The sequence below is a fragment of the Chiloscyllium plagiosum genome, unplaced genomic scaffold, assembly GCF_037043375.1.
Source record: "Chiloscyllium plagiosum isolate Xiang-an unplaced genomic scaffold, Cpla_swu_hap1 HiC_scaffold_29, whole genome shotgun sequence".
Classification (NCBI taxonomy): domain Eukaryota; kingdom Metazoa; phylum Chordata; class Chondrichthyes; order Orectolobiformes; family Hemiscylliidae; genus Chiloscyllium; species Chiloscyllium plagiosum.
Genome location: NW_028270167.1, coordinates 5,695,905 through 5,808,065, shown reverse-complemented (window position 1 = coordinate 5,808,065; position 112,161 = coordinate 5,695,905). Strand labels below are relative to the sequence as shown.

At 41.2% G+C, this 112,161-nt stretch overlaps 3 protein-coding genes and 1 long non-coding RNA gene across 8 annotated transcripts; 2 read left to right on the top strand and 2 right to left on the bottom strand.

The window, feature by feature from the left end:
• Nucleotides 1–6,330: 6,330 nt before the first annotated feature.
• Nucleotides 6,331–49,215, bottom strand: LOC122540581 (coatomer subunit delta). 2 transcript variants are annotated; one of them, XM_087976323.1, is made up of 11 exons: nucleotides 49,062–49,215; nucleotides 29,334–29,597; nucleotides 24,955–25,134; nucleotides 22,887–23,092; nucleotides 21,395–21,442; nucleotides 20,822–20,980; nucleotides 13,483–13,648; nucleotides 11,609–11,756; nucleotides 10,894–11,002; nucleotides 8,693–8,897; nucleotides 6,331–7,012 (listed from the first exon to the last, which is right to left on the bottom strand). In XM_087976323.1, the coding sequence occupies exons 1-11, from the start codon at nucleotides 49,062–49,064 to the stop codon at nucleotides 6,923–6,925; spliced, it is 1,578 nt and encodes a 525-aa protein (XP_087832449.1). In that variant the 5' UTR covers nucleotides 49,065–49,215; the 3' UTR covers nucleotides 6,331–6,922. The 2 variants fall into 2 exon arrangements, with proteins under 2 accessions (XP_087832449.1, XP_043532395.2); XM_043676460.2 differs by lacking the exon at nucleotides 21,395–21,442.
• LOC122540583 (uncharacterized) lies at nucleotides 37,700–43,871 on the top strand. Its single transcript, XR_006309357.2, has 3 exons — nucleotides 37,700–37,845; nucleotides 40,780–40,931; nucleotides 43,505–43,871. It is a non-coding gene; the product is annotated as an uncharacterized LOC122540583 (long non-coding RNA).
• An 11,024-nt stretch (nucleotides 49,216–60,239) lies between the features above and the next one.
• sdhdb (succinate dehydrogenase complex, subunit D, integral membrane protein b) lies at nucleotides 60,240–88,695 on the top strand. Of its 3 annotated transcripts, none has more exons than XM_087976321.1 (5): nucleotides 60,255–60,321; nucleotides 64,192–64,315; nucleotides 67,868–67,978; nucleotides 78,374–78,518; nucleotides 84,744–88,695. In XM_087976321.1, exons 2-5 carry the CDS (start codon nucleotides 64,225–64,227, stop codon nucleotides 84,907–84,909), a joined length of 513 nt encoding a protein of 170 aa, XP_087832447.1. In that variant the 5' UTR covers nucleotides 60,255–60,321; nucleotides 64,192–64,224; the 3' UTR covers nucleotides 84,910–88,695. The 3 variants fall into 3 exon arrangements, with proteins under 3 accessions (XP_043532339.2, XP_087832447.1, XP_087832448.1); XM_087976322.1 differs by having other exon boundaries at nucleotides 60,258–60,321; nucleotides 64,192–64,328; XM_043676404.2 differs by lacking the exon at nucleotides 64,192–64,315 and having other exon boundaries at nucleotides 60,240–60,321.
• Nucleotides 88,696–90,235: 1,540 nt separating this feature from the next.
• On the bottom strand, nucleotides 90,236–111,464 carry LOC122540580 (interleukin-18-like). 2 transcript variants are annotated; one of them, XM_043676458.2, is made up of 7 exons: nucleotides 111,404–111,464; nucleotides 107,839–107,917; nucleotides 98,273–98,284; nucleotides 96,200–96,343; nucleotides 94,792–94,818; nucleotides 93,131–93,276; nucleotides 90,236–92,397 (listed from the first exon to the last, which is right to left on the bottom strand). In XM_043676458.2, the coding sequence occupies exons 1-7, from the start codon at nucleotides 111,452–111,454 to the stop codon at nucleotides 92,176–92,178; spliced, it is 681 nt and encodes a 226-aa protein (XP_043532393.1). In that variant the 5' UTR covers nucleotides 111,455–111,464; the 3' UTR covers nucleotides 90,236–92,175. The 2 variants fall into 2 exon arrangements, with proteins under 2 accessions (XP_043532393.1, XP_043532394.1); XM_043676459.2 differs by lacking the exon at nucleotides 94,792–94,818.
• Nucleotides 111,465–112,161: the final 697 nt, after the last annotated feature.

Here is a 112,161-nt window from a genome sequence, read left to right as displayed (position 1 = left end):
GTGGATAGCATTGGAGATTGTGTGGGCAGCACAATGGCTAAGCAGTACTGCTTCACAGCACCAGGGTCCTAGGTTCAATTCCACCCTCAGGTGACTGTCTGTGTGGAGTTTGCACATTCTCCCTATATCTCTGTGGGTTTCCTCCCACAATCCAAAGATGTGCAGGGCCAGTGAATTGGGTATTCTAAATTGTCCCATAGTACCAGAAACATAAACCCAATGTTCTGTTTCCACACTGAAGGACACATGAGAATGTTTGGTTTATTTTCTGTTTCTGAAATGCTGCTACATTGAAGTATTTAATAAAATAATTTAACTATGAAAGCCAATTAATTCTTCTTTTGTTTGTATTTTAACTGCGTAAGTAATGTACCTGTGGAGCTAATTGATGAAGTGTTAACAGCGTGTTTACATGTAGAACAATATGTGGTTCAGGGACACTAGATGTTGGAGTTCAGCTCAGATGATTCAGGTTTCAGTTCAGAAGAACAGTTTCACCTGAGCAGAAGAGTAACCTGTTAATTGTGTTGAAATGTCCAAACCAAGTTTAGTTCATAGAAACGTGAAAGATTGTGGGACTTCAGAAGTCTCCTAGCTGTCAGCATTGAAAGGAATCCAGGCCCTCAGGAATGAAATCTCTCGGCCATTAAAACTGGGAAGAGTCAGTTATGTAAGGAATTACATGTTAAGATAGGAATAATTGTTCCATAAGACATAGCAGCAGAAATTAGGCCATCCAGTTCATTGAATGGAAGAGCAGACTCTATCATGGCTGATAAATTTCTCAACCCCATTCTCCCACTTTCTCTTGATACGCAAGAACTTGTCTATCTCAGTGTTAAATATACTCAATGACCTGCCCTCCACAGCCTTCTGTATCAGTCAATTCCACAGATTCCCCACTCTCTGGCTCAAGAAGCTTTTTAAATCTCCATTCTAAAAATTTTAAAATTCTAGGGGTTGGAAAAGCAATGCATGATCCCTTTAAAAGATTTTGTTTTCTCAGTTCTTAGAAGTTTAAATGGATGTCTGTGAAAAGCAGCTTGTAGGTTTGCAGGTAACACAGAGAGCATCTGAAATTGAAACATTCGCGTTGAAAGGCCAGCAGACCAAGCAATACACCAGGCTTTTGAATTTAGCCAACTAATTTGAACCAGTCCCTTAGATACCAAAAACCAATCATGTTTAAATCTGATTGTTTTAACAACCAAGGACCAATCGGATTGTAAAATTGGTATATCATCAAGGGTATAAAAGGGGCAACTAGAAAAATCAGCAGAGCTTACTGCCATGCACTAAAGAGAAAAGCTGAGAAAGCACCATCTATTTACAAAAGTACTAATGGCAGAGAAGTTCCTTTTACTGAAGAGATGACAGAGGAACAGGTATTCCTAACAGAAGGACTGGATGGAGAAGGCAGAGAGAATTCTGGAAGACATAACCTAGTTGTAATTTGAGAGGCTAAATTCTATTTTTTTTAATATATTAAGTGGGATTTGTATTTATTGGAACAGCATACCATTAGATCTTGCATTTGGGGATAGTAGTTAGAAAGGATTGATTTTATTGGTTAATTGTTAGTTAATTTGTTCACAGTTAGAGTTTAAAATCAACAAATAGTTATTTAAGTGTCAGGAATTTATTTTATTTAACCACTAGAAGTTGCTGAAAAACAGGTTATCCCACTTTTCACACTCCTTTTAACAGATTATAAAGTCAGGTGCTCCTATATGGGTGTTTCGGTTTCAGTTCTCAGAGCAGGGTCAACCTTCGCTTTACAACAGATTGGAGGCTCGGGTCTGGGATTTGGACAGATTTAAACAGACATGGGAATAGTGTCCTAGATCTTTAAATAAAACTTAAGTGAGAAGTGGAAAATCTGTTTAATTTTGGTTGCTTGTTTTTGGTTCAGATCAAAAAAGTGGAGAAATGGCTCTGAACATCGCTAAAGTGATTTTGGGGGTTGAAGATGCTTCCCAAATTTGTCAAGAAAGTTTAGAAACACAGAAAAAGGTGACACTTTTAGAATTAACAAACAGACTAAAATTGGGTTTAAGTAGGGATAATAAGAAAGCTGAGGTTGAAATGGAGTTAACCAAGCATTTAGGCATATCAGAAATAATCAAGTGCACTGGAGTTAGAATAAATTCAATTGCAAATGAGACAATTGGAATTAGAAGATAGAATGGGAAAGAACTGAAAACAGTTTGAATTACAGTTAAAAGCAGAGGAAAAAGAAAAAGGAAAGAAGGTTTGAATTGGAAAAGATTAATTTGGAACTTGAAGCAAAAAATCTTAAATGACAGAAGTAAAAATACAAAATATAAATGATGAGCAAACTCATCATAGGCAAAGACCTGGCAGGGATGTATACAAACATTACCGAAATTCGATGAAAAAGATGTAGAAGCTTTTTTCATTTCCTTTGAGAAATTGGCTAACCAGATGAACTGGCCAGAGACTGTGTGGATAATGTTAATTCAAACCAAGGTGGTAGGCAGGTAATAAAGTATTTGCAGCACTGTCAGGTGATGTCAGGAGAATAACAAGTAGTAAAAAAGGCAATTTTGGGTACCTAAGAGTTGGTATGAGAAGCACAGACAACAGTTCAGAAATGTAAGAAAGGAACCTGGTCAGAATTTGAAAGAATTAAACAAAGCAACTTCAATATAAGGCTGAAAGTATTAAAGATAGAGAAGACATATGAGGCTCTTAGAGATATTATTTTGCTGGGAGGAGTTTAAAAACTCACTTCCAGAAGTGATAAGAACTCATAGAGGAACAAAGTTCAAGCAGTGAGGAAAGCTGCTAAGGTGGTGGATGAATATGTATTAGTGCATAAATCGAAAGTTAGCTTCCATCAGCAACTCCGTTCCATGAGAGATAGAAATGGAGAAAGACGGAGATCCTCCAATGAAAACCAAAAATAGATCACACTGGGAACAGTTTACCATGTGAAAAAAGAAACCCAAGAGGGTGGTAAAGAAGTGAAAGACCTCAAGTGTTTTTACTGCTGTAAGGTGGGACGCACAAAGTCACAGTGCTGGTGGTTTAAGAAAGGCACTAGGAAAAAGGATGTGGTAAAAGAGACTAAACCAGTGGGATTAGTTAAAGCATTGAAGGAAATCCCCAGTGAGGTCAAGGAACTGCAGGAGAGTGCACAGCCTAGTCACAGGCTGGATAGTAAAGATCTTTTCAAAGACTTCACCTATGAGAGTAAGATTTACTCAGGTAGAAGAAGGGGAGTAGGTAAAGAAGTTAAAATATTGAGAGATGCAGGAGCTAGTCTGTTTCTAACAGTAAGAGATGAAAATATTTGCACTCCTTCTGAATTATTGCCTGAGAGAGTGGTAATCTGTGGAATTAATGCAGAGAGGAGTAGTGCTCCCCTGTGTAAGATAAGGCTAGAAAGTCCAATCAAGACTGGGGAAGTGATAGTAAGAGTGAGAGTGATGAAAAACTGGCCATTCCAGGAATACAGTTTACTCTTGGAAATGATATAGCAGAATCACAGGTGGAAGTGATGCCCATTATAGTGGAAAAACCAAAAGAAAACCAGGGAACTGAAGAGTTAAAAGAAAAATGCCCTGGAATTTTTCCAGACTGTGCAGTGACAAGATCCCATCACCATAAGTTAAAACAAAAAAGAAAGATGAAGGAGTTATGCTCCAGTTAGCTGATACTGTTTGATGAAATGGTAAAGGAAAAACCTAAGCAGGTAAAGGATTAAGCAGAGGTGCTGAGTTGTGAAAGATTAATGGAGTTACAACAAAAAGATGAGACGATAAAGTATTTGTATCATAAAGCCTACTCAGAAAAGGAATCAAAGTGTATTTCAGAATGCTATTACCTTAAGGATAAAATGCAAAGACAGAAATGGAGACCTTGGCGGGTTAGTGCAGTTCATCAGATTGTGTCATCGGTAGAATAGACAGGAAGTATTGCAGGTAGCACATGAATTACCTGCAGATGATCATCTAGGAGTAAGGAAGACACAGTCTAAGATACAAAAGCATTTTTATTGGCCGAGATTACATAAAGATGTAGTTGACAGGTAACAGTCATATGTGCAGATGGTAGGAAAGCCACAAGCAGTGATATAATCAGCGCCTTTGATGCCAATTCCCACATTGAACAATCTTTCATACGGGTTATAATTAATTGTGTAGGTCCCCTCCCTAAAACCAAAAGTGAGAACAGTATTTATTAGCCAGAACTGATGTGTCTACCAGGTTTCTGGAAGCAATGTAATTACAGAATGCGAAGGCAAAAAAAGTTATGGAAGAGTTGCTTGCCCATTGTGGACTACCTGGCAAGATTCAGTCAGACCAAGGGTCCAATCTTACTGCCAAATTATGTAAGGTGGTTATGGACAGTTTAGACATCAAACACTATGTACCATGCTGAATCCCAGGGATTCTTGCAAACATGGCATCAGACCCTAAAGACCATGTTGAGGACTTATTGCCAAGATTACCCAAATGATTGGGATAAAGGTATCCCATTTATATTATGTGCTATTAGGAGATGCCCCACCATCTGAATGGATATTTGGACACAAAGTAATAGTGCCTTTAAAATTAAGGAAAAGTTGGTAAGTCAGAAATCGGCGATCTCACAATTAAATTATACATGAGGCGAGAGAAAGATTAAACAGAGTAGGTGAATTAGCTAGACAACATTTGAAAATGGCACAGCACCTAATGAAGCAAGCAGTAGATAAGAAATCTAAAATTCATACGTTTTCCCGAAGGGATAAGGTATTGGTACTGTTACCAGTGGTAGGAGATCCCTTCAAAGCAATGTCCCTATCAAATTGAGAAGTCAGCTGAATTAACTGATAAAGATGCCAGATAGAATTTTAAAAATCATCAGCTTTGTCATGTGAACATGCTGAAACAGTATTGACAGGGAAAATGGAAAGAGAAAAACAGGAATTAGTTACTGCCAGTCTGAGGAATCAAATCCAGAACATTTGGATTTTGATGTGCCTCAGAATAAGTTGACTAATGAGAAAGTCCTCCAGGAATGCATCAAAGTAGTGAGCTCTCTGTCCTAGGAACAGAGAACTGAATTGAAAGATTTGTTAAAGTGCCATGGAGGACCTATATAGAAATAGTATGGGGAGGACTAATATCATAGTACAAGGTTGACGTAGGGAATGCTGCTCCAATAAAACAACCCTTCCACAGGCTTAAATTGTCTCAAAGCTGCGCAGATTCAGAAGGACATGATGCTCCAAGACAACATCACAGAGACAAGTCAAAGTGAGTGGAGTTCACTGATCGTATTGGTTCCCAAGCCTGGTGGCACTCAATGATTCTGCGTAGATTATTGGAAGGTCAATGCTGTGACAAAATCTGACTCTCTCACAATTCTGTTTCATAGTTTAGTTAAAATTTGTTCATTGTCAGATAAATAAATAATTACTTGTTGATTTTCAAGTCCATGTTAGGGATTTATTTTATTTATCCACTAGAAGCTTCTGAAAAGCAGATTACACCACTTTTCATACTCCTTTTAATGACAGATTATAAGGAGAGGTGCTCCTATTTGGGTGTTCTGGTTTTAGTTCTCAGAATGGGGTCAATCTCCGCTTTATAAGAGAATGAATAAAGAAATCTATAGTTCAGTCACTATCTAGTAGAACAAACTACTGTGCAAAAGAAAACAAAACTTATAAATATCAGTCAAGTAGCAACTGTTGGGTGTGTTCAGTCTTCAGGACTTTTAACTACTTTTGATTCTGATATCACAACTTGCCCAAAGGAATCTTGGATTCACAAAGTATTTTAATGCATTGTTCTTCCCAATAGCTTGTTGTTACAGTTTTGACAGACTCAAGGCAGCTTGCAGAACTATCAAAAGTTTAGCAAATCAAGAAACAGTACTGATTAACCTATGACACACTGAAGCTGTAGAGGTACTTCATAATTTAAGCTACAACTGTAACAGTCTTCTCCACATCTGGGAAGAAATCAGACAAGCCTGACTATTCTGAGGGGAAACCCAAATGCAGAAAGTGGGAAATTAGCAGTATATTTTTGGAATGATGCATGAAATCCCCCGGTATAAAATGCTGAATGCAGACATGAAAGAAGTGACACAACAGCTCATTTTACCATTTTTCTGCTCCAATTGTGACTTAGATTTTCAACAAACCCATCAGCACGCTCCCAATATCCATTACTGCCCCTATCTCACTGAAGCACTCGACTGCTGTGGTTGACATACTGCCCTGCAGCTTTTGCCTAAAAGGCAACATCATTCCACAGGTGGCATTGAGACCATCTCTACAACAATCCTTTACAGAGAGAAAGCAATGCCGTATTTTTAGTTTCATAATATACTTTTAATCATTTTTAAAGCTTACAATTTTTTGTTAAATCTTTTTACACTGGAATGTTGTCATATTCCCTCTTGTACACTTTACAGGGTTACAAAATTTCTGCTGTGATCATCTTTCATCCAAATCAAAAAAAAGGAAAAAGAAAAAAAGTCACTTTACGTTGGTAACTAACTCAACAGAAGGGCTAAAACAATAATTACAGCCAAGGAGGCAATATGATAGGGAATAACAGGTGCTGTAGCTGAAATACATGACACTGTAGGTGCTACCAAACGTCATCCCCTCCCACCCACCCATCCATCCATCCATCCCCCCCTTTCAAAACAAAGACAAGTGTTTACTTGTTGGTTAATTAAAATATTAATATCAAACTCCTTTTTCAGATGAGAATAGTCGCCAGGTTTGAATAACAGATAATAAACCACATTGTTGTCAAGGCGCTCTGAACCTTTTTTCACATACACAAATACTGTGCAATTTTATTTTTGAAGTTTAGGTCTTCAAACTGGTGTGCAGTTCAGCAACATCTGATCTTGTGATTTCTGGATATCTGTTGTGCATTGATTTTTCTTTTTACAATATTTCATATTTGTCAACCAGTAACATGGTTTCCAAGGAGAACCTCACAGGGCTGCTGCTGTCGACATGACTGATTCCAGTCACCTAGGTACAAAGGAGACAAAATAAACATTTTTATTTCTCCTTAACTTTTGCGCAGAAAAGCAAAGGACAGCCTTGTGGTACTAGCTACCCACTAGTTACTTGACCTTTCAGGGTGGCTCTTGGTGTATGAACCCTAGCAGAGAAGAGGGTCATAGCTGATTCTGAACCCAATTACAAGTGTGGGAAGTAAGACTACTGGATAGTGACTTCAAATGGGAATATTAAATGACTGCAATCCTTCCAACTGTATTCTTTTTAGGGAATTTCATGCAATTTACATCTTTGGAGCTCCAGCATCACACAGTACTATCCTTACCCATTGCCAGCTATAGAATCATAGCCATACAGAACAGGAACAAACTCTTCAGTCCAACCAATCCATGCAGAACATAATCCCAAACTAAAACTAGTGCATGGAGTAGTACAGAGCAATAAACTTACAAGTAGTCCTCCAACAAGGGAACCCATTCCCTTTCCAAAACTGCAACATAATGTAAATTACAATCTTAAGTCTTAGAGCGGCATTTAAACCAACAGCTCACTCAAAAACATGAATGCTCCAGTGAGTCACTCTCCCACTTGACTAACCCAAGAATGCCTCAGAAGCAAGATACTCACCCTTACCCAATGAATGCTAGCAGCAGCGGGATCAGTTGAAGCTCCAATTTGACCAGAGCTGCCAGTAGGTTAGTCAGAATGCAACTTACATCATCCCCTGCACTGACTTTGAAAATCAGGGCACTTTGCATAAGCTTGTTACTTTAAATATTTGGTTTGGTTTTAATTTTAACGTTAGAAAGTCATAAATTAATTAATGCATTCATTTTAATGCTTTCAAATACTATGTTGACTACAAAAATGAACCTGATGAAAAAGTTTGCATGTTGGAGTTTGGGGTGGCTGCTTCAGATTTACCACAAACTTTTGACAAAGATCAACAACTTCTCACTAACCATAAGGCATCAGTCAGTCACAAGTCAAATAACTAACATTCCTTTGGAATAAATTCAATGCATTTAAAATCCTGGAATGCAATATCAACTTTATAAACCACTTATCACACAGTAAAGCACCTAAAGGCACTTTATTAAGAGTCAAACAGAATTTGACACTGAACTGCAAAGACATTCAAACAAATTACTTAAGGCTTACCCGAAAGTTTGTTTGTAAAAAGAGGGTTGTAAAGGAGGCAAAAGAAGAACAGAAGCAGAAAGGTTTAGGGAAGGAATTCCAGAGCTTGGCAGCGTTGGCAGCTGAAATTACAGCTGCCAACGTAGCAGCAATGACAGATCTGGAGGAGCGCAGGTTTCATGAGAGTTGTTAAAAACCGAGTGTTAGCAGACTGGAAGCAAATGGTAGTCAGCACATGTGTGGGATGACCGGTGAACGGGTCTTGGCATGAGTGAGGAGATGGGTAGAACGGTTTTGCATCATCTCAAGTTCATGAATGGTGGAAGAGGCCTACCAGGAGTTTGTTAAAATGGTCAAAGCTAGAGTCAATAATGCCACAACCAACAGGTTCTGCAGACAGGCTGAAGGAGGAGATAGTTGAGGAATGTTACAGGAGAAGAAACAGGCTCTCTTAGTAATGTTGCAATGGATGCTTAGAAGTTCTTTTGGAGTCATAATACAACAAATTAAATACACTTGAAGAAATGTTTTATTGATGGGAGTTTGTACCTGTATATTGCAGTAGTTCCTTTTGGACACAAAGGATACATTGACTGGGAAGAAATCACTGGGCTGCCCAGCTATACTGAACTCCAAGCTGCCAGTCTTATTTTTGGCATCAATGACAGGTAGGCACCACTCCAGAATATTTTTCCTGCTATCATGGCGATACTCGCCATCAAGTTCACCAATTAATGGGGCGCCAACACCAGACCTAGGTACAACAGAAGAGGACTGTCAGTACAGAAGAATTGGCAAACACTCATTCAATGTTACTGTTGCTTGAAGTGAGTCTCGACTTCCTGCCTGTAAGCTTTTTATCATCAAAATTCAGGTTGACAGCTCACACGTATCACTGAAATTCCATTCCATGTATGTGATCAACAGGACGCACATGCAGACACATGAAATAGGTCCTCAAGTCTGCTCAGCCATTCAATAGGATAGTGACTGATTTGCGTCCTCTGATTCCCACCTATCCAAATAACTTTAGGTACTTGTCTGGCAAGGGAATCAATTTACCTCCATCCCCCACACCAATCTCACTCCACCTTTGGAGGCAGAGCTATAAAGTAGCATAACTCTGAGGGGGAGAAAAACAATGACTTTGTTCTAAAGGGGCAAACTCTAATTTTAAACTTTTAGCTATAGAAAGGAACATCTTTTCACATCTATCTTGTCAAGACTATTCACGATCGTATACATTTCAATCAAGTAACTCGAGCCGGAATGAGCCCATTCTGTCCAACCTATTCTCATAGCAACCTGCACATTCCATGCATCAATCTCGTAAACCTCCTGTGAACAGCTTTCCTTTAAAAAAATTCAGAACTGCGATCAGTATTCAAGATATGGTCTCACCAACATCCTGTACAACTGACACATAACATCCTTACTTTTATCTTCATTTCCTCAGTTAGTAAGGGATAGTATCCCATTAGCCACTTTGATTACATGCTATACCTGCAAACTAACGTTGCAATTCATGCACGAGGACACCCGAAACCTTGTCCACCTTAGAACTCTGCTGTTTTTCTCTGTTCAAGTTTTTTGTTCTGCTTTTTTGTTTCTGTAAAAATTAACTTTGCGTTTTCCACTATTATAGTCATCGGTTAGAGTTCTGAACATTCATTCAACCGGTCTACATCCATCATCACACTTCTTATAGATGTCATACTGAGTTTCGAGAATGATTGCCAGACTACTCTTGGCATCATGGTAGCCCACAAACCCACCAACACACAAACAGCAGCTAATGAAGACAACAAGCAAAACTAATGTGATTTACAAATTACCGTGCAAGAACCTTGTAACAAACACTACATTGGACAAACAGGCAGAAAACTAGCCGCATGAATACATGAACATCAACTAGCTACAAAATGACATGACCCTCTCTCACTTGTATCTTTACCTACAGAAGGAGGATACCACTTCGACTGGGACGACACACCCATTAGGGGATAAGCCAAACAATGACACGCAGAAAATTCCTAGAAGCATGGCATTCCAACCGGAACTCTATCAACAAACACATCGACTTGGACCCCATTTACCACCTCCCAAGAAAAAGAACAGGAAATGAAATCACCATAGGAAATGATGTCACCACCCCAAGGAAACTTAAACACAAATAGAAAGTGGGTCACTAACACCAGTGCTTCAGCAGAGGCTCACTGATGTTAACTAATATGGTGACAAAATGTCTGAAAACAAACCTTCCAGCTCAGCGAGCAAACTTACATCTATGTCTTCTCCATAATACACTATTCTATCTGCTTGGTGTCAAAGTATGGCAGATATCAGAAATAAAAAGCCAAAATGCTGGAAATCAAGTATGCACAAGTCATTCACTTAAATTAGTTTCACCCCCCCCCCCCCCCCCCTCAAAACACCACACTCAGGTGTTGCCAGATTTGCTGAGTATCTCTACCATCTTGTTTCTCAATAGGGTGCCTTAATTGTTGGAAGACCAGAATTAAGATGATTGTAGTCCACCAGACTGGTTCAAATTTTAAAAGGACAATGCTGTAGTTTATCACATTAATTAGCTGCCACAGTTCCTGTAGTCAGGTAGTGAAGGTCATTGCCTGGGTTGAAAGTGGGAAGGTGCGCTCCTTCTTGTGGCATCAGTCTTAACAGCAGCAAGGTGGAATAAACCAGGGGGAATCTGAGATCAAGAAACATGCTTCAAGCCCACAAAAACTTACGGAACAGGAATGGAGATGATCACGTCGTTTAGTTCCAGAGTGCTCTCTTGTAGCTCATACTCAATATTTACATCACAACCAGTGGCACTCTCTGAAGGCCAGCAGTTAACTAAATCAGGAAGAGAAAAGACTGAAAGCACTTTGAAGGCAACAGGTTTAATCTTAACTTTGAATCGTGATTTGCCTAACAGACAAACAAGCAGTAGGCCATTCAGCCTTTCAGAAGATAGAACAGAAGGGGGACATACTTGGTCTATCTGGGTTCATGCCAGCTCCCAAAAGGGGAATGAAAAAAAGCTTTTTTCTCTTAAGTTATTCCTGAGTGGGCTACTGGAAATAATTCACATGTTGACAGTCAAAATAAACTTCAATATTTACCACTTCCTATTGCATTTATCACTGTGGTTAACTTTGAATAGTTTTGAGTAATAAGCGTGACTGAATTTTTACCAAGGTTTAAAAGGTCAAGGGTGAATGTCTCTAATTTTAGTTCTCAGAATGGCATTGTTGACCAAGTTCACTTATGGTACAACAGGTTTAATACAGCAAAACACCCCATGTGCTCAATGAGAGCAACAGAAAAAAAAAATTCACATTTAGACACACTTGCCACAGCCATTTAAGTCATAACTTCTGGAACAACTTTGTACAATTACGCTTGCAACGATGTAAGATACCCAAATTGCTCATTGCCTGCACAAGTTGAAGAACTTACTGGCAAGGGGAATAAAGGCGTCGTCGTTAGTTTGCAACCTCCACTTCAGGACTCCAACATCATTATTCAGTGGAAAGGATTTCTCTGGGTTCTTTAGGCCAATCAAAGATTCTGTCGTGAAAAGTTTCTTATCCACATTTGGGTGAGTCTGGAGACAAAGACAGAACAAACTAGGGTTTAGTCTGGAACTAGGTCACCTTCATTTCCGACTCAGAAGTTATGCAGCTCGAACTTTACCCACTGCAAATTTTTAAAAGCAGGAATAAAGTACATACGAAGACGACAGGAAGGACAGCTCATAGCTATGGTAACAGTAATCATGGTACCAGACTAGTAATCCAGGCTCAGACCAGTAATACAGAAACAAGAATTCAAATCCCACTGTAAAGATGTGAAAATTAATTTCAATTAACTAAATAAATGTAGAATAAAGCAAACAGCAATGGTAACCACGAAACCACTGGCTTGCCATTAAAAAACAACTAATGGTTCACCAATATTCTTTAGGAATGCTGTCTGCTGATCTAATCCGTGTGACTCCAGACCCACAATTTGGTCAACTCTTAATTAGTCTTTGAAATAGCACAGCGAGCCATCTCAGTTGGCTCAAGGGCAATTAGGGAAAGAAACTACTTTGGTCTGCAACTCTCACCTCCCATAAATTTAAAACAAAACTACTCAAAACTATGGAGAGTGATGTTAATTCAAGTAGACCAAAAAATTATTGGAACTAATCACTGCACTAAGCTGACTGATCCTATGTGCTGACATTTCAGAATAAAATGCACCTTTGGTTGATCATAATTTAAGATTGAGTAAAGTATCTCTGTTTATTTGCTACAATATCTTTTGTCGGCATGCATCTGTGTGTTAAATAAGTCTTCAGTATCCTACACTACTTGGCAAACTATTGCAGCGGTACACTATCCTCTAAAATATGCCATATCAATACTAACCACACTCATCACAAGCACATAATTTGCTAGAGTCAAGATTTGTGTTTAGCTTCTCTATCCCTATAAATTCCTCACATAGCTCCATACAGTTCCCTTCCTTATTTAAAGCAGAAACTGCACAGGAGGGAGTTGACCCTAAAGTATTAACCCTAAAGTAATCATAATCTTGGAAATATAAATACAAGTGGGATTTGAATAGCCGCTCAACTGCAGATGACTTTTAATTACTTTTTAAAACTTCAAAAACACAAACAGACAAAGTCAAAAATCACAACACCAGGTTATAGTCCAACAGGTTTAATTGGAAGCACACTAGCTTTCGGAGCGCCGCTCCTTTATCAGGTGGTTGAAGGATTAGCGCTCCGAAAGCTAGTGTGCTTCCAATTAAACCTGTTGGACTATAACTTGGTGTTGTGTGATTTTTAACTTTGTACACCCCAGTCCAACACCGGCATCTCTAAACCATGACAAACAAACAAAACAGACATGCATTACTGTTAAGTTAACATGAAATGTCAGAGGGTCTTACCTCATGACTCAACATGGTAATACAACCACACAAAATGGGGCACTCCAGAACAGGAACAAAATGAGTGGTCAAAACATACTGAATGGGACAGCCCCAGCATTCAGAATTAATCTTCAACAGTCAATGAGAGATCTCGGTTGCGAGCTGACTAGTCTGATAGAGAAAAACAGTGCTTTCTTAAAAGAAAACACAACCCTAACCAGTAAAAGTAACTTAAAAGCAAAATACTGTAGATGCTAGAAAGCTGACAAAGATCACAACCAAGGTTGGAAAATTTCACATTAGGCAGTATCTATAGAGAGAAACAGGGTTAATGTTTCAGGTCCATGACATCTCATCAAAACTGATTTAAACAAGGCTCATCCACATAAACATGGTGTTATATTTACCTGTAGCTGAACTCCTTTTTTGTCATCATTCTCTATTTGAAGGCGAATTCTTCCTTGTTTTTCATCGCTAACCCGGAGCATGATCATGCCATGTACCTCCATATTTTGCAAGCCGCCATCCCGACCACATGTCAGTGATATCTTCTCTTCAATTTTCAGGTGTACACTGTCAAAGTTACAAGAAAAGCATTCACATTATGACAGTAGGAATTTAGCTCATTACTTTAGAATCATAAGTAGCACTGACGCAGAGAACTAGACCATAACAAATAGGAGCAAGAGTAGGCCATTTGGATCATAAAGGCTGCTCTGCTATTCAACAACATCATGACTGATTGAATTAACACCACCTTCCTGACTTTTTCCTAGAAGCCTGGATTCCTTTACTGATTACGACGAGCCTGTAAAGGATTCCATAGATTCACCAATCTCAAACAAAAATTTCTCATCTCTACATTAAATGGGGTAACTCATTACTCAAATTATGCTCCCTGATTCTAGACTCTCTGACAAGGGTAAACAAGCCTTTCAGCAGCGATCTTTCAAGTTCCTATATCTTAGATGTTTCAGTAGGTTGTCTCCCATTCTTCTAAATTGAAATGAGCACCAACTCAAGTTTCCTTATAAGGAAATCCTTCCATATCCAGGATCAACCTAGCAAACCTTCTTTGTAATGTCTCCAACATCAGAATACCTTTCCTTACAAACAGAAACTAAAACAATTATTCTAACAGCAGACTAACTGGTTCCTTGTCCAGTTTTAGCAAGACTTCTCTATTTATATACTCCATTCACTTTGAATTAAAAGGCTAACATTCGATTTGTTTACATTATTAATTGAAATTGTACTTTGGCTTTTCGTATTTTATGTATAAAGACTCCCAAAGCCCTCTGTCCTGCAGCTTTTTTCATTATATTCAGTTCCTCTCTTCTTTTTGAAAAATCTCACATTTTCCTGCATTATATTCCATAGGCCAAGCGTTTGCCTACTCACTTATTCTGTCTATATCCCTCTGCAGACTATGTCAACCTCACCAACTGCCTTGCCTATTTTCATCACCCACAAACTTGGGAATATTACATTTACTTCCCTTATCCAAGTCATTATTATATATTGTAAATAACTGCAAGCCCAGGATTGATCCCTGTGGAACTCCACTGGCTACAGAACTTGCTCTGATAATGTCCATCACATCCTAAAATTCTTCAAAATCCATTCGTTACTTCTGAAATAACAAACTCATTTGAACACAGCAAGATTTCAGGGAGGAAATTAGTTGAATGACTAACATTTTTTTACAGATTCTGGTTAATAGGGCATCACGAATATTCTGATCATCTTTAAGCAACGCAATGGAAACTTTTACGTCTACTTGAGATGGCAGATTTTAATGTGTCACAACTGCGACCAGGAAAATTGCACTGAGAGTCAAGCCCCACCTTTTCCCACATATTAAGAGATCCTTTGCCTTACAATCCAATTCTGGGTTGAATTTTATTTGCCATCTTTCTGCCAAGCTGATAGACCATATTTTCCAGCTGTCTACAGTTATTGTCCCTGTCATCAACCACTCAGACTAACCATGAAGTTGTTGAATTGTAGTAAAAGAAAACCGGCTTTACAAATTATGCTTTGATGTGCTGTCCTTACCCATGCTGGCCTCTATGCAACCCGAAACTGCCCTCTGATATAACCTTACAAGTTAGAGGTTGACAAAGAAAACTCATCTTTGCAAATAAACTGGCCTTGGGCAGTAATTGCTATGTGCCCAATGATGCTCATATGCAGACAACAATAAAAGAATCCAGTACCTTTGAGATTATGCTTTCTCTTATGGAAGGATCTGGAACTGGTCACTGTTTAAAACTCAGGAGTTGCCAGTTTAAATAAAGATGAGACGATTCTTATCTTACAAGAGTTGAGTATCTTTGGAACTCTTGCTGAAAAGATGGTGAAAGTAGAATCCTTGAATATTTTTAAGGCAGAGGTGGACAGATCCTCTACATACAAGGGAGTGGAAGGTTACTTGCAGTAGACAGAAATGCAGATCTAAATAACAATCAGATCAAATCACAATAGTATGGAATAGCACAGTGGGCTCAAGGAGCAGAATGACCTACTCCTGGCTCCAAAATCCTGCCGATGTATGTGTAAACATAGTGTAAAATTTACTTCGTAAGTTGCAGAAGTTATGGGCTGACAAGTACTTGACAAAACCTCACCCGAGAGCCTTAAAAAAGTGAGATAGTAGACACGTAGATTTTAGCACTTCAAAATGCAAATGATTAGGGGAAATCCCATTGAATTGGAAGACAGCAATTATAATTTCTTTGTTCAAAAAGGGAAGAAAACAACAAGCCAGTTAGCTTAACATCCATCATAGCAATGTGCATTGTTTGCAAAATGTACCGCAGAAATCCTCCCATACTACTCAGAAACCTCCAAACCAAGAGCTGCTACCATCCAGAAGTACAAGGACAGCAGACACATGGGAACACCATCACCTGCAAGTTTCCTTCAAGACACTCGCTGTCCTGATTTGGAAATATATTGCCATTCCTTCCGTGTCACTTCCTCCCCAGTAGCATTGAGGGTGTTCCTACACCAAATGGACTGTGATGGTTCAAGGAAGAAGGACAACAAAGATGGAGCAATAAATGCTGGCCCAGCCTGTGACACCCACAAATGAATTAAAAAGCAGAAATAGTCATGACCGACTTTAGCTGATTTATGGTTTCAGTTAGACAACAGTCCATTCTATGATTACAAGAGTAAAATCCAGTGTATCTAATTCCAAACTTGAAACAGCACTTCCTACCTAAATTTACCAGTTTCCACATCAGCCAACCTGCAATCTTTCTAAAGGAAACTGCTAACTTGCAGTAGATTTTTGTTGGAGATCTACACCACCAGATGGAAGATTAACATGTCCTAAAATAATTTCATGTGAAATATGCTCAATCAGCAGGCATTACATTCTAGATGGAGTGTGAATCATCCCATGTGTCCTTTAAAGTAGTAAAAGATCCCAAGTAGTACTTTAGGAAAGTAATCCTTGACAGTGAACCACACAAGGAAAAAATAGATCAGGTGACAATATGAGAATTCAAAACAATTAGTGCACCTTAAAAAGGAAAAAAAAAAAAGAGGTAAAGAAGCAGAGACATTGATGGAGAGATTTCCCAAGCTTGGAATCCCAGTCAGGTGAACACATGGCTTTCTCAGGGTAGAGTGAAGAAACCAGAATTGAAGGGGCTGAGAGATCCAGGTTTGTAAGACTGGAGGAGATTATAATAGGGAAGGGCAAGGCCAAGGAGAAATTTAAAAACATGGAAGAGACAGGAGCCAAAACAGATCAATAAGCACAGGGTGATGCATGAACAGGATCTGTAGCTACTGAAGGTACAGACACTGAAGCTTTGGATTAGTTCAAGTCCCTTAAGATGCAAGGTAGGAGATTATCTGAAAACACAGTAATCTTATCAGATCGAGTGCATTAGTTGGAGAGACAGATAGAAGCGATGAGGAATTTGCAACAGCAACAGTATGTGATGGATGGCACTTATAGGAAAGGGGGAAAATCTCAGATAGTCACATAGATGGGTTAACTCCAGGAAGGGTAAGAGAGGTAGGCAGCTAGTGCAGGAGTCTTTTGTGGATATACCCATTTCAAGCAGGTATGCTGTTTTGGAAAACGTAGGGAGTGATGGATTCTCAGGGGAACGTAGCATGAACAGCCAAGTTTCTGGTATTGAGACTGGCTCTAATGCAACGAGGAGTACGTTGGCTTCCAAGAGATCAACTGTGTTAGGGGATTCTGTAGTCCGAGGTACAGACAGACGTTTCTGTGGCCAGCAGTGAAAAAGCAGAATGATGTGCTGTTTCCCTGGTGCCAGGATCAAGGATGTCTCAGAGAGGGTGCAGAATGTTCTCACGGGGGAGAGGGGCCAGCAGGAGGTCATTGTCCACATTGGAACCAACAACTTTGGAAGGGAAAAGGTTAAGATTCTGAAGGGAGATTACAGTGAGTTAGGCAGAAATTTAAAAAGGAGGTCCTCAAGGGTAGTATTATCTGGATTACTCCCAGTGCTACGAGCTAGTGAGGGCATGAATAGGAGGATAGAGCAGATGAATACATGGCTGAGGAGTGGGTTTATGGGAGAAGGATTCACATTTTTGGATCATTGGAATCTCTTTTGGGGTAGAAGTGACCTGTACAAGGAGGATGGATTGCACCTAAATTGGAAGGGGACTAATATACTGGCAGGGAGATTTGCTAGAACTGCTTGGGAGGATTTAAACTGTTGAGGTGGGGGTGGGTGGGACCCAGGGAGATAGTGATGAAAGAGATTGCTCTGAGACAGGTACAGCTGAGAACAGAAGTGAGTCAAACAGTCAGGGCAGACAGGGACAAGGTAGAACTAATAAATTAAACTGCATTTATTTCAATGCAAGGGGCCTAACAGGGAAGGCAGATGAACTCAGGTCATGGTTAGGAACATGGGACTGGGATATCATAGCAATTACGGAAACATGGCTCAGGGATGGGCAGGACTGGCAGCTTAATGTTCCAGGATACAAATGCTACAGGAAGGATAGAAAGGGAGGCAAGAGAGGAGGAGGAGTGGCATTTTTGATAAGGAATAGTAGTACAGTTGAGCTGAGGGAGGATATTCCCAGAAATACATCGAGGGAAGTTATTTGGGTGGAGCCGAGAAATAAGAAAGGCTTGATCACCTTATTGGGATTGTATTATAGATCCCCCCCCCCCCCCCCCCCCAATAGTCAGAAGGAAGTTGAGAAACATATTTGTAGGAAATCTCAGCTATATATAAGAATAAGAGGGTAGTTATGGTAGGGAATTTTAACTTTCCAAACATCAACTGGGACTGCCATAGTGTTAAGGTTCAGATGGAGAGGAATTTCTTAAGTGTGTACAAGACAATTTTCTGATTCAGTATGTGGATGTATCTAATAGAGCAGGTGCAAAACTTGACCTACTCTTGGGAAATAAGGCAGGGCTGAGGTGACTGAGGTGTCAGTGGGGGAGCACTTTGGGGCCAGCGACCATAATTCTACTTGTTTTAATATAGTGATGGAAAAGGATAGACCAGATCTAAAAGGTGAAGCTCTAAATTGGAGAAAGGCCAATTTTGACGGTATTAGGCAAGAACTTTCGAAAGCTGATTAGAGGCAGATGTTCGCAGGTAAAGGGACGGCTGGAAAATGGGAAGCCTTCAGAAATGAGATAACAAGAATCCAGAGAAAGTATACTCCTGTCAGTGTGAAAGGGAAGGCTGGTAGGTGTAGGGAATGCTGAATGACTAAAGAAATTGAGGGTTTGATTAAGAAAAAGAAGGAAGCATATGTCAGATAGAGACAGGATAGATCGAGTGAATCCTTAGAAGATTATAAAGGAAGTAGGAGTATACTTAAGAGGGAAATCAGGAGGGCAAAACGGAGACATGAGATGGCTTTGGCAAATAGAATTAAGGTGAATCCAAAGGGTTTTTACAAATATATTAAGGACAAAAGGGTAACTAGGGACAGAATACGGCCCTTCAAAGATCAGTAAGACAGCTTTTGTGAGGAGCCACAGAAAATGTGGGAGATACTAAATGAATATTTTGCATCAGTATTTAGAAATAGATGGTGACATCTTGCAAAATGTCCAGATTACAGAGGAGGAAGTGCTGAATGTCTTGAAACGGTTAAAGGTGGATAAATCCCCAGGACCTGATCAGGTGTACCCAAGAATCTGAGGGAAGTTAGAGAAGTGATTGCTGGGCCTCTTGCTGAGATACTTGTATCATCGATAGTCACAGGTGTGGTGCCGGAAAACTGGTGGTTGGCAAACGTGGTGCCACTGTTTAAGGGCGGTAAAGACAAGCCAGGGAACAACAGACCGATGAGCCTGAGCTCAGTGGTGGGCAAGTTGTTGGAGGGAATCCTGAGGGACAGGATGTACATGTATTTGGAAAAGCAAGGACTGATTAGGGATAGTCAACATGGCTTTGTGCGTGGGAAATCATGTCTCACAAACTTGATTGAGTTTTTTGAAGTAACAAAGAAGATTGATGAGGGCAGAGCAGTAGATGTGATCTATATGGACTTCAGTAAGGCGTTCAACAAGGTTCCCCATGGGAGACTGATTAGCAAGGTTAGATCTCATGGAATACAGGGAGAACTAGCCATTTGGATACAGAACTGGCTCAAAGGTAGAAGACAGAGGGTGGTGGTGGAGCGTTGTTTTTCAGACTGGAGGCCTGTGACCAGTGGAGTGCCACAAGGATCGGTGCTGGGTCCTCTACTTTTTGTCATTCACAGAAATGATTTGGTTGCAAGCATAAGAGGTACAGTTAGTAAGTTTGCAGATGACACCAAAATTGGAGGTGTCGTGGGCAGCGAAGAGGGTTACCTCAGATTACAACAGGATCTGGACCAGATGGGCCAACGGGCTGAGAAGTGGCCGATGGAGTTTAATTCAGATAAATGCAACGTGCTGCATTTTGGGAAAGCAAATCTTAGCAGGACTTATACACTTAATGGTAAGGTCTTCGGGAGTGTTGCTGAACAAAGAGACCTTGGAGTGCAGGTTCATAGCTCCTTGAAAGTGGAGTCGCAGGTAGATAGGATAATGAAAAAGGAGTTTCGTATACTTTCCTTTATTGGACAGAGTATTGAGTACAGGAGTTGGGAGGTCATATTGCGGTTGTACAGGACATTGGTTAGGCCACTGTTGGAATATTGCGTGCAATTCTGGTCTCCTTCCTATCGGAAGAATGTTGTGAAACTTGAAAGGGTTCAGAAACAATTTACAAAGATGTTGCCAGGATTGGAGGATTTGAGCTATCAGGAGAGGTTGAACAGGCTGGGGCTGTTTTCCCTGGAGCGACAAAGGCTAAAAGGTGACCTTATAGAGGTTTACAAAATTATGAGGGGCATGGATAGGATAAATAGACAAAGTCTTTTCCCTGGGGTAGGGAAGTCCAGAACTAGCGGGCATAGGTTTAGGGTGAGGGGGAAAAATATGAGAGACACCCAAGGGGCAACCTTTTCACACAGAGGGTGGTGCACGTATGGAATGAGCTGCCAGAGGATGTGGAGGAGGCTGGTACAATTGCAACATTTAAGAGGCATTTGGATGGGTATATGAATAGGAAGGGTTTGGAGGGATGTGGGTCGGGTGCTGGCAGGTGGGACTAGATTGGGTTGGGATATCTGGTCGGCATGGACAGGTTGGACCGAAGGGTCTGGTTCCATGCTGTACATCTCTATAACACTATGACTCTATGACTACTATTATTCTTATAATATTAGAACAAGGTTTTCACTTACCTTTCTATATTAACAGGTGGTGACAGCACTTTAGCTGCTTCTGGTGTACGTTTTGTTGAGGAACTAATCTGTTCTCCTTCCAACTTCAGCTTGTCTACGAAATTATCCACGTCCTTTCCCTTTGCCCCAAGTTTTAAGGCCTTGCTTGGACCAGAAGGTCTGAAGGAGCAAAGAGAGAAGCCTACACTTTAAATATCGAGAGATAACCAAGCTTAAAGAAATAATTAATTAACCAGGTACTCACAAAACATGCCAAAACGTTCACACTTGCCAATGTCAACGGACCAGTTCTTGCACATACAACAAAAGACATCAACTTTTAACATTCATGACAATGCAGTACTTCCCCAAAAACACTTGGTTCAGTACACCAACTATACATCTGCACCAACGAAAATCTATAAACATTTTGGTGTACTATGCAGACAGCAATACCACAATCAAGCCAGGATAAGCAGAAGCAGTCAGAATAATGGGTAAAAAAGGCCTTCAACTCAACAGGCTACCACGTACTGGGTGCTGCAGGAAGGGCCCCGCCCCATGCATTATTGAAGCAATTGAAGCAAACCATACCTGATTATATATAAACCAGCTTCACACGCAAGACCTGCTGCATCAGCCCTTAATCCACAAGAGAACACAATTAAGTGATAACGAGTTTAAAATGACACAGGTTTGGTCTATAACATATTACAGCTAACAATGCAGAAACTCAAACAGCCAAAGGAACTAACTGACTCTTCAATTCTTCATGCTATCCAGAAACAATAATCGAACAGAGACACTATGAACAGGCAAGGAACGCTAAAGGCAATAAACACCATTTTCTCCTTAATCAAGAAATTCCAGACATGTGCAATATCCAACCATTTTCAAAGGTATCTTTGCTCATGATTCTTTTTTTTTGTAATGAGCCAGTATGCCCATAGGTATAGATCAGAATTTTAAACCATACTAGTCTGTCCGAAACCCATACTGCCAATGGCCCAATTTTTAAAATATACAGCTTTTATGACACGAATACGTCAAGCAGAATTTTTACAGATGATACAATCCTTTAGAAAAAAAACGTTCTTAGTAAAGTTAGGCATCCTGAGTTTTAATAACTCTCTTCTGAAACCTTCAGTGTAAAAGAAGAGATCTTTGCCAAATTAGCTTCTGTACAACCCATTTTACATTGCAAACTTGCTGCATAGGAAGACTGAAAGCCAATAAAACAGCTGACATCAGTACTGCTGAATAACAGACTCCAAACCCGGAATTATCCTAACCAACGTAACAGTTCAAAACACAAAGAAAACAATTTCACTCAATACAAATTCTTTTAAATTGTCTGGAAAGCTAGAGGAAGAAGAAGGGAGAGCAGGTGACCTGTGCAAGTGACTGAAGAGGGATGAAGACAGATTTAATAATCCTCCATATTTGTTAGCACCATCATGACAAAACCAAAAGCTCAGTCACTGAGCATGTTCAAGAAACTATTATGATATTTAAGTACAATTGACATGAATGAGGGGAAAATGAAAGTAATGCGCAGCATAGTTTTGAAGTGTTGCAACACTGCCTGGAACCCCATGGACTGACTTGCAGAGGCCTGCTCCTTCCTATATGCTGCCTGTCAAAGTGAAGATTCACTGTGTCTATTTGACAAGTCATTCCATCAGCCCATATCAAAGTAGTTAAAATCCCATTCTTTCTTGATTGCTTGTTTCTGCTAGATGATTTAGAAGCCAAAGTTTGGATTCACCTAACCAATATGTTCCTATTCTTTACTCTCAAATCCTGGGTAGCTTGCTATTTTTTTCAACTTAATTTTTTAAAATGCAATTGGTAATCATTACTCCCTTGTCAATGGGAAAAAGAACTGCACTTCATAAATAAACCAAAACAGTATCGTGTGTGAAATGAACAGTCCTCAACCTGATGAAGTGCCCCAACAAATCAATTTTTTTTTTTAAGAATGCAAAGGTCAGTCACATCCATGCAACTTTCTATCTTACCATACAGTGAGCAGCTCAGAAGACAAATGGATGAAAACTCACGAATTCTAGAAATTTTAACTTACCTCATCACTGCTGGCGTCATCTTGGGCTTTTCTGGTTCAATGATGGCATCAGTTATCATGGATGCTGCTGAGCTACTAGAGATTCCTCCACTGCCAAACCCACCAAAGCCAGGAGCTTTCTTGCCTTGCCTTTCTGCATCTCTACGAGCTTGCTGCAATTCCTTAGCCTTCCGACGCATTTCTGCTTTTGCTTCACGTTCTTGTGTCTGAATGGGAACATTAAAATAATAATCATAGCTCAAAGGAAAAAGCTTTGTCACAAGTCTGCAACACTATAGGAACAGGTCATTAAAACAGCTTTCCATTTTCTCTAAGCTTTGTGGGCAGTGTGCAGTAAGTAAAGCATTTTTCAGTTTAGTCACCCAGTCCTAATCAAGAAATCCCCAGCTGAGGGATGGTATGGTAATATTGGACTTCCAAAGACATCAATTTCACCCCTAATTCCACAGTGCTGCGGATTCTCATATTAATCATGCTGTGTTTAACCAGCATTAACAACAAGGAACATGATATCCCAAGTATCTCAGATTCTTGGCTTGGGCAAATATCAGGTAGGAGAAAGTGAGGACTGCAGATGCTGGAGATCAGAGCTGAAAAATGTGTTGCTGGAAAAGCGCAGCAGGTCAGGCAGCATTAAAGGAACAGGAGAATCGACGTTTCGGGCATAAGCCCTTCTTCAGGAATGAAGAAGGTTCCTGAAGGGCTTATGCCCGAAACGTCGATTCTCCTGCTCCTTTGATGCTGCCTGACCTGCTGCGTTTTTCCAGCAACACACTTTTCAGTGTTGGGCAAATATCAACAAATCAAAGCACTGTAATTCTCTGCCCATGACCACCAACTCCAGACAACTCTCAGCATTAAAGGTGGCCCACCTGACATTGCACACACCCAGAAATCAAATAAATACCCATGAATAAATGAACTTAGACTGCCACAAACAACTTATCAGGTGGATTTCATGTGGGAAAAAATGAAAGATCTGTGGTTAACTATTAATAACTTCAGTGTATCTGGTTCTCCAAGATTCAAGATTATCCAGCGCAATAATACCTTCAAGATTCAATATCCATATTTGTATTTAAAAATCAAAAGTTTGTTTCATACAGTTTGAAACATTTGGCTGAGCTATGAAAATGTACTTTACAGTGAAAAATGACAATATTCATTATATTGGACCTTTTCACAAAACTTAGATACTCCGAAGTAATTCAATCCAACTTTATACTTTTACTGCAACGAATTGACAAGTTCCACCTTTTCCTGCACAGGACAAGGTTGGAGACATTATCTGGGGAAGTGGGGTTTAGGGTACACTCCTGTCAAGAACTCCATGGCAAGTGTGGGGGGAGAGAGGGAGGAGGGAGAGGGTGGGGGATTGTGCGAGAGAGACCGGGTCATCAGTCATTTGGAGATGATGCCTGGGCTCCCATCGATATCCAGGACTGTTCTCAGTAGCACCTCCGTAAGCGGGGTTCATTTTTAATTGTTGTAAACAATAGACACGAACAGTGTTGAAACACCTCTTTGATGTAATGCTTATATCGGGACCTTGAGATCATCTTTGGATAATCAAGGTTCCCCTGTATATGCTCAAAACTCTGGACTGGGAACTGTAACTCAGCACCAAAACACTAAGTAAATCATTACCAATTAAACTACTTCAGATATTGATCGAATTTTTCATGGCTTTTCCTTGTATTTTGTAGGAAAAGAGGCTATTTTCCTCTTGTTTTTTTAGACAAAAATTCTGTTGTGTTGAGAATATGGAATTCTCTAGCACAGGGTATAATTGGAGTAAAGGCAGCACTTATGCACTTAAGAAACTGGATAAATAACTGATGGAGGAAGGAATATACTGATTGGGTGAGATGAAGTATGGTGGAAGACAAGAGTACAGCATTAACAGAGATTAAGCCAGTAGGACCGAATCGCCTGTTCTATTCTGTATACAGTTTGGAAATATTACTACAAGAGCATTCCAGTTGGATACCATACACGTTTTTAGATGGCTGAGCCTCATGGTTTGACAGTATACTTCCACATTGTATTCACTTTTATCTCAAATTACCTCTCGAACAGCCCTGAAAACTTTCTCTTCATGGGAGTCCATTTCTGTGAAGGTTCGGATCTGAGCTAGGTTCACATTCTCACGGTATCCCAGAGCCACAATCTCATCAAAGGCAAAAATCAGATCAAAACAATGCTCTGATATCTCACTTTCTTCCAGGACTCTGCAATATTCTGGTATCTATGAAAAAACCAAAAGTAGTACTTAAAAAAAAAATTATATCTACAGAACAAAGGCATACAGAACAAAGGAAAAAAAATTACATTTTAACAGGTTCTTGCAACACAGACTGAAATTGGCAGTACGATATTGTGCGTATCACAGAGACATAGCTGCAAGGAGATCAAAGCTGGGAACAAAATACCCAAGGACACATGTCTATTTGAGAGGACAGGCAGATGAGCAGAGGAGCAAGGTTGCTTTGTTTGTAAGAAATTATGTTAAAATCAATAGCAAGATGGGAAATCAAGTCAGAAGGTGACGAATGTGTGTGGGTGGAGTTGAGGAACCGCAAAGGAGAGAAGACCCTAATGGGAGTTGTGTACAGGTCTCCGAGAAGTAATCAGGATGTGGAGAAGAAAATAAATCAGGAAATGGAAAAGGCACGCAAGAAAAGCACTTTTATAATAATCAAAGAGAACTAATATGCAGGTGGGCTCAGAAAAATCTAGTTGACAGTGGACCTCAAGAAAAGGAATTCATGAAATGCTTAGTTTTTTTTTAGATTACATTACATTACAGAGTGGAAACAGGCCCTTCGGCCCAATAAGTCCACACCGACCCGCCGAAGCGCAACCCACCCATACCCCTACATTTACCCCTTACCTAACACTACGGGCAATTTAACATGGCCAATTCACCTGACCTGCACATCTTTTGGATTGTGGGAGGAAACCTGAGCACCCGTAGGAAACCCACGCAGACACGGGGAGAACATGCAAACTCCACACAGTCAGTCGCTTGAGGCGGGAATTGAACCCGGGTCTCCGGCGCTGTGAGGCAGCAGTGCTAACCACTGTGCCACCGTGCCGCCCACTTACAGATTTCTTTTTGGAGCACCTTGTGGCAGAGCCCACGAGGGAACAGGCAATTCTGGATTTGATGGTGTGTAATCAGACAGACTGGATTATGGAACTGAAGGTGAAGAAACCAGGAGGGAGCAGTGACTATAACATGATAAAATTCACCCTGCAGTTTGAGGAGGAGAAGCTAGAATCAGATGCAACAGTGTGACAGTTGAGTAAAGGTAACTACAATGACATGAGGGAGAAGCTAGCCAGAGTTGATTGGAAGGGGAGCCTAACACAGACGACAGCAGAGCAGGAATCAGGGACCAGAGCTAAGTGTAGTGGCAATCACTAAAGAAGGTGCTGGGGAAGCTGAAAGGTCTGAAGGTGGATAAACACCCCAGATGGACTACACCCCAGAGTTTCTGAAAGAGATATCTGAGGTGATTATAAAGGCTTTGGTGGTAATTTTTCAGGATTTAATGGAGTTAGGGAGGATCCCAGAGGACCTATTTAAGGAGAGAAGGAGGCAAAAGACAGGAAACTGTAGGCCAGAAAGTCTGACCGAGGTTTAAATGACACAAAGATAGGTGGAGGGGCAGGTCGTATTGAGAAGGCAGGGAGGCTGTAGAAGTATTTGGATAGGCTAGAAGAATGGGCATAGAATAGACAAATGAAATAAATTGTGAGAAGTGTGAGGTTATGCACCTGGGTAGGGAAAAAAAAAGAGGCATGGACTATTTTCTAATTGGGGAAAGGCTTCAGAAATCTGAAGCACAAAAGTACTTGGGAGTTCTTTTCAGCACAACACTGCATCCCAAAATTCCTGTGCTGTACTGTTCTATATGCTCTTAAATCAGGATTCTCTTAAGGTGGACACATAGGTAGTTGGCAGTTAAGGAAGCAAATGCAAATGTTAGCATTCATTTTCACATGGGTAGAATACAACTACAGAGATGTATTGATGAGGCCGTATAAGGCTCTAGTCAGACAGCATTTAGGATGGGTGTCAATTTGCTCGCTGAGCTGGAAGGTTCATGTTTAGACATTTCGTCACCATACTAGGTAACATCTTCAGTCAGCCTCCAGATGGAGTACTGCCGGTGTTTCCTGCTTTCTATTTATATTTAAACCTTCAAGACCATCAATAATACCCTTATTGGCATAAAATTCATGAAAGAAGAGGAAACCAACAATAAACTGCCATTCCTAGATGTTGCAGTAGAGCGAACAGCCAATGGGGAACTTCAAACCAGCGTCTACAGGAAAACAACACATATGGACCAAATATTGAACTACAGAAGCAACCATTCCAACATCCACAAATGAAGCTGCATCAGAACCTTAGTTCAACAAGCCACCACATACTGCAGCACAGAGGAACTACGCAGAGCAGTATATTCAAAACGAATGGGTATCCAATGAACACAGTCCGCCGATTTCTCAGCAGCAAACCCAAACAAGGAGACAAAACTCGTCCAAAAGCCCTAGCCACTCTCCCCTACATCAAAGACATTTCTGAATAGACTACCAGACTACTTAGACCCCTTGGCATCCTGGTAGCCCACAAACCCAACACATTAAAACAGCAGCTAATGAACTTGAAAGACCCTACACAGAAAACAAACCAAACGAATGTCATTTACAAAATACTGTGCAAGAACTGTAATAAACACTATATTGGACAAACAGGCAGAAAACTAGCCACCAGGATATATGAACATCAACTAGCCACAAAACGATATGACCCTCTCTCACTAGTATCCTCACATATAGATAAGGAAGTAGACCACTTTGACTGGGACAACACAACCATCCTAGGTTCTTAGCCTGCTGGACAAACTTTCCCCATTCCTGAAGAAGGGCTTATGCCCGAAACGTCGATTCTCCTGTTCCCTGGATGCTGCCTGACCTGCTGCGCTTTTCCAGCAACACATTTCTAGCTCTGATCTCCAGCATCTGCAGACCTCACTTTCTCATCCTAGGACAAGCCAAACAGAGACATGCACGAGAATTCCTAAAGCATGGCATTCCAACCGGAATTCTATCAACACACAAAATTAACTTGGATTCCATTTACCACCCCGAGAGAAAGAACAGGAAATGGCAGCACATAGGAAATGATGTCACCACAGGAAATGACATCACCAACCCAAGGAAACTCAAACATATAAACAGAAATCAGGAAACACCAGCAGTGCTTCATCTGGAGGCTCACTGAAGATGTTACTTAGTATGGTGACAAAACATCTGAAAATGAACCATCCAGCTCAGCGAGTAAACCAGAACCTCAACCTGAGCTACAAATCTTCTCAAAACTTGCTAGCATTTAGAATAGTGAGCAATTTTGGGCCTTGTATCTAAGGACAGATGTGCTGGTCACAGAGGGGGTCTAAAGGAGATTTACAAGAACAGTATCAGGTATGAAGGACTTGTCATATTAGAAATGGGTGAAGACTTTGGATCTATACTCGATGAAGTTTAGAAGGATGAATGGCAGGATCTGATTGAAACTTCCAGAATATTGAGAGACCTGGATACAGTGGATGTGGAGATGATGTTTCCAATAGTAGGAGAGATTAGGATCTGGCACCATAGCCTTAGATGGGAGGTACGACCTTTTAGACTCAAAGTGAGGAGAAATCGCTTCGCAAGAGGGTGGTAAATCTGTGGAACGCGTTGTCACAGGGGGCTGTGGAAGCCAAGTCATTGAGGAAACCTTAGAAAGAACTAGATAGATTCTTGTTTGGTAAGGGGATCAAGGGTTATGGAGAGAAGGCAGTAGTTGAGAAATCTATTCGGCATGATGAAGTGACAGAGCAGACTTGCATGGCCCTTTGGCCTAATTCTGCTCCCACATCTTCTGCTCTTAACAGCCTTATTCACATATTTAAAAGAATGAATGAAGCCTGTAATTTATTAAATGTTATGGCACAAAATAGAAATCCAATAGTAACTAATACATGTCAGAACATTGATGGTTCAAGTTTGATGACATTTCTCCAACACCAACTTGCTCAGTATTTCACTCCGTGTGCCATTTTTCTGCTCCCCCACCAAAATAAAATAGAACTAAAACAATCTATTCAGACATAGATAAAAATGTTTTATTCCCCAATGCTTTCTCCAAACCTGCTGCAGATAAAGTGTGGCCCAATGAGTTACTACTTGGAATGGAAATCACATCCTATGAATGTCTTACGTCTATAGCATAATTAGCCTGACTTTGCAATGGTATTTAAAAAAACACATGAATGCTGATTTCTGGGTGATTTGAATTTCTTCATTTAATTGCACTAATTATCAATGGCATTCCTTGATCAGGTTATCTCAGCTTCAGTATTTTCAGCAGCTTGGCTCTATTGCTCTTACCACTCGAGAGAAGAGACGGAGTGTTTCCAGATCTTCCAAGATATTGCTATTTTTAGTTGTGATCAATACCATGTAGAGTTTCTCCAGTGGTTGGTACACATACCGCACACTCTCTGTCTCCACAAATGTGTGCTGCTTCCCAGTGTTCATTAGTTTAGGGAATGCTGCCAGTAAGCCTTCAATTCGGGTCCTTGTCATTTCCACAAACTGCCGTGAGATAATTGCCTTCCCAGCTTTGGTGCAAACAGCCGTAGCCAACAGCACCTGGAGTGGAGGGAGGGAGGAGAAAAAGCAGTTAACATGGTTGCAGTTAAATTCCAACCCTTGGATGAGGCAAATTCAGTTGTATCAGAAGTCTATTATAAATAATTTATCCATCTTAGCTATACACGTGCACCCAGGGAAAGGTGGATCACACAATGTAACTTGGTTAGCAAAAACAATTTTTAAAAAAAATCCTATGCTTTTGTCACTGGATGCAGTAAATACCTTCAAGTACAAAGGTTTTAATCAGGGCCAATGCTCAAAAGATATGGCAGCATTACACAATTATTACAAATTAGTCCACAAAGTCAGAAGTCACACAAAGTGAACTATGGACTGTGAAGCCATGATTCACAGTACGATTTCAATCATGTTCACAAAGCACATAAAAATATTTTTTTCTTTGACCTTGTTTCTACTTAAGTCAGATACTTCTACATCTGTAGTTTCTATCTAAAACAAGCTAATCCCCAGCTGTGAATCTATAACAATGGTCACTATCGCAGACAAGCCAGCTCCAGTCATCAATATCCACATATACACAAATGTCAAGAAGCAGTCAGTTCAAATATTAAAGGGCAAAGGGCTTTGCTGTGATAAAGAGTTATTGTTGCTTTGTGTAAACCTTTTCGAGCTGTTGCAAAGCGTATCATCAGTAAGCACAGTGTTGTAATATAAGATTACAGAAACTGCACCTATACAGCTTGGTTAAGTAGACTCAGCAGCTGCAACAGCACCCAATAAAAAAAATTTGACAAAGGGTCAATTAGACTCAAAATGTCAGCTCTTTTCTCTCCCTACAGATGCTCCCAGACCGCTGAGATTTTTCAGCATTTTCTCTTTTTGTAAAAAGAATCTGCTCCCTTGATGGTCGTGTAGGTAAGCAGAAAGGACCACATTCGTTACACAAAGAAACAGGTTTCTTTTTCAAATAAAAACATTTGCACCATTCAATTCAACTTGTAAACAAGGTGTTAAGTCAAACACACAGGTCCCATAGAATCATCGAATTTTACGTTACAGAAAGAGGCCCTACAACCCATTGTGTCTGTACCGGTTCTCAGAACAGCTACCCAGCTAGGGCTGGTGAATGGGGCCATCTCAGTAACCATCTAAATTCATCATTTTAAATATAAAGCCACTCTCTTTTCAGACCACCTATGGAATCTACCTGCATCACTTTATCAGGTGTTGCTTTCTAAATCCTAGCAAACCTTTCCAGGAAAATGATAAAACCAAGTTTCATTCAATTCTTGAACTCAAAATTGCAAAAAAAAAGCCCACAGAGATACTGACAAAATGTCCTGACAGAAATCATAATGGCTTTCTGTGGTGCAATATCTGAAAGAAGGTTGGTCAATTTGAATAGGATTGGAAATTCCACTTGACTGTTTCAACTGACACTGTATAAATCTCAACCACAAGGGGAGAAAAACCTATGATACCTTGAAAAGGTCATGATTTGAAGATGCCGGTGTTGGACCAGGGTGTACAAAGTTAAAAATCACAACACCAGTCCAGCAAGTTTAATTGGAAGCACACTAGCTTTCGGAGCGACGCTCCTTCATCAGGTGGTAGTGGAGGGCTCAATCCTAACACACAGAATTTATAGCAAAAATTTACAGTGTGATGTCACTGAAATAATACATTGAAAAATTGATTGTCTGATAAGCCTTTCATCTCTTAGAATACAGGGATAGTTTCACTTCTTTCATGTGTAAATCACAAAACCTTTTTTTTTAAAAAGTGTCATTCTTGGGTTAACTGTTAACAATGGTGATAGCTAGACAATATGTTGAAGGCATTGGCCCCCTGTGTTCTCTGTCTATGCCATGATGTTTAGATAGATTCTAATCTAAAAAGTGAGATAACGGAGTTCTACATGAATGCATGCAGTTTTTGAGCAAAATACAATGTAACCCTTCAAGTACAAATTGTACAGGGGATTTCCAGCTTCTGGCGCGACATTACGGTAAAACTGACCACAATTCGGTTATGTTTACTTTAGTGAAGGAAAGGGATAGGTACATACCGCAGGAGTTATTGCTGGGAGAAAGGCAATTATGATGCGATTAGGCAAGATTTAGGATGTACATGATGGGGAAGGAAACTGCAGGGGATGGGAATAATTGAAATGTGGAGCTTATTCAAGGAACAGCTGGTGCATGTCCTTAATAAGTATGTACCTTTCAGGCAGGGAGGAATTGGTTGGGCGAAGGAGTAGTGATTTACTAAAGAAGTTGAATCTCTTGTCAAGAGGAAGGTGGCGGCTTATGTTAGAATGAGACATGAAGACTCAGTTAGGGCACTTAAGAGTTACAAGTTAGCTAGGAAAGAACTAAAGAGAGCTAAGAGCCAGGAGAGGACATGAAGTCGTTGGCAGGTAGGATCAAGGAAAACCCTAAAGCTTTCTATTGGTAGATCAGAAGTAAAAGAATGACTAGAGGAATAGTAGGGCCAATCAAGGATAGTGGTGGGAAGTTGTGCATGGAGTCAGAGGAGACAGGGGAAGCGCTAAATGAATATTTTCATCAATGTTCACAATGGAAAAATACAATGTTGTCGATGAGAATACCGAGATACAGGCTTCTAAAAGTTGAAGTTCTAAATTGGAGGAAGACTAATTTTGATGGTACTCGGCAAGAACTTTCAAAATCTGATTTGGGCAGATGTTCGCAGGTAAAGGAACGGCTGGAAAATGGGAAGCCTTCAGAAATGAGGTAATGAGAGTCCAGAGACAGTATATTCCTGTTACGGTGAAAGGAAAGGCTGGTAGGTGTAGAGAATGCTGAATGACGAAAGAAATTGAGGGCTTGGTTAAGAAAAAGGAGGAAGCATATGTCAGGTATAGACAGGATAGATCGAATGAATCTTTGGAAGTGTATAAAGGCAGTAGGAGTATACTTATGAGGGAAATCAGGAGGGCAAAAAGGAAACATGAGATAGCTTTGGCAAATAGAGTTAAAGAGAATCCAAAGGGTTTTTACAAATACATTAAGGGAAACTAAGGAGAGAATAGGGCCCCTCAAAGATCAGCAAGGTGGCCTTTATATGGAGCCACAGGAGATAGGGGAAGATACTAAACGAGTATTTTGCATCAGCACTTTTACTGTGGAAAAGGACATGGAAGATATAGAATGTAGGAAAACAGATGGTGGCATCTTGAAAAATGTCCATGTTACAGAGGAGGAAGTGCTGGATGTCTTGAAACGCATAAAAGTGGATAAGTCCCCTTGACCTGATCAGGTGTACCCTAGAACTCAGTGGGAAGCTAGGGAAGTGATACTGGGTCTCTTGCTGAGATACGTTTGGATCATCGATAGTCATAGGTGAGGTACCGGAAGACTGGAGGTTGGCTAACATGGCACCATTGTTTAAGAAGGGTGGTATGGAAAAGCCAGGGAACTACAGACCAGTGAGCCTGACATCAGTGGTGGGCAAGTTGTTGGGAGGGAATCGCAAGGGACAGGAGGTACATGTTTCTGGAAAGGCAGGGACTGATTAGGGATAGTCAACACGGCTTTGTCCGTGAGGGCAGAGCAATGGACATGGTCTATATGGACTTCAGTAAGGTGTTCGACAAGGTTCCCTATGGGACACTGGTTAGCAAGGTTGGATTTCATGGAATACAGGGAGAACTAGCCATCTGGATACAGAACTGGCTCAAAGGTAGAAGACAGAGTGGTGGTGGAGGGCTGTTTTTCAGACTGGAGGCCTGTGACCAGTGGACTGCCACAAGGATCAGTGCTGGGTCCACTACTTTGTGTCATTTATATCAATGATTTGTATGCAAGCATAAGAGGTATAGTTAGTAAGTTTGCAGATGAGACCAAAATTGGAGGTGTAGTGGATAACGAAAAAGGTTATCTCAGATTACAATGGGATCTTCACCAGATGGGCCTATGGGCTGAGAAGTGGCAGATGGAGTTTAATTCAGATAAATGCAACGTGCTGCATTTTGGGAAAGCAAATCTTAGCAGGACTTATACACTTAATGGTAAGGTCCTAGGGAGTGTTACTGAACAAAGAGACCTTGGAGTGCAGGTTCATAGCCCCTTGAAAGTGGAGTCGCAGGTGGGTAGGATAGTGAAGGTGGTGTTTGGTAAGCTTTCCTTTATTGGTCAGAGTATTGAGTACAGGAGTTGGGAGGTCATGTTGCGGCTGTACAGGACATTGGTTAGACCACTGTTGGAATATTGTGTGCAATTCTGGTCTCCTTTCTATCGGAAAGATGTTGTGAAACTTGAAAAGGTTCAGAAAGGATTTACAAAGGTGTTGCCAGGATTGGAGGATTTGAGCTTTCAGGAGAGGCTGAACAGGCTGGGGCTGTTTTCCCTGGAGCGTTGGAGGATGAGGGGTGACCTTATAGAGGTTTATAAAATCATGAGGGGCATGGATAGGATAAAAAGACAAAGTCTTTTCCCTGGGGTGGGGGAGTCCAGAACTAGACGACATAGGTTTAGGGTGAGAGGGGAAAGATATGAGAGACCTAAAGGGCAACTTTTTCACACAGAGGGTGGTACATGTATGGAATGAGCTGCCAGAGGAAGTGGTAGAGGCTGGTACAATTGCAACATTTAACAGGCATTTGGATGGGTATATGAATAGGAAGCATTTGGAGGGATATGGGCCAGGTGCTGGCAGGTGGGACTAGATTGCGTTTGGACAGCTGGTCGGCATGGACAAGTTAGACCAAAGGGTCTGCTTCTGTGCTGTACATCTCTCTGAGTCTATGACTCTATACTAGACTAGACAGGATTAAGGTTCACAAGGAGGAGGTGTAAGCAATTCTGGAAAGTGTGAAAATAGATATGTCCCCTGGGCCGGATGGAACTTATCCTCTGATTCTCTGGGAAGCCAGGGAGGGGATGCAGAGCCTTTGGCTTCAATTTTTATGTGGTCATTGTCTACAGGAACAATGCCAGAAGACTAGAGGATAGCAAATGTTGTCCCCTTGTTCAAGGAGAGTAGAGACAACCCTGATAATTATAGATCAGTGATCCTTACTTCAGTTATGGGTAAAGTGTTGGAAAAGGTTATGAGAGATAGGATTTAAAGTCATCTCGAGAGGAATTGATTCATATGGGACAGTCAACACAGTTTTGTGAAGGGTAGGTCATGCCTCACAAACCTTGTTGAGTTCTTTAATATGGTGACCGAATAGGTAAATGAGGGTAAAGCGGTTGATGTGGTCGGTGGAATTGTGGATCGTGCTGAAGGATGTTGTCGGTTACAGAGAGCCATAGATAAGCTGCAGAACTGGGCTGAGAAGTGGCAAATGGAGTTTAATATGGAAAAGTGTGAGATGATTCGCTTTGGAAGGAGCAACAGGAATGCAGAGTACTAGGCTAATGGTAAGATTCTTGGTAGTGTAGATGAGCCGTGAGATCTGTGTCCATGTATATCGATCCCTGAAAGTTAAAACCCAGGTTGATAGGGTTGTCAAGGAGGCATACAGTGTGTTAGCTTTTATTGGTAGAGAGATTGACTTTTGGAGCCATGAGGTCATGCTGCAGCTGCAAGAAACTGTGGTGTGGCCGCACTTGTAGCATTGCGCACAGTTCTGGTCACCGCATTATAGGAAGGATGTGGAAGCTTTGGAAAGGGTTCAGAGGAGATTTACTAGGATGTTGCCTGGTATGGAGGGAAACTCTGAGAATGTGTATAGGGTATAAGCAGCAGGGAAAGAGTCAAGTTCTGAGTTTTGTGAAACAAGGGTCTCAGCTCAGCATGACTCAGATCAGATAAGAACTTGCAGTTATCAATAGGGTGCTGGAGGCAAGGGCAATGGGTTAACAAGGTGGAAAAACATTCATTATGTCAAGCCATTTAACAAGTTGAGGTAGTATTCAGTTTAGCAAGATGTAAAATATTCATTATGTGAGGCCAGTTATTCATTGTGTAACTGCAGATGGCTTAATGTTTGCTATTGATACTCGTTGATTGTAACGGTCACTCGATATGTATGTTGCCTTTTCTGGATGCACCTCCCTGTAAAATGACTATATAGTTCATTGAGAAACTGCTGTTCCAGAGAAGATGATGAACTTATGTCCCTGTGCACATGGGCGATCGTTCTCTCCCTCCAGGGCCCGGAATAAACATGAAGGTGGTGTTTCTGAACATTTTGCTTCAATGGAGGGGGGGAAACGGGATGAAAATATTGGCATAGTCAGCAGGACCCAAACGAATAGTTAAGATTGGACAGTGTCAGTGGCCGTCCAGAACATCAATGTCTCGAGATGGATGAGCCCACAAGTAAAGATTTTAAAGCTTGGTTCTTCTCTATATTCCTGTGTGCTGGATATGGTTCCCTTGTTCAATCACACTCTATTCTATGGATTCCTCAAATGATAATTAGTTCAGTTGAGAGAGACAGTTTCGCAAGCGCACTGGCAGGCAGAGGCGGCTTGTGAATGATCAAAGTTCGAGTCCTCTGCGCAGTACTGGGCTTCAAATCGACTGGGTGGGTTGATTTGGGGTTCGAGCCCTATGTTTAAGTGGGGTTCGAGCCCCCATGAGGAACAAAGTGAGAATGGGGTTAAAGTCCCCTAGTGGCGAAACAGGAGGCTCTGACAGTCTTTGTTCTGGGGAAAGAAAGTGGCTTGGATTGCGGTGCCATGTGGTCCACTGTGAAGGCTCTCTCTTCTAATAAGTGTAACTTCAGTGAGAAAATGCAAGAAAAATCCCAGAAAATGCTGAAATTAAAGTTGTACTAATACTTGTGTTGAAAAAGAAAAGCTTCAATGTAGATTATGCCATGCTGAGTGTGTTTGATGTTTAAAAATTTTTGTTTGTTAGAACACTGATTGGGAAATTCCTTTTAAGTAACTGTTTTGCCTTGTTTGAATCAAGATCTCAATTCAGTGTGTTTTGTGGGCTATGTAATGGGGCAGATTTTGTTTTTACATTGAAATTGTACAACATTATTTCCTTTTTAAAATGATCAAATTTGTAACCTTAAAACAAATTGATTGAGTGCCTTGAGCCCCTGATGTGTCTGAAATTCTACAATGCCTGTTTTAAAAAAAAAGTTAGGTTAGTGGTCATGCTTTAGCCAGATGACAGTATTGTATTAAAATACCATTGCTGCTGTGTCTTTAATGCAGAGTATACACAAAGAAGAATACATTTTGTTTTGCTAAGATTTTCTAGAGAATAGAAGAACTTGAGGCTGTGCTGTTTAAATTCTATTATTGTTAAGACTTCATTGGCCCCCTTCATACTGCAAATTCAAAAGAATGTTGATATCTACCAAAGTTGCCACTGTAATTCCAACTGTTTTATTTGGGAAGTTTCATTTGGAGAATATATTTTAAAATATACAGCATTTGTTTCCCACGAATATTTGAGATTTAAGTCTGAACTGAAACTGCCTCTTCAATTGTTAAAGCACAGGAAACATTGTGTTGCTTTCTTGCAGCTCCAGACTTTTCCTGACAGCTTTCACATTAGCCAAGTATCAATTTGCTAAAGGAAAATATTTTTGAATAATCTGAATGAGGTACCAGAGAGTTTGATTTTAGGACCATCGATTATTGTTTATAATTAACTAAATTGCTTAGACAGTACAATGTAGAAGTTTATGGATTACATAAAACTTGATCATGTCATAAATAGTGAACTGAGTAGCAGACTTCAAGAATTCAAAGAATGTTGAAATAGGCAGACACAATTTAATGTAGTTAAATGTGAGACTGTCTTTATACTGATAACCCACCTTGGTAAGGATGGAATGGAGAGAGGAAATGCAAAGATACTTTCAGCAGCTAACGTAGTCTCTAGGGTTTCTCCATTCACAGGTAAAACACACCTTCAGACTACTGCCCACCCCTCCACAACCTGATCCAATGGATTCAATCAGCTTCTCAGTCATGACCATGAAAAGTGAAGAGGCTAACAACAGTGAAGAGGTGGTCAGTACGCTTTTTGTCAGTGGCCTTCCTACGGACATTGAAACACAAGGTAAAGCTCATGTGGTTTAATCATTTAAGGGATATGATGGTTCACTGATCAAGCTAACATCACAACAGCCAGTTGGCTTTGTTATATTTAACAGCGGAGCGGGAGCAGAAACAGCAAAGAATGCTGCATTCATCTAGCCTGCAGTTGCAGCTGCTGCTCTGCACACTTGTGAATAACTGCCCTTATCCAAGAACTTCTTCAAGGAGTGATGCATGGATAGATAGACTGAATTTTGTCTGAAGGAGATTTGGGAGAACGGGCTCGTTTCCACTTGACTTGGAAGGTATGGAGTGGTCAGTAAGAACTGTGGATTTAAGAACTTTACTGGTGAATTTTTTTCCCCACATGGGAGGATTTTTCAAACTCTAATTACTGTAATGGACTAGTAATTTTTGTTGTTATAATCATTGTATGCTGTGTGTCAATTATTTGCTTACATATTGGCTGTCAGAGTCCTATGAAAGCTAGTAGTGCCATCTTAGTGATTATCATGAAATGATAAAAGGAGAGAATAAGAATGTATATAGAGTATAAGCAGGCAGGGAAAGAGTCAAGTTCTGAGCTTTGTGAAACAAGGGGTTCAGCTTAGCATGACTCAGATCAGATAAGAACGTGCAGTTAATAATAGGGTGCTGGAGGCAAGGATAATAGGTTAACAAGGTGGAAAAGCATTCATTATGTCGAGCCATTTAACAAGATGAGGTAGCATACAGTTTGAGGGGTCAGTTTAATAAGGTGAAAAGTATTTATTATGTGAAGCCAGTTATTCATTGTGTAACAGCAGATGGCTTAATCTTTGCTATTGATACTCGTTGATTGTAACAGTCACCCAAGTTGCCTTATTTGAATGTTCTCCCTGTAAAATAACTATACAGTTCATTGAGAAACTGCTGTTCCAGAGAAGACCGGTGAATTTATGTTCCGATGCACATGACCAGTTGAGGAAGGCCAATTTCCTTCCCTGAAGGACATCAGTGATCCCAGATGACTTTTTTCCGACAAACATCAGTGGTTTCATGGCCGTCAATAGATTCTTAATTCCAGATTTTTAAAAATTAAATTCAAATTCCACCATCTGTCACAGTGGGATTTGAACCTGGGTCAAAAGAACATTAGCTGAGTTTCTGGATTAGTCTGGTGATATTAAGATAAAGCCATTGCCTCGTCTACATTTTCTACTACAAATGAGGGGAATTAGAAGAGTTGCTTCCACACGGAGGCAAATCTATCCAGACAACCTTGGACACCTTTACTCAAGGCCTCAAGACACATCTTTCCCAATTGATTTGGATGAGGAAGAAATGAAGAGCAGACAAAAACACCACATAGTAAGCCCATTATGGTCTTTAATAGGATGTTCCTAGAACATAAAAGCACCAACTTCATAACCAGCAATAACATTAGGTGCTGTAGACAGAATAACCCCTTTGGATTTGCTCTAACATAAAAAGGAAATTGCGAAGTGTTTTATCTCAGTACAGAGTTTTAGAAGAGACAAGCTGAATGTCAAAACAAGCAGGGTTCTGTATTTAAAACTATAATAATTGTGACTGAATTCATAATTACAATAACATTCTTCAAAAGGAACAGATGTTGCAAAATAATCTTATGGTGAGGAACAGCAATGCACAATGTGAGCTCTCAACATCTTACCTAGTTAGTAACCTTATTGATATTCTGTTTGAACTTCAGTCAAAGTTCAAAAATATGCATATATTTGGCTGAACTTTCCTAAAGATGAAAAACGTCAAATAGCAAAGAACAAATTGTTTCTACCATACTGGCAATTTTCCCAAATTTGATTTCAGACAATAACAGAAGTAGGATCCAGAAGTGTTTTGATTTAAAGCAAGAAGGGCATGCTCACATGAGTAGCGTGAAATTTCTGCTTTAGTTCTTGGTCAATCACAGAACATTTGCCAAGTAATTTAGAGCACTTAATACTGTTGTCATCAAAATCACTTGAAATTGTGATTTTAAATGCCAAAAATCAATTTTACAATGCTGCTCTAGAAATTAAGTCTTTACAATGAATAATGTAGTCTCTTGCATCACTGAGCAGGCACTGGCTCATATCCCACTTTTTTCCAGGAAGCACAGTAGACCAAAGTGCAGGAAGACACAGCTGATGTAAATTATCCATGATCCCATTGAATTAGATGCTGAAGGAAGGTCCAGTGCTTTTTCAAGAAATTTTATATAAATGTAGTAAACTGACATCTATTCTGCAATTTGAGATCCATTCTACAGCTGCTTAGAAACTGGCATCTGCAGTAACCTGGACATGATTTTGGCTAGTATTTGGGGCAAAGAGGAAGAAACAAGAGACCTCCAGCAAAACTCAGAGGCATGAGAATAGGACCACCAAATCAAAAAAGTCATTAACCTCATTACACTCTAGTAAACAGCCAAGCACTTCACTGTCAACTTAGATCAAATGACAAAGCAACATTAAGCACAAGTTTTCCCTCACTTTCCAATTATGCCCGTTTTGAGTCAGCAATTAGCAGATCTTGGTGGTCATCAGTCTTGCTTCTCAGTAGGAAAATCCTGTACAGTAAGCACCAAACCCACTACAATGACACTGGCCCTGGCTAACAGTGACTGGTTCACTATTTACTGTAATGACATTAGTACTGTAACATAGAGAACTTAAGATATATCAAAAAGTAAACAGTTACTTTCAAATCCTGGTGCCCTAGTAAGCACCCGGTCAAGCTACAACAAGGGAGAATACACGCATTAACTATTTTTAAACATAATTTTCCCCAACTTCCCTTGTTATTCTCAAACAGAAAATCAAATTCCATGCATGTCTAAATACAAATTAAAATCTGACAAAGCATACAATTGCATTCTCTAAAGGTTAAAAAGTTTTGAGATAATTTGATGCAAGTTCTGAGGTATTAAAGGAGATTCAACAGGATAAAGAGAAATACTATTACAGTGATTGGGGCAGGGGGGTGTATGACCGGAAACATAGCCTAAGACTTAGAGCATTTCAGTAGTAAAATATGAAGCGAGAATCCTTCTTCGCGCAAAAGGCTGGTGTAATTTGGAACACGCCTAAAGTAGCCAGTGCTAAAGGAATTGTTAACTTCAAACCAGAGGTTAACAGATTTTTAATAATTAAACGTATTAGTGGATATGGATCAAAGATTAATTGTACCAGTTCTGACAAGACCATCTGAAAAATCTTTCATTTTTCTCTCCACAGATGCAGCATGATCTGTGCGTTTTCAGCATATTTTTTATTTTACTTTGATTGTACCAGCAAGATTAAAGTCAGAAATTACACTCCAGAGAACTGATGTGTCAGCTGGGTTCGGAGACAGCACGTGTATTCGAGTTAGAAGGCTGTGGGTTCAAGTACGATTCCATTCCTGCAGTAAATAACAAGCGTCGTAATTGAACATTGAGCTATGAAAATTAGGGCGGGTAATTCAGTGGTTAGCACCGCTGCCTCACATTGCCAAGTACCCAGGTTTGATTCCAGCCTTGGGCGACTGTCTGTGTGGAGTTTTGCACATTCTCCCCCTTTCTGGGTTACCTCCCACAATCCAAAGATGCGCAGATTAGGTGAATTGGCAATGCTAAATTACCCATAGTGTTCAGGGACATGTAGGTTAGGTGCATTAGTAGGGGAATATGTTGAGCAATCAGGTTGGGGAATGGTTCTGGGTGGGTAACTCTTTGGAGGGTCCATGTGGACTTGCTGGGCCAAAAATGGCTTGTTTTCACACTGTAGGGATTCTATGAAAAACACTGAGTAATGTGTGGCATTCCCAGTGGTGTTCTCCGTAAGATAAAAGAAAGTCAAGGTTTGTTTACCTAATCATTTGGATGCAAGAAAGGTCATAAGACTATCGGACCATAAGACATAGAAGTTAAAATAAGCCTTTCAGCCCATAGAGTCTGTGCTACTCAAAAGAAGAAAGGTGTCGTCCTCAGACCCTGATTGATATTTATCCCACAATCAGCGTAACTAAAAAGAGAATTCATCAGTGGTTCTGTTTGCATACAAATGTTTTTTACATTTCCCTACAAGCTGCCAGTCCCAACTAACTTGTATCAATATTAATGTTCTTCAAAAATTACCACTCACCCTACTTCCCCTAAACCTATTAATGTCAACAGGAGTTCTTTCTCCTTCAAATGTTTGTCCAATTTTCCTTCAAATGCTTTTGCACTGTTCTTGCCAAAAAAAACTGACACTTCTACATTTTTCGCAATCTCAAGACACAAGAAACAGTTTATACAAATGAAGAATCTTTTGAAATGTGGCCTTTGTCTTAACAAAAGTGCAGGAAACAATTTTCACATAGCAAAAACTATAAACATCAGATTATTTTCAGTGATTTTAGCTGAGGGACGAACATAGGCAGTCCAAATTGCAAACTGGTTCCCATTCTTAAGTCAGTTTGCAAGTGGATTTGTACGCAAGTAGGAATATAACACAGGACATTATACAATTGCTGCTCTTAAGTATGAGGAAACGATCACATGTCAGATCTTTTAAACTAAAAAAATCTCTTGCATGGGATTTTATTCACTAATTTGGATCTTGGTAAATCAGGGACCCCTTGCGCAGTGGTCAATACAAGTAGGATAATTCCTCTACCTCTTCTTCAAAAATAGTGCAATGAGGACCTTTTACAGACACACAGAAGGCATAAGCTTTCAATTTAACATCTGATCCAAAAGATGTATTAAAATTAGGCTCCTCTTTGTAAAGCAGATGAAAGGAATTTGTTTTTTCTCAGAAAGGTGCATAACTTTGGAACACACTGCTTCTCAAGACAATGAAGACAGGGCCATTGAATATTTTTAAGTCAGTGGCAGACTTGATACCCTTGCTTAAAAGGAACCATGATTCGTGAGTATAGGTAGAATACAAATAGATCAGCCCTGATCTTTTGAAAGTTTGAATAGCTTACTTTTACTACCAATTCATACATTTCACTCAAATTTATGGATCACAGCCCTTTAAACTCTAACAGTGCTACCAACAAGCCACAGTTGACACCACATGATAGCAAGTTTCATATATTGACCATTCTGAGAGAAGATATCTTAAATTCTTTACTGGATTTATTAACAACTATTGTTTATTGTGACGCCTTACTTTCGATCCAAAACTGGAAATATCATCCATGTCAACAATGTTAAAACTTCTCAACCTTGAAGATTTCTAATATATCAGCACATGGTGTTTAGGTGGGAGATGGTGGTGTAGTGGTATTATCCCTGGACCAGTAATTTAGAATCACAGGTTAATGTGCTGGAGACATAGGTTCAAATCCCACGTGGCAGATGGTGAAATATAAAATCAACTTTAAAAACTGGATTAAAAAATTAGTCCAATGGCGACCATGTAACCATTGTCAATTATAAAAAACCCATCTGGTTCATTAATGTCCTTTAGAACAACAAATTTGCTGTCATTACCTAGTCTAACCTACATGTGACTCCAGACACACAGCAACATAGCTGACTCAAAATCATCCTCTGGGCAACGAAGACTAGTCGAGCTAGTGACTCCCACAGTTTGTCCTCAAAATGTTGAGGCTCTGGAGTATTTTTGCAGTTGCATTCATCCATCCAAATCAGTGAGGAATATTTTATTACATCCTGACTTCTGCTTGCAAACAGTGGATAACATTTGGGAGAAAGCAATCAAGTTAGTCACTACTTAATTCCCAGTCTCTAACCTGGTCATGCAGTCACAATATTTATATGGCACGTCAATTTCAATTTTTTTTTGTATTTGCTGAAGGCCCCCAGGGTTAGAATAGATTAGAATGCAATTGATTGTTAAGGGGTAATGATCAGATTTTCTTTTGTTTGAAACACTAACTACCTGGCAGTCACGTGGCATGAGCATTAGTTTCCCTGGGAACAAGGTGGGGACTCTAACAATCATCTTCCTTTGTGCTACGCAGGACTCCAACCAATGGAGAAGATCCCCCAAATCCCAGACTTCAGTTTGGCCTGGACTATTTGATACCACATTCGGTCAAGCGCTACTTGATGCCAATCTCACCTCACCTCTGAAGTCAAGTGAATCAAGACTGTAACAAAATCATGAACCAAGTCATCCTAGCAGAAACTAAATTCAGCAGGTTACTGCTAACTGTGCCATTCATAACAACTTGCATCATTTTGTTGATGATTAAGAATAAACTGATAAGCTAGTAATTGGCCAGATTGGATTTGTCCTACTTTTAATGGTCATATAATTTCTGGGCATTTTTCACACTGTTGGGGAAATGCCAATGTTCTGGAACAGCTTGCAAAGAGAGTGGCAAGTTCCAAAGCACTTCATCCATACTCTTTCCAGGGTACTATCAGTGCCCAAAGCCTTTTCTGAATCGAGTGGCTTCAGCCCTTTCTTCACATTATGTTGAATGAACTGGAATGGTTGAAGACTAGCACTTATGATGTTAGGGATTTCAGAAAGGGTTTGAGATGGAACATCAACCTGGGACTTCTTGCTGAAGGCATTTTGGCTATGAAGCTAAATGAGGACTTGAAAATACAACATACAGAGAAACTTCAATTAGATTATCCGAAGATCACAAGTCCTGATGCTTGGCTAAACTGTTACCTAGCATTCGATTATCCGAACAAAATACTCCCTGACTGTGTCGTTTGCATAATCGAGGTTCCTCTGTAAATACAGGATCTTTCTTTCCAATCAGCCAGGCCAGTTGGTCCATTTGTTGCAGTCCCACACAACTCACCAGGACAATTTGGTAACTTACTCCTATTTGCACCTTGTAAAAAAGCTTGCATATTTTTTCTCTTCTGAGTCTGCAATTTTTAAAGTGAATTTACAGTTTTCCCAATGGTAATATGTCAAAACTCAAACAGCCAAGATCATCTTGCATTCACTTATGCAAAAACATAAGTCAACCTTTGTATCTACATGAGACTCTCAATAACAAGTGGTTGAGATACTGAGTTAGACTTGTCAACACCACAGCAAGCCTCTTAACATTATACTTTAGCAGGCTTGTGAAACACTGTCAGGCTCTTATGCAGCCTACACCACCATCCTAAACACCACCTCCAAGCACTGTGGCAAGAATTCCAACTGGACCATATGACCCTTCAAAACCTGCCGCACCATTCAATCATGTCATGGCTGATCTCTGACCTTCACTTTCTCTCAGTGTCCACATATTCCGTGATTCCCTTAGGGCCTAAAAGTCCATTGAACTATATCTTGAACATTTTCATCTTTCTTCCATGGTGCCGACAGCCTTCACTACTTAGAACATGGAATAGTACAGTATAGGAACAGACCCTTTGGCCCATCACGACACTGTTTTAAATTAATCTGATCCATCAACAAATAGTTCATCTTCTCCCATTCCCTGTCTGTTTGGGTCTCTGTCTAAATGCCTTTTAAACATTGGTATCATATCTGCTCCTAACACCTCGCCTAGCAGGGTCTATCAAGTTACTTCGCAGCCTCCAACCCTCTCGTGAAAACAATCCAAGTTGATCCAACCTCTCCATATAGCTAACACACTCCAAATCAGACAACTCCTTCATAAATTAATATTTCCCACAATGACTTTTATAAATTCATGGGGCATAGGTTTGGCTGACCACCTAATTGCCCTTCAGATGGTAGTGCCTTCTTGAACTGCTGCAGTTCATGTGGTAAAGTGAACTTCAGGGAGACAGTTCCAGGACTTTGACCTATTAACAGTGACTGAATTGTAATCAATCATGGTTAGCCATGCAAACATGGTGTAGGTTTGCAAGGACCTGAAATCATATCCAAGTCCAACCATATCCAATTCTATGATTATTACACATTCACAGGCACTTTATGGTACAGGTCAATAAATATCTAACAGCAAGCACCACTGGCTTTTCAGTCCACGATTGTGAATTTGGCCAATTGTTGTTTTGCCCGAGGTAAGTTTAGTCAGTAGAAACCTGGAGTCAAACTGGAAACTCTATGGCTAATATCACAGCAAATCTGCTACACCCTGAACAACTCACCAGGGAGTCGACTTAAAGAAAAAGGATAACATTTGATAAAGAACACTACAGTTTTGAATTTCCATTTAACAGCAGTACATCACCAACATGCAGCTTTCTAAAACTCAACAAACAATCTGCATATCTTTGTAGCAGAAAAATGTGTTGCTGGAAAAGCGCAGCAGGTCAGGCAGCATCCAAGGAGCAGGAGAGTTGACATTTCAGACATAAGCCCTTCTTCAGGAATGAGGAGGGTGTGTCAAGCAGGCTAAGATAAAAGGTAGGGAGGAGGGACTTGCGGGAGGGGCGTTGGGAATGCATTAGGTGGAAGGAGGTTAAGGTGAGGGTGATAGGCCGGAAAGGGGCGTGGCCAGAGAGGTCGGGAAGAAGATTGCAGGTCAAGAAGGTGGTGCTGAGTCCGAGGGTTGGGACTGAGATAAGGTGGGGGGAGGGGAAATGAGGAAGCTGGAGAAATCTGCATTCATCCCTTGTGGTTGGAGGGTTCCTAGGCGGAAGATGAGGCGCTCTTCCTCAAGGCGTCGTGTTGCCATGGTCTGGCGATGGAGGAGGCCAAGGACCTGCATGTCCTTGGCAGAGTGTGAGGGGGAGTTAGAGTGTTCAGCCACGGGGCGGTTGGGTTGGTTGGTGCGGGTGTCCCAGAGGTGTTCTCTGAAACGTTCCGCAAGTGGGCGGCCCGTCTCTCCAATGTAGAGGAGGCCACATCGGGTGCAGCGGATGCAGTAAATGATGTGTGTGGAGGTACAGGTGAATTTGTGACGGATATGGAAGGATCCCTTGGGGCCTTGGAGGGAAGTAAGGGGGGAGGTGTGGACGCAAGTTTTGCATTTCTTGCGGTTGCAGGGGAAGGTGCCGGGAGTGGAGGTTGGATTGGTGGGGGGTGTGGACCTGACGAGGCAGTCGCGGAGGGAGTGGTCTTTCCGGAATGCTGATAGGGGAAGGGAGGGAAATATATCCCTGGTGGTGGGGTCTGTTTGGAGGTGGCGGAAATGACGAAGGAAGATACGATGTATCTGGAGGTTGGTGGGGTGGTAGGTGACGACCAGTGGGGTTCTGTCCTGGTGGCGATTGGAGGAGTGGGGTTCAAGGGCACAAGAGCAGGAAGTGGAGGAGATGCGGTAGAGAGCATCGTCAACCACGTCTGAGGGGAAATTGCGGTCTTTGAACGAGGAGGCCATCTGGGTTGTTCGGTATAGGAATTGGTCCTCCTGGGAGCAGATGCGGCGGTGGCGAAGGAATTGGGAATATGGGATGGCGTTTTTACAGGGGGCAGGGTGGGAGGAGGCGTAATCTAGGTAGCTGTGGGAGTCGGTCGGTTTATAGCAAACGTCCGTGTTGAGTCGGTCGCCCGAGATAGAAATGGAAAGGTCTAGGAAGGGGACGGAGGAGTCTGAGACAGTCCAGGTAAATTTGAGGTCGGGGTGGAAGGTGTTAGTAAAGTGGATGAACTGTTCAACCCCCTCGTGGGAGCACGAGGTAGCGCCAATACAGTCATCGATGTAGCGGAGGAAAAGGTGTGGAGTGGTGCCAGTGTAGCTGCGGAAGATGGACTGTTCCACATATCCTTCGAAGAGGCAGGCATAGCTGGGGCCCATGCGGGTGCCCATGGCTACTCCTTTCGTTTGGAGGAAGTGGGAGGATTGGAAAGAGAAGTTGTTCAGGGTGAGGACCAGTTCAGTCAGTCGAAGGAGGATGTCAGTGGAAGGGTACTGGTTGGTACGGCGGGAAAGGAAGAAGCGGAGGGCTTTGAGTCCTTCGTGATGGGGGATGGAGGTGTATAGGGACTGGATGTCCATGGTGAAGATAAGGCGTTGGGGGCCGGGGAAGCGAAAATCATGGAGGAGGTGGAGGGCGTGGGTGGTGTCCCGAACGTAGGTGGGGAGTTCTTGGACTAAGGGGGACAGGACCATGTCGAGGTATGCAGAGATGAGTTCGGTGGGACAGGAGCAGGCTGAGACAATGGGTTGGCCGGGGCAGTCAGGTTTGTGGATTTTGGGCAGGAGGTGCGGGGCTGTGGGACTATGAGGCGGAGGATGGGAGATCCCCTGAGGTGATGAGGTTATGGATGGTCTGGGAGATCCCACTTCCTCCAAACCAAAGGAGTAGCCGCATGGGCCCCAGCTATGCCTGCCTCTTCGTCAGATGTGGGAACAGTCCATCTTCCACAGCTACACTGGCACCACCCCCCACCTTTTCCTCTGCTACATCGATGACTGTATCGGGACTACCTCGTGGTCCCACGAGGAGGTTGAACAGTTCATCCACTTTACTAACACCTTCCACCCCGACCTCAAATTTACCTGTTCCAAACAGCAACACTGTTCCATCTTTCTAAAGTAAGAAAACAATTTCAGCCTGAAAATTTTAAGATCAAAGTTGTTGCTACTAATCAATACACAAGTATTGAAATGACATATGCAAGCCCTAAAATTTTGCACACGTTTCACAAAAAGTGATCACATTTTCAAAGATTTGGATTTTTCTGATGACAAAGAGGTGAAACCCAAAGTTTAACTTTCCCTGCAGTACTGTACCCTCAAAAAAATGTATAACTGAAAACAAGTATGAAGACAGTGAGGGCTCATTGTCTTAGTGACAACAACTTAAAAACTTCAGATTAACTCTCGAACTGATGCTTATGTACACAAACCTATAGGAAAAGTTATGGTATCTTTTGAAAAAAAGGTCTATTTTAAACCTCAACTTGAATCATTCTCAAATAAGATGAGCTTCTAACACTGTTCAATCCTGGACCGTTGCATCTGAAGTGATGATGTGTCACATCTAGATGGTAGGTAAAAAATGTGACAGGCCATCCCTACACTAAAACACTAAAGGGTAAGGGGGATGAAACAGACTAACAAGAAAGGAGAGAAAGGGTGAATGCTTGAAATTAGATATTGTTGGAAATACAGAAACTATTTTAAACTCAGGATCATTTGAAAAGGCTCTGACAAAAGGGTCTCCAAATAAGACTTCGATTCCTTGACTGCCTAACGAAGGAAATGTTCTGTTTGTTTATTTATAGTCACCCTCAGGATCACACAAGATTGAGTGTTTTGATGGAGAATGGCAAATGAGCAAAGACGTTTCGGGCAGATGATAAGTTTTAGCTAACCTATTCCGAAAGGCAGGCTGACGTTATGGGTCGCAGGGAGCCATGTCGCATTGGTTTCACTGTCGATTAAGATCCACGAACAGCATTTAACAACAGTACCTTTCGTTAAAAGGGGGAAAAAAGAGGCCAGTTCTGTTCCGGATTTAGTCCAGTTTCGCTGTGATAGCAGCCACGCCGTCGTTTAAAGGCCAGCGCCGAGGTTAATTCAATGAGATATTTTGTGGTAAGGGGCGGGCAGGGCAGTGGGGACGGGACGGAGCTCTCAGGAAAGCTCTTTGTGGCCCCTGCGGCCTACCCTGGGCAGGCCCAGCCTGACAGCCAGAAGAGGAGGAGGGCTAAAGACACAAAGCTTCTCCCTTTCTTACCATCTTCGCGTCCACCGTCGGCCTCTCCTTCTGCCGCCTGCTGCTGCTGCTGCTGTCGTTGCTATGGCTGTGAGGAGATTGTCGCCGGGCGGCCGAGAGCGGACAAACCGAACCTGCGGCGATCCGAGCGCCGGCAAGATGGCGGCAGCGGCCACGTCTCCAACCGGAAGTGAGGGGCCCGCCGGGGTCAAAGGGCAGTGGCACCTCCCCATTCATGAAATCCCAGAGTAGAAGCAGTACTGTATCCCCCCAAATTATGTACCATTTACTGTGTATCCCTAAGAATTATATACCAATCAACTATTTCCCCAAACATTCGCTGTGCATCCTCAAGAATTATATAGAAGTCACTCTGTATCCCCAAGAATTATATAGAAGTCACTCTGTATCCCCAAGAGTTATATATCATTCACACTTTATCCCCCAAGAATTATATACCATTCAAACTGTATCTCCAAGAATTATATAGCATTCCCTCTGTATCCCCAAGAGTTATATATCATTCACACTATATGCCCAACAATTATATATCATTCATACTGTACCTCCAAGAATTCTATCATTTTCACTGTATCCCCAAGAATTATTCACCATTCACTGTATCCCCAATAATTATACACCAGTCACACTGTATCCCCAAGAATTATATATCATTCACTATGTTCCCAATAATATTCACCATTCACACTGTATCCCCAAGAATTATATATCATTCAAATTGTATTCCCAATAATATGCACCATTCACCTTGTATCCCCAAGAATTATACACCATTCACTGTATCCCCAAGAAATATATACCATTCACACTGTATCCCCAATAATTATATACCATTCACTCTGTATGCCCAAGAATTCTACACCCTTCACTCTGTATCCCCAATAACATATTTCATTCACACCATATCCCCAAGAATTATATACCATTCACTCTGTATCCCAATAGCATTTACCAATCACACTGTATCCCCAATAGTACATACCATTCAGCCTGTGCCCTAATAATTCTATACCATTCACTTTGTATCCCCAATAATATATACTACTCATCCTGTGTCTGAGAATTCTATACCATTCACACTGTATCCTCAATATATACCATTCATACTGTATCCACAATAATATGTACTATTCACCGTGTCCCCAAGAATTCTATACCATTCACTTTGTATCTCCAAGAATCATATAACATTCACACTGTATTCCCATTAATATTTACCATTCACACTGTATGCCTAATAGTTATATCCATTCACACTGTATCCCCAAAAATTATATACCACTCACACTGCATCCCCAAAAGTGCAATACCATTCTCTTCATCTCCCCAATAATTACATATCATCCATTCTGTATCCCCAATAATTCAATACTATTCACTCTGTATCACCAATAATTCAATTTTCTTTTACACTTTATCCGTAATAATTGCATACCATTTATGCTTTAGCCCCAATAATTCAATATCATTTACATTGCAGCCCTATATTCCCAATAATTACATACCATTCACTCAGTAACGCTGATTCTCTATAAACTTTTGAGTGGTGGAGATTGCACAATTCTAATGTGACTGGATTAGTAAACCAGAACCCCAGAGTGTGTTCTATAGACATCAGTTTAAATCTGACCATGGCAGATGGTAACATTTTAATTAAATTAAAATGTCTGAATACATAACTAGTCTTATGATGACCATGTAACCATTGTTAATGCCTGTTAAATCTCATTTAGGAAAGAAAATCTATCATCCTAACCTGACATCAGAGCCACAGTAATGCAGTTGACTCTCAACTGCCCCCTGAGTGATTACAGATGGGTTATAAATAATTGCTCAGCCATTGATGCCCGAAATGAATAAACAAAAGTGTACAAGTAATTTTAATGCATGGGGTGAGGAAAGAGATGCTTTGTGCAACTAGTTAGTTGTATTACCCATAAGTCCGATTTTTGGTAAAATTCAATCCATTGGAAGTTCAAATAAAACTAAGTAAACTTTGCAATATTTACTTTCTGGTTTAAAAAAAATTCCTTTTCCAATGCAAAAATTGGATTTTAAAGATGTGTAGAAAATGCACACTGTGAAGTAACAACTTTGAAAAAGATGCAATATTCCATAAAGTTTCCAATAAGTGCCTTGTAATTTCATTTTTAAAATGAAAACTTTATCCAAACTGGCAAACTGAAATTTAAAAGAAAATAGAAAACTCGCACTGTCAAATTAAACATTATTATAAACTTAGTGAAAGTTTACAACATGTATTTATTTGTGGTTCAAAATCAAAATCAAATGCTTCGCCAAGAGTGTGAAACTGAATTGTTTCTGATAAAAACAGGAGTGTACATTGTCAGGTCAATAGCATGGAAAGGGGGGTTAATACCCTTGCATTCTCAATCAGATACAATATACAATAAAAACAGAAAACATTAAACCAAATTTGAAAGTAAACAGTTAACTTTGAGTGTAACCTGAGATCTCCTATGCCCAAATTCTTATTTATCCTCTGGGAGCTGGAAAACCCATCTGACTTGTAGGTGTGAGATTCCTATTGGATTAAATAAATGTCAATACACAAACAGGCCATTTGGCTCAGCCAGTCATTGTGAAGGTTTATTATTAAACAAGCAGCAGCACTCCATGTGCTCATCTGTTTCTCCTATCCTGTTATTTATTCTCTTATCCTTCAACTACCTAACTATGCAATTCTTGACATGCTGTCTACGTCAATCCTTAAATTTTGTAGTGCATTCCAGACCTTCATAATGCTCTACCTGAAAAAGGGTTCTACTGCTTTCTGTCAATTTTAACTTTTTTTTGTTACCTCAGTCTAGATCTCTCAATTACTGGAAATAAATCTGTCTTTAATTTTACAGGTGTTTCCCATTAGTTTGGAAGATAATGAATGTAGCTCCTTTATTCAAAAAAAATGTAAACAGAAGCAGGAAACTGCAGGCAAGTTTGTTTAACATCTGTCAGAGGGAAAATGTTTGGACCTATTCTCAAACAGCAGTGCATTTAGAATGATTCAAAATTATCAGAGTCGACATGGTCATGAGGAAGGGAAATCATGTTTGTTGCAGTTCTTTGAAGAAGTAAAGAGTAGGCAAAGGCTTAGTGGCATTATCAATAGACTGTAAATCCAGAGACCCAGGTAATATCGTGTGGACTCGGATTTAAATCCTGCTATGGCAAATGGCAGGATTTGAATTCAATAAACACCTGGGATTAAGAGTTTAATGATGACCATGAATCTATTGTCTATATTCAAGAAAATCCCAAACGAAAGGAAACTGCCATCTTTACCTGGTCTGGCCTACACTTGACTCCAGACCCACAGCAATTTGGATGACTCTTAACTGCCCTCTGGGCAATTAGAGATGGGTTATAAATGCTGGCCTAACCAGTGATGCTTGCATTCCATGAATGAATTTTAAAAAGTAACTATGTGATGTGGGAATAAATGGAACCAGTGTATTTAGATTTCAGGCATTGGATAGGGTGTCATGCCAAAGGTTACAACAAAATTAAAAGTTCATGGTGTTGGGGATAATATGTGGCGTAGATAGAACATTGGCAAAAGCAGAAAGTAGACATGAATGGGCCATTTTCTGGTTGGCATGGTGTAACACGTAATGTGTCACAGTTAACAGTACTGGGGCAACATTTTACAATTTTTATAAATGACTTGTATGAAGAGATGGTATAGTTGCTAAATTTGCTGATGACACAGATAGGCCAAAAATTTGGGAAGGTAAGGAAGGTACGAAGGGATATATCAGTAAATTAAGTGAACGGGCAAAGATGTGGCTTATTGGGTATGAATTAAGAAAATATGAAATTGTGTATTTGGGCAGGAAGAATTAAAAGTAAATACATTATCTAAATGGTGAGAGATTGCAGAGCTCTGAGATGCAGAGAGATCCAAATGTGCCTGTGTGTGAATTGCAGGAAGTTTGTATGCAGGAACAGCACAGGTAATTGGAAAAGCTAGTAGAATATTATTGTTTATTGAGCATGGAATGAAATGCAAAACTAGAGAGATTATGCTTCAGTTTTAAAGAGCAATGGTGAGATCATATCAGAAATACTGTGCACAGTATTGGCTACTTTGTTCAAGAAAGGATGTAAGTGTATTGTAAGTAACTAAGCAAAGATGTATTTGACTAATATTTGGAATGGCTAGATTGTTTTATGACAAAAAGTTGGATACACTGCACTCATATCCACTGCACTAAGAGGCAACTTGATTAAAAATATACAGGATCTTGAGAGGTCTTGTCAATGTGGAGAAACCCTTTTGGAGAATCTACAACCAGGGGCTTACAGTTTAGGCATCACTCATTTAAAACAGAGATTAGGTCAATTCTTTTCTCTCAGAGGGTCATGAGTCTTTGGAACTTTCCTCCTCAAAAGGCAGTGGAAGGAGAGTCCATGAATATTTTTCAGGCAATGATAGATTCTTGGTAAGCAGGGGAAAGGTTATCAGGAGCTGAGAGTCTGGAGTTCAGGTTACAATTACATCAGCCAATATCTTCTCACATAGAGCAGATTGAAGGGGTTGAATGGCCAAATCCTGCTTCTAACTTAACTGTTTGTTTTAAGTTTGGAAGTTTATATCTCTATTGTACAAGCCCTTCTTGATTTTAAATAACAAATCTCAACATATGTTCCCTATTCTAAGGAAAACCAGCCCCAATTTTCAATTATTTTACTGTGTTTGCATTTCCTTAGACCTTGCAGCATGTGGCAAGGCTTACACGATACAATAGGCCAAAAAGTAAAGTTAAGTAGATTCACTGGCAACAATGCATCCATCCCCTGATGAACTCAAAGCATTTCATGCTCATTTTGAACAGAACATCAGTGAAATGATGTCACCTGCTCCGACAGCCTTGGGTGCACTTGTACCCATGGTCACTGCCGCAGACGCCAAATCGGCCTTCTTGAGAGTGAACCCAAGGAAAGCAACTGAACTGGATGGAGTCCCCAACCATGCACTTAGATCCCATGCAGACCAGCTTGCAGGAGTATTTGCAGACATCTCTAACCTCTCCATACTTCAATGTGAGGTTCCCACATGCTTCAAGAAGACTACTATCATCCCAGTGCCAAAGAAAAATCAGATAGTGTGCCTTAATGACTAGCGCCCAGTCATGCTGACAGCCATCATTATGAAACGCTTCAAGAAGTTAGTAATGGTACACCTCAACTTCAGCCTCAAGATTCCCCTGATCCACTACAATACACCCACCATCGCAATAGGTCCACAGTAGACACCATCTTCCTGGCCATACACTCTTCCTGGAACATCTGGATAAAAGGGTACCTATGTCAGAGACCTATTTATTGACTTTAGCTCCACCCTCAACACTATAATTCCAACTAAACTCACCTCCAAACTCCCACTTCTGCAACTGGATTCTTCACTTCCTGACCCGCAGATTGCAATCAGCGAGGATAGGTGACAACACCTCCTCATCCATAATTCCAAACACCAGTGCCCTGCAAGGCTACATATTCAGCCCCCTACTATGCTCCTTAAATCCATAACTATGTGTCCAAATTCAGTTTTAACTCCATTGACAGATTTGCTGATGATTCCACCATTGTGATCGGGTCTCAAATAACGACAAGATCACAGAAAAGAAATAGCTTAGTAGCATGGTGTAAAGACAACATTCTCTCCCTCAATGTTATCAAAGTGAAGATGCTGGTGATTGACTTCAAGAAGTGGAGTGGAGGACATGCCCCTGATTGTATCAATGGTTCTGAGGTGGAGATGGTATCAAGCTTCGAGGAGTAATATCATAAATAATCTGTCCAGGTCCATCTACATCGAAGCTACAATCAAGAAAGCACACCAAGGTTTCTACTTCTGCAGAATGCTAAGGACATTCACCATGTCCATAATGATTCTTACAAATTTTTATAGATGCACCACAGAAAGTAACCTCTCTGGATCATCACAATTAAGTATGACAAAGAAATTACAGAGACCACAAGAAATTACAGAGAGTTGTGAATACAGTCCAGTCCATCACGAAAACTAGCCTTCCATCCATTGACTCTATCTACACTTCCGGTTGCCTCCAGAAAGCAGCCAACATAGCGAAAGAGCCCACCCACCCTGGGTATACTCTCTTCCACCCTCTTCCATTGGGCAGAAGATACAAAAGTTTGAAAATATATATCTAAATATTCAAGAAGAGCTTCTTCCCTGTTATCAGATTTATGAATGGACCTCTCATATATTACAGTTGCTTTTTCTCTGCACCTTCTATGTGGCTGTAACACCATATTCTGCATTCTATCCTATTACCCTGATGTACTTATGTAAGGTATGATTGGTCTGGTTAACACACAAAACAATACTTTTCATTGTATCTCGGTACATGTGACAATAATAAATCGAATCAAATCAAATCTTAATTGCCTCACTGTGAACGAAAAGTTTTACATCATGGTCATTTTATTCCTGCCAGTTCTTTAAGATTAATCCAAACAGATCCCAACATTGTGATCTCTCCACATAACCTGCTATTGGTGACTTCAAACATTTATCTATGTTTCCTTTAAAAGATGGAATTACTGTTTCCACTATCCACTGGGATTGTTCTCTAGGATTGTTCTATGTGAAAAGAAAATGATTACCAATGTTCACAAAGTAAGGTCACAGACAACAGTGAGCTGTATAAACAACAAATTTGATTTTGGTGATATGATCAAGTTACAAAGAAAATTTCCAATTCTTCAGTCAACTGTTGGCATCTATCTGAAACAAGGAAAGTAAAGCTTGATGTAAATACATATTTCATCAATCAACAATTTGGGGCGGCACGCTGGCTCAGTGGTTAGCACTGCTGCCTCACAGCACCAGGGACCCGGGTTTGATTCCAGCCTTGAGTGACTGTCTGTGTGGAGTGTGGACATTCTTCCCTTATCTGCATGTGTTTCCTCCGGGTGCTCCAGTTTCCTCCCACAATCCAAAAATGTGCAGGTTAGGTAAGTTAGCCATGCTAAATTGCCCACAGTGTTCAGGGATGTGTAGGTTAGGTGCATTAATCAAGCGAAATGTAGGGTAGAGGAATAGATTACTCTTCGGAGAGTTGGTGTCGACTTTTGGGCCGAAGTGCCTGTTTCCACACTGTAGGGATTCTATAATTCAATCACTTGCTAATGAGTATGATTGGCCACCTAGGAAATTCTGAGTCACTGGTCATGGACTCCATGGATACTTGGGCCACTGATGAGCCTGATCCTAGAGCCACATCTGTGACCACACATTTGGACGGTGTTTCCGGGAGATGGAATTGACTCTTATCCTTGAGATTGTTAGTGTTCCTTCCTCCTGGTCCTTTTCTGTACTTCCCCTTGACGATAGGTGTTCTTAAAGAATTTTGTCTCTTCATACAGGAGCTTCCTCCAAATTGGTTTCTTCTGAACAAGGGTCTCCTACATGTGACATCTATGTAGCAATTCTTGAAGGAAGCTTTCAAAGAGCCTTTGAAACATTTCCTTTGTCCTCCTCTCCTTCAACTATTCATTCAGCAAATCAATTTTATATTGAATTTCACTGGATTGAATTTTGCCGCCTTTGAAAAATATAAACACTCTCAAGATCTTGACAAAATGAGCCAGAATGAAAATTTGAATTTTAAGCTTTGAGAAGAAACGGTCTGATTTTCCACTGAAGGTTTTAGTGGCTGGTCATGAATCTCATTAGAGAGCAGAAAGGGGCTTATCCCTTCTTATTCTTATCTAACCTCACCACTCTTACATGCAGGTTGCTATTTTCCAGATACTGTAGTGGAGAGCAACTGGTCAGCACCAAATCCCAACTTGAAAGTGGTTACCGGGAGGCTGCAGCTTGCCGGCACTTTCTCCATCTTAGCCGGCGTAGCCTCATATCTTAAGGTACACTCCTGGGCACTGCCTTTTTAGGAAGGAAATTCCAAAGACTTACAACCCTCTGGGGCTTTCACTGAATACAAGGTACTCATGAATAATTTTTTAGGGACAAGAACTACACCTGAAGACAAGAAAGTTTGCTAAAGATGTCAAGTTTTCCTTTACAACAGATGTAGTCTTCAGAACCATGAATAGCAGTTGGGATGATGGTCAAAGGACTGAAAACAGGGATCACATGATGAAGGAAATGCACTGAAGGTCAGGTAAAGTTATCTCACTCCCAGAGGACAATGGGATTGCTGTCACATTAGAGATAGACAACTGGTGGTAGTTTAACAAGACATTCACCACATTTCAGGCAAGGGAGGAGATTGAGAAGGAGAGCCCTTTAATGAAAGCTCAACTGATGTGGGAATTGAGCTCAAACTATTGGCATCACTGCAATATTGTTCAGCTAACTGAGACCTAAGATAAAGTTACTGTAGTCCTACCAGACTGGATGTCTGCTTTATCAGTATAGCGAGAAAACTGGTGGTGTCTTAACCTGAGAATCACAATGCCTCTGGTGAGAGGAGAGGTTGAGAAGAATTTGATTTGATTTATTGCTGTCACATCTGCTGAGTGTTTTTTTGCTTGTTCAATAGACAGATTGTACAATACAAAGTACATCAGAGTAGCAGAACAGATTGTAGAATACAGTATTACAGCTGCAAAGACGGTGCAAGGACAGAGATCAACATTAACATTTGAGAGGTCAGATCAAAAGTCCGGTAGCAATGGGGAAGAAGCTGTTCTTGAATCTGATCATATGTGTATTTAAACTTCTTCAACTTCTGTCTGATGAAGATGGTGGAAGAGGGTATAACCGGACTGGGAGGGGTCTTTGATTCTGTTGGTTGCTTTCCTGAGACAGTGGGAAGAACAGACAGAGTCAATGTATTGAAGGCTGATTTGTGTGATGAACTGGGCTGTGTTCATGAATCTCTGTAATTTCTTGTGATCTTGGGCAAAGCAGTTGCCATACCATGCTATGATGCATCCAGATAGGATGCTTTCTATAGTTTTTTAAAAAAAATTTATTCATTTGTGGGATTTGGCTGGAAACTGGTATCTGTGATGCTGGGGACCACTGGAAGAGCCCAAGATGGGTCATCCATTCGGCACTTCTGACTGAAGATCGTTGCGAATGCATTAATCTGATCTTTTGCACTGATGTGCTGGGCTCCTTCATCATTGAGGATGGGAATATTTGTGGAGCCTCCTCCTCCTCCAGTGAGTTGTTTAATTGTCCACCACTATTCACAACTGGATGTAGAAGGACTGCAGAGCTTAGATCTGATCTATTGGTTATGGGATTGCTTAGCTCTGTCTATCACTCGCTGTTTATGCATTTGGCATACAATTAATCCTGTTTGGTAGCTTCACCAGGTTGACACCCCATTTTTAGGTATGGCTGATGCTGCTCTTGGCATGCCCTCCTGCACTCTCCATTGAACCAGGGTTGATCTCCTGGCTTGATGGTAATGGTTGAGTGGGGGCATATGCCTGGCCATGAGATTGCAGATTGTACTGGTGTATGGTTCTGCTGCTGTTGATGGCCCACAGCGCCTCTTGGATGCCCAGTCTTGAGCTGCTAGATCAGCTTGAAGTCTGTCTCATTTAGCATGGTGCCACGCAACATGATGGAGGTTATTTGCAATGTGAAGGTGAGACTTCATCTCCACAAGGACAGTGTGGTGGTCACTTTTATCTATACTGTCATGGACAGATGCTTCTGCAGCCAGCAAATGAGTAAGGACGAGGTTAAGTACGTATTTTCCTCTAGTTGGTTCCTTCACCACCTGACGTAGACCCAGTCTAGCAGTTATATCCTTTAGGACCTGACTACCTCGATCAGTAATGCTGCTGCTGAGCCCCTGTTGGTGATGCACATTGAAACCCCCCTCCCAGAGAACATTTTGCGTCCTTGCCACCCTCAGTGTTTCCTCCAAGTGTTGTTCAACATGGAGGAGTACTCATTCATCAGCCGAAGGAGGAAGTTACATGGTAACCAGTAAGCGGTTTCCTTGCTCATGTTTAACCTGAAGCCATGAGACTTCATGGAGTCTGGAATCAATGTCAAGGACTCCCAGAGCAACTCCCTCCCGACTGTATACCACTGTGCTGCCTCCACTGCCGGTGGGACAGGACCTATCCAGGGATGGTAATGATGGTATCTGGGGTATTATCTGCAAGGTAAGATTCCATAAGAATGACTATGTCAGGTTGTTGCTTGACTAGTCTGTGAGACAGCCCTCCCAATTTCAGCACTAGCTCCCAGATGTTGATAAGGAGCACCTTGCATGGGTGACAGGACTGTTTGTGTTTTTGCCGTTGTCTTTTCCAATTCGAAGGTCAATGCCAGGTGGTCCGTCTGGTTTCATTTCTTTGTTGTGACTTTCTAGCGATTGATGCAACTGAGAGGCTTGCCAGGCTATTTCAGAGGGCACTTGAGAGTTAACCACATTGCTGTGGCTCTGGATTCACATATAGGATGGCAGATTTCCTTCCCTAAAAGGACATTAGTGAACTAGGTGGATTTTTCTGACAATGGTTTCATGGTCATCAGTCAACTCTTAATTCCGGATTTTTTAAAATTAGTGAATTCAAATTCCACCATCTACTGTGGCAGGATTTGAACCCAGATCCCCAGAACATTATTCTGGGTTTCTAGATTAATAGTCGAGCGATGATACCACTAATCTTTGTAGACATGCTGAATTTCTTTAGCCTTCACAGTAACCTCAACTGGTCAGAAGTCACATGACACCAGTTTATAGTCCAACAGGTTTATTTGCAATCACAAGCTTTCAGAGCGCTGCTCCTTTGTTAGGTGAAGTTACTTCTGACTTTGTCCACCCAGTCCATCAACAACATCTCCACATCACCTCAAATGATTTGAGAATTGACCCTGTGTTGTTGGCACACTCTGCATTACAAACCAGCCATCCAACCCACCCACAGAACTAAGGATAAAAAATCATAGAAAGGAGCAGAGTGATTTCTGGAGAAGGGTCACGAAACATTAACTCTGTTTTCTCTGCTCACAGTGCTGCCAGATCTGCTGAGTTTCTCCAGCAATCTCTGTTTTTGATTCAGATTTCCAGCATCTGCAGTTATTTACTTTACCAGAGTGGTTTGCCTTTGAGAATTAAGGTCAATGTAGCCCAGGACTACAACTCCCATAGTGCCTCGGTTCCGGGGTATTGTTTCCGGCGCCGGCACGTTACTTCCGGCGGGGTGACCTTGCCCGAGGAGATGGAAATGGCGGCCGTTGTCAGGCTGAGTCTGAGCTGTGGACGCGGCTTTAAGCGTGAGTGGCCGTTCCCCCCCCGTTACTGTGGCTCGGGGAAGGATGGAGAGCTTCCGCACGGGTTTGGGTTTAATGTGGTCTTGGTGTGCGCCGCCGGACTGAGAGTTTAATGTTAATTCCGAACCATGATGTGGCGGTGCTGGGAGCGGACAGAGTTAAAACTCACACAGACACCAGCAATGATGGTGGCTCCGTGGTTAGCACTGCTGCCCCACAGCGCCAGGGACCTGGGTTTGATTCTAGCCTTGGGTGACTGTGTGACATTTGTAGTTCTTTTGCACTGGATGCCCTGGTTTCCTCCCACAGTCTAAAGGTATACAGGTTAGGTGGATTGACCATGCTAAGTTTCCCTGTAGTGCCCAGTGATGTGCAGACTAGGTGGGTTAGCCATGGGAAATGAAATGAAATGAAATGAAAGGATAGGATGCCACAGTGGGTCTGGGTCTGAGGTAGTTTGGACAGTTGGTGTAAACTTGACGGGCTGCATGACCCTCCATGCTGTCGTAATTCTAAGAAGGGGCAGGGTAAGTGTGTATGTGGTGGGCATGGGGGATGGGGTGCTTGAAAGATGAGGGAGTAAGAGGGGTGGGGGTAGTGGGGTAAGAGTGGTGCTGTTGCAGTGTGGCAGTAAGAGAATGTTCCAGCATGAGGTGAAAGGGTGTATGTGAAGAGAGTTTGTAAAGAAGTGAAGAGGGGTTTCTTGCTGAGCAAGGTAATGAAAGAAGTCCTGTGATGTATCAAACAAAGGAAACTTTTCATTGTAATAAAACAAAGAGCTGCAGATGCTGAAGATCTGAAATAAAAATAGAAAATACTGGAGAAACTCAGCAGGTCTGGCAGGTGTCTGTGGATAGAAAATGGTGTTAGTGTTTTGAGTCCAGTGACCTTCCAAACTTCTTGGTTTTTGGAGTTTCCATCTGAGGAGTTGCTATTACTTTATCAGCACTCAGCTTGGCTCGAACTATTTGCACCTTGCAAAAGAATTGCCATTGTGTCAGCTGCATAATGATTTTGTCTGCATTTAGCTTGATCCCAGCTTTGCTGATTCTGTCTCTTAATGCAGGTAATGGTCTGATCTCTTTTCACTCACAACATAGATCTGGGATATCATCAACTATGCTGTTTTCCTTTACATCCTCTCGCTTGTTTCATTTATTACTGGATCGATTGGATGGATCACTTTAAGGTCAAAAGATAGTGGAGAGTATATTGAATGTTAACAGCAAGATTCCATATCGCGCTTCACGTTCTGCAATTGCACTTCACAAAATACTTGTTGTAGAAATGTGAAAGTACGATTTAAAAAAAAAAAATTAACAGTCAAAACACAATCTTCAGATGAGTTAGAGCTAGAGATAAAGGTCATTGGACTCATGCATGCATGCAGGTATAATTCACCCCTATTATGTTTTGTTCTAAATTATAGACCCAGATTTATAACTGAGTTTTGTGACTTAACCTCTTGGATGTATGTAAGTTTTTTCAGAGATTAAATAGAGTGCATTGTACATACATTATGAAGAAATTAGCTAGATGACTGTTCTGTTGAGGACATAGAACAGGAGTAGATCACTCAGCCCTTCAAGCCTGTTCTGCTCGATGAGATCATGTCTGATCTGTGACCTAACTCCATACACCTGTGTTGGTCCAGAGATGTGGTGCCCACATCTACTGTCAGTTCTCCATGTGTGTTGTGACCAGGGTTTTATGTCGTTGCAGCATGATTCTATCATTAAGCTCTTGTGCTCTAGATGTAAAAGCCAGCATTCCGTTAGCTACCTTCATTATTTATTGCACCTGTTTCTGGGTTTTTAAAGATCTACGCACCTGGCTGCTCAAGTCTCTTTGGATATTCACTGTGTCATCTTGTTCCAGCCTCAGCTGAAGCAAAACGCTCCGAGACGGTATAGTTTTACCTCCTTCGTCTTTATTCCGGGCCCTGGAGGGAGAGAGAACGAGACATGTGCACAGAGACATGAGTTCTCTGTCTTCTCTCGAACATCTGTTTCTTAACGAATTATATAGTCATTTGCAGGGAGGAGCATCAGATAAGGCAACATGCATATTGATTGGGTGACTGTTTCAATCAGAGAGCGTCAATAGTAAAGATTAAGCCATCTGCTGTTACACAATGAATGTTCTTTACCTTGTTAACTGGCTTCACATAATGAATACTTTTCACCTTGTTAACTGACTTCACATACTGAATGTTTCTTCATCTTGTTAAATGGCTTTACATAATGAATGCTTTTCCACCTTGTTAACCCACTGCCCTTCACTCCAGCACCTCATTGTTTACTGCAAGCTCTTATCTGATCCGAGTCATGCTAGCTGAACCTTTCATTTCACAAAAACTCAACTTAACTCTTTCCCCACCTGCTCATACCCTATATACTTTCAACCATATTTAACTTCATGCCATCAAGAAAGTATGCTAATCTATAGCTTTTTGGTTTAAAATGGATTCCCTCACATTCTGTTGAATTCCATCTGCCAGAATTTTGCTCATTTATCTAGTCTCTCAATATCCCTTTGTAATTTTATGCTATCATCTGCACTGTCTACAATGCTGTCTAATTTTGTCATCAGCAAAATATGACTATGGCATTATTCAAATCATTAATAAATAATGTGAATAATTGAGGCCCTAACGTATCCATCTGGGATGTCACTGGTCACATCCTGACAATCTGAGTAAGACCGTAAGAGATAGTAGCAGAATTAGGCCACGCAGCCCATTGAGTCTGCTCTGCTATTCAATCCTGGCTGAACCCCATTCTCCCACTTTCTCCCCTTAAACTTTGATACCCTTTAATCTAAAGATCTATCTATCTCAGTGTTAAATATACTCAATGACCTGGCCTTCAGCCTTCTGTGGCAATGAATTCCATAGATTCACCACTCTCTGGCTGAAGACGTTTCTCCTTATCTCCATTCTGAAAGACCTTCCTTTTACTCTAAAGCTATGCCCTTGGGACCTAATCTCACCTACAAAAAGAAACATCTTCCCAACATCTACTCTGTCCAGGCCATTTAGTATTCTGTAAGTTTTAATTAGATCCCCATTATCCTTCTAAACTCCATCGAGTGTAAACCCAGAGTCCTCAAATGTTCCTCATACGTTAAGCTTTTCATTCCTGGGACCATTCTTGTAAACCTCCTCTGAACATGCTCCAGGGCCTGTACATCCATCCTGAGATATGGAGCCCAAAACTGTGCACAATATTCCAAATATGGTCTGACCAGAGCCTTAGAGCCTCAGCAGTATGTCCCTGCTTTTATATTCAAGTCCCCTCAAAATAACTGCCATCATTGCATTTGCCTTTCTAACTACTGACTCACACTTTGAGGAGGATCCTTCAGACTTCTGAATTTTCTCCCCATTTAGAAAATAGTCCATGCCTCTATTCTTCCTATCAAACTGCATAACCTCATCCTTTCCCACATTGTACTCCATTTGCCACTTGTTTGCCCAGTCTCCTAACCTGCCTAAATCCTTTTGCAGCCTTCCTGCCACCTCAATTCTACCTGTCCCTCTACCTTTATTTCTGCAAGGTTAGCCCAAATGCTCTCAGTTCCCTCATCTAGATCATTAATGTATAAAGTGAAAAGTTGTGGTCCCAACGCTGAGCCTTAAGGAACACCACTTGTCACCAGCTCCCATCCTGAGAAGGACCCTTTTATCCCCACTCTCTGCTTTCTGTCAGACAGCCAAGTTTCTATCCATGCTAGCGCCTTGCCTCTAACATCATGGGCCATTAGCCTCCTGTGTGGCATCTTGGCAAAGGCCTTTTTGAAGTCCAGGTAGATTATATCTGTTGGCTGTTCTTGGTCTAACCTGCATATTATGTTCTCAATTAATTCTAACAGATTTGTCAAGCATGACCTCCCCTTGATGAAACCATGCTGACTCTGCCCTATTTTACCGTACACTTCCAAGAATCCAGAAATCTCACCCTTCATAATGGATTCCAGGATCTTACCCGTGACCAAGGTTAGGCTAATCGGTCTGTAATTTTCCATCTTTTGCCTTACTCCGTTTTCAAACAGGGATGTCACCTCAGCAATTTTCCAGTCCTCTGGGACCCTCCCTGATTGTAGCAATTCTTGAAAGATCACCACTAATGCCTCAGCTATCTCTTCAGATAGCTCCCTTAGAACTTTGGGAGTGTAGTCCATCTAGTCCAGGTGATTATTCCACCTTCCGACCATTCAGTTTCTCTAGCTCCTTCTCCTTGTTGATGGCTACCATACTCTGATCTGCCCCCTCACACTCTCAAATTTTTTGGATGTTACTTCCACCGTGAAGACTAACACTAAGTTCCTCAGCCATTTCCTTGTTCTGCACTGCCGTCTCTCCAGCGTCATTTTCCAGTGGCCCAATGCTCACCTTTGCCTCTTTTGCCCTTTATATATCTAAAGAAACTCTTACAATATTCCCTTATATTACTGACTAGTTTACCCTAATGTTTAATTTCCTCCCTTGTTATTTCTTTGTTGCCCGTTGTTGGTTTTTGTAAGCTTCCCAATCCTCTGCTTTCCCACTGCCCTTTGCCACATTATGGGTTTTCTCTTTTGCCTTTATGCTGTCCCTTATTTCCCTAGTCAGCCACGGTTGCCTCATCCTCCCTGTACCATGCTGCTTTTTCCTCGGAATGAATCTCTGCTGTGTCTCCTGAATTACTCCCAGAAACTCCTGCCATTGCTGTTCCACTGTCTGCGTTACAAGCTCATTTACCTTATTCCTTATACTGTACGCATTCTGATATAACACCATTAGTCGTTTATTAACTGTCCCTCTTCTCATTGTCATTTGTTTGTCCAGTGTGCTTGAAGTTTGTTTGCTAACCCTTTCCATTCACTCTGTTCTATTTGTGTCTGTGCTGGAGATTTTCGTTTTCTAATTTCCCCTATTTTCAAATTCAAACCCATTTCTCCAACACCAATCTTTGAGCCACACATTTACCTGCTTAACCTTATTGAGCCTGTGCCAATTAGCTTGTGGTTCAATTGTAATCCAGAGATTATCTTTTTGAGTACTGACTCAGTATCCTTATTTTCTGCTGCCTGCCACTTAACCAGTTTCCCAGCTATGCCAGTAATGTGTCCTCAGTTATGTGGACTTCTACATTTTAGTTAACAATCTCTTATGTGAGACTTTTTCGAATGCCTTCTGGAAGTCCGTAAGCACTGTCTATCCGCTACCTTGTTATTTGTCTGGCACCATTATAGCACGCAATTGTGTGCTCGTGTGATGTTGACTCGTATGTTTGCCTGTTTTATCGATCAGAATCCTTGTTTGTGCATGGTATCCTAGAGTGTTATTGGCAACTTACACTTGGAGTTAAGTATAGAGTCAATTCTGATCTCCTGATTACAATCAGCATTATGTTAACATTATCTAAAGGTATAAGGTTTGGGGAGGTGTTAATCTGGCAAGCTTCCATCTGGCAAAGTAAGAAACCGGTCTTGCCTGCCTGCTAAGAAAAAAGTCATGTTCTATTCAGTGTAGTAGCAGCACATGGAGTTAGTCCTATCCTATGATTGCACTTTGAATCTGGTCCAGAGGGTGGGGCATTTCCACTAACTCTGAGGAAGGGTGACTCAACCAGAAACATTAACTGATTTCTGTCCACAGATGCTGCCAGACTTGCTGAGCTTTTCCAACAATTTTTGTTGGTTTCTGATTTACAGCACCCCAGTATTTTACTTCATTTAAATGTAATTGCTAGCCACTCATTCTGATCCAGAAACCTGCTAGTTCAGAGTCCAGATAAGTTGCTGATTTAAAAAGTGTCTTTATTTGATGTGTTGAATTTTTGCGGTCACACTGAGATTAACTTTGTGTTGTGTTAGAATAGCCTAGTCAGGAAGTGTAGTTGTTCATACATTCGAAACCTGAAAAAAGTCGTTAGTTTTTTGCAGGGTAAAGAAGGGCAGTGCTAAGTTCAGGAAGATATTTGCTGTGACCCAGTTTTCTCTGTCAGGTGTTGATGCTTTGATCCTGTGCCTCCACTAACCACACACAGTGCACTTGTAGGAGATTATTACAAACAACTTGACATGGATTGAGGAGAAATACAGCAGGTTGAGAGAAATAACAGTATAGGGATGATGCTAAGGTGCTGGTGTTGGACTTGGGCAGACAAAGTCAAAAATCACGATACCGGGTTATAGTCCAACACGTTTATTTGAAACGGCAAGCTTTCAGAGCCCCAACTCCTTCCTCATTCAGCTCGGGATATAAATGGAGACAATGAGCATTGTTCAAGAGATTTCAGAAAATTGACTGAAAGCTTGGTTGAGACATTAGGTTTTGAGAATTCTTTTACAGATAGTGTGGAGAAAGCAAGGGAGCTGTATATCGTTAGATAAGTATTATTTCACAAAGGAAGAGAGATGGGGAAGGAGCAGATTAGTAGAGACTGAGCCCAGAGATAGAAAGAAAGTTAGGTGCACGAAGGGATGGGGTTGACAGTAAGCCAGTGGGAAAGAAAAGCTGATAATGGGGCCATGAGTGGGTGAAAATAGGTTGGCTGTGCAAGTGCTTATTTCATGGAGTTTGCTCGTCAAGTGGGTCACGCTTGGACACTACTGGCTCATTTAGATCCTTTGAGCCGAGGTGTTTTCTAATCCATCTGTTCAGAGATGTTATTACACACTTGGTGGGATTTGAACCTGGACCACCTGGCTCAGAAATAGGGGCAGTACCACTGTGCCAAAAGAACCCTTCTCCTTTGAACCTATCACCAGCATTATAGTTGGAAGCAGTTGTGATTCCCCTTTTTCCTCCATTCCAGAGCAAGTTTGGTTACTCCCTCGGAAGCACAACCATTTATTTTGGGAATCTTCAGAAGAAAAGTTGAGTTGTTAGATACTGCTCTTCAGCCACATCTGTAACCCTCTCCCTACAGCAACCTAAAACCAAGTATATTCAACATGTAACACTCGTGTATAACTGTGTCTGTATTGTTGATAGCAGATAGTAAACTGAGTTAAAATAGCTCAACTCCATTTAACTTTGTAAGCATCACAAAATCACTGAACCATGATATCATATTTGATTAAACTCTTGCGGCTTGTTTATCTACCATAGATCAAGAACCACTCGAGATGAATTATTTCCCCTACTACAAGAGGGCGTATTTATTGGAATTCAGACCACTCGCTGATGAGGTCAAAAACTTCTCTTCACCCCAAATAATGGTGGGAATGTGGAACTGCATCCCCAAAAAGCCATTGAGATTGTGGGGATTTGTCAATTAAAATGATTAAAATCAAAATTTGGAGACTTTTGTTAGCCAAAGCTGTTGAAAGATTTGAAACAAGGATGAATAAAGTCACAACAAAAGTAATCTAATTGAATGGCATGAGAAACTTGAGGGACTAACTAAAATTTACTGACCATATACATGTATTTCATTTCATCATTCCTCCAATCTATAGAGGAATAATAAGTGGATAAGTAAAGTATGAAAATATCTTTAATTTTGCAGCTGGCATTAATGTATAGATTAATTTCCTGTTCTTCTTTTCTTCTCTCCAGCAATGATCTTCAGTAAATCATTAGTGGTTGGACCTCTGACTGCTTCCAGAAAGATCCATCAGCCTCCAGTGCTTTTGACGTCACAGATTCACACGTCTCCTAGCCATTTGAGTAAGTATTGTACCTGGATGGTTCTGTTATATCAGACGTAGTCAAGCTTTTTATCTTTAATAACTGTTTCAGAGGCAGGAAGGGGAATCTGCATGTAGAATTTCTTCCCATGGCAATACAACTGTGGTGCAGACATGTGGAAAGTGAATGGGACATTTGTAGGTGGCACGGTGGCTCAGTTGTTAGCACTGCTGCCTCACAGCACTAGGAACCTGGTTTCATTTCCACCCTGTCTGTGTGGTTATCCCTTGGGTGTTCCGATTTCCTCCCACAGTCCAAAGATCTGTTGGTTAGGAGGATTGGCCACACTAGAAGAAGTTGCCTATAGTGTCTAGGGAGGTGTATGTTAGTTGGGTTAGCCATGATAAATGCGGGGTTACGGGGATAAGGTGGGTTGCCAAATCTGGGTGGAAGCTCTTCAGAGAGTCGGTGCAGACCTGAAGACCCTAATGGCAATTTTCTGCAATCTCTGGATTCTATGATGTGTGCCAGAAGTTGAGATCACGTTGGGGCTAGATAGCATTTGGGTTCATAAACTGCCCCCTACTTTGAGGCAGCAATGGCACTTGTGAAGAGGTGACACTGGATCTATTGGATGAATGCCAAGAGCCCAACGCACTTAGGAAGTGCTTCCAGTGGCATGTACTGGGATGTTTGTGGATCAGCTTGGCGTGGGCATGCATAACTCTGTCCCTGGCTAAGTGCAGGAAAAAAACAGGTGGTCATGTGGCTCCGCAGTGAAGATGAGTGGTTGCTTCACACTTTACTCTGTTTCTAAACGTGTGTGCTTGTTGCATAGGCTCCTTACCCCAGACTGACAACTCTGCTTCACAACATTGGTAAGGGTTGCTCTTACTGTGTTTGTGGAGGGGAGGGAGAAGGACTGATTACTGGGTGTATGAAGGAGAGGAAAGGTACTTCACTTTTGTCAGGAATTAACAATAGTATATCTGGAACCTTTATCTGGCTCCATAAATGCTGCCTGACCAGATGGGTATTACCAAAACTGTTTTTATTTCATATTTCCAACATCTACAATATATTTTTTTGAAATTGAAAGACTTGCTAGGGCAGATAGACTCGGTCCTATATTGAAGAGTGCAGAGTAGTTAAGAGCATAAATTAAAAATAAGAGCCGGGCTGTTCAAGGGTGATTTTCAGAAGCACTTCTTCACAGAAGGGGTAGCAAAAATCCTTTTTTTAAATTCATCATCCAAAAAAGCTTGATTGGGCACATTTGAAAATTTCAAGACTCTAATTTTTTTTATTCAATGAGGATATTAAGAGCTACCAAAACTAGACAGAGAGAATTAAGGTGGAGACCAGCCATGGTCTAATTGAATGAAGAAACAGAATTAAGGGACTGCATTTCTGCTGGAAAAGCGCAGCAGGTCAGGCAGCATCCAAGGAACAGGAGAATCGACGTTTCGGGCATAAGCCCTTCTTCAGGAATGAGGAAAGTGTGTCCAGCAGGCGAAGATAAAAGGTAGGGAGGAGGGACTTGGGGGAGGGGCGTTGGAAATGCGATAGGTGGAAGGAGGTCAAGGTGAGGGTGATAGGCCGGAGTGGGGTGGGGGAGGAGAGGTCAGGAAGGAGATTGCAGGTTAGGAAGGCGGTGCTGAGTTCGAAGGATTTGACTGAGACAAGGTGGGGGGAGGGGAAATGAGGAAACTGGAGAAATCTGAGTTCATCCCTTGTGGTTGGAGGGTTCCTAGGCAGAAGATGAGGCGCTCTTCCTCCAACCGTCGTGTTGCTATGGTCTGGCGATGGAGGAGTCCAAGGACCTGCATGTCCTTGGTGGAGTGGGAGGGGGAGTTGAAGTGTTGAGCCACGGGGTGGTTGGGTTGGTTGGTCCGGGTGTCCCAGAGGTGTTCTCTGAAACGTTCTGCAAGAAGGCGGCCTGTCTCCCCAATGTAGAGGAGGCCACATCGGGTGCAGCGGATGCAATAAATGATGCGTGTGGAGGTGCAGGTGAATTTGTGGCGGATATGGAAGTATCCCTTGGGGCCTTGGAGGGAAGTAAGGGGGGAGGTGTGGGCGCAGGTTTTGCATTTCTTGCGGTTGCAGGGGAAGGTGCCGGGAGTGGAGGTTGGGTTGGTGGGGGTGTGCACCTGACGAGGGAGTCACGGAGGGAGTGGTCTTTTCGGAACGCTGATAGGAATTGGTTGTCCTGGTTGGGTCCAAATTTTGTTGGTCGGAACAATGTCCGAATTGCATTTCTGCCTCCTATTTCTATCTTGTTTCCTGTTTAGGAATCCGAAACAAAACAAAACAAAATGTTAGCGCAATCAGCAGCTTTGGATAGAGCACATCAGGTCATTAGTGGAAAAACTTCCTTCAGAGAGTCCAACCTTATTAAGGATCCCCATTTTGTATGTCAGCATATGCATTTACTGAGCAGCTTTGATTTTATTTTATTGTTTTTTCAGCTGCACTTTTCTGATTAAAACTGAAAAGATAAATGGTTGTGCAATCACAAAATAATTTGTAGCTCAGCAAAGTTCCCAATTATTTATTGTTGTTTAGTTTTCTATAAATTTATTCTTTCATGGACTGTGGACAAAGCTGACCAGCAATACTGCCTGTAACCTTTTCTGGGGTGGAAACCCTTGTAGGCTGAAGCTGGTCATCAATGCGTTGGAACACCGATTGGTGTGTGTGAAATCTTGGAGAAGCTACATAGCTTCAAGGGAATACTCTTGCCAAGGACAGATGCTGCCCATCTCTACTTACCCTTGAACTCAGTTATTATTAGACCATTTGAGGGCAGGAAGAGTTAATCAGGTTACTGTGGGTCTGGAGTCGCATGTAGGCCAGAATACATGAGCGTGGCAGACTTTTGTGAACCAGACAGACTTTATAATGTAATGGTCGAATTACTAAGAGTAGCTTTCAGTTCCTGGTGTTTATTACCTGGATATAAATTCAACAGCCACCATGGTGAGCTTTGAGCCCATGCCTTTGGGGCATTAGACTGAACCTTTGCTTTGCTAATCAGCATCCCCCAACAGTAGGTTTTATTGATGAGATCAAATGGCTTTTAAGTGGATTTACAATTTGAGATACTTGGGTGGAATGTGTTGATGTTGTAAACAGCAGGTGGCAATAGAGGCATTAAATTGAGCTGGTTTTAACAAGCAAGATTTGCATTTCTGTAGTTACCCTTTCAAAGATGTCATAGCACGGAAACAGATCAGACATCTTTAATGCAATGGAGGGGGATATAGAATACGTAACAAATGGCAAATGAAGTGAGATTGATGGGATTAACAGTGGAAACAAAGAATATTAATTTCTTCTTTCTTGGGATGTGGGCATTGCTGTCAATCCAGCATTTGATGCCAATCTCTAATTGCCCTTGAACTGAGTGGCTTCCTTGACCATTAGGAAGGTAGTTAAGAATCAACAATTTTATTGTGGGTCTGGAGTCATGAGTGAACTGCATGAGTTTTACATGACCTTTTGATTTATTTTTATTGCCCACTGTTTATTGATTTTAATCCAAATTCCACTAGCTGCCATGGTGGGATTTGAACCCGCATTCACACAGTAAGAGCCTGGGCCTGCAGGTTACTAGTCCAGGGATATTATCTCCTCCTGAGAGATGTTTTGAGACTTATCCAAGGAACAGAGGTGAAAATGAGGAATTTTTGGAAGGAGAGATGTTGAGTGTTAAGGAAGAAATGGCTCATGCAGGGTTTTCCAGTACTACCTTTTCTAACGTTTGTTAAAATTGTAGCAAGGCTTATAGCACAAAGAGGTCCATTCTCATCAACTAAAAAAAAACTCATCCATAGTCCTAAAGTTACAGCTCCTTGAATGCATAGCTGAGAGCTTTCTCTAATGTAATCAGGTTTTCTGCTTTAATCACCCTTTCAAACAATGAATTTTCTACCATTTACCATCCTCCAGGTGAAACAATTACTCAGAGGTATCCTCAATTCTTTCCACCAATTACTTGACGTGTCTGCTCGTGAAAATGGGTCATTTCAATGCACCACATTTAGGCCCCTCATTTGTTTCCACCTCAATTAAATCTTCAATTAACCTCCTCTGTTTTAGAGAAAACATGCATCTTACTGGAGAGATGGTAGCATATTGGTAATGTCACTGGATGAATAATGCAGAAGTCCAGACTATTAGGAGGGTAGTACTTAGGAGCGCAATTTGTCCATTCGATCCTTCGAGCAATAGGATTCTAGGCGAGGGTCTTAGCTCCACTTCCTGTTGTGTTCTCCTCCCATAACTTCAACTTCCTTAACCCTTAACTAGGTGAAGAAATCTCAATGCGAGTATGAGCATTAGCTTCACGACAAGTACTAGCAAAAAGAGGAAACGATATAATCATTAACAAAGATATTGTAACTTATTACAATCTATTTGTAGGCCTTCAGATAAACTATAACAATAGTTAGGGAATATTTGTTTATCCACAGTCTAAAAATAAATTTTTGCTTTTTGAGCATCCTACCTGATCTGCACTAACTTATTGACAATTATTGGGGACCACTGATGCAAATCCTACCACAACAACTGGTGTAATGTAAATTTAATTAACAAAAGCTATCTGAAATTGAAGTTTATCTGAGTGATGGTGACTGTCAAAACATCAGTGATAAACAAAATCCATCTGGTTCACTAATGAAAGGGAAGGAAATCCACTATCCTTCCCTGTTCTGCCCACGTGTGAATCCAGACCTATGGCAATATACTTGACTCTAAACTGAAATGGCCAAACAAACCATTCTGTTGAAAGCAATTAGTGATGGGTGACAACTGCTGGCCTTGTCAGCAATGCTCACATCCAACAAAAGAATAAAAATCTCAGGAGGCTCCCAAGCACTGATGATGTCGCCTAGCCAGGGGACGAAACGTTTGCAACAAAAACTTCCAGCTCGTCGAACAGAACCACAACAACGAGCACCCGAGCTACAAATCTTCGCACAAACTTTGAATAAAAATCTCAGTTAAAATTCCCATTTATGGAAAACCTTTCTTCAATCTCTTTTTTTCTAAGGTGATCACATCTTCCTGTAATATTATGACCAGGGCTATGTTGTGCTTTCTTAATGATATGTTCCTATTCCACTTACCCTAATGTGGTGGAGCCATTCATTTGGATCTTTTAGTGCTGTTACTTTCTACAGTGACTCTCTTTCTGTCAGCTCTGTTTCTTCAGGTCCATATCATTATTATAACAAGTTGTTTCTTAATTCTCCCTAAGTCATTCAACTGAGTAATGTATATAAATAACTCAGTGATGATCAAAACTTTTCTCTTCCCATCTTCATGTGAATTACTTCTGCTCAATGCCAATGGTAGTAGTATTGCTGCCAGGAGCAAACTCTGAGAATTAGGGAACTGAATCTATCATGTAATAAATGTATATTCTGCCTCTATTAATCTGCCCTAAACTGGGAATTGAGACAGACGTTTAAACATATATCGGAATAGCATCTTCCCATACCCACAATTCATTGTTGCAGATTTGCTTTTAATTGGTTTCTAAAGGCTTCTGTCTTGCCTGTTGATCTCTGCTGGGTGAGCAATTGGGACACTATGACACCTGGAAAATCAGTTCATGTTCCTACTGGAAAGGACAGATGTGGTTCAAGGAGGACACTGGTTTGGCTGTAATCTCGCACACAGTTTAATTGCCGTTTGCAACTCACTCTGACTTAGACAATGGTTCTTGTGTAGGTATACTCAGCTAGGTGTCCTTGACCAGAAGCAAATCCATAGCAGCAAAAGTATGATTGATTACAATATAAAACACATTAACATGCCCAAACGTAAAATAATGAGGTAGATCTGTTGCCATGGTTTCTAATGAGCTGAGCACCTGATCTCAAACAAGTATGGAGTGGCATCATGTCACAAACAGTTTTGTCCAACTTGTGTTCCCCGGGCCTCTATCTCACTGGATCAGCATTTCATTTTGTTTTTTTGTAACCTAATTCTCTTTTGTGACCCCTCTTTTTCCTCATGAATAATGATGATTCCTTTCTGATCTGCCTTTTTGATGGATGGCATTTTCCATCAGTTAACTGATGAAAGTGCTTACTTTTTGTGGTCACCTAGGCAGTATGTATGGACCTTGTCGTCGTCTTTGCTTTCCTCCCAGAATAGCCAAGTCCCATTCAAAACCATGTAGGCCACCTTGTTGCTGACACTGAGTTCCTGCACTTCCCATCTTCCTATCCTGTGCAAATTCCAATATGCCTTAAAGTTAATCCGAGATCGAAATTCCCTCTTCCACTGTCACCATGGCTGCTTGTTCTCTCTCCACCATCTGCTGTTTCCCCATCCTCAAACAGTATGCTCACAACTGCTGCCACTCAACAGTTTAATTGCAGCTCCATGGAACGTGAGTCTGGCCTCTGAATCAGGAAGTTGTAGGTTTCGGCTCACTGGACAAATATGAGCACTAAACTCGGGGAGTGCTGCACTGTTGGAGATAGCATCTGCCAGAGATGACCTTAAAGGAAAGCTCTGCGCCTCCTCTCTCGCTCTCTCTCACTCACTCACTCACTCACTCACTCACTCACTCACACCCGTTTTGCTTGTGCCCTTTCTTACTATCTCTCACCAGCCCCCAAAATGTGTGTATAAATATCTGGTGTCACTAGTTTGAAGAACAGTAGAAGTGTTCTCTGTGATGCTCATTAATCCTTCCACCACCACTTAAAGAGGTTGCCTCTTGGTTATCTCATTGCTTTTTGTGGTGAGTTTTCTTTGTGCAAATTGGCTGTCTCATTGTGTACACCACAGTGACACTTCAAAATGGTTTAACTCTTACTAAAGTGTTTTAGGATTCTCGGAGTCATTATGTAAATGCACGTCTGTTTTCCTATAGCACTGGAGTCTTCCTTGTCCCACATTTGCAGTTCTGTCCTCCATGGCCACAGTACCCAATATCCTGTTCTCTCTTCCAGTTTGCCATCTCTGTTACTATTTTCAGAAATGTACTTAAAACATAGCTGTAGGAGGAGTTTTAGATCACAGACCCAATTCTGCTCGTGTCTCCCTTTTTTCCTGTTGCTTCACTGTGTCGATGCATTTACCGTCAGTGAAAAGCTTTGAGTTAATTTTCTGTAAAAGAAGCTTTGACAGAATACAACACGTCGCACTGCATTTGTGTACTTTTGACATTTTTAAGAAAAAGAGGAAGCAATTCATTTCCACTCGAAGGAGTATGTTTCCAAGCAACCTAAACACTAGTTTCTAACTGACTTTAGAAACCACATCGGGGGAGAGAGAAAACAATTACCTTTAACCACAAAGAGGTGTAGGGTCTAGAATTGTGATCATAAAAACACTACAGGTCATGCACACAACCATATTAACAGGAAATGGTATTAAGAGTCACAAATGTACAACATGAAAACATTTCCTTTGGTCCAACTCGTCCATGCTGACCAGATATCCGAAATAAATCTCGTTCCACTTGTCAGCATTTGGTACATACCATTCCTATTCATATACCCATCCATATGTCTTTAAATGTTGTAAATGTACCAGCCTCCATCATAGAGTCATAGAGATGTACAGCATGGAAACAGAACCCTCGGTCCAACTTGTCCATGCCGGCCAGATATCCAAACTTCATCTAGTTCCATTTGCGCACTTGGCCCATATCCCTCTAAACCCTTCCTATTCGTATACCCATCCAGATGCCTTTTAAATGTTGCAATTGTAACAGCTTCCACAACTTCCTCTGGCAGCTCATTCCATACACGTACCACCCTCTGCATGAAAAAGTTGCCCCTTAGGTCCCTTTTATGTCTTTTCCCCTCTCACCCTAAACCTATGCCCTCTAGTTCTGGACTTCCCCCACCCCAGGGAAAAGACTTTGTCTATTAACCCTATCCATGCCCCTCATGATTTTATAAACCTCTATGAGGTCACCCCTCAGCCTCCAACGCTCCAGGGAAAACAGCCCCAGCCTGTTCAGCTTCTCCCTGTAACTCAAAGCCTCCAACCCTGGCAATATCCTTGTAAATCTTTTCTGAACCCTTTCAAGTCTCACTTCTTTCCGATAGGAAGGAGACCAGAATTGCACACAGTATTCCAACAGTGGCCTAACCAATGTTCTGTACAGCCGCAACATGACCTCCCAACTCCTATACTCAATACTCCTGACCAATAAAGGAAAGCATACCAAACGCCCACCTTCATTATCCTATCTACCTGTGACTCCACTTTCAAGGTGCTAGGAACCTGCACTCCAAGGTCTCTTTGTTCAGCAACACTCCCGAAAACCTTACCATTAAGTATATAAGTCCTGCTAAGATTTGCTTTCCCAAAATGCAGCACCTCACATTTATCTGAATTAAGCTCCATCTGCCACTTCTCAGCCCATTGGCCCATCTGATCCAAATCCTGTTGTAATCTGAGGTAACCCTCTTCACTGTCCACTACACCTCCAATTTTGGTGTCATCTGCAAACTTACTAACTGTACCTCTAATGCTCGCATCCAAATTATTTATGTAAATGACAAAAAGTAGAGGACCCAGCACCGATCCTTGTGGCACTCCACTGGTCACAGGCCTCCAATTTAAATTGCAGAGCACTTAAAATTCATTGTTGACCCGCAGAAAACAAAATATTTTCCAAAAATTCTTTGAAGTTATATGAAAAGAATGAAGTTAAAAAAATTAACTAAAAGCCACTTAGCTCGTGAGTAGTGGGAGACTTTTTAGAACCACAAAGAAAGCCAACATTTGTAGACTGATAGTCATGAGATAGGACTTGACAGTTTTTGTCGACTGAAACTTCAGTGCAAAACTGCTCACCCTGTTTGGTGAATGTAAAGGATCTGATGGTACTATTTGCAAAGTGGTGGAGTTCTCCTAGTTCCTAGATAATATTTATGCACTGGGACAGAGTACCTGACCAGTCACAGGAAAGTTGCTTGGGGACTTTGTTCTACACAAACTGGGTTCGACATTTGTCGATACTTTAACAATCGAAATTCCCATCATGCTGAATCCAAGGAAGGGTCTGAATTACAAGCTCACATCTTGCAAGGGGATTTGAATACGCAACTTTCTAGTTTATAGGTAAGCTTACCTTCAATTGAGCAAAGCTAACGCTAAGTGCAGGTAGGGTTTAGATCAGAGTGGTGCTGGAAAAGCACAGCAGGTCAGGCAACATCCGAGGAGCAGGAAAATTGACATTTCGGCAAAAGTCCTTCATCAGGAAAGGTAAGTACAGGTAGCCAAAACATGGTATGGTTTCATGGATACGACAATTGTGCTTCTACAAACAGGATAGCCAGCAGACAGAGGGCGTTTTGACTATATTTGGTGTCAGTCATCAATAGAAGTGTAACCATGTAGGAGACATAAATCAAGATCATGTAGGTTTACTCATTCTCCTTAGCATAGGTGATGGTGCTGCAGTGGTTGCAACTTAAATATGGCAGAAGCAGTAATTCTAATTTGAAAATTACAACTACTCATCATCATCATGCCTCCTAGTCCTTTCCAGATACACTCAGACAAAACTGGAGGGGACATGGAAACAATAACCAGCAGAAATGTTGTTTCTTAATATATTTAGTGTCAGAGCTGGGAAATGATCCTTTATATCCCCAATACCAAAAAATATTAAGCAGCTTAAGAGAATCTTAAGATAAAGCAAAGTTAAAATTGTGAATCTCAAAAATTTCAATATTACCACTTCCTCTGGCAATTCAGTCCATACACACCTCACCTTCTGCGTGAAAAAGCTTCCCCTTCGATCCCTTTTAAATTTTTCCCCTCGCACTTTAAACCTATGCCCTCTAGTTTTGGACTCCCCTATTCTGGGAAAAAGACCTTGGCTATTCACCCTGTATACATAGCACAGTAACATAATGTGAAGCCATGTTGTGTGAGCAAGAATATTCAGTCGTTGGTGTATTCCATTTTTTTGTTTATTTGGAAAGTTGGTCTTGTGGGAATACAAACGTCTGAAATTTAAAATGTAACTTGATCAAGGTAAAAGGTGCTGACAAATTTCATCCATTCATAATTTAAACTGATATAGTTTTATAAAATTTTCTTCTCTTCTGGGTAGTTTCCTCAAATGGTTAATACAGCAGCTGAAATTAACACCTGAAAGTCCACATGAAATTCAAAAGTTGCACAATTTCTATGCAATGGCATATTTTCTGTTTGGGTCAGAAATAACTATAATCAATTGTGTTTTTCCATTCTAATTGTTTGATTGTTTTGCACAAAAATCACTGATCTTATTAAGTATTTTTTAACCCACTTCTGCAAATCAGGTTCTAATTTGCAAATTGAAATTGTGGGGCTATTCATGTTGCTTCTGGTGTACAGTTATATTCGTGTGATTTAGAGATTTTACCTGGTGTTACGCGTTATGTCATTTTATTCCTTTGTCAGATGGTTCGAAAGCTGCCTCGCTACATTGGACGAGTGAACGGATATTAAGTGTCACCTTATTGGGCCTTTTTCCTGCTGCATATTTCTACCCAGGAACTGTCATGGATTACTCATTGGCTGCAGCTGTTACTCTCCATAGTCATTGGTACGGTCGCTTCTGATTGTAATTTACCTTCCATTAATTTTGTTTTAATTACTGGAATGGGGTAGACAATTTGATTTGATAGATCTAATTGATAGGGGGTATGAAAGGCTTCAGTTATGTGAAGATATTAGAAAGTTGGGATTTTGGGTTTTTTCGTTCCTCAGTGGGATGTGACTGTCACTGACATGGCCAGAATTTGACACCTATCTCGAACTGCCCTTGAACTAAGTTGCTTGCTTATAGTGAACAATTAAGAATGAGCCACGTTGTTGTTTGTTCAAATGCAGCCCAGAGCAGGTTAGAATTTCCTTCCCTTAAAGGATATTATTGAACCATACTCAGTTGTTTTTAATGACATTTGACTATGAATATTATTGTCACCTTTGCAGAGGCTGACTGTACATTCAATGTTTATTAATGGAATGTAAGATTTTACCACCTGCCACGATGGGATTTGAACCTGTGTGCCCAGAGCATTCGTCTCGGCTCTGGGTTACTTGTCTAATGACATCGTCACTGCAGTACCATCTCTCCTCGATTGTTCCCTGTATGTTGGATCATTGGCCAGACTAGCATTTATTGCTCATCCCAGTTATTTGAAGGGCATCTTCCCGTGCTGTAGAACTCCTACTGCTGAGCAGGTGGCAGTGAGTTCCTTCTTGAACCATTGCAGCCCATGAGATGTGAAGCAAAGTAAAGACACGTAGTCTGAGAACCATAGGACTGCTCTCACGTTAGACTGAGCTGACTGGTGGTGAATTTAATTTGAGGGGAGCCATGACTCTGGCGAGGTTGAGAAGGTAGGACCTTCATGGTAACCAAGTCCATCGATTCTAGACATCCCTTCTAAACATTCATAGTGGTATTTGGAAGGGATCTCCTAGAATTTAGACCCAGTGACATTGAAGAAATGACAATATCTTCAAAGTTAAAAGGTTATGGATTATAGTGTTTTCTCTTGGTCTGCAACCCTTGTCCCTCTAGATAGTAGTGAATACTTGAGTTTTTGTATATAATCTTGTTAATAGTATACACTAGAGCTAGGAAATGGAATATTTAAGGTACCTTTGTTGGTAAAGTCAGAGACTGAGCTATTTGGAGTTGAACATCTCCGGTTTCAATTTGTTTGCTGCTGCCTTTCTCAAATAAGGTAATGGTCCTCTGTCTGAAAGTACCAGAGAAACTTCCAGGGCCTGATTACTATTCGGGTCACTGCTTGAAATGACTAACAGAATGCGTGTGGGAATTGGGTTAGAAGAAGTTTGATTGTGGTTGCAGTAGCATCAGGGTTCTTGTGAAATATGACCATTTGGCCAAGACAAAGCAAAGTGGAGTTGTATCCTCAACACAGATCCAGTGACCCTTGGAATAGCAGTGCAGAAATGTGGAGGGAAAATGACGATGACCAGTGTCTGTCTGAGCTCAGCACTGTATACTGAGGATGTCTATTCGCAGACTATGCTTTGTCCACTAGAAACCAAGTGAATGTGGTGGATGATTTACTCCTGATCTGGTTGGGGTCAGAGTGGCTCACGTCTTCATCTCTGGTTCTTTCATGTTTATCTCAAATATTTTTGTTTTCAACCGTCTTTTATTGGTCAGAGTATTGAGTACAGGAGTTGGGAGGTCATGTTGCGGACATTGGTTAAGCCACTATTGGAATATTGCGTGCAATTCTGGTCTCCTTCCTATCAGAAAGATGTTGTGAAACTTGAAAGGGTTCAGAAAAGATTTACAAAGATGTTGCCAGGGTTGGAGGATTTGAGCTACAGGGAGAGGCTGAACAGGCTGTTTTCCCTGGAGCGTCGGACGCTGAGGGGTGACCTGAAAGAGGTTTACAAAATTGAGCGGCATGGATAGGATAAATAGACCAGGTCTTTTCTCCGGGGTGGGGGAGTCCAGAACTAGAGGGCATAGGTTTAGAGTGAGAGGGGAAAGATATAAAAGAGACCTAAGGGACAACTTTTTCACGCAGAGGGTGGTATGTGTATGGAATGAGCTGGGCGGCACGGTGGCACAGTGGTTAGCACTGCTGCCTCGCAGCGCTTGAGATCCGGGTTCAATTCCCGCCTCAGGCGACTGACTGTGTGGAGTTTGCACGTTCTCCCCGTGTCTGCGTGGGTTTCCTCTGGGTTCTCCGGTTTCCTCCCACAGTCCAAAGATGTGCAGGTCAGGTGAATTGGCCATGCTAAATTGCCCGTAGTGTTAGGTAAGGGGTAAATGTAGGGGTATGGGTGGGTTGCGCTTCGGTGGGGCGGTGTGGACTTGTTGGGCCAAAGGGCCTGTTTCCACACTGTAATGTAATCTAATCTAAAAGGAAGTGGTGGAGGCTGGTACAATTGCAACATTTAAGAGGCATCTGGATGGGTATATGAATAGGAAGGGTTTGGAGGGATATGGGCTGGGTGCTGGCAGGGACTAGATTGGGTTGGGATTTCTGTTCAGCATGGACAGGTTGGACCGAAGGGTCTGTTTCCATGCTGTACATCTCTATGACGCTATGATTCTGCTTTCCCTTTCTCTGCTTCCTCTCCATCCACCCCCCCCCCAAAAAAAAACCAACGTCACGAACCTCTTTCCTTTAAGTTGCTAATGAAAACCTTCCTGTTTGGACAAATTCTTGGCCACCTGTTACAACATTTCCTTACATGGCTCAGAATCAAATTTGGTTTGACAAAACAATTGCTGTGCTCAGAAACATTCATTGTGTTGTAAGGAACTGTATAAATGCACATTGTTATTTTTCTGCAAATTCAAATCATGTCACACATTGTGGCAGCTAACTGAACAATTTAAAAATGTAGTGGCTGATGCAACTTTCCTCCTGGTGTTGGCTGGAACATAACTGGAATTGCTAGCTAAATCTGTTTACAATAAATATACGCCTGTGATGTGGTGGCAGGAAAGAATTAGCCGTTTATTTTACAAAGCCTGACCCAATATTACTCTGATCTTTAAGGCACTGATCTGAAACTAGACTTTGTTGAGGTTAACGGCAGGCACCTACACATTTACTGAAAGATAATCGTCTGAGATTGTGTTTTGCTTAATTTCTTGGTTTGAAAAATGTTGAAAATAAATTCACCACCTGTTTTTCCGTTAGGGAAATTTGAATTTACAGTAACTGGCCTAAAATAGCAGGGTGATCATCAGACAAGTCAGTTCTGAAGTCCGATTGAACTCAAACCAATAACTGTTCCTGTCTCCACATGATTTGGAGGTGCCAGTGTTGGGCTGAAGTGTACAAAGTTAAAAATTCTTCCATCCTGAAGAAGGGCTTATGCCCCGAAATGTTGATTCTCCTGCTCCTTGGATGCTGTCTGACCTGCTGCCCTTTTCCAGCAAAACATTTTTCAGCAAAGTTAAAAATCACACAACACCAGGTTATAGTCCAACAGCTTTATTTGGAAGCACTAGCTTTTGGAGCGTTGCTCCTTCAAGTGGTTGTGGAGTATAAGATCGTAAGACACAGAATTTATAGCAAAAGTTTATAGTGTGATGCAACTGAAATTATATATTGAAAAAGACCTAGATTGGTCTTTTGCTTTATTGTTAGTCAAATGTTCCTTGCACTTGCAAGGGCAAGGTAAAGTGGGCAAAAGGGAAACTAAGATATAAAAGCAAATGGGTGAGTTATGTTTGTGAGGTGACATTGGTTCACCAGTCATAATTTATTCTGTCCACCTGAGCAAATTGCTCGTGGGATCAGACTTGTTATCACCTTTGATTAAATGGCTTGACTCTGCTTGTTGTGTAGGCTTCCTTGCTGAACATATTCAATTGAGTAAGATGTCTTGACTTGGCTAGCTGAGGAAGAGTTGTTGTCAAACCTCTATTTGCACCTTTGGGATTGCAAGGATCGAATGAAAAATTGAACAAAGAAATTTATGGGATGGAAACTGACTTGTAATTGATGTTTGTGGCACATCTTGTTGAACGTTTTGGACAGACATGTGGTGTTGGGTGTTTTTTTTACATTTAAAAATAGATTTGTGGCCACCTGCTCGGAGATGTTTGCTGGGTTGATGAGCTGCCTGTACCCACACCCCACAACCTGTGATGCTTTTAGTTAGACTCGATAAACCACAAACGTTTTTATATCTAATGTCCTTTTGTAATTTGTTCATTCTGTATCCCTAGTCAAAAGAGTCATTTTGTCAACAAGGTGCAAGACTTGCAGGGAAGGATGAGAGTAAACTGAGGGACCTAAACTAACCTGGCAAGCAAAGGATTTCAGAATTGCAGCAGTGACACATTTGTGTCTGATAACATTTAGGTCACAGTTGGAGATCTGCATACATCTTTGGATATCCCACGGTAGAAGGGGCATAGGCTTATTTTCCATTTTTACTGAAAAAGTGATGTGCTCAGGGCAGTGGAAGAAAGATAGAAACACTTCAAAGGAATGGAATCACTGCAGTTAAATGTGATCACTATAATATTACTTTGTGTATTCCGATATCTAAACTCTGACTTTGATACTCAGTTTTAGTTTCTTAAAATTGTCTGGTGGTTAGTTCTGAAAGTGCAGTATCACTCTAGATCATTCTTCAGATTTCCCCCTCTACTTGCTGTGCCAGAATATTTTTGTTCACTCGAATTTTTCTGGTTTAATATTGAATCAGTTGACTTAGATTTATTGAAGATGGTTGCAAAAACATCAACTATTGGAAAAGTATTGGAATTGGTTGTTAAGAACATAGCAGAACATTTGGAAAATTTATAATCTAAGCAAGTAGCCAGAGTAGCTTCATGAAAGAAAAATTGTATCTAACTAATGTAGAGTTTGTTGAAAAAGTCTCATCCAGAGTGGACCGAGGGGAACCAGAAGGTGTGTACTTCACACAAGATTAATTTGTAAGATAAGAGTCCATGGTTTTAGAGGCACGGATAGAGAATTCAGCTAATGGGTGGGAAACAGCAAGTGGGAATGAAGGGCTCTTTCCAGTTTGTGACCCATGACTAGTGGGGTTCCACAGGAATCACTGCTGGGGCCATAACTATCCACATTACATGGTAATGACTCGGCGAAGGAAATGAATATACTGTAGCAATATTTACAGACAACACAACAGATGGAAAGGCAAGTTGCAAGAGGGTATAAACATCTTAGGGAGGTATTGTTAGGTTAATAAAGTGGGCAAGAAGTTGGCAAATGGAGTATGATGGGGGAAAATACAAAATTGATTATTGCGGAAGGAGAAGACAAGAACAATATTATTTAAATGGAGCAAAACTATAGAAACCTGCAGCACAAAGGCACTACTGAGGACTTGTGCATGAAACACAGAAAGCCAGCACAGAAGCAGCAGGTAATCAGGAAGACTAATGGAACATTATTTTAAGGAGGTTGGGGAGCGAGATTTTATAATGTGCTGGTGAGAACACATCTGAAGTACTGTGAACAGTTTTGGTCCCCTTGTTAAAGGAAAGAATTTCACTGGAGGTGCTTCAGAGAAGGTTCACTAGGATTATCCCGGTATGAGAGATTGAACAGGCTGGTTCTCTACTGACTGGACTGAGGGGTGATCTCATTGAAACATAAGATTCTTAAGGGGTTTGAGAGGATAAATCCTGATATTTTTTTTTTCCCTTGTGGGAGAGTTTAGGGTCAGAGGGCATCTCCAAATAAAGGGGTGCCAATTTAAGACTGGGATGAAGAGAAAGTTCTTCTGAGGATTGAGTGTCTTTGGAACTCATTGCCAAAGAGAGCTGTGGGGCAGAATTATTGTGTATATTTACAGCTGAGATAGATTCTCAATCAGTCAGAGAATCGAGCATTATGGGGAAGGGGCAGGGAAGTAGATGTTAGAAATGTCAGATCAGCCCTGATCCTATTGTATTGTGGAGCAGACTCAAGGGGCTGAATGGCCTGTTCCTGTTCCTATTTCTTTTGGTTCCAAATTCCTACCAATGTTTGCATGAAGGAACATTTCCTAATTTCCTAAAATATCTGACTGTTAAGTTTAATCATTGATCCCTAACATGCTAAATGTATTTATAGCAGCTTAATATCAGTCTGATTAATGCTGAAAATTTCTAAAATTTCTCTCATTGCAACAAATATTCATTTTTTCATGGAGAGGAAGATGGTCACTGTTACACTCGGGGTGGTTGGACTGTTCATGGTCTTTGGCAAACATGGGCATTCACTTGAGCAATGGTTTTGGATTTTGTGTGCAAGTTCATTGCCTTTTATCTGTAAATTCCTCTGTTCTCTTTCAGGGGTCTTGGACAAATACTCATAGATTACGTACACGGAGATACCAAGGTGAAGCTGGCCCGGGCAGGCCTCCATATCCTGTCAGCAATCACTTTTGCTGGCCTGTGCTACTTCAATTACCACGATGTGGGAATCTGCAAGGCTATTGCAATGCTCTGGAGCCTCTAACACATTAACTGATTGTGGTAGCGTCCTTTTCAGCTGAACCATTTCTGGGCTCACTTTGATTTTTAAACATATATATATTTAATTTTCTTGACAAATCACTATTTCATTCAAAAAGAGCTGACAGAATGGAAATGTTTTCCGAATGTATCTTTGAAATCTTTGTTACACTGATTGTAGATGTTGCCTTATATCAACCAGTCATACCACCAGCCTTGTAAATAAACTGCACTTCTGTGCTTTTCCACAGCCTCCATACCATTCCCCATGTGTGCAAGTTCCCATTGTATATAACTGCAATAATTTTCAAAATCCTGTCCAAAGGGGCTTGTTTTGCAAAAGTGTACAAACCAGTATTGATTTGATTCAGCTATACAGATATCATCATTTTATTGACCCCAAATTGTTTTATCACGCATTTACAACATAGCAGCTATTCGGTCCATTTGGTCAATGCTTGTTTATGCTGCGCACATGCCTCCTTCCAACCATTTCATCTTATTCTTGTGGTTATACAGTTTCCCATTAAATGCATCCTTGCTAAATGCCACAACCACTCCACATGAAAGTGAGTTCCACGTTTTAATTATCATGGTGAAGATGTTTCACAATTATTCAGTTTTCACAATTTATTTTCATTTTTGTCTGATGGTGAAATTTCCCTTTTTGCTCCCTTACCACTTGGTCTTGTGAAGTCTGCTCATTACTAGAGGCTAAAACCCACAAGTGTCTTTTTTATTGTTTAGCAACAGTTAATTACAACAAGCAGAATGCTTTGTAAGGCGTGTTGCTGTTTCAAGTGATGAAACTTATTGATTTTCATCACTGGAATGTTTTTGACACAATGAGGATGTATGAGTCAGCAATTCTTGTTTCATCGTTGGATCCTGACTGGATGTGTGCAAACCGAAGTGGTACTCTTTCCACCTTGTGAAATGGCTTTGGCAAGGCCCACATTTCTCAATTTGTTGCAATTCAGTGCTGATTAAAACAATTATTCCAAGTTCCCTTTCATTTTAACAAGCAATTAAAATGGGATGAGAGAGGATTACTGTGGGCAAGGGGATATCTGGTTGCTTGCTTGATCTGCAGGGGAGAGCCAGGTGGTCTCTGTTTGGGGGCAGACACATTGCAGAAAAAGTGAATTTTAGTCTCTGCTTGACACTGTCGCACCTGTTGAGCGAGTCTTTCTTTATAATATTTGAATGCCAGAAATAAATTATAAGATATACAATCTGCAACACTGACTTCACATGCTGTACACATTTCAACGAAAATATTTAAAGGGTGTTTGTATGATCAATTTTGAATTTAGCTTCTAAAAAATAATCCTTAGTTTACTGGTAGTGATCACTAAAGTAGGTTATCTAATCATAAACAATGAGATTGTGGAAATCTGCTGATAGAAACTTAGGGTGTTGTAATTTCTATGCTACGTCAACTTCAAAAGTATTTAATTGCATGCAAAGCCTTGGAATATCGGAACGGTGCTATAAAAAGCAAGTCTTCCAGTATTAAAACTGAGGAGGACAGAGGGTATATGCAGGCCAGGAATTTGTCCATCCCCTTCTGTACCAGTAAAGCAGACTACAGTCTATAGTCATCTACACAATTGACTCACAATAGAACCTGCTGCTAACATTAAAAAAACCCAAACCATTGTAGAATAAAATAATGTGGAGTATCAGCTGTCATTTTGAGAAATGGGGAGTGGACATCTTGAGTTTTCCTCCATACTTCTGAGTAGAGCTACAATATGTAACCAAAAGTGAAATTTTGTTTGGCTGTGATATTTTTCTGTAGTTGAGAGAGCAATTCATATCCCTGTCCAAGCAAATATTAGAAGAAAGATTTGGTTGAGGGGCATATCCTGGATTCATATCTGAGAACATTTCCCTTCCTTGCAAAGGATATGGATGTTTAAAATGTGGTATTCCACCTTTATGATGCAGTGTTTGGGAATGGCACCCTTTTGGGTCAGATACTAACCGATTTCATTGTCATGTGTTGGGATGTTTTCTGTATCATTTAATTACAATAACACCTTATTGATTACCCCGTAAAACCCAACATGACTTGAAGTTCGAAAGTGGGAGACAGCCATGTAGCCTGTAAAGTTTGCAGCACCATCTACCATGATCATGGCTGCTTATGCCTCAATTTTTCCGACCAGCCCCCATGTCCTTCGATTCCCAGAGACAGCAAAAATCTATCTTCAGTGATGGATTATTCAAAACCTACTGGGAAGGAAATTCCAAAGATTTGCTATCTTTGAGTGATTTCTCCTCCTCTTGAGACGCTGATCCCATATTCGAGGTTCCTTTGCCCATGGGAAGCAGCCCCATCCGTGTGGCAGAATATCATTTCAGTTCTAGTGTGGTGCTACTGACTATAGCAAAAAAAAACTTCTGGAAATAGATATCCAGTTAGATGGTATAAATGATGGGTATAAGTAGCAAATTTTTGGACTCATAATTTCCAGTGTCATTCCAGTATAGATTACATTTAATGCAATTCAATCCTTTGGTCCAATTGCATTGTATTTTTTCTGTCTTGAGGATCATCAGTCTTTCTAAGAGGTGCAGTCAAACTAGCTGCTCTTGATACATGGCTAAGTTTGAACAATTTCTTTTTGAATTTCTAGTGCTGCAGATTACAAAGCTGCAGAAATGCTTCCACCATAATTCATGATAATTTAGAGGCTCAGCTGTCATTTGTCCATTTTATGCCATAATGCTATGCATGTGGCAAAGCAGATGAGTAAATTTGCAGAGTTTGGTTTAGACTGACTTGCAATCTGTGATTTCAACATGCAGCACAAATGCTGTTAGCATTGGAGGGAATTGTAAGAAAGGAATGTGCCCCACCCCCTGAGTTCACAGCACACTTGCAGGGAACTTGCACCAATTGCTTTTTGCTGTGATATATTCTCCTCTTTCCCCTGTGTTTGATACACAAGCAAACATCTGACTGCAGCCACTGATTTTTTGAGTAGATCAGTGAATCTCAGGTGGTAGTGCTTGCAGTATGGCTAAGAGCGTTGAGTATTATAAGGATCGAAATTTTCCATAATGCGCAATCTATTGTTCTGCAGTGAAGCTGGAACAGAGACCTGGTATCTATAAGACTGTCCAATTGTACTCCAATTTGCAGTTTAAATTTAGAGGTCAAGTAGATCCTAAAGACAAGCTTTTCTTATACATTTAATGAAAAGACTATGATTGTGCCACTGAAGTGTGACAGATATGTATCTCAAATATAAATGAATGAAAAGTCAGCAGTGAATACTGGTCAATACAGCATACATTTTCTATGTAGTGGGTCAGCTGAATTCTATGGCTACATCACGACAAAGCCAGTGAAATCTCTATTCAATATTACCCTTCCTTCAATTGAATATAATCAGTTCCAAATGCAGTTTCCACAAATGCAATGCCATGTTGTACTGGAATCCAACTGGTCAAATTAAATCGCAAGCAGAGCAATTTCACTTTGCTTGTCTGAAGATGTGGGATTTGTTCAAATGTTATAACATTTTGTATATTGAGTACAGTCAGTATCTCGACCAGTGTAAGTGCATAGTATGTTCTTTTACAACTGTTTAAAAACAATTGTTTAAGTAATATGTAATGATATAGAAATCAGCAATCCTGGATGTTTCAAATGTTGAAGAATCTGTTTCAATGATGTTTATTATTGGACATTTCTACATTCATATAAAGAGTTAATTTGTACATAATTTACAGCTTTAAGCAATTACCTTAAGTAGTACTCTTGTAAACGTTGAAACCAAGTTAGAATAAACCTATGCACTCAATTAAAACAAACAACTTTTTATTGCAGTGTTTTGGGTCAGGGCAGGACTTGTAAAGCTTTGTATGAGATATCCTTGAGTAACTTGGCTAAGAAGAACAACTAGTTTCCCATTTTTATTTCCCAAACTAGCTTTCACATTTTTTTTTATTTGAGTGACTTCTCCTAAGTAGTTTCCAATCATGGATAAAAGCCAAGCCAGTCCAGCATGACTGCTGAAATGAAGAACCCTCCCTTATTGAGACAAGTCCCTTGTTAGACCTTAATGTTGTCTTAAGAGCTAATGTCTGAACTCCACCTCAACCTTCATTCTATCTCGGACGACCGACTCAACACGGACGTTTACTATAAACCGACCGACTCCCACAGCTACCTAGATTACACTTCCGCCCACCCTGCCCCCTGTAAAAACGCCATCCCATATTCCCAATTCCTTCGCCTCCACCGAATCTGCTCCCAGGAGGACCAGTTCCAATACCGAACAACCCAGATGGCCTCCTTCTTCAAAGGCCGCAATTTCCCCTCAGACATGGTTGACGATGCTCTCCACCGCATCTCCTCCACTTCACGCTCCTCTGCCCTTGAATCCCGCCCCTCCAATCGCCACCAGGACAGAACCCCACTGGTCCTCACCTACCACCCCACCAACCTCCAGATATATCGTATTATCCTTCGTCATTTCCACCACCTCCAAACAGACCTCACCACCAAGGAATATTTCCCTCCCCTCCCCTATCAGTGTTCTGGAAAGACCACTCCCTCCGTGACTCCCTCATCAGGTCCACACCCCCGACCAACCCAACCTCCACTCCCGGCACCTTCCCCTGCAACCGCAAGAAATGCAAAACTTGCGCCACACAACCTGCCCCCCCCTCCCACTTCCCTCCAAGGCCCCAAAGGATCCTTCCATATCTATCACAAATTCACCTGCACGTCCATACACATCATTTACTGCATCCGCTGCACCCGATGTGGCCTCCTATACATTGGGGAGACAGCCTATTTGCAGAACGTTTCAGAGAACACCTCTGGGACACCCGCACCAACCAACCCAACTGCCCTGTGGCTGAACACTCTAACTCCCCCTCCCACTCTGCCAAGGACAAGCAGGTCCTTGGCCTCCTCCATCGCCAGACCATGGCAACACGACACCTGGAGAAAGAGCGCCTCGTCTTCCACCTCGGAACCCTCCAACCACAAGGGATGAATGCAGATTTCTCCAGCTTCCTCATTTCCCCTCCCCCCACCTTATCTCAGTCCCAACCCTCAGACTCAGCACCGCCTTCTTGACCTGCAAACTTCTTCCTGACCTCTCCGCCCCCACCCCCTCTCCAGCCTAACACCCTCATCTTAACCTCCTTCCACCTATCCCATTCCCAACGCCCCTCCCCCAAGTCCCTCCTCCCTACCTTTTATCTTAGCCTGCTTGGTACACCCTCCTCATTCCTGAAGAAGGGCTTATGCCCGAAACGTCGATTGTCCTGCTCCTTTGATGCTGCCTGACCTGCTGCGCTTTTCCAGCAACACATTTTTCTGCTCTGATTTCCAGCATCTGCAGTCCTCACTTTCTCCTTCATTCTAGACAGGCTAGTCAGTCTACTCTTGGTCCTCTGTTCCTTTGGCCTAAGATAGAAATAACACTCCTGACCCACTGGTCACTCTAAATAGAGATGAGCCTCTCACTGGAAGGCAACTCAGTATTTAGAATCCATATTGTAGTCTTGACTTGCCAGGACTGTCTGAAACAATATCAGTATTCATCAGCTTTTGACCAAGACATAATGTTACCACTAAACTAGACTCTCCACTCCTACCCAGCTCTTAAATCTACTTGAGGCTTTTTTAATGAAACAGCAAGTTATTTGACAGCAAAACAGTGTATTTTTGAACTCCTCTACACTCTGACAAAACGTCACCTCAACCTGAAAAAATAACTTTTTGCAATCAAAGCTGAGAATTTCCAGAAAATTGTTTTATTTATATAATATATATGCATACATACTTGCCATTTATTCTAATGAGCATGGAAACCAGATTCTTAGTTATAAATATTTTCCTTGATTGTTATTTTTTCCTCAAGAAATTTCAAAGTAGTTACAGGTCTTAAATCCATCACAAACCACAGGGTGACAGCTGAAAATGTCTTGATCAGACTGCATTATAACAATCAAATGATAGGTTGTTTGCCCCTCTGTCACCCCTGCCTAGTCTCACCCAATAAACATCATCAGTTCAATCCAAAAATGTTACCTGAGTATAGCATTGGTTAGAGGACCTGACTATCTGTTATAAATGGGGAGAAAGTGAGGTCTGCAGATGCTGGAGATCAGAGCTGGAAATGTGTTGCTGGAAAAGCGCAGCAGGTCAGGCAGCATCCAGGGAACAGGAGAATCGACGTTTCGGGCATAAGCCCTTCTTCAGGAATGAGGAAAGTTTGTCCAGCAGGCTAAGATAAAAGGTAGGGAGGAGGGACTTGGGGGAGGGGCGTCGGAAATGTGATAGGTGGAAAGAGGTCAAGGTGAGGGTGATAGGTCAGACTGGGGTGGGGGCGGAGAGGTCGGGAAGAAGATCTCAGGTTAGGAAGGCGGTGCTGAATTTGATGGATTTGACTGAGACGGTGGGGGGAGGGGAAATGAGGAAACTGGTGAAATCCGAGTTCATCCCTTGTGGTTGGAGGGTTCCTAGCCGGAAGATGAGGCGTTCTTCCTCCAACCGTCATTGTTATAAATGAATCTGTTATAAATGAATATCAATGATGAGGACACTTACTATGTTGGAGGATTGGTACAGAAAAGCCATGCTGGGTGGGGTTTATTGCCCCACACAAGGTTACCAAAGGTAAAGGGTCCAGCCTCACTGAGTAGACCTCAGTTTGAATCTATTTAAATTGCATTTGAACAAATTTGAACAAGTATAAGTGACAGACATCATAGATTTTTTTTTAAAAATGTAGTTCTGTAGCAGGTAAACCTACCTGCAAGTGTTTCCACAATGACAAAAGGATGGTAAAATACACTAAATATAGTTAAGCAACTTTACAGGTATTTACCTCTGTTCCATATGTAAGAATAACTGCACAACTTTCGATCTTCATCAAATCTGATTATCCAAACAAAATGTTAACTTGTTCCTTCTCTGCTAAAGCAACTACTTCTAAAAATATCCCTACCCTAGTAAAGTTACAGATTAACCCCTTAGTAAATCAAAACATTTGCTTGACTACATTTTCCCTGAGGCAACTATGTACATTTCTTTTTACAAACCACTGATAATTATCAATTTGGGGGGAAAATGGTGATGCAATGCCTAAAATAACTGCAATGTGGATTAAAATGTACAGGTCACTAATGTAAAATGTCAGCTTAGAGTCATTCTCAACGTTGCACCTTTTTAGAGGGTGGGGGAGGCGTCACCTTAATTTTAGGGTTCTAGTTGGGGTCTGTTCTTCCCGGTATTCTATTTACACAGTGACAACCTCAGCAGGGTTCCTTCGTCAACGTCTACTTTCACCTCCTTCAATGCTAATTTATAAAGTCCCTTTTCATGTTCTGCACACAACCAGTAACCACGTGCCAACTCCGATTCAAACATTGAAAATTGTCCCTCGAGAGCCTTCCTGTAGAATATGATGTTGCGTTTGCTCCTATCCACTATTTCTTCTTCTGTGGTATTCTGCTCCTGATTTAAAAAAAAAGATTTAAAAAATCAAAATTTTTCACTGCATATCCAGGGCAGTTTATTCTAAGTGCAATATTTCCACTAAAAAAACTAAACATAATAAGGAGCAAAGAAACCAGACAATGCAGATACAGAAATCATTAAAATTCATGAAACAAGTTCTTATGCCCATAAAGGATACTGTGTTCACTTCCAGAGGAAGAGAATACTTCCTTTATTTTATAATGTTATACTTTGAGTACCTGGGAGTCTGAAATGACAAATGCTTACTGTGACCCTGTAAAGTCCTCCTTATGAACATCTAGGGGTTTTTGCCAAAACTTGGAGAGCCGTGGCTATACCAACACCACATGGACTGGTGCAGTTCAACAAGTGGTTTCCCATCACCCTCTTCCCTTACCAGTAGCATGTACCTTCCATGAATGAATTAAAAGACATGGATGTATTAAAGCTAAGGACATGCAACCCATTGCTATGTGGAGTGGAAATTTGTGTTTCCTCAACTGTATCTGCCTGAGAGGCTATTTTTGACTCCAAGTATTTTAAAAGCACTTGTAGCCCCCCATAGCCCATTAAATGTCAAGTTGAGCTTGAGACCCTTTTTGTACTGCTGATAGTGAGTGGGAGAAGGGTAACATGTTCCATTTCTCAAACCTGTTATCCCTCCTGGTCAGTATTGCAAAGCATGCCTTGAGGTGAAGGTTTATTATAATAATCTTAGAACTGCACTCACTAGAAATTCAATACATTTGGACTCGCTGCATGACATTTGATATGTCTTTGAGTTGTAATGAACTACAAAGGAGACTGGAAATGAATCCTTGAATCCACATGTTTTGCAGTTTGTTAACTCGTGGTAAATTACGTCAAACTTGATGCCTATGAAAAGGACAAAAACAAAGCATAAGCAATCATTTTTGTAACTAGAATCAAACTGGTCCCAGGAACCTGGGAATGTACATATGCACAGGACTTTAGGATATATTAGAATGCTGATTAACAAAAACACGCAAATCTTAACTTTATAAATAGAAGCACAGATTACAAAAGCAAGAAACTTAGGCTAGACCTTTATAAAAGTAAGGTTGGGCCCTGACCATAGCACTGTCCAATTTTGGCTTTGCATCGTTGGAAGGATGTCCAAGCCGTAATACGGAGAAGCTTTACTAGAATAGTGCCGGGTGAGGGACTTTAGTCATGTTGGGACACTGGCAAATTTGCGATTGTTTCCCTTACGTTAGAAAAGATTAAAATAAGATTTTATAGAGTTGTTCACAGTTCTGTAACATTTTGACATAGTAAGTCAGGAGTAACTTCTAAGTTTTAAAGGTCAGCACAGTTTAGACTAATTGAACTAAGTTAATTCCATCCCCCAAAATGGAGAATTCATTATTTTAATATGATAACTTTTTAAAATCTTTACTCCCACCACCAGCCATTCCACATTTTGCAATTCCCCCTTTCATGAAGATGTGTTCATGAGGTGGTATTGAGATCTGGTTGAACTGTGATGCTTTTGCTGATCAAATTGCCTTTCTATATCAATGACCCAGGGTCAAATGCTATTTGGATGAGATATTGGGGGATAGCCATGGAGCTAGTACAAACTGGTGTTAAGGCCTAGTTCTGGATGTAGGTTTGCTCACAGAGCTGAAAGGTTCTTTTTCAGATGTTTTATTACCATACTAGGTAACATCTTCAGTGACCCTCCGGACAGAGCTCAGTTTCAGATGTTAAGAAATTGGACCTGCCCTAAGATGTAGTATAATCTAACTGAGCTCAGATGCAAAATCACTCCCGTGTCCTTTATCAGGACTTTTGCCCAAAACATTGATTTTCCTGCTCCTCGGATGCTGCCTGACCTGCTGTGCTTTTCCAACACCACTCTAATCTAGACAACCCCTAGATGATGCAATTAGCCACAAAGCCATCAGGTAATCTGGTCAGTTTTAATCTCCTGCTCCAAATCAGCCCTTGGCAGGGCTCCTGAGAGACAGAGAGTTAATTTTGATCTAACACACATGAGGTGTCACCAGTCTCTGAGTTATGTTCTGCTAACTAATGATTGAAGTTTAAGAGAGCTGAAAGACCATCTTTCCCTTGAAAAACCCAAACTTACTTTCTTGTTGAAAGTTAGTCATGGAGCTGCCTGGTACAATTGTAGACATTATTGTTTTTTATAAATGTATTTGGCTATGTCATAACACCTCTGGAACAGGATGGTACTTGAATCTGGATTTTCTAACTCAGATGTAGACACTACCACTATGCCACAAGAGCTTTACCCTTTGCCTTTTCACTGGGTTGATTTGCAGATTGGAGAATGACCACTTTCACAAAACTTCTAATTGTAATTTCTGTGTATTTCTAGATATTCAGTTCCGAATAACTTACCATTCACTAAGTTGTCAGGCCTCATTGCTGATCACAGAGGGATTTAAAAAAATCAAATTAGTGACTAAGAGTCAGCAGCTAATTTCTATCTAGTCACACCACCCTTCCATTTTATTATAATTAAATAATTATTTTGCAAATATGAGAGACTGGGTGAGGGGAAGATCACAAGGAGTTGGGAGCTCAGATGCACAAGTAATTAAAAACAACAGTAGAAATGTATTTGGTCAGATGAGAATGTAATAGAATCTCAGGTTTTAGAGCAAGTGTTTGGGTACAGAAACTTCATGATTTGTTCATGGCATTTTGACAGCCTAAGCAAGACCAGTGTTTATTGCTTATTCCTAATTGTCTCTTGAGAAGATGGTGATGAACAGGCTTCTTGAACTGTTACAGTCCAGGTAATGAAGGGACACTCTCTGCTGCTAGAAAGGGGGTTCCATGATTTTTACCCCAGCAACAGATAAATAGACTCTGTGTCTCATGGCTGTCAGACAGGGATTGAGTGGGGTTTGTAATTGTAGAGTCTGTGGCCTGGCAAATCAGTACTGACATTAGGAGTTTGAGTTATCGGAGGGTAGAAGCAACTTTGGACAGTGGACAGTGTAGCTGGGATAAGAATGAACCATGGCACAGGGAGTGAGTTAGCAGTGGCTATGGGATATGCGGCAAGTTTCATAATCAGCATTGTACCAACAAAGTTAGAGAATGAACTGGTGGGACTTTCCGACCCAAGTCACTCAACATTACTTGGATTGGTGAATGGTCACTTCTAGGCACCACAATTTTAGAAGAATTTAAAGGCATTCAGTTCTGTTGATAAACAAGAGTAGTTGGGACTATTTTCCTTAGAGAAGAGGATACTTGATAGATATGTTCAAAACCATTACGAGGTTTTGTTGAGTAAGAAAGTGAGAAACTTCCTTATGATGCAAAATTGAGGATCAGAAGGCACACTTAAAGTAGTTGGCAAAAGAGGGAATGGTGATAGGAGGAAATGTTTTCATTGCAAAAGATGGTTCAGATCTGGAGGCCACTACCTGAGAGTGTGGTGCAGAGAGGGAGCTGGATCACCCATCTAACAAAGTAAAAATATACAGGTCCATGGGGAATGGGTTGGGAGTGTATGAGTAGGTGAATTCCTTTCCCACAGCCTCTTGCTATGCTGCAATCATTCTGCAGTTTTTTATACATTGACCCAATACAGCAAAACACTAAACCCAACAGGCACACAGCATGTCTGTATGGGCTTTATCCTGTTAATTATAGATTCTATTGCAATTGCTCAGCCTCTTTCAGTACATACATAAACACCTAACAAACAAGAAAATAAATTTAATCAGAACTTCAAAATGACACAAAATGTTCATTGATTATTCATTTGTTAAATTTCCCAACAAAAAAATACCATCAGCCTTTTCGATCTTATTCAGATCACGAAACTTTGCTTCTCCGCAACTTTCTTTTCCTGTGAATACCAATAGTTTCTGATGAAAATCCTTCACAAACACGCTGTCCTTGTGTGAAAATTCGAGACAGTCTTCCTCGAAATCTAAACAAAAATGAAGTATTTTACAGACAGGTGACAGCATCAAAAAGGTCTTTTCTAAAATCACAATTCCCATCGAATTCAAAATAGGAACCTGCTCCTGAGCCTGTGACATCATCGCAACCAATAACAATGGGAACACCATCACTTATGCGGATAATCTTCCTATGATAGTTCTGCACTGTGGAAATTATCAGAATGGAATTATGGCTCCACACTTCTGAAAGAATCTTGATTGGAATGTGTAGGGTTCTCACGTCCTGGAAAATCAGGCCCATAATTTAAAAACTTTAATGCATTATCAGAATTTTGGGATGGCATACTTCCTTAAAAGTCTTTACACTGTCCCCTACATCCTTATCTCTAATAAATGTAAACAGCTAGTGGTTTTGTTTATTACTCAGCTAGAAAGAACTGGGGTGACACTGGCTCAGTGGTTAGCACTGTTGCCTCACAGCACCATGGATCTGGGTTTGATTCCAGTCTCAGATAACTGTCTGTGTGGGTATCCTCTGGGTGTTCCAGTTTCCTTCCACAGTCCAAAGATGTGCAAGTTAGGTTGATTGGTCATGCTAAATTGACCCATAGTGTCCAGTGTTGCGCAGGTTGATGGGTTAGCCATAGTAAATATGGGGTTATGGGGATGGGGTGGGATGCTCTTCAGAAGGTCAGTGTAGACTCAATGGGCCAAATGGCCTATTTCTGCACTGTATGGATTCTGTGATTCTCTGACAAGTCATGAATTGTTCAAAATATATCCCACTAAGTGCTGTAGTAGTGCCACACATCATGATGGAGGCATTCAGTGTGAAGATGGGATACTGACAGATGCAAGTAGATTGGGGATGTCAAGAAATGTTTCCCTCACCACCAGCTACGATCCAGTCTCGCAATGTTTTCCTTTGGGACTCAGTTGTCTCAGTCAGTACTAGTGCTACTGAGTGTCTCTTGGTGGTGGAGTCCCCCACTCAGAGTACATTCTGTTCCTTAACGCCCTAAGTGCTTCTTGCAAGAAGTGTTCAGATTTTAGAGACCAATTAATGGTATTGCTATGGGTCTGGAATCAAGATATTAAGTAAGGATGGCAGATTTCCTTCCTTAAGAAAGGCAGTAGTGGGTTATACCACATGTAGCCAGATAGCCATTTAGTTTGCAATTTTCTCCAGTTTTAAAAAAATAATGTTTCACCATTTTATTTGGAAGGCAATGAACCTGGGTCTCCAGAGAAATATCACAATCTCTGGAATACAAGTCCAGCAACAACACCTCAATGTCATCACCTGCCTGGATTCTTTTTGCTGAAACTGTACTCTCTCCAGCATGCACCCCAGTTCTTTTAGCTTCTCAGTATCTCCTCACCAATGTTTGACTCCCTCCATCATTCCCTTAGCCATTCCCTGAATTGTCAGCTGTGGCTCAGTAGCTCTCCTCTTGGACTGAGAAGGTCATGACTTCTAATCCCACTTCAAAGCAAATGATCTTAGTTAGTGCTGTGCTGCCCAAACAGCTCTTTCGGATGATCTGTCAAGCCAATGATCCTGTACACCCTCCCAGCAGAATGGTAAGGACCCTATGGGCACTATTCCAAACAATGGATTTAACATTAAAAAGCACAGATGATCCTGTCATTATCATACAGCCATTTGCAGGGACTTGCTGTGTATACATTGGTTGTCCTGTTTCATTTATTTCAGGGACTATGCTTCAATAGTATTTTAATGATGTCATGCAAGATGCTATAAAAATGCAAGTTATTTTTTAAATATATTTACACAAGGATTTAAATGGATCATCAACTGCATTACAATAGAGAAAATAAACTTTATGTCGAGATGTCAAGGAGAGAGAAGGAAGTGTCTGACAGTATTGGAAGATGGAACCACAAAAATAGACTCTTCAGCATTTAAATATTTGGAAGTTTCCATATCTTACCTCTTGGAGATTCTTCATGTTTCCGCACAGGTTATAAAAGAAAAGAAAGAATTAATTCTTGACTGCTTGCTGTATTGGTTGTTATTGATAAGTATCATTCAAAAATGAATCATAAAATAAAACAGCTGTATATTGTCAGTTATAGATCAATGGCTAGCACTTTCACCTCCTACTGAAAAGACTCCACCTCAGAGTATTGAGCTAGGCAGACACTTTTATTGCAGAGTGCTGCATTGTGTGGAGTGCCATCTCTCAGATGTGATGTTAAACTGAGGCACCAACCAATAGTTCCAGTACTTCACTTTACAGTGCGGGGGGAGTTCTTCAGGCACTCAAGGCTGTCTGCATTAATTCTGTCATAAGAGACTCCATGCCAAAAGTAAAAGGAACAGTAAAGTGTTTTGGGAATTTGTGAATAGCATTCAACATCCCATCTGAAAGACAGCATTCCCTCAGTCCCGGTTTCTGAGTTCAGCTCTGCTGAATGGGACTTGAACCCATGGCTTTTTGACCCGCAGTGTCACCCACAACTGATGGCTAAATATAAAGTTAACATCTCATATCATTTCCTGGGTTGAACTGATACTTAACACACCAGGCAAGAAGTGTTTAACCTACACTGAGTATTCACGGAATAGTGAGTACCTGACTGCGGTGTGCCACAACAAATTATTCAAAATTATCAGCATTGACTAAAAACAATTCTTTTAAGGAAGGGTTTTTTTGGTCTTCTGAACCTTAAACAACATTTGGTGATCAATTTGCAAGGTGTAAAAGTCTGAGATTGTTCAGTGGGTTTGTTCTTTGAATTCTGAGCAATGTTATGGCTCTTGCTGAATTACCACACCAGGAAGTCTGTGGGTTTAGGTTTAAGAATTAGTCTGTTATCTAGTCACCAGAGAGCAGTTTGTTTATGCTTCAGACTTTGGGATGAGGGTATGGGAAATTAATAGTTGAAATGATGTCATCTATAACTTAAACCAAGGTTGATATCAGATTGTCCAAGAGAACTAACTGAAGGAAATGAGAAAATTAAATCCCTTCATCTAAATTTAAATGTCCCCTAATCATTTCAGATCCATATAATCCCTTAAAAAAACCAAAAGAATCGCAAATGCTGGAAATCAGAAGCAAAACAAAAAAGTTGTTGGAAAAACCCAGCAGGTCCAGTAGCATTCATGAGAAGGGTCAATAGACCTGGAACGTTAATTTTGCTTTCTTTCCACAGATGCTGCCTGACCTGCTGAGTTTTTCCAACAATTTCTGGTTTTGATTCCATATAATGCCTTGGCCAGTTCAGAATAATGGATTGTATGTGGATGAGCACTAGAAATGTCATAACATTCAATGTTGTAACATAAGCCACGTGTTGGAAAGTGAGATTAGTGTAGAAAGATCAGTGCAGACTCGATAGGTCAGAAGGGACTCTCCTGTGTGGTATAATTCAATTGTCCAAAGAGCCAAAAATGCTCAAGCTACTGATCAAAAAGTTAAAATGTTTAATTTCAGTCTTAATGGAAACAGTTATGCCTCTCTCTATCTTCTCTCTATCTCTGAGCAGGTTAGATTTGTAGATAATCATATTTTTCCATTCACACACCCAGCATCTGATCAGATATTGATATTTTCAAGAGCTGGGGCTTTTCAAAGTAAATTTCAATACTTTTCTTTTTCAGACTTGGTCATGTTCACATCCTGCATGTGCAAAGTTGGTAAGATCTCAATGTTCCAAAAGTTGTAATGTGTTAGTGGCTGCATGAAAGTCACTAAGTGCAGCACAAAGATGTAGAAGCAAGTTCTGGTTAAATTGTAAGGAGCCCCAGTTGCCCCCATGAGAATCTAACCTTCTGAATTTTTAACATGTATGGATGGTGATGTGTTACAGTTCACTGAGAATCCAAGTTATTGTGGTGACAAGTACCTTTAATTGCATGTTATAATCAACATTCCCTGAAATTTGAAACAAAAACAGAAATTGCTAGGGAAACTCGGCAGGTCTCACAGAACCTGTGGAGAGAGAGAGAAACAGATTTAATGTTTTAGTTCCAGTTCTGAAGAAGAGTCGCTGGAACCAAAACATGAAATCTGAGACATCCCTACTGCTGAACTCCAATCCCTCTTGTACTGAAGGTACAGTATACCATTTGCCTTCCTAATTGCTTGATGCAGTTGCCTGTTATTTTCATTTACTGGTGTACAAGAAAACAGAGGTCATTTTGTGCTCTACACTCCCCAATATATTGCCATTTAAATACTTTATATTTATTTTTTCCATACTAAACTTCACATCTAACCTTGTTGTACTGCATTTGTCATGTGTTTACCCACCCACTCAACTTGTCTAGATCACTTTAAGACTCCTTGCATTTCCTAAAAACTCACAATCTTGCCCTGTTTTGTGTCATCAGTAAACTTGGAAATGTTGCAGTTCTAGGTCATTAATATATAATGTGAATAATGGGGTCTAAGTACCGATCCTTGCAGTACCCTACCAAACATTACTTGCCATTTAGAAAAGACCCATTTATTCCCACTCTGTTTCCTGTCTGTCAAACAATTCTTAATCCATGCCAATATATTGTTCTGTATCCCATGTGCTTTAAGTTTGTCTCCTAAACTCTAATGAAGGAGCTTATCAAAAGCCCTCTGAAAATCTAAATTGCATCTACTCTGGTAATTACATCCTCAAAGAATTCCAGTGGGTTTGTTAAGCATGATTTACCTTTCATCAATCCAGGTCTCATTTAATTGGAGAGACAGGCCGCCTACTTGTTCTATTATCGCATCTTTTATTATAGGCTGTAGTATTTTCCACATCTGTTAGTCTAACAGGTCTGTAATTGTCTGTTTTATCGCTTCTCTTTTTTAAATAGTGGGTTAAAACGGCCACCGTTTAATCTGTAGGAATTCTCCAGTGTGTGTAGAACTTTGGAAGATGACAACCAATATATCCAATATTTACAGGGCCACTTCCTTTAGTAGGAGAAAGTGAGGTCTGCAGATGCTGGAGATCAGAGCTGAAAATGTGTTGCTGGAAAAGTGCAGCAGGTCAGGCAGCATCCAAGGAGCAGGAAAATCGACGTTTCGGGCATGAGCCCTTCTTCAGGAATGAGGAGAGTGTGCCAAGCAGGATAAGATAAAAGGTAGGGAGGAGGGACTTGGGGGAGGGGTGTTGGAAATGCGATAGGTGGAAGGAGGTTAAGGTGAGGGTGATAGGCCAGAGTGGCGGTGGGGGGCGGAGAGGTCAAGAAGAAGATTGCAGGTTAGGAAGGCGGTGCTGAGTTCGAGGGATTTGACTGAGACAAGGTGGGGGGAGGGGAAATGAGGAAACTGGAGAAATCTGAGTTCATCCCTTGTGGTTGGAGGGTTCCTAGGCGGAAGATGAGGCGCTCTTCCTCCAGCCATCGTGTTGCTATGGTCTGGCGATGGAGGAGTCCAAGGACCTGCATATCCTTGGTGGAGTGGGAGGGGGAGTTGAAGTGTTGAGCCACGGGGTGGTTGGGTTGGTTGGTCCGGGTGTCCCAGAGGTGTTCTCTGAAACATTCAGCAAGTAGGCGGCCTGTCTCTCCAATATAGAGGAGGCCACATCGGGTGCAGTGGATGCAGTAAATGATGTGTGTGAAGGTGCAGGTGAATTTGTGACAGATATGGAAGGATATCCGCCACAAATTTTCCAGCAACACATTTTCAGCACTTCCTTTAGTAGTCTCGGATGTAGATTATCAAGCTCTGGAGATTTGTCAGCCTTTAACCCCATTAATTTTCCAAAGAATTTTCTCACTAATACTGATTTTCATTAATTATGTTCTCTCACTAGATCTAGACCTATTTCCAGGAGGTTATTTGTTCCCACTTTTGTGTTCAATTCTTCTGTTATTTCTTTGTTCCCCATTAAAATTTCCCCAGTTTTTGACTGTGAGGTGCTTGTATTTGTCCTTAGTAATCATTTTCTCTTCTCATTTTTATATAAGATTTTATGATCAGTTTTTATGTTCCCTGCAATTTTGCTCTCGTCCTCTATTTCACCCCTCTTGAGCAAACTTTTTGTCCTTAGGCTTGCTGCGTAGGTTTCCTCCGGGTGCTCCGGTTTCCTCCCACAGTCCAAAGATGTGCAGGTCAGGTGAATTGGCCATGCTAAATTGCCCATAGTGTTAGGTAAGGGGTAAATGTAGGGGTATGGGTGGGTTGCGCTTCGGCGGGGCGGTGTGGACTTGTTGGGCCGAAGGGCCTGTTTCCACACTGTAAGTAATCTAATCTAATCTAATCTAATCTAAATTTTGCAATTCTCCAAATCCTCCAAATGCTACATATATGGGCAACTCTAAATGTCTCCTCTTTAAATCTGATATCCCAAATTTCATGTGTTTTATTTATTTTTATTACATGTTTTTTTTATGTCAGACAGGAATTAATCATTGTTGTATTTCATGCACATTTTTTTTAAATATGAAGTGTTGCCAATTTGCTCTTAACCCCTGTAACACATTTCTGCAACCCATCCTTGCCAACCTGTGCCTCATACTCTCATGGTTCCTTTTTATTCAAATCAGGACCCTGTTTCAGCTATGACCACTTCAATAATTATGTTAAACCTGCATTGAACTTATGCGACACTTGGAACACTGTGTGGAGTTGTTTTATATTTATATATAAAAGTCTATTTAGAGGTGATAGGACAGTGTAGTAAAGGTTTACAAGGATGATGCCTGAAATGTCTGGGAATGATTCAGTCTTTTCCCTTGAAAACAAAATAAGGCTGAGAGGTAACCTAATCGAGGTGAAGGGTTTTGGAAATTTATAATAGAGTTTGATAGAATGGAAACCAAGAGAACATTTTCTCTTGTGGATAAAACAACGCCACAGGGGCTGGTATCCTGTCACCAAGTCACCCTTTACTTAGAGAGTCATAGAGATGTACAGCATGGAAACAGACCCTTCAGTTCAACCCGTCCATGCCAACCAGATATCCCAACCCAATCTAGTCCCATCTGCCAGCACCCAGCCCATATCCCTCCAAACCCTTCCAATTCATATACCCATCCAAATGTCTCGTAAATGTTGCAGTTGTACCAGCTTCCACCATTTCCTTTGGCAGCTCATTCCATACACGTACCACTCTCTGCGTGAAAAAGTTGCCCCTTAGGTTTCTTTTATCTTTCTCCTCTCACCCTAAACCTATGCCCTCTAGTTCTGGACTCCCCTACCCCAGGGAAAAGACTTTGTCTTTTTATCCTATTCATGCCCCTCAATTTTGTAAGCCTCTATAAGATCACCCCTCAGCCTCTGACACTCCAGGGAAAACAGCCCCAGTCTGTTCAGCCTCTCCCTATAGCTCAAATCCTCCAACCCTGGCAACATCTTTGTAAATCTTTTCTGAACCCTTTCAAGTTTCACAAAATCTTTCCGATATGAAGGAGACCAGAATTGCACGTAATATTCCAACAGTGGCCTAACCAATGTCCTGTACAGCCGCAACATGACCTCCCAACTCCTGTACTCAATACTCTGACCAATAAAAGAAAGCATACCAAACGCCTTCTTCACTATCCTATCTACCTGCGACTCCACTTTCAAGGAGCTATGAACCTGCACTCCAAGGTCTCTTTGTTCAGCAACCCTCCCTAGGACCTTACCATTAAGTGTATAAGTCGTGCTAGGATTTGCTTTCCCAAAATGCAGCACCTCGCATTTATCGGAGTTAAACTTCATCTGCCACTTCTCGGCCGATTGGCTCATCTGGTGAAGTTCCTGTTGTAATCTGAGGTAACCCTCTTCGCTGTCCACTACACCTCCAATTTTGGTGTCATCTGCAAACCTACTAACTGTACCTCTTATGCTCACATCCAAATCATGTATGTAAATGACAACAAGTAGAGGACCCAGCACCGATCTTTGTGGCAATCCACTGGTCATAGGCCTCCAGTCTGAAAAACAACCCTCCACCACCACCCTCTGTCTTCTACCTTTGAGCCAGTTCTGTATCCTAATGGCTAGTTATCCCTTTTTTCCGTGAGACCTAACCTTGCTAACCAGTCTTCCATGGGGAACCTTGTAGAACGTTTTACTGAAGTCCAAATGGATCACATCTACTGCTCTGCCCTCATCAATTTCCTTTTGTTACTCCTTCAAAAACGCAATCAGGTTTGAGAGACATGATTTCCCACGCACAAAGCCAAGTTGACTATCCCTCATCAGTCCTTGCCCTTCCAAATAACTGTACGTCCTGTCCTTCAGGATTCTCTCCAACAACTTGCCCACCACCGAGGTCAGGCTCACTGGTCTATAGTTCCCTGGCTTGTCCTTACTACCCTTCTTAAATAGTGACACCACGTTAACCAACCTCTAGTCTTACGGCACCTCACCTGTGACTATCGATGATACAAATATCTAAGCAAGAGGCCCAGCAATCACTTCTCTAGCTTCCCACAGAGTTCTGGGTACACCTGATCAGGTCCTGGGGATTTATCTACCTTTATGCATTTCAAGACATCCATCATTTCCTCCTCTGTAATATGGACATTTTGCAAGGTGTCACCACCTATTTCACTACTTCCTATATCTTTCATATCCTTTTTTCAGTAAATACTGATGCAAAATACTCGTTAAGTATCTCTCCCATTTTCTGCGGCTCCAGATAAAGGCCACCTTGCTGATCTTTGAGGGGTCCTATTCTCTCCCTAGTTACCCTTTTGTCCTTAATGTACTAATAAAAACCCTTTGGATTCTCCTTAACTCTATTTGCAAAAGCTATCTCATGTCTCCTTTTTGCCCTCCTGATTTCCCTCTTAAGTATACTCCTACTTCCTTTATACTCTTAAGGATTCACTCGATTTATCCTGTCTATACCTTACATATGCTTCTTTCTTTTTCTTAACCAAACCCTCAATTTCTTTCGTCATCCAGCATTCTCTATATCTACCAGCCTTTCCTTTCACCATGACAGGAAATTACTTTCTCTGGATTCTGGTTATCTCATTTACACATGGAGAGTCCTTCACACTGATCCAGGTCCCTCAGTCTTTTTGTGTGTGTGCGCGCAGGTGTAGGACACAGTGAAGAACAATGAGTGTGTAAATCTTTATTTATATTCCACCACCAGGATGAAAGGAAACACTCGAATGGCAAGTGCCCTTCTCAACAAAGGGCAATGCTGTGTGATCAAAAAGTCAAGGGGAGGGCAGGGATTAAATCAAAGACACTCCTCTTTTTATTTCCGGTTATGTTTTTCCCCCCTCTTTCTCCTTGCCCCCACACTACCACCTAACTGCGGTAGTGCTTATATTTTCCCCAGCACCCATGTTGTGTGTGTGCAGGTGTGAGACACAGTGAAAGACAGGAGGCGTACAAATCTTCAAATCAATTTCCACCAGCAGGAAGAAAGGAAACATCAGGATGGCCAGTGACAAGCAGTGCCCTTCTCAACAAAGGGCAATGCTGCGTGATCAAACAGTGAAGGGGAGGGCAGGGATCAAATCAAAGACACTCCTGTTCTTTTTTTTTCTGGGCGGGGTCCCAGAGACCAGCAGTGGGAGTGCTGGTCTCTCCTTCTCCTTCTCTCTTCCTGTAGGGCAGCTGGTCTAGGGATAGTCGCCTTCAAGGAGAGTCCTTGCACATACACTCAAATTAGGCAAACACCCAAGTGGCCAGTGACAAACACTGCCCTTCACATCAAAAGGCAGTGCTGTGTGATCAAACAGTGAAGGGGAATGAGTCCCCTGTTTATTTTTTTTAACCCCCACACTACCGCCTAAGTGCGGTAGACACTCCTGCTCTTATCTATCAGCCAATGCTCTCTGATTGGACTGGATTAACAGCCCCAGTCAGACAATGCTTATTCTATGAGGTCCACCTGGGCTGAATTTATCACAATCACTTAATTGGGGTAATTTTACGTGAGGGAAAATATGAGGTATGAGTGGAGCATTATCACCCACACACACTGGTTGGACCAAATGACTATTTTATGTTGTATATCGTATATAACCAGAACTTTATCTCAATTCCTTCTAATTGTTTTTTCTGCTGCATAGTCCTCATGAAGCTATGCATCTTAGAGGAAATTACTTAACAATACAGTTCAATTGAGTTTAATTAAATCTTCCAGATAAAGAACAAGCATTTCCATGGTTACATTCGAGCCTAAAGAAGGAGCACACGGTATCTACCAACACCCTCAAGCTGTTCAGGGAGAGGTGTGCGCTGCAGGGAGTGGAGAGTTTTATTTCCCCCTCCAACTCTATTTTGGTTTAATCCCTGCCCTCCCCTTCACTGTTTGATCATGCAACATTGCCCTTTGTCGAGAAGGGCATTACTTGTCACACTGACCACTCGGATGGTGGAAAATGAATAAACATTTCTACACCTGTTGTCTTTCACTGTCTCACACCTGCATATACACACACACAAGTGCTGAGGCAAATTAGAAGCACTACCACTGTTAGGTGGTCGTGTGGGAAATAAGGGGGAAAAAGAGACAAAGGAAAAAAGAACAGGCATTTGCTAATTTGCCCCCAGTCTAATTTTCCATTAACTTTCAAAATTCTGCTCATTTTGCAATTCCAGCAAATGGAATATTAACACAAAACCCTCAGTATCAGATGAGAGGCTGTTGAATCTGTTTCTGCTAGCCTTGTCCTTGGAAGCAGATCCTCACTCAATAAGGATGTGGTGAAATATTCACTCTGCAAATGAGACCATCTCACTGAGCCCTCACTGTGATTCAGTGAGTTTACTGAGTGAATAATTAACTCTGCCACACACCCCAGTGAGTGTGCAATCTGAGAACTGCAGCTGGCCCCCATGCCCCAGAATAGGAAAGAAAAAAATCAGTCAGGGTGCCAGATTCTAAAATAAAAAACAAAGAGCCGCAAAAACTGGAAATCTGAAACAAAAACAAATTGCTGTAGAAACTCAACAGGTCTGGCATCATCTGTGGGGACAGCAAAACAAATTTAATGTGTCTGTTCCAGCAACCCTTCTGCAGAACCAAAACATTAAATCTGTTTCTCTCTCTACAGGTGCTATCAGACCTGTTGAGCTTCTCCAGCAATTTCCATTCTTGTTTCAAATTACAGGGAACATGTACTTTTAAATAGATGTTGTAGTCAATGTCACCACAACAACTTAGATTCTGAGTGAACTGTAACACATCACCATCCACATGTGTTAAAATTGACAAAACTAAAACCCTCTAGACTGGGGAGAAGAAGACATTAATCTGGGACACTCGATTATTAGATCTGTGACAGTCTACAATGCTACCATTTCCCCCATTCTTGTTTCAGTGTCTGTGTCTGGGTTTGTATGCTTGTGTTTGCACGTATGCGCACATATTGCAGTCATTCGGCCTGTTGGTCTATGTTAGGTTAATTTTGTAAAAGAATAAAGAGCCTCGATGGAAGAGGCAAGAGAGTTAAGTCTGTGTGACTTCAAATTCTCCAGAATTCAGAGAGGGTGAACGGAGACCTCAATGAGTGGGGAGTTTTCTAATCCAACATTGGGTTCAGAATTTGCGTCTTTATTTTTCTTCCCAAATATCAAATGTGAATCATTCAAAAAAGACCTACCTTCAAGCCACAAGATGCCATTCTTGAACTCAACTGGTCTCAGTTTCTGCCACTTTTCCATTTCTTGTAGGATAAGAGACTGAGGAATAACAACAATAAATCATGAAACTTATTTACAAACGAGTCATTATATTATCAATTGAATGAAGGAACTGAGGGCATTCTGGCTAAGTTTGCAGACAATATAAAGATAGGTAGAGGGACAGGTAGCATTGAGGAAGCAGGGAGGCTGCAAAAGGATTTGGACAGGTTAGGAGAGTGGACAAAGAAGTGGCAGATGGAGTACACCGTGGGAAACTGTGAGGTCATGCACTTTCGTAGGAAGAATAGAGGCATGGACTTTTTTGTAAATGGGGAGAAAATTCAGAAATCTGAAGTGCAAAGTGACTTGGGAGTTCTCATCCAGGATTCTCTCAAGGTAAACTTGCAGATTGAGTCAGTAGTTAGGAAGGCAAATCCAATGATGGCGTTTATTTTGAGAGGACTTGAATGTATTAGCAGGGATGTACTTCGGAGGCTCTGTAAGGCTCTGGTTAGAACACATTTGAAGTATTGTGCACAGTTTTGGGTCCCATACCTCAGGAAGAATGTACTGGTGCTGCAGCATGTTCAGAGGAGGTTCACAAGAATGGTCTTGGGAATGAAAAGTTTAACATATGAGGCATGTTTGAGGACTGGGTCTATACTCAATGGAGTTTAGAAGGGACCTAATTGAAACTTGCAGAATACTCAATGGCTTGGACAGAGTAGATGTTGGGAAGATGTTTCCATTGGTAGAGATTAGGACCTGAGAGCACAGCCTTCGAGTAAGGGGAAGGCTTTTTAGAACAGAGATAAGGAGAAACTTCTTCAGCCAGACAATGGTGAATCTGTGGAATTCATTGCTACAGGAGACTGTGGAGGCCAGGTCATTGAGTACATTTAAGACTGAGAGATTGTTTCTTGAGTATCAAGGGAACCAAGGGTTACAAGGAGAAAGCAAGAGAATGGGGTTGAGAAACTTATCAGCCATGATTGAATGGCGGAACAGACCTGATGGGCTGAATGGCCTAATTTCTGCTCCCATGTCTTATGGTCTTAATCAGTTACCAGTCCAGATTACTTCCCCCAGGGATCACCTGTCCTGGAATCATCCAAAGAGTGTCTAATAATTCCCGACAGTCAGCTGGGTCAGGACACCAATTTTATCTACAAAAATATCAAAATATCCCAACCTGAGGAGTCTACATACCAGTAATTAGCCAAAGTCAAAAATAATTATGGACAATGGTTTTATGATCACAGGGACTTGGTTGAAGGAAGAGCATGATTGGCAACTAAATGTTCCAGGATATAGATGCTTCAGACAGGACAGGGAGGGAAGTAAGGGGAGGGGTAGGAGTTGCATTGCTGGTCACGGATGATATCAGACTGTGCTAAAGGTGGACAATATGGAGGGCTTGAGCAGTGAGGCATTATGGGTAGAACTTAGAAATAAGGGTGCAGTTACATTGGTGGGGCTGTATTACAGGCCTCCCAACAGCAAGGGACATGCCTATCCTGCACTATCTTCAACCTAGCTTTTTAAAGCCTCCCACATATCAAATGTGGACTTTCCTTCAAATAGCTGTGTCCAATCCCCATTTCCCAGCTCCTACCTAATTTTGATATAATTGGCCTTGGCCTGGTTTTCAGCAGAGAAGAGTTCTGAAGAAGTCATATCAGACTTGAAACATTGTTTGTCTCTACAGATGCTGCCAGACCTGCTGAGTTTCTTCAGCTGTTTTTATTTCAGATTTATTTTGTTTTTATGCTACATAATCAACTTTGCCTGAGAACAGGGGGCAGAGGCTGAATGACCATTGGACAACTCAGACCTGAATCCAGGTTCCTGTGTTTCATTAAACTCATCACAGAAGCTTAAGTCTAGTAGCTATCAGCATAAGTACATTTTCTAATACATGAGAAATGAGAATGTGGATCTTGCTGTTACAGAGGAAGTGGGTGAAGTTAATCATTTCAATGTATTTTAAGGGGAAGCTGGGCAGACGACTCAGGTAACTCATGGTTTGCAATGCAGGATGATACCAACTGTGTGGTTTGGGTAGATTGGCCATGCTAAATTTCCCATATTGTTCAGGGGTGTGCAGGGTAGGTGGATTAGCCATGGTAAAAACCCTCATGTAGGGTTACTGGGATGGGGTGGGTCTGGGTGAGATGTTCTTTGGAGGTCAGTGCCTCTTTTTACACTGTAGGGATGCTGTGATTCTATATGGAGAGAATGAGACTCAGATGGTCTACTCATTGCTATGTTTTGTCAGATTGTGGGTTGGGACCTATCAGAAGGGGATGGAGCCAGGTCCCTTCAGGGACACCTTGCCTTTCACAGAATGTTTTTCTGTCTAGTCCTAGGTTTGGTGTCTAATGTTAGTGAGACTTGTACATTGAATTATGGTGATTTTTACAGCACAGAAAGGCCAGAAGACATAGGAGAGAAATTAGAGGTAAAAACAATGACTGCAGATGCTGGAAACCAGATTCTGGATCAGTGGTGCTGGAAGAACATAGCAATTCAGGCAGCATCCGAGGACAGGCAAAATCGACGTTTCGGGCAAAAGCCCTAATGAAGGGCTTTTGCCCGAAACGTCGATTTTGCCTGTCCTCGGATGCTGCCTGAATTGCTATGCTCTTCCAGCACCACTGATCCAGAATAGGAGAGAAATTAGGCCATTCAGCCCATCAAGTCTGCTTTACCATTCGATCATGACTGATCAGTTTTTCAACCCCATTTTCCCCACTTTCTCCCCATAACCTTTGATCTCCTGGGCAATTATCCATCTCTGTTTTAAATATACTCAGTGACCTGGCCTTCGCAGTCTTCAGTGGCTGGCTAAAGAAGTTTCTCCTTATCTCCCTTTACCCTAACGTTGTGCTCTCAGATCCTTGTCTCTCCTGCCAACCGGAACACCTTCACAACATCCACTCTGACAGGGCCATCTGCTCTATAGTGGTGCTAATGCTGCACATAAACCTCTTCCCAATCTCACCCCATCATCAGCATAATGCTTTCTCCCTCATAGTTTAAACAGATTTTCCTTGAAATGATATTCACTACTGGCTGTGGGAGCGAGTTCTATACTCGCCACACTCTCTGGGTAAAGACATTTCTCCTGAATTCCAAATAGGATTCATCAGTGCTTATTGCGCTTCCCAGCTTCGGTCAGCTGCCCACCACACAGGTGGAAATATATTTACTATATTGACTCCTGTGTCCCCTCCAAACTGCACAGTAGCAGGAAAAATGAGAGGAAACTTAGGCTGAACCGATCAAAATTTTCCAGAAATGTAAACACTTTCAGTAGATCAACCCTCCGGCATAAAGAGTATCAGCCTATCTCGAGCTGGGTGTGTACGTCAAACTCCAATCCTGTAATACCTATGTATTCTTTTTTTGTCAAAGTAGATCTGTTTCACAATTTAGCGGTAGTTTAACCAAGGGTCACCTAATGAGCCTCCTATTCGATTCCATCACTTCAAAATTAAACATCAACGTTAATTATTAGAAAACCAAAAAAAAAACACTTACTTTAGTGAGAATCACTCTGGTGACTATGTCCACCCTCCGCCTTGCAAACATAGATTGTGTATTCTCCTGCTTCTGTACAAACTGAGCTTTTTATCCACCCACAGCTGACAGATGATTCATTTCCTTCAGTGATGTCATTTATTGCACTTTCTCCCTCGGTGTATTTCTAATTTATTTGAAGGAAGTGCGATCACGGGTTAAACCAGTATTTATTGCCCAAACCTAATTACTCTCGAGGCAGTGGTGTTGAGCTGCAGCCTTGGAGGCAGCCGGACAAAGTGCCAGGATTTCGGCAGAAGTTTTATCAGCTTTCAACTCTTCATTGACTGTTTCAGGTGAGATTGATACAACCAGCCCCCACCACTCAGACACTGCCCTTACCTCACCTCCCACCACACCTCCACCCCTCACACACCCCTCACACAACCCCAATCCCACATCCACTCCCAAATGCTCGAAACACGCTCCCCCATCCTTCATGCACTCATTACACACTGTGAGATCTCATATTTTTAATGAGAGTCCGAGTCGCGGGGCAGATTCAGGTGACCTTTATTGTGATTTACATATCAGGTGCAGCACAGCAAAAAAGCTTCACAATGTCTTATACAATTTAGAGTACACACATCAACAACCCCACCTTGTTCAAATACAGTTGGTCAGCAGCCCGCGGCATTACCCCTCTGTAATCAGCTTTCCAGTACAGCATCTTAGACAATTTAAGCTTGCCTCAGCAAAACGACAGAGGTGGACATGCT

Bases quoted from the DNA above. Each gene is read 5' to 3' on its own strand.
- LOC122540581 (XM_087976323.1), bottom strand. The intron at 11,757-13,482 runs GTAAATATAACA...CTTTGTCTCCAG, and splicing joins AAAAAGGAGTTCAGCTACAG to ACTCACCCAAATGTGGATAA. The intron at 11,003-11,608 runs GTAAGTTCTTCA...TTCCTGATTTAG, and splicing joins CGCCTTTATTCCCCTTGCCA to TTAACTGCTGGCCTTCAGAG.
- sdhdb (XM_087976321.1), top strand. From the start codon at position 64,225: ATGCTGACTCTGCCCTATTTTACCGTACACTTCCAAGAATCCAGAAAT. The intron at 64,316-67,867 runs GTTAGGCTAATC...TCTTCTCTCCAG, and splicing joins GGATCTTACCCGTGACCAAG to CAATGATCTTCAGTAAATCA. The intron at 78,519-84,743 runs GTACGGTCGCTT...GTTCTCTTTCAG, and splicing joins GTTACTCTCCATAGTCATTG to GGGTCTTGGACAAATACTCA.
- LOC122540580 (XM_043676458.2), bottom strand. From the start codon at position 111,454: ATGTTTGCAAGGCGGAGGGTGGACATAGTCACCAGAGTGATTCTCACT. The intron at 94,819-96,199 runs GTATTTTTTTGT...CTCTGTGATCAG, and splicing joins TAAGATCGAAAAGGCTGATG to CAATGAGGCCTGACAACTTA. The intron at 93,277-94,791 runs GTAAGTTATTCG...TCCTTTTCATAG, and splicing joins GCCTGACAACTTAGTGAATG to GCATCAAGTTTGACGTAATT.